The sequence below is a fragment of the Athene noctua genome, chromosome 1, assembly GCF_965140245.1.
Source record: "Athene noctua chromosome 1, bAthNoc1.hap1.1, whole genome shotgun sequence".
Lineage (NCBI taxonomy): Eukaryota > Metazoa > Chordata > Aves > Strigiformes > Strigidae > Athene > Athene noctua.
Window position 1 is genome coordinate 8743099 of NC_134037.1, and position 144179 is coordinate 8887277.

Below are 144179 nucleotides of genomic sequence, written 5' to 3' on the forward strand. Positions count from 1 at the left end.
ATTAAACAGCAGAAATTCTAACCACAATGCACAAAATCTTAGGAAATTAAGCTTCATTAGTTTTGCTAGTTACAGGGAAACTTGTAAAATACCGATTCTGCCTGTATTTCTGACTATGTGCTATTGGTATGTATATGAAACAACCAGAACTCACTAAAACAACATGGAAGATTTGTTTTAAAGTAGTTGTGATAAGAGCTCCCAGCTGGAACAACTGCTTATTTATCTATCAAAGGTTCTTTGACGTTACTTGAGATGCATGTGGACATGTTTCCTACAGAACTAGTTTGTAAAAAAACACTGTGATCCAAACTGTTAGTGATGAAATAAGGCCTTGAATATCTTCGATGAACAAGCAGTTCAGATCACAGAATGAGAAATGCCTCATCCATTCCATCACTCGTACTCATGAAAACTATATAGGTGAATCCAAGCCACTGCTGTGCACCATCATGAAATTGGGCAAGGCAACTAATATAGTAAAAAAACCCCATGTCATCTCTAGATCATTTCTAAGAAAACAATAGCTCTCTATAGAAGTTCTCAGTCTTATTTATGAAAGACATACATGATCTTAAAAAATATGCCTACAAACGTAATCATAAATGTACTGGATGTAAAAAATAACTGTATCAATAGAGACAGTGATCTGACAAATAATTTTTCTTGAAACTCATTTCACTAGCTTTTGTGCTATAATTATTTTTGTTATTATTGTGCTATAATTACCTGTTTTTCTATCTCTATGAACCACAGGGGCTACAGATGTTATTACTTCTATTCTGATTAAGTATCCTGCTCTGCTCAGATACCAACTGCCTTTTTCTGTGAAATTGTCTAATCAGCTAGCATAATTAAGTCAAATTCAGAGCAGTTTCCAAACTCTGCTTAGCTTGAATCTATCTGGTTCTGCTTTAGAACCAAAGACCCAGTGAATCCAAAAGCTTATGTACTTTTCCAGCTGTCAATAAGGATATCTAAGAAATAGTATTTCCTCTCTTTGCAAATTTTGTCTCACTTTTATCTTTCAACTATAACTGTATAACAATCCTACCTTCATTTCAACTAGATTTTGGGTGATTGTCAGCTCTGTGCTCCTTATAGGAATTAAAAAAATATATTGTTTCCTCTTCAAAGCCATATCATTGTGTACTGGGTCAAACCACCACACACTGCAAAAATAAAGAAGCTATACACTCTGTTAAGACATAAACAAAAAGATTCATGTGGATAAAGAAAATATGTATTTTACCTGGAATTTCACACATAGTGGAGGGCAACTCAGCAAGAAGGCCAACAGCCAACAGAAAAAACCAGTGTGATAGGAGACTTTTTCAGTATATTCCCAGTTGAGTGAGACAGTGTCATATAGGTTTCAGCATGACAGCTTCAAAATGTGGGGCAAATATAAAAAAGATGGATAAGGACCCGATTTTTTGGAGGTACATTATCACTTACAGTGACTTGTTTTCTGGACCATCTATGAGAAGCTCTGAAAATCAGATATTTGCAAACTTTAGACATGGAGATGTCTAAAGAAATTGAATAATTCTGAGATGTCTGCAGTGATGGACTCCAGGAGAAAGAATGAGTCAGCATCAGAGTAAGGATTGCCTGAACAGTTAACAGCACCCAGTGGAAATGTCATGAAGCACTAATTTCTTTCTCTTGTTAATTTGAAAGCCAGTCTGACAGGAGATCTTCCTCCATTTGGGGGGAATAATAAAAATATTGTTGTTGTCAAAAACTGAGATTCTGCACAAAAATGACAATGCTGCTACCACCACTATCCCATTCCTCAGCTATTTATTTTTTCCTTAAGAGTACATTTTTAGTATCTAAATTTATGTTGGACCTGCAATCTGAATCCACATATTTTGTAGTCGCTGTCAAAGACTGACATGGGAAGATTTGTTTGTAGTAAGGAAAATCATGATTTGCTTTACTGCTAAAGAAAATTTATAAAGGAGGTGTCTCCTTTTCTGAATCCAAAACATTAAATAATCATATTTTTCTTTTAGCTTAGCAAATCTTACCCATATATTTTAACTTAAAGATAATCACTGTATCTAAACAGAAAGATACATACAGGACTATGATTAAAAAATTTGTAGAATCAGCATGTGAGTTACAAGTACTGAAAGACTTTTCTTCTACAATAATGACTGTTCCCAGTAAAGAGGAATGAGAGATGGTATTTGTGACATTAATTGATAATAATGCAAAATCCTCATAAAAAAATAAAAAATCCATTTACAACAGAACATCTGCTTTAAATGACAACAACTTCAAAGGGTTTCCCTCTGGAACATGTAAATAGGAAGATCCCCAGTCTGTCTCCTTCTTCCTGTCTCAAAAATTCTGAGCTCATCAAGGAAAAACCATGGAAGTGAAACAAACCTTTCCCAGACTGTTCTAAGCCTATTTTCTCCATGTAATGCCTGTGTAGTTCTTAGTGAAGCTAAAGGGATTTATTTGCATTTGAATCTGAGCAAGTACTGAACACCTCATTTAATCTTAATTGTATGGACTGAATTGTGCAGCTAAAATGGAATTCACAGGTGTTAAGTAAACTGAAATACACCTGTAATTGATTGCAGTGAATCTGCATGTTATGTCCTTTATTCTAAAAGATTTGGTAGTATGTCTTGTCAGTAAGAAAGTTAGGAAAAAATCCAAACTTAAATGGTATAATCAAACAAAAGTAAGCTGTCACTAAGACTAAAATATGATGAATTATCAAACATTGTTCTTACAGCCATAGTCTGGAGGTACCTTGGGCACTCTTAATGTAAAACAAACGTCGACACACATATGCACAATATTTTTTTATAGAAGATGTACATTAACAGCTTTATGACATACAATGAATTTCCCCTTTCTGAAGGTAAATCCAAAATGAGTAAGAGACTAGCAGGTTAGTCTGGTCCCTGTGCACACTCCCAGGCCATCTCTCTTGTTGCCATTGTACATTTAGATTGCAGATCCGAGCAGCTTTAAGAAAAGTCCCACAGTCCCACTGGGACTGTGCAGACCCCAATCTGCAAGTCCCATTCAATGTTTCAAATATAGTAACACATTACTGTGATCATCTGCATTTTATATTGGGAACACATTCACCAAGGATATGACCTGGCTTTTTTTAGGAATGTAAGAGGATCATCAAAACTTCCTCCTCTGCTGATACTCTTTCTGCTTCTATAACTTCATCACTAAGGTCATGAGAAGTTGGAAGGGATCAGAGATCTGAGCTACCTAAATGGCATGGCGCTAAAAATATAGTTATTCAGAATGGCTAATTAAGGTGAATGACTACCAATCCTCATTAGCACTGAAGTGGTGTTAATTTGATTAGACTTCTGGCCTAGATAGGCTTGCAAAGCATTATGTTCCTAGTGCAATTTCTCTAACGAGAAAGCATTTCAGCTGAGACGTTACCCGTCAATGTCTTTCTTTGTATAATTATTAAGTAGACATTTGCCTTTCAATATTGATGTAATTTTTAGGGAGCAGGGGAAACGGCGAAGATGTGACATCTGTATTGCCTTGGGATATGTGAAGGAAGTGAGAAAATAAACTTGTAATTCTTGCTCCAGTTTCATTATTTAAATACGTTGTAATGTTTTCACAGTAGAAAGTCATACTTGAAATGTGCTCATTAAACCTGTCTTTCCTTTAATATACCATTATATACTTCTTGCTCTTTAACTCAAAACTCTCTTCAATCAATATTTCAATGCTTAAACATAGCTAACATGGCACCATAAGTTTTTGACTAGAAAAAATACCTTCTGCTGTGTTCCTTTTACCAGAAGGCCTGGGAGAAATAGTAGAACATGCTGTTTACTTATTAATTAGAGCTCACAATGATCTGTGCTGGAATAATGCTCAAGAAAAAAATTATCCATTTAGTTGGACTATGATTATTTTACCACAAGAAGTCTTGCTTTGTGATTGCTGAACAATAAGGTTTAGCCATCATGAGAAATCTAAAACACTTCTTTTTTTTTGAGCAACACTTGCAGAGATGGAAAATAAGGATTTTGTGGAAAATGCCCCCAAAATTGAGTAATTTCTAAAAAAACACCAAGGGGTTAATCCCGTGAACTTCACATATGATCCCATGGGCTTCTGGTTAAGAAAAACAGAAAACAGGCTATATTTCTATATTTCTGGGATTTCTGGGGGCAGATTCACAGGGGCAGGGACATCAGACCATGCCATGGTGCTCATGGCCTTCCTAACAAAGCTAGGGGGAAACTTTTCTAGTGTCCTCCTCTAGTCACAGCCATTCCTGCTTCTCACTTATCCCATGTAGCAGTAGCTATGGGTTCAACTTCTTCTCTCTTCCCCATTTTTTGGATCAACCCTAGCCCAGTCTGGCACCTTCTTTCCCCTTCCCTCTTTCCACTTTCATACTCCCACCAGGAACTAGAGAAAGCTGAAGAAAGTTCTTCCCAGGGGTTTCTGAGAAGGGGAGAAAAAGAGAAAATCTTAGTTATATTATATGCTAAAAAAGATTTACTCACAATAGGGTGAGAAGGAAAGTACTCTTAAATGCTGTACTAGACAAGAGGAAGATGGCATGGGAAACAGAGAAAGAACAAGGTAAATACCTCTGCCACAACCCTGTTGGTGACCTAGCTCAGTCCCTCTTTTCCACCATATCTCCTCCATACCAGATGGACCTCACTCATCCTCCTACCTCACTCCTACAAAATGCACTCTGACACAGGTTTCCTCCACTCCTTTCCCTTACAGCCATCATTCAATTCCGTGTTGCTTCATCTACAGAAGAAAAAAAAACCCCCGATATTAATTGACATCACTAGTGTGGCAAAATTAAATTTTTCCTACCAACATAAGATGCTTCATGCTGAATCTGTTAATTCTTGATGTATGCTTAGACTTCTGAAAATCTTCTGTAGAGATTCCCGGGGAGGGGGCCAGGGAGGAGAGGGGAACCAAGCTCCACAAACTGGAAAAGCAAGTGCCATCAAGGGCAAGTAGTACTTGTGATTTCAAATTACCTAGGTGCATTTTGAAAAAATCTCTGGAACAAAAATTTTACATTCATTTGTTTTTAATGTCTTCTATGTATGCTTATAAAGTCGCTTTGTGGGGCCACATACCTGTGATAAATAAAACTCTGTGGCAATGAGAATTCAGTGGTTTTGAATAGAAGATGCAGAAGTAGCCTGCAGAAGTAAAGGATCAGAATTGGACTCATGGGGAATAAACTTATTTTATGGGTCATTCAGAATTCTTTTCTGGTCTTCAGTATAGAATGGAAATTCTGCAGATGGAGAGTATATGCTTGGCTCTTGGAATGACAAAAACAGTGATCAAAGGAGTCATTGCTTGCACTAGTATTTTCTCATTAAAAAAAAAAAAAAAAAAAAAAACAAAACCCAACAACAAAAACAACACAAAAAAAACCAAAAAACCTCATCTTCTTAAAATGTTATTTTTCATCTAATTCAAAAATTTCCACTTTTTAACTAACTAAATACTATTGGAGACTTTATCCAGGTTTCAGACAATTTGATGACATAAGTTATTTTTCTTACTAGTAAAAATAGTTGTCCGGTAATTAAGAACCTTAACAAAATTAAGTCAGAACAATATGAGTGTTTAATACACTTTTGGACCAATATCTCAGTAAAGTCAGTGCCTGGTACATATGTCTCTGGGAAAGAATGGATATATACACAATTGGAATCTTAGTATTGCCACTTTCATAATGTAGGCTAGGTATGTTTTTAAATCAGTATAAGCTGTTTAACTCTTAACTGCAGATGACTCCATGGCAAACATCCTGTGAGTCAAGGTAAGTTGAAAGATAATGGTATTGGGAGGAGGAGGAGGGTTGTTGGAGTCATCATACATGACTATAACTGTGATTCATTCTGGCTGTCAATATTATCTTGTTAAAGGAATAACTTTATTCCCTCCTTTTCAAAAAAATGCCACAGAAGACAGCTCAAGAGAATGGATTAATGGTTGCATCCTTGTGTTCAGTAATATTAAATGCACTGAATTCTTCTTTCACCATTGAAGCTTTATATGCCATTAAAATTTCTAAATAGATTTATATAAAAACTTCACCAGGATTTATAAGGCCGGGTTTTAAAAAATGATGGCCAATAGTATCATAAAAGATGATAGTTCCTCCAAAATTAAAAAGTTGGCATCACAATAAATAAGGAAGTATATTATAAACTGGTAAAAACTTCACATGCGCCAATGCCCCCAACCACTTTACTACTCTCTTAAAGGACAGAAAAGCAAGGACTTTCTGTTCAGTAAAGGAACTTGAATGTTTAACTCCATCCACCAAGTTTCTGTAACCTCTGAATATTTACGTCCTTTTTAAAAAAAATGACATTTGGTGTAAATATTATAGGACTGATCTAATAACAACAGTATATAATCTAATGGAGTAATAGAAAACAGATGGCCTGGTTTAAATAGCGAGACACTATGTTCTTAGTGAAATACCACATTTTAAAACAAGTTTTCAAGTGTTTTCTCACATCTATTATAAGTATTTCCAAGAGATGGACCTTGTCTCCTTGCCTATGGACAAAATGAAGTATCATCTTCCACACAAGCTGGTAATTATCAATTTTGTTGAAACAAATTCATCTAAATTAAAATCGTAGCAAATGTTTTGAAGGATGAAATTCAGCTAAATTTATAGACATAAATTAGATACATATCAAGTGAGATGGGATGTTATTTAAGGAAAAGTGAACAAGAGAAATTGCTTTGACAAGCTCATAGAAGTGAAACCAGGTCTAATGACTGGGTTTTAGTATGGTGATACAATGTGTATTTCTTATAAAGAATAAAAGCAGTCCAACCTCTGCTTTAAATCATATCGATCCAACATATTATTTCTAAATGAATAAGCCAGAAAACAGAATTCAGCACTTCATAATACAAAAAATAGACACTAAGCAGTCAGTATGTATATCCATTCTAGCTATATTGTTGCCTAAGTACCTCAGAATGCAGGTAACTTTCCACTTAATGATACCTTTAAACTCATTTTCATCACCCATCATTCTAACCTGAATTGCTTTGTTACCTTCTATATCATGAGACACACTGAAGTTGAAAATAAGAGTATAAAAATTGTGCTAATTTGAAAATAAAATTTTTAGACTTGTTTGAAATTTGTGAGGGAAGCCAGGAGTGGATATATGCAGGATAACATGAAAAAACGCAACAAGGAGCAGTAAAAACCTTCTATTGTTCTATGCAGCATTTCTAGGCTCTTTTCTCATAAAGCCTGAAAAACACACCTTTGTTAGCACCTTATATTTAAATATTATGTAGATAGGACAGAAAGACTGCTTGTAGATGAATTTGACATAGTACAAGGGTGTTAGGGATAAGGATCTCATTTATTATTGGGTCTGATTTTCTACCAGATAATCTTTTGATGCACTTTAGAGAGGGAAAAGTACATTTTATGAAGAAAAGGGGTGCATTAGAAGATTTTACTTCTCCTCTACCAAAGCTTAAACCTCACCTTGACCTCCTCTTTCAAACTTTTCATGGTGCCTTTCTGTATGACATCCTGTTCAAGCCCATTCCTGTCTTTCCAATTACAGATTTTCATCTTCCTGTGAAAGGTCTGTTCACCTAGAGCCTGAATGCATTGCTCTTCTTTCTCGAGGTGAGAGGAAATATGACCCTGTGTTGCTGTTGTTACAGAAGAGGTATATTTTGCTTTTTGTGAATACCATGTCAAAAGAAACCTGCATCTCTCCCTGAAGCCAGCCAGAGTTAAGAAGTGTATTGGGTCTTTATTATGTCCACAGTGTTATACTGATCCTTGAGAACTACCAGGGTTGCAAAGCCCCTGTGTCAGAGGAGCAGGGTCGAAAAACTCTGTTAAGATTCTTTCTCAGTCTTTAAATATCTTTTCTTCCATTTCATTAAAGGCTGATTTACGCCGTCATTTGGAACAAGGTACAGAGTTGCCAAAGCTGTTGAAGATCTAAGCATTCAGTTAACACGTATCATTTCTATCTCCAGAGTCAGCTGCAGAGCTGGTTCAAATTTCTTTACATCCACAGGCAAGGCATGCCCTAATTATCTCAGTGATAAAGAGCAAGATGTTCGAATTTGATATACTAGTCCCTGTAAGACCAAGCAGCTTGTTGAAAGTAGGTCTGTTAAAACTGTGGTTATGCTTACTGCTGCTGCATGATCTTGATCAAGAGGGTTTCTTAGGGGCTACAGGGCTTTAGGCACAGGCTGTTGCTCTTGTCCAGCCAAAATATAACACAGGTTCTGCTAAAAAGTAATCCAATATTTAGAGTGGGGAAGAGAGAGTAGAGGACAAAGTAATGTCTTTGATTTCAGTTCCTCAGCTTAGAACCCTCAGAAAAAAGATCTCCCTGACTGGGAGAAGAACTTATCATGACATTGACAGAGATAAAGCCATCCCTAGACTAGAGATAGGCTGTGGTTCACTACCTGTCACAGTAGCTATGCAAAGACTGTATCAAACTGTGTATCATCCTGAAATATTTGTGTTCCAATCACCCTGTCTCACTGGGTTTGGCTGCCACAGGGCTTGTGATTCCTCCACCTTCCTCCACATCCACCCAGTTCATTCCCAACAGACTCCTCATACAGCTTTGCACCAGCTCAACCTTTAATAATGACTGCCTTCTGGTCAGCAGAGGGGTAGGGGCTGATCATGCTGTGTGGGGAACATATTCAGACCCCAGAAGAGAACAGACCCCTCCTGCAGTTTCACATCCTACCTCCTCAGTAGATGGGCCTTCTCCTGGTTTAACAGGCAACCTAATACATGGGAGTGAAAAATGTGATCTCAGAGGAAAGAAATAGATCAAGGGAGTATATGGATGTGGAATCAGGAGTTCACTCAGATTTTGCAAGTTATCAGATTCAAGACTTTATAAGGTAGTGAAGTATTGGCATAGGCATTAGCAATAAGTAACAGTGTTAGAAAATCATTGATTAACAGCTGCAGTATGCTCAGTTGTGAGGGGGCGTGCAACGAGAATGAGGACAGGAGGACAGGAAAGGACAGACTCAGACAAGAGCAGTTTTGCAGAAAGGGCAGGAATCAGCACAGATTGTAGATGTTCCTAGGCCTCCTGTCCACAGCTAACATTTCTGTGAATGAAGTAGACTTTTAGATGAAAAAGTTTTCAGGGAAGGATCCCCGGTGAAAGAAAAAAAAAATTTTAAAAAAAATGCTTTCAGCACAAAAAGAAGAGCCCAGCAACAACTAACCCAGCTTGTCATTTCCTTTATTACAGCTTGGAAGCCAGTTGGTCCCCTTGTGGGACTGAGGGTAGCGCGCTGACAAAAGTACACTCTTTTCTTGCCAAGTGGACACATTTGAAAAAGCTGCTGTTTCATCATGATGAGCCATTTAATTTGCCATGCCATCTAATAGATAAAATGGAAAAACAGAGGCTCTAAAACACACCACTGACGTTCCAAGCTTCCAAGCTCCTCTCCCTCAGATAACACATTTCCTACATTAACGAGATGGAGTCACTCATGTGTGGTGCAATAAAGACAAAATCAAGTGCTCTTTCACAGTGTTCTGTCGAATCCTCCAGGAGAATCTGTGGCTCCAGCTTTTATGCCCTGATTCAGAATTGTATCTGAGGAAGATATAAAAAAGCAGAATCCAATACAGGCAGGCTCATCTGGAGGCCTAAGAAGTTTTTAAGGTTTATAATACTGACAGGACATAATTAAGCAGAGGGTAACATAATTAAGCAGAGGGTGAAAAGACTAGGGGCCTACTGAAGTCTTTGAGGGGTTTTTTCATTGAGCTCAATGGAATGCAGATTTGACTTAAACTGCATGTACTAAATTTGTTCACAGCTTTACTGATGAGATTTTTTATCCTATTTTTCACCCCAGCATGAAGTTTTTGTTGCTAGTTAGATGAAAACATGTAATTAATCAGAAGTTCTACAATAGCATGCATGCCCTTTATTAAAAATATGAATCAGACCACATGGGCTTTTAGCCTCTTTTTATGAAATCACATCGCATCTTCTCTTCCTCATTATCTCTCAGAAATAAAAGCCAGGAGCTAAAATTCACAGTCCAGAATTCATCCCATGTGTGACTCGGGCAGATACTACTCTTGCTGCGCTATGCAAACAAAGCTTTTACAGTGAAGATGTCACTGCCCTTATACTTAGTTCAGCATGTCCAATCCACGAGTCTCATAGATGCTTCTCAGCTTTCATTTTTATAGCTTCTTGGAACAGATGCTCCTTTCTTATCTTTGTATTTTTTTCCATTTCCCATAATGACGTTTTCTCTGAGAAGTAAGACAGTGCAATAGGGTAGGCTGTGGGCTTGTTTCATAAAAAGGTACTATAGGAGACTTAAGGCTAGAGGTTTACAGGGTGATGTGCAGATCGGAGTGAGTCAACACAGTATCTTCTCATAGTCAAATTGCAGAAATAGAAAAACCGCTTTTAGGAAACAATCTGACTTGGTTTACATTAGAATGACATGGATAATGCTCTAAAAATGTCACGGAATCACAGAATCATCTAGGTTGGAAAGGACATTGAAGGTCATCTAATCCAACCATTAACATTGACAGTTCCCAACTACACCAGATCGCTCAGCGCTGTCTATCGTCTCAATACAGAGGGAGCTCAGGGTGACTGCCTCTGTCTTAAGTGTTGGTGTCTATATCTGGTGAGAAGAAACATGCACAATGCCCAGAAAACATTTCCATTTTGTGTTCTCCACCAGTTTCTACAGGGCAGAAGAGTGTGCACTTGCTCCACAGAAATGTTGTTGGAATTCTGCAGGAATATAAATTAAAGCTTTTTACCATCCATCTGCTTTTTCCAACTGTAAGCCTATTTCAAAGCTTCATGTTATGTAACATCCTAAAGACAAACTGTACCTCAAAAGGTCAAACATTTAATTAATTATATATGAAGATAAATCATTGTTGAGAGGAAGGAAACAATTAGGTGTTTTAGACAAGGGAAAACAGTTGCTTGTTCTTAGTGGATGTTTGATGAACAAGCGTAAGTCAATGAGGGAGAGGAGGCCTGTTCCAAATAACTGGAGCCTCAGAGGAGAAATTCCTGACATTAATGTAGATGTGTGTTGAGGTAGACAGGGAAGCTGAGAGAAGTAGAGGAAGGAGTGGACAGCAGAGAGGGTCTGTAAAGGGGCACCTACAGACTCCCTCCCAACTGCAGTTAAAAATGTGATCCAAGTTGTAATTTGGGAAGTGAACAACCAGCTCATTGCTTCTCACCACTGCCCTGGCTGAAGTCACCAACTCCAGTTTGTCCTCAGATATTCATCCTCAGACCTTTTCCTGATTATCATTTTCTCGTTCAGTCCCTGCACAGCACCAAACAAGAGAGGCATTTCTATCAACAGAACCAAAGTGTTTCAGTAAATCTGGTAGGGTTTTTGTCTCAGTCAGGCTAATGAGTATGGTCACAAGCTGATAAGCTGTTTGTTAGGAAGGTGAAGTAACCTTCCTGGTTAGGAACAGTTGGGAGTGGTCTGAGGCTAGTCACCTCTCTATCCAGTGCAGGTGCAGAAGGAAGGGGAACCTCTCTGCCTGACGGCAGTCTGGAGCAAACCAGGCAGGCTGGAAAGAAGGGCCATGACTACAAACACTAGGAAGACACGCAAAATAATTCAGTACCTACCTGAAAAAAATTGAATTATTTGTTGGGGCAGTTACTCCTGTAAAAAGCTGTAGCTCTTTCATCTTTGCAGTTATTTTTTCCTCCACTTGGCTCATAATATTCACAACTTGTTTCTTTTTCCATTAATGATCTTCCACTTAATGTTCTCTGATGTGCACTACAGTACCTATCAATTATTCATATTACAACAGCACCACTATTTCTTTTATCAATGAGAGTAAACTGTTTATTGAAGCTGCTGACCTAGGCTAGTCACTAATGGGACATTTGCTTCATTACCCTGTATTTTTCTCTGTGCTAAACCATCAGTCAGAAGAGTGCAGGTGGGAACCCTCCAAGCTTCTTATAGGATTCTGTGTAACAAGTGAGACAATAAAATATGTAAAGAAAAGTTTCAAAGTTTCCAAAGATGGAAAGTTAAAAAAATATTAAGGAAAAGGCCTATTTTTCTCATTTTATTGGTATAAATCATGACTTTTGCAAACAAATTTTTAGAAACTCATTCACTGGAGAAAGTGTGTAACTGAGAAGGGAATAAGCCTTGATGTATCCCCTTACAACTTAGAAACAAAGTATTTGTACCAGAAGTAATTAATTCTGCTGTGATTTATTTAAATTGCAAATGCAGGAAGGAGATAATTTCAGTTCTGCCCCATTCATCAGAAACTCCACCTATCAGCATCATATCCAGTCACAGAATATACAGAACAATGTCATCAGAGCAAACTTTAATTAGGTGATCATACCCAAAGGGCATGGCACTGTTTCTAATTGAAAGGTTTTTGTCCTTTTCAAATTAACATTTCAAAAGGCATCACACGAAGTAAAGCCTTGGGTCTTTCCATCAGTTTGAAAGCTCTTTAAATTTTGGACATGACAGAAGGAAGACACATGATACCTGTGTGAAATTATGAACTGTCAAGCTGCTTGTTTAAAACAAGTAGATTTCTGCTTTATGAGATACATTAAATTCAACAATACACATCACAGGTTTATCTATGTGGAAGAAAGAAAGGAAGAAAGGAGAGGAACGAGGAAGGAAGGAAGCAAGCAAGGAAGGAAGGAGGGAAGCAAGCAACAGAGCAACACCATTAAAGTTAAAAGCTTAGTTCTTCTGCCAACTGGTGCTCTCTTTGTTCAGACTACCATGACAGAGGTCTGAAATGCCCAGCATAGGTAGGATGAGACTCAGATGCTGCCAGGAAAATATTGGCAGAAGCTGCTTCCATGCTCAAAAGCATTTTGGCAAGGCAAACTTATTTAGTTACAATCACCATCTGAATAGAGATTGGACAGAGCAGCTGCTAAGTGATCTTCTCCTTTATTTCCCCTGGTGGAAAGGGTTAAAAAAAACCAGTGGTTCTAGCTGAGTAAATATTCATGTAAGATGTTATGACCTGCAGGAGGTAATTACCTTAAGTACATAACATTCAGTACCACATGCAGTATCTAACAGTGGGAAAAGCAGCACCCCCCTACCCAATTCCAGCTCCCACGCTTTCCTTTTGAGATTAGCCAGGAGGGACAGATGCTTACCATCGCTTAAGTGACCAAAGCTTCAGAAAGCAGATGGTCTTTTTGTTTTCACCCTGCCCCCGCACACTGCAGGGCACCAAACCTCCTGCAACTGCCAGAAACATCTCTTGGGATCATCAGAGTACAGCAGGGCTAAATAGGTACCGGGGGGGCTCTAAATAGGGAAAAAAAAACGTGGAGAAGAGCAGTGCAGGAAAGTGAAGCCCAGCCAGGTTCTTCTCTGGGAAACCGTATGCCCTTGGCTCCATGTAAGAAAAATCTCAGAGAGCAGAATTGCTGAATTTAACCTTGGAAGGGAATGCTACATCAGGATTTGTGGTCAGCCACAGAAAGAAGAGTGGTTGGGGCTTTTTTCTTTCTTTCTTTTTCATATAATTGATAGAGAAAAACAAGATCAAAAAAGCAACTTATCACTAGTCAAAACCAAGACTGCTGAGGGAGAAACAGTATCATGATCGAGCTTCACCTAAAAATAAGAAACACAATTATTTAGTATTTAAAATAATATCAGGGGGTTTGGTTGTTGTGTGCTTTGTTTGTCTGTTTGTTTGTTTTTGAACTTGATTGCTGCTCTGTGGAACTGCATTTTCAAATATTTCCCCATATCAGAAGATTGCACTTTCTCTCAAAATGAAAGTTCAGTTATTTATGCAGCAGGACATTAAAGAATGGGACCTTCAGGGAAAAAAAAAAAAAAAAAAAAAAAAAAAAAAAAAAAAAAAGGAAAACAGTAAATAGTAGAAAGCTTGTTCTAAAATGACAGAAGCTGATAGCACTTGCAAAATCAGTGCTTGCACATAGCAAGAGTGTTCCAAGTGCATGGATACAGGGCCAAAATAGATACTGGGCAACCTGCAGCACAGCAAAGAGGTGTTTAGACTCATTTCTGAACCACTGTAGAATTAATCCACTGACAGCATGGCCTGGCTCTGTACAGCCTGTGAGCACACTGCTTCCCACCTTTCTGGTCCTACACTGTGCCAAAATTCACCCGTCTCAATGCAGATATCTATGTCTGAGGCAGACACCGCAGGTCCTCTGTGCAATCGGGGGGATCTGGGCAATGCACTTGGTGATTTAGCTCCTCCTGAGGCAGGGCAGATGAACAGCATGCTAAAAACATCCACTTTCTAAAGAGGATCCATGGAGAGTTGCTCAGATATAGGCAGCCACGCCATAGCCATCCGACTTCAGATGAGAGAAATCCACCTTTTGCGGGAGGATGAACCCGTGGGGAGCAGAGGAGATAATCAGCATCCAAAGGGCTGTGAAAATCTTAGGAACTGCAACAGCAACAGCCTCTGCTGAGGAAGCAGGACATGAGTGATCTGCTCAAAGTCTGAGAGACCCAGAAACTTGAGAGAGCTGTATCATCCTCTGTAACCTTCAAGGTCGTTTAACATAGCACTTACTCAACTTGCATTGGACCTAGGAAAAAGAATAATTAATGTTTTCAGGAAAATTAATTTTCCCAGGAGCACTGAGCATTCAGGCACTAACATTAATCTTTCTAACTATTATTGTTGCATTATTGTTTGCTTCTTTGTTTACTGGCTATAGTTATTCCTGACCTTCTTGACTATAAAAAAAAGCAGGCAAAAATTTTATGTAGGCCACAAGGAGCTTAAATTAGAAAATACAGGAGAAAAATAATTCATTTTCCTAGCTCACAGGAATTAGTGATCTGATCTACTTAGCTACTCTTCAAGGTTCTTATGCATTAAAAAAAAAACCTAATAAGAATGTGTTACAAATAATGAGAAGGCAACTAGTGAAATTAGAACATTTTTCCAAGGCCTGCTTGAATGCTGTCTGAAGTCAGTGAAGCAAAATGGGAGTACAGGGGCTTGAGCTGTGTTTGATACTGAGAGCACTGAGCACACAGACAAGGCAATGTCAACTCTCTGCTTGTTGTAAAAGGTGGGATGTGAATTTATTGTTCGTGCTACAGTTTGTACAACTACAGGATGCTTACTACAGCAGTAACCTTCCATGTAAACATTAAATGCTTGCAGTGTTTTAGTTTTGCTGCAGAAATGAAGCAAACCATTGTGGATACATAAAGGCCTGGAAAAAAAATGGCCAAAGGGCAACTACTATTGATCTTTGTAAAAGAACACTTCAGGGGACAAAAGGGAGCTTCATAAGTATAAATCAGTTAAGATACTTAAAAATTTTATTGGGGACAAATCCCCTCCCCTGCCTTTTGATATTCTGATTCAGACACAATACTGACATTTCCATCAAATTGAAAGTTCTGGAAAATATGAGATGCTGAATCACTTCATTTGGATCTGGGGTTTTGGGGGGTTTTTTGGTGTTTTTTTTTTTCCAAAACATGTTGATCTTCTGAAATTCAAATATTTATTTTCAGTTTATTGAACTAAATCCAAGCACCTCTTCAGTAGTCTAGTAATCCCTTCAACTATTATTTGCTTTTTAGGAGCAATAGTCAGAGTACTATCGACTTTCTCTTTTTGGTAATGCTCCTTTCTTGGACTGTGTCTCTCAACAACAGTTATTATGGGATAACCAGTAAGCAGACCTTTGGCTGAGACTGGGAAAACCAGTTTTACTGTAGGTTTGCAATCTAACAGAAAACTCAGTGCATAAGAGGAGAACAAGGGTACCAAGAACTAAAGTACAACTCCAGAGGAAATTATGGCACATTATGTCAACACACATTAATTCTGAACGAGATAAAGATTAAATTTTGGTTTTGGTTGGTTTGGCTTTTTTTAAAACACATTATTCCGGACATTATTTATTAGTGAGAATAAGAGAAGTGAGAATGATAGAAGGAGGTTGTATTTTCTATTCAATTAACTCATGTAAAATGGAAAAACTTTCACAAGTTTAAACCTTTCTTCAGATTGAAAAAAAAGCAAGAAACTTCCAAGCTAGCTTGAGAAAAAGTCAGACCACGTGCAATCTATGTATCTATTTTATGTACCCAGATCACTTAAGGCAAGAAGAGAAAATTTGGCTTTGATTTTAAAAATTATATGCCCTTATAACTGTCCCAATCATCTCTGGGGTTACTGCTTAAGTAGGGAATCTGTCTTCCTCAGGAAAAAACGAGATAAAGTTCAATCAAATGAGAAGCTGTAAATTTTTCATCTGACCCAGCTGGGTTAATTGCAGAAGAAAAGTGTCCAACTGTTTTCCTGAGTTCCCTGGTTCATTATGCCCACAGGTTATCTCCAGTCTTCACTAGGTTATGTACTTCCCTGGCCTCAAGCTTTACAATCACCTTGTTCTGTGTTCATGACATAATCTAGCCAGTGACATCTTTGTCTGCACCAACCGTAACTGCAAGATGAAGAGCAAATTCCTCTAATAAATAATACACTGTTGAGATATTTAGGATACATTTTTTTAATCGATGAGGTCTTGTATGACTCTCCTCTGCTTATAGAAGATTCTATCATGTTCTTGTTCTTACTTCTAAGAATAACAAATAAACAATCCAGCAGAGGACCAAGAACCCTATTTACCTGGAATGACACACATGACTTCTGTATGCCATTTAATTTACTTAAAAGAATTAAGATTTCACTATGGATTCTTCCTAGACAATTGAAGAGTTCAGGTGACAGTAGATTTGTGGATACATAAAGTTTAAAAAATATCCAGAAAATTATCAGAGGAAAAAGAATTTGGGAAGCCAGGGAAGAGTAAAACAAAATGGTGGGAAGGCAGTACTTTGCTGGTTTTGCCCAGGAAATGGAAGGAAGGAAATGATGGACCTGGGAAGGCCACATGAGTGGATTTATTAATCGGGAGCAGAGCTGAATAGTCAGATATTCTGACTTCATTTGTCATTTGATCACAATCAAACCATTTGTAGGGGCTATTCATGTTACTCTGGAAATCTGGCAATGTTTTGACAAAAGCTTGTTTGGTTTTCTGCCAAGCCATTTCTCTGTGACTGTCACAGACCAAATATTCAGGGTACATTTACTGATATCAGGAACCAGACTGAAAAAACACAAATCTTTTGGGGTCCAAAGATCCGAGTTTGTCTCAGGGAATTAGGCTTTTCAGATTCTGGATGTTTTGTTCTGAATTACAAAATAATATATTTTAATGCATTAAAATCCTCTTTAAATTAAAATTTCTCCACTAAAGTCTGCACCGATAAATTTTATGGAAAACAAAGAGGGTCTGGGACAGTTAACTTTTTGGTTTCTCTGTATGAAATTCAAACATCCTAAGGGATAGTCTGGTATCCTCTCCTTGAAGGTTACAAGTAGGTCATAACAGTGCTTATTGTTCCCATTTTCAGATGTTGCAATTCTGATTTTCACTGTGGCCAGGGATCTTCAGAATCCTGCAGAGACCTAAAAACTGGCCAGTGCTTCAGCCAGGAATTAACCCATGGTTCTAGCATAAGTGAATGGTAAGGTGATGTGTGATCTGAGGATCACATTCAGATGCTTTAGACAAAGATTCCCATGTTTCCACATTCCCATGATGCTGGGGAGGCATCTTCTACATCTGCCTTACCATCCTTCCCAAAATCAAGGTATCATTGTCCCTCATAATATTTTCCATCATTTTCCCAGGGACCAAGGGATTTCCTGTCCCCAAATTTCCTCTTTATCAACATATCCCTGTACTCCTTCCTCTCCTCCTACCCATTTTGGGAAGACTGTTCTGTTAACACATAAAGTAGGAAAAGGATTCTTCTGCAGCCTTGAGGGCAACCAGCACAGAGTGGCTCATATCTACATAGCTAGATTTGCTTGGCACCCAAAACAAGGCTATATCCAAACTGGCCACTGGGAAAAGGTGTCGAGAATGGATATTATGAACATTGATCACTAAATCAAATACAATCAGGACAGAGATCTGACCCCTGGCACACAGCTGTCATTAAAATAGTCCCTATTGGTGCTGTCACTGGTCAGCTAGAATTGCTCCAGTGCTACCTGGACAGAAACATTCCCAATAGGAATCTTGGACATATTTTTTCTCATTTGGAGGTAGAGAATGTTTAACAGCAAGGCTGTGTCCAAAATGTGCCAGCTGGCTTTGGGGCCAGTGAACAGGCCTTGGTGTTGCTTATTATTAGTGCAGACCCCTCCAGCCTCTCTCCCTGCCATCTCCCGTATGTCTTTTCCTCAGGGTCCTCACATATTGTCCATCTTGCTGTTCCCTAGATCCTTGGGGGTCTGTCCTCTACCATCCAGAGTTCATTCTGATCTGAGTAATTTGCATTCCCCTGTGTGCCAGAGACTATGCCCACAAATTCTCATTCCCTTATACACTTTGCCTCCCTCTTCCTTCACTGCATCCTCTTTTTTTCCTATCTGTTTGAGATCCATCATTTAGGGTGCCAACACTTTAAACTGTAGGGAAACACTGAGACATTTTTTACACTGGAAAGTGTCAATATGTGCTGTTAACTGTTTCTGTGATATAGAGATAGTGACAAGAGCTGGTTACTGACAGGATTTCAGCACGTCTGTCTAACACCCACATCTTCCTCTTCACTTCCCACACCTTGCCAAAATCAGCATCTTCTGCTTATATTAGATGCCCTTGTATATTCATAGAACTAGAATCCCAGAACGGTTTGGGTTGGAAGGGACCTTAAAGATCATCTAGTTCCAACTCCACTGCCATGGGTTGTTCAGGTTGCACTGATCAGGTTGCTCAAAGCCCCGTCCAACCTGGCCTTGAGCACTTTCAGGGAGGGGTCATCCACAGCTTCTCTGGACAGCCTGTTCCAGTGTCTCATCACCCTCACAGTAAAGAATTTGTTCCTAATATCTAATTTAATCCTACCCTCTTTCAGTCTAAAACTGGTACCCCTTGTCATATGTATCACTGCACTCCCTATAAAGAGTCCCTCCCCAGGTTTCCTGTAGCCCCTTTAAGTATTGGAAGGCCACTCTGAGGTCTCCCCAGAGCCTTCTCTTCTCCAGGCTGAACAACCCCAACTCTCTCAGCCTGTCCTCATAAGGGAGGTGCTCCAGCCCCCTCGTCATCCTTGTGGCCTCCTTTTGACTCATTCTAACAGGTCCATGTCATTCTTATGTTGGGGGCCCAGAGCTGAACACAGCACTACAGGTGCAGTCTCATGAGATCAGAGTAGAGGAGGACAATCACCTCCCTTGACCTGCTGGCCACACTTCTCTTGATGCAGCCCAGGACACCATTGGCTTTCTGGGCTTCAAACACATGTTGACTCGTAGTTAGTTTTCCATCCACTAACACCCCCAAGGCCTTCTCTGCAGGGCTGCTCTCAATCCATTCATCCCCCAGCCTGTATTTGTGCTTGGGATTGCCCCGACCCATGTGCAGGACCTTGCACTTGGCCTTGTTGAACTTCATGAAGTTTGCACAGGCCAACCTCTCAAGCCTGTCAAGGCCCCTCTGGATGACATCTTTTCCCTGCAGTGTGGCAACACTGCAGACATCACACTCTGCACACAGCTTGGTGTGGTCAACTCAATCCCACTATCCATTTCACAGACAAAGATGTTAAGCAGCACCGGTCCCAACACGGACCCCTGAGGAACACCACTAATCAGTCACTGCTCTCCACTTGGACATCAAGCTGTTGACTACAACTCTTTGAGTGTGACCATCCAGCCAAATCCCTGCCCATGAAGTGGTCTATTCATCAATTCCATGTCTCTGCCATTTAGGGACAAGGATGCTGTGTGGGACAGTGTTAAATGCTTTGCACAAGTCCAGGTAGATGACTAACAACTCTAGATATATTCCATCTGGTCTTCATCTGCCAGATCAGAAGGACATTGCCATCCTATAAATTCTTTGCCATATCTTCCAAGCCCAGGCAGATAGCTCGGGCATCTCTTGGGCGTCTCAAACGTACTAGACACTATGTGCCTACAACTGAAATTGATCCCTGACTACAGCAGGAGTTAAGACAGCTGTTGGACCTGTAGACACTTACCTATAGACACCTGATCTTTTCTTTAGACTGAGCTGAATTACTCTATAGGTTCCTTCCAGTATATTAATAAGATGGAGAAGTTTTGATTTAATTGTCAGCACAGGTGCCTGCTGCCATCTGAGGTGTCTGAGGAAACCCTATCTGGCCATCAGCAGCTTCTCCAGCGGGGTTCAGATTTTCCCTAGGGCTTTTGTAATGTGCATCCCTGTGAAGATGCCTTGGGTAACTATCACAAGTGGCACAAAACATCTATGCTAGACAGCTAAATCCCATTCTTAATGCAGCTATAAATAACTGCATGTTGACACCTAAATTCAGATCTTTTATCTCAGAGTTACACCTTTGAGATCTATGGTAAAACTACAAATCAAGACTTTCAAATGCTTTACAGAGCAGATTTTAAAGCAATGTGTCTTACATTTTCATTGGCTTTCACAGTATTAACAGCCCAGCTCATTTAAAACTTGTGGACTCCAAAATAAACCTTTGTTTATATTACTAGAAAAGGAAAATTAATCTGCTACACTACGTAAATCAGTAGTTTCATTTTAAGCATTTTCCTAACTCTACTAAGTGTCAGACAACCAATTAAATGTCCTGGATGTCAAAAGACATACTTTAAATTCTATTAAGTAGTTTTCATTCATTTAAATATGCAGAAACATCTCCTTAAGGTTAAGTCAATGATAATTTGTGTTATTGATTCAGGAACCAAATATATCATCTCTTTAGGGCCAGATAGTCCATATCCCATTTCCCTGTAGTCATTAGTACTCATGAAAAAGAAAGAGAAAGAGAGAACGAGATAAAGAAAGAGATGAAGAGGGGAGGGGAGGGGAGGGGAGGGAGGGGAAGGGAAGGGAAGGGAAGGGAAGGGAAGGGAAGGGAAGGGAAGGGAAGGGAAGGGAAGGGAAGGGAAGGGAAGGGAAGGGAAGGGAAGGGAAGGGAAGGGAAGGGAAGGGAAGAGGAGCTTATCTTCAATAGTAGAGCAGTGCAACACTGAAAAACTTTGTCCAGAGAGTTTTTGCAGTCTCCATCCTTGGAAGTTTTCAATACTTACTTAGACAAAGCCAATGTATGATATGATCTGGTGTTGGCAATACTCCTTCCCTGATAAAAAATTGGACTATAAACTTCCAGGAGTAATTTCCAACCAGTATCTCAGATTCTATAATCTATAGAAACTTAAGCTTTCACACACAGCTTCAGACCCTTTTGAGGAATAGAGGACAGATTTTGTCCTTGGATTTGACCTCAACTTCCACTGATGTTAATGAGAATTATGAACATGTACCTGAAGATGAGATTTTGGCCCCAAAATGAAGATTCAAATGATATATTTGAGACATATGTCAGATTTTTAGAAAGATTTTACCAGTGATATTTTTGCTGAGAAAGGTCAACTGACAGGCATCTTGTTATTAACGATAATTTCTAATAGAAGAAATCCTTTACTCTGAACTGAAAACGACATAGTAGCACTTGGAACCTGTGGCTAGCCAATACAATACATCTTAATAGGGCTGCAGACCTTCCTGCGGGAAATGCTATCAAATCTTTAAAGCCAATTTATTGAAGGAACTGGCAGACAGCTTGAAAACATCCATGATCCTGTGTCCTGACATTGGCTTGTTAAGATTGTGCTATGACTTTTTGTCACTGTTCTTTCTTGTTTTGGTCTTTTACTTTATCTGACTTTGGGTTTCATGTCATGTCTTATGTATCACTTTTCTCTCCCACCATCATCTCCTCCCTTTTTGTATTTCAGGTATGACAGGATCTATTTATTTTTTTCCAGTGTGTGCCTTCCACATGCAATTAATGAACCACAATTATGGGGGGGGGGTTGTTGGTTTTATTTATTTTTTTTTTTTTTACATAAAACTTTTCCCTGCGAATGACCTCTCCCATTTTAGATAGGTTCTTAAGTAGGATCTTTGAATCAGGCATGGGTTTGGAGCCCATGATACACTATAGAGTCCATTTCTTCTTTGCTTCTTAGTCTCAGCACTCCAAATTCCTTGACTCAATGCTTTCATTATGTTTTCAGTTAAGCTGACATCAAAATCTTTCCATTCTCTTTACAAAAGCATGTCTATTTTCAGTGTGTGTATACAAAGTTGCCACATCATAGTTAAGTTCAGCTAATAGTGAGGACACCATGACTTTATAGTCAGGTTATTTCAGCTGTTTATTCACAAGACTAAAGAACATGGTGAGTTTTCAAACTTTGTCACCTGAGGAAACAAATATCTTAGAATGATACCAAAGCAGGTTCCTTTAAATTGTCAGGAGAAAAGGATAAATAAGATACTCAACAAACAAATGGGAAAAAAAAAAAAAAAAAAAAAAAAGACTGAGTAGGCCAAGCAATATTTTTTAAAAATAAATTACTGTATGTGAATACTGTTTTTATTGCCCTGACTTATTGTGGAATTTAATTTGAAAATATTGAAAATCTTTGCTCAAAAGAAGTAATAATTCAGAGACAGAGTCTGAGGTGGTGATACAGTGCTTTTCCCCTTGAATCATTACTCTCTGAGAAGAAAGTCCCCAAAAGTAGCTGAAAGCCAGACTCAGTTTCACTCTTTCTTTCTCCTTTTCCTACAGCTCAGCCTAGAGTACCTTGCTTAGGAAACTCCCTTCCAGTGTTAGGGGCATCAGTCTGTTCCCGTGAGAGAAGGGGATCTCCTTCTGTTATGAGACTTCTCACTTTCTGAAGAAGACCTCTAGATATTGCATGGAAAATGTTTCTTTGTCAGTCTGTAAAAGGTACTTAAATTTGTCTTTTGGCTGTTTCCACTTTGTTTAAGTTAAAATGCTCAGTCAAGAATGAAAACTTTTCTTTGTTTTTTTTTGTATTTTGTCAAGGATCATAAAGTAAAAATGAGAACCAAGAGCTACCATAACACTTCCACTCACCTGAAGGCAAATCCCTTCCTCCAGTAGATCAAGATTTGAATTCCAGGAGTATGATTTATTTTTCCCAGAATAAGAACAAATGTGAGATAATGTAGACCAAAAGATTCAAATGAAAGAAAAATTACATTTGATTTATCACTACTTAGTCTGAAAAATGCATCAGTACATCAATAGCTTAGGTTGTGTCAAAAAAAAAAAAAAAGTCTGAAAAATATTTCTGCTGTCATGTCTAAACAGCAGTTTTCATTTTTATTTAAAATGGAAAATACTGTTAAGGGGTTTCAAAACCTGAGACATTTTCAAAATTGAACAGTTTTACTTTTGCTTTGTCTCCCCTTTTTGACTAGCATGTAGAAGAAAATAATGGTCCCCAGGTTTGATGGGTAAAAGGAATGTTTTGAGAACTGAAAGAGGACGTTTCATTTCTTTTCAATGCAAATTTTCAAAAGGGTAACATTTTTACAGAACACAGGGAAAAATACAAAGGTAAGAAATAAAAAATGCTCAAGATCTATTGTTCTTTGGTGGGTGATTAAAAAATTAGAGGGGTTGGAGATTTTTACAAGTGCTATGTATTTATGAGTGCATACACATGCATTCTTAGTTAACAGCAAATACATGATTTGACATGCATCGATTAAAGAGTGAGCAATTAAACCCCCTTTCCCACAACTTGGAAAATATACGTCAAGCCCTCAAAGGAGCTAAAGAGTGATTACAAACAAGTGAAGGAAGGGCAGTCACAACATTTATGCTCCATTTTAGGTTGATCCATTTCAAAGCATAAATGAGGCATAAAAAAATCCGTCCACTAAGGACAAAGCTTCCTTGACCTCATTATTTGGCTCAGAAAGAACATTGAAGCTAAAATACTCTGGTTATTAGGAAACATTTGCATTCTTCAAGAACTCTGGATGGTAAAAAAACCTTTGAGGAACTGCTTAGATGACCCTCAGATCTTAAAACATTAGTACTAAGTAAACATGTGCCCCTGACATCCAGAGTAGTGGGAGACAATTATCATGACTTGCAGAATTTCAGCAAATCCTAATTATATATCATCTTCTTCCTTACATGCAACCATTGCCTTTCACTAGTCTGCAGGAAATATCTTAGAAGTGCAAAGAAGAATTTTGAAATTTATTTTAGCTGCATACTAGAGGGGTAGTTTCTACATCACAGTGCTACTACCACCATGAACTTAAACAGACAAGTTGTGATCTTCAGCTTCAGCTCTGTACCTGGCTAAGTGGAGGGGCTAAATCCCATAAGACACTGACTCTGTCTGGCTTTGTGTCATGTAAACAGTTGGAGCTCCTTGGAGCATCAGAAAACATTCAAAGAAAGATTGGAGAAGCTGATGACAATTCCATCTCAAGGAAGAATCCATATAAGTAAATCTGACATTGTCAACTCCCTGACAAAAATAGAAACAATCAAATTTTATATAATGCTGATGACATATCATGATAGTGGAGGACACACACATTTATATGTGTTTTGAGACCATGCTGCAACAAGAGGTTTATTTGTCTCAAAAGCTCTTACAATAGTCAACATACTAGATAAAATCCGTAGCAGCACAGAGCTAACCAAAAAGGGAAACAAAGGAAAACCTTGTAATTCTGAATTATGATAATATGCTTGCTCAATCAGATCCTATTGCCTTTGTTGGCTAAAGATGGATATTATGTGCTGAAAACAGAAGCAAAGTGTCTGAGCCACTGAAGGGAAAAAAGAATAGAAAGGCATAAATAGTCTTTAGGAGTAGATGCAGAAATCTCCTCTTCCTTAGAATAGACTCATTTAGGATATGTTACTGTATTACTAGCTTTCAGAGGCCCAACTACTTTTATACCAATTTTGCCTCTTTATGTTCCACTTCCTAACTAAAGGGAATATTTTTCATTTTATCGGACTTCTATTTGAAGAGATACTTAGTAGCAACTTTTTGCTGACATACTTTTCTGTATTACACTAGATGAATCCACCTTAGTATGTTTTTGTAATATTTCAGACCACAGCCTGGTTTCAGTGTTAATTTTTTTAATTTGGCAAAATCCTCCCGATTGTATCACAGGATTCAATCCTGTTCCTGGGCTCTGGGGGCTCTGGGGGATCCTCCTGGCTACCAGGACTGCACATGCTTGGGTGGATTGAGCAGCCTGGCATCTCCCTGCCAGTGCCCTATTCAGGCCTTGCAGCATCAGCAGCTTCCCATCGCTTCCCAACAGTAATTAGTTTTTTAAGTGATCTTGGGTGTTCTATTATTTCCTAAATACATAGATGTTCCATCTCATTTAAAAGTGAATGAAGAGAGTAGGAAGTGTTACAGTCAGTGCTCCTTAGTGAGGCTGAATGTCCATAATGACTTCCTATGGCCTTCTGATCCATGAATCAGCAAAAACAACTAGACTGGCTCGGACTCAGACGTGCGAGGTCCTTCCTGATCGCTTCAGCAGCACCTGTCCTGCCGAGAGGGAAAGGCAGAACTCAGCCTGTTTTTCTCCACATGCAGCCAAGGGGACAAAGGCAGGAGGAGTCCTCACACCCCCTGTGCCATGCCACGACAAAGCAACGATGCAGTTGCCATGTCTGGAGGACTCCAGCAGCAGAGGGTCCCACAGAGCAGGAACCTTCAAACCCCATCAGCCCTCAGATGCCCCGGCATGGAAGAAATCGCCAGACTCCTGTATGGGAGTTGAGGCAACAGCAGAGGCTGGCAGGGTGCATCTCTCTCCTGCTACCCTTGGAGGAGAGCAGCAGCCCATGGCGCTCGCTCACCAGGCTGAAGTACATTCCTGTATCTCTCAGTCTTTTGGTATTCTCATTATACCCCAAAAAATGCCCAAATTTAGACAAAACAGATGTATTTTCAGTCCTTGGCCCTAGTGGAAGAGATGGTTTGGTTGCACGCAGGACAGAGCCCCCCTCCAGCTCTAGCAGTATTAATTTTCCTCCCCTCAGCAAGGACAGGATGGCTGCTGGCACAGCCATTGTTCCTCACGAAATGTCTACCATGGTGACCTACCTTCACTGCAAAATGGCTGCCAGTAGCTCCTAGAAACTCTGAAGGTTCAGCTTGTTTGTTACTTTGCCCTTCCCCATGCCAGGATTTTATTCTCTCTGCTGTCATAGCTTGGCCTCTATCTGCTCTGTCTGCTGAAGAGAAGAGGTAGGCCTGGCTCTTTGCTTTGTGGTGCCATTAATAATTTTCCCACAAGGACAAGGTGGGAACAAAAAGCCACAAACTCCCAGATCCATTGTCAACTTCCCTCACTTAAAAGGTAATCTAGTGAATTATTGGAGATTAAAAGATTATAATTCTTAATGTTATTGATATGGACCAGAGGAGATGAGGAAATGTGAACAGCTAGGGAAAAAGCACAGGGGAGAAAAGAGAGACTGAAAGTGCAAAGCGGAAAATAGGCCAAGAATAAATTTGCATCTTAAATTCTGCTGAATTTAGTCCATTAATAAGTAGACAAATCTGTCAAATCTGCTCATCTGATTGGAAAGTTTTATAGCAAGCTACTCTTCCCCAACAGAAATTAATACAGGCTGTGCAAGGATAAAAGCAGTGAAAGTCCCATATGAAAAGAGTCAGCAGGTCTCGCCAGCAGCAGCTATCGATTCCCTGTCCTGAGAGGGAGCATGGCTGACAGTAGTGCAAGCAGTCCTGGTTTGACACTGGAATATATGCAGCTCTTTAGCCAAATCAGATGTGTGCAGACTAGTAGTCGACATCTTGGAAAAACTCCTGCCTGTGTCTGACCTGACCAGGTTGGAACAGCCATTGGAGTAATTGCAACTGAAATTAAATCTGTGAACTACAAGTTAATCTTGATGGTTTGAATTTTTTAGGGAACTCTTGGGTGCATTTTTCCCAAAGTGCCTCTTGCTGGAGGCATGCGATTAGACACTGTTTCATTCAAGATACGTGTTTCTAACCTTACAGGTGAGAAACAAAGGATGGACAATGTGGGTCCACCAAAGACATTAAAACCAAACAACACCTATACATAAGACTAACCCAACTATGATGTTGTTTCTTAAATGTTATGACTGCTGGGACCTGAACCATGACTTGCAAATTGTCAAGGTTGATATCCTTGTTCTTTTGCTTGTCCAGTCCTTCATTATTAAAGTTTTCTTCCCTGGATCTCTATCCTTAAACTGGACTATTGAGCCATCCCTCCACATAAACTTCTCTCAGCTGCAATTATCCAAATCTCCCCTCGAGAATGAAACGTCTGAGGTGACTCTGTAATAGACTGACAGTTCTCTTGACTCCTTTCCCAACATTAGAAAGTTTCTTTTTATACGTCTTTTTATATAAAGGCAATCACTGCAGTGGACTCACCAGCCATGGATGTGTAAGACTCTGACACCCAGAATGTGACTTAAACTGAGGCATCTACTACCATTTGAAATGTTATAGTCTATCCCATCTAGTAGAGACCTGAATGGACAGAAGGACACAGGTCCTTCTGCAGGCCTTTTATCTTTCCTGTTAGTCCCAAGCAGATTTCTGGGATACTCTAGCTTACCTCAAATGTTATGTGCCTATTTCTAGGCAACTGCATCAAATCTCTTCAACTCAACTGAGTTAAAGATTAAGACACCTAAATTTAAGTGACTAAACTAGGTTGCTTTATGGACATTAAGAGCATAAACTGCTATTAACAGAAGAGTTCTTGTCAATAATGTCTGTGGAGCCTGGAGAGCAATTCAGCTGGACAACTAGCAGAGACTCAGTCTGGGGATTTGCCCTCAGATGTTGGGCATCAGCAAGTATTCCTCAAAGAAATGTTCTCCTTCTTCCCTTTACAGTCAATGAAGAAAAATTAGCAAATGTAGAATTCATCTAACCTACTCTGAATAAATATTTTTGGATGAAAATATTTCCAACCTAGAAATGTATTTTGTTACCACTGTCTGTGTCAAAAGTCTACAAGTATACCTCAAAGGCATATAAGTACAGAATGGACATCTGGGGTTAGGTAAAATGGACACTTTTAGTCACGTTGATTTTGTTGATTTATATCTCATTTTCAAGCCTTCCTATATGAATCAAGGTTATCTTCTAAAGACACAAACCCACAAGATTTTCCAGTTAGGAGACCACTCTTTTGCCATAAACCAACTTCAAACCAGAAACTAAGCAAATGTTTTTACTGCAGTATTAATTTAAGACTAATAATCTCTACTGATTCTCAATGAAGGAGGATGCAGCACTGTGCCAACATACTCCTAAAACTTGCTGCTTAAGATGGCTTGCACCAAGGTACTTTGCCCACAGGGAGTGCCAGTTCACTTTAGACTGAAACAAAGATTATCTAGATGCAATGAATAATGAGTGTGTTCAAACACAGTCTTAGGTTTGATGCAAAGTACTGGATGAAGTTTATTCTGAGAACCTAAGGTCTTCTCTTGATCCTTCTGACTTGTTATTCTTTAGGGGTAATATCAACACAAATAAGGATGTTACAACATACAAAGTTATGTGCTTTATTTTTTACTGGAAACAAATCAAAATGTTAATGTAGTATTTTAAGACCTTTGAAGATTTGGGCCTCAGCCTTTGCAGATATAATACAGATTTTCTTCATTAGGAAGTAATTTATATTTATTCCATCCAAATCGGTAAGTCAAGGTCACATATTTGCAGCTTTATTCTATGGAGGACAATAAGCAAGCATTGTCATAACAGTACAGTTTCGTATAGCAACAGAAATATTGAAGGAGATTATTATTCATTATTCTGCTAAATAATGGAACATTCTGTAAGTGGAAAAAAATCATATATAATACAGTTCTATTTTTGCAAAACAAATAACAGTGGAACAAAACCCACAGAATATTACCATCTGGTGTTATACCCATTAACAGTATATGTATTTAGAGTGTTGCAAAATGCATAATTACAATACAAACAATTTCTAGAGAGGAGTCTTCCGTGGTGATATTTTAAAACACAAAAGTATTTTGTCTTCAAGAAAAAGATCTATATATGACATATGTCAGAAGAAATATATGTGCTTCAATGAGCTACTAATGCAAGTTCCAATCACCATAGTCTCAGAAGAAACAATCTCATTTAAAATTTGGCAGTCAATTTCAAATTGTACTCTCTCCTTTCTAGTCTCCCCTAATTTAATATATAGCAATAAAAACATTTGGAAATAATTAGATGCCAAATAACCATTAATAATTTACCTTGTGACAAAGATCCAGTCATTGAAATCAAATATTTCAGTGCTTTTAATGAAAACAGTAATGAGTCTTCATATTTAAGTTCTATAGTCTCCAAAGAAATTAAAAAACTCACTGTCTATGTGCTCTGATATGTAATGTAGGTAGCATTTAGCTGCAGATAGACATCATAAGGGCATCCTCTTTGTGTTAAAATGGTCATTATACAGTCATCGGTTTTAGTGAGTACTTGTATGCTTTATATCAACTGTCCAGGACCAATTAATTGGCAGTAGCTATATCCAGCAAAGACACAACTATATTGTAATTTATATGTACTGTACCATGTTTACAACATTTAATCAATGTTTTAATATCTATGCAATTAAATTATTAAATTATACATAAAATCAACATACATTACCAGATTATGTGGGAAATGTGAGAGACGAGAACCCAGGCCTGCGAGAAACTAAGAAAAACAGCCTGAGAAAGCAAAAGTTGAGGCTGATCAAAAGAAATGCCTCAAACACTCGCAAGACAAAACTGTGAGTCACAGGGTGTGTTCTGTGGAGGCCGAAGCTGATAAAGCTGCCTGAATAACACAAGATACAGCTGGAGGAGAGAGCCCTGTGAAGACAGGACGGCCCTGCTCTGGGACACATGGGCAAATTTCAGGGGCCGTGTGTCCGGTGAATGAACTTTGCTTCATTATCCACGAAATGCATATTAAAGTTAACACCCCTCAATATGCTAATGAGGGCTAACATGATTGTGCTAATGACATCATCCCATGAAACACCTTACCCCTCCCCGTACATGGGATACGTAGGTATGTGGGTCGACCTAAGGGACGGACCCAAGGAAAGCGGGTATGAATCAAGGGGGAGAAGAAAGGGGAGCCCACATGGAGAGTGCAGTGGAGCGAAGAAGATGGATGCCAGTGAAGAAGACGGCCGCCTCCTGGAACCCTCGCCAGCAGGATCAACGCAGGAACCCAGACTGGTGATCTGTATTTCCCCATTCCCTCTATCTCCCTCTTTTCCTTTTTCCATTAAGAAATGCAAGGCATATTATATTGCTCACCACAACTTGCTATGTACTTAGCCAATTATCATGTGTTCAATTAATACATTGTGGGTACTTAATAAATGCCTGGACTCGGAGACTTGTTGTCTGCTCCATTGGGGATTTTTGAATCTGAGTCACTTGTCCCCCTCGTCTGAGTGGGACGTGACAGGAAATCTGAACATCGTGTCTATTGCCTATATGTGTGACTCTAAACCCTCCAGGAAGACATGTAATTAGCATAGTGAGCTACCCACAGGTGGAACTTGAAGGTAATCTGTAAATCTCTGTGTATGTATATGAGTACATGCCATTCTTTTGTAGATCATTTTCCATCCTTTTGCAGACCCTTTATTCTGAGAAAATTGTAATTTCTTTGCAGAAAGCTCAGTTTTTCTTTTTAAGATAGAGTGCTAGCATCCTGTCCTAGAGGATGTGCTAATACCTGGCCAGCCTCTGTATGCCCTGCTGTAACCATTCAGACCACACACTATTTGTTCCCCATTGTGATGGGCCACATTTACTGTCAGTACCAGAATAGGAACGGAAGCCACTTTTTCTCATTTCCCATCTGTTTTAGGGGACTAAGAGAAATCCTTGTATATGTATTTTTCAAACACCATCAGTCGATAGTTACAGTAGAGATTATTACATGTTCATTCTTTCACGTGATACTTTTATCGACACTGATCATAATTCATTCCCTTGAATGAGGATTCAGAACCAATAATACAAAGTACTGAACATTAATGCATTTAGAACAAAAAATTCCACCATTTGTTGATACAAACAAGATATGCAGCGCTGCCCATACCAAGGAGAAGCCAGATACACTGTTGGAAGAACTGTGATTGTGAGAAATGGACCACCAAAAAAGGAATAAAATTCAATAGCACAAAATACAGGCTTGTCCCCTTAGGGACCAATAACAAGAATTTCTACCTTTAGGTAGAAATTTATCAGTCACAAGTAATGAAAAATAAAAGGATCTGGGTGACTTACACAGTCACTAGATGGCTGAAGTCACTAATGTGATATAGCTGTGAAAAAGGCTAATGCAAAGCTTGTCAGTTTTCAAGAGATGTATAGAGATGCTGCTATTGTCTACAGTCCTCCTGAGACCTCAGTTAGAGCATCGTTGTCATCCACAATTAAGAAAGACCAACTCTAGCCGAAAAAACAAAGAAGAGAGACCAATACAGTGATGTTATGAATTGAGAACATGTCTTTAAATTAAGCAAGTAAAAGGCTTTGGCTTCAGAAAATAAAACCTGGATGTTATATGGTTAGTTTGTCTAAATATATTGACATCTACACTCCAGAAAGATTCAAGTACTAAGCGGGCTAAAGGTAAAGAACAAGCAGTTATTTACAGACTTTGAGACCTGAAAATTACAAATCGAGTATATAGTCATCAGATTTTTTGAATAAGAATAATTAGAGGTAGGAAAATGGAGTTTGCCTTCTTAAAATGGAGTTTGATCAGTTTATGAAAGGAGCTATTCAACTGCTTTTTGGAGATATCAAGAAATTGGATTTGGTGACCCAGGAACTTCTTTCCAGTCTGTGCTCTCATGAGGAGCTAGCTGCTGCAAAACGCAGGCTACGTAAAACGAGTCTTACTGATAAATATTAGGTATTTTATCTCACTTTTGCTTGTTTAATATTTGTTGAAAGGTGTTTCAACCGAAATCCAATTAATCTACTAACTTCCTATTAAATTCAACAATTCATTAATTTGGAATTGAAGGAACTTAAACAGGTTCAGGAGCTTGAATTTCAAATGGAAACTGTATCAGAGACAATGCAGGGAAAGGGCAAGATTAAAATACGGGGAGGATGATCACGTGTAGACCAGAGCAGTGTTGTCCATAATAAAAGTCTTTATCAACTTTAGAGGGTTCTAAGACAGAAAAGACCACTATGTTGACTTCCAGTGTATGAAAAAAATGTTAAAATTTACTCTATTACCCACAATATTAACCCAAATAAGTATTGCACTTGACTATAACATGTGTTTGGCTATCACATAAATTCTAGGAGTGCATCCAGTCTTGACTTGAAGACATCAAGAAATGGTGAATTCATCAATTCTGCTGGTAGTTTGTTCCAGTGATTAATCATGCCTAGTGTAAAAAGTGTGTAGTGCATTTCTAATTGGAATTTGTCTGCAAGATTAAAGAGCCATTTTATATCTGGTATTTCCTCCTACCATAAGTTTATGCATTCTGCAATGAAGTCAATGTTTAAGCTCTGTCTATATGGCACTCTGGCACCATCCCAGGTTCTTATCAGAGTGAGACTAAAGCCTATGTCACTCCCTTCCCATCACCTGCATTCTGACTTATTTGTAAACAAAATCCTGGCTTCCAAACTGCATGGAAACCATGGGTCCCTGGGTCTGGACTCCCAGAAAATCTGAACTCCATGGACTTTTCTCCCAGCAGATAAATTAGATGAAATCACAGTCTTTTTTTATTCCTCAGAGAAACAACTTTAAACCTGGGGGAAAAAAAAAAAAAAAAAAAAAAAAAAAGTACTCTCCTGCATGTTGTCCAGGATTCAGTGTTATTTTAAAACTAATTTTGCATTAGTATTTTATATTATATTCCGGTAGTAGTCTCACCAATGCCATGACCCTGGTGAAAACCACCTTTCTGCTCTTACTTTATTAACACATTTAAAAGGTACTCTTACTTTTTTTTCCCCATAACTACAATGGGAGGTCAGATTGAATCACTTATCTCCTATGACCCTATATCCTTTTGAGTCTTTCATTTTTTTTTTTTTTTTTCCTAGGAACAGTTCCTTCTCTCTTTGTCTGATAGATATTCAATATCCTAATAAATCCTAGTTAATTCTGTGGACCAGAGGAAATATAGCATGGCACAGTATCTATAACTTTTAGCTTTTTCATGACCTTAAAAATGAGTTTCCAGGAGGAATTTGGATATTTTTTTTTACTTTATTTTGGTATAGTGCTGAAAAATAAACAGGGAGAGAAGGGGAAAAAATGTCTACTCACAAAACAAAACCGCATCACATTTTTAGCCAACTTTAATGTCTTTGACAAATCTCAGCAGAAACTAAATGGTCACAGGTACTAAATTATCCTCCACCCCAAAAGACAAATGGAGCAGCGTAGATTAGCATAGTGGTTCCCTTTCTTGCCTACATTTTCAGCAGCCAAAAACTGAAGGCTCAGTTGCTTAAGCATAAAAACCCAGTGCTTTTTAGATGTTCCAGTGTGCATTGCATTCTGTAATTCCTGTGATATTTGTCATATTTGTAATATCTATGAGATGCACAGGAATATCTCTAATAAACCAGAGAAAATCGGACAGCATTATGCTTGGGAACAGAGTCAATGCCTGAATGACTGTGCATAGTCAGGTCTTTCAAACGGACAGTTGAAATGCAGATATTGCTATACACATAATGTGAAGGCTACGGTTTGCTAACAGCAGGTGAACTTCACATACCTCAGACATTAGGATGGACAGGCACTTGGTAGGATGCTGTGTACAATTTAAAAGCTATAGCAATCTTTTTCTGCTACCAGTTTTTTAAAAGGAAATCCTAAACTAATCTTTCAGTAGGATTATTACTATTAAACCATTGATAGTAATAGTCTTATTTATATTTTGTCTTTAATTGATCATTCTAAAACAGAGAGACATTTTGTGCATTGTATCCCAGAAAGGATATAATAAAGCCAGCAAAATACAGAGAAGGCTGAAATGGATGATTCCTAGTGTGGACTGACTTTCCTACTAAGAGCAGCTAAGTTATGTAGGACTAAGTGAGCTTTGACTTTATAGCCAAAGAAAGGTTAATCCTGAATGACATAGAAATGAGTGAATGACAAGGATAGAGCAAACAAGAGATTATTGTTCTACCACCTCCTCCAGCATAGGAAGAATGAGGGATCACCTGCTAAAACTATTGAGTAGCAGGTTCAAATCACAAGCAAACGTGATTTTTCTCAGCAAACACAATTAGCTATGAAGAGTTTGACCAATGGATGTTGTGAATGCCACAAGTTTTACGTATTCTCAAATAAAAACTGGCCAAGACAATATTACACTGAAGTTATTAAATATGCAGACACTATTCTTAAGAAATTCTTAAGAAATTCTTAAGAAATATTGAAGCCTGGGAATATATTCAGGAAGTGTACCATTCATGGTTAGTCTGTTCCTACAGTCTTTCCTTTTCGTGTGTGTTCTTTCATATAATGTCCAATGTAAAAGAGCCTTTGTTACGGTTCAGAAGGCTAGTGCATCGTGAGACATTAACAGAGACTGAAAAATGAAAATGTGATGCAGTTTAACAGAGCACTTAAATGCACGCTTAGTCTGATTTCATCGAACCTTCAGTTTATGCTTAACTGCTTTGTGGAACAGGAAAGGAAACAACTATCTGCTTAACTCTTCTAAGGAACTGGAATACAACACAGCAAACTACAGACCTCTCTACTGAAATGCCCTGAATTGAGAAAGTACATCTCAAGTGCAATGAATTGCATATGTTGAGGATGATAAATTAGAGCTTCTATGTGACAGAATAAAGGAGAACATTTAAATGAGATTTTGTTTTAGTAACATCAGCTGTAAGGAATATTATATGCCTTGTATAGTTCAGATTATATCTGTGTTCAGTGTTACAAAACCTCAGTCCTGTTGGACTATGAATCTTTAAAGATATGCTAAGGATATATACATCATCTAACAATACCCCCCTGGGAGCTCCTGGCTCATTAACTTGCTCTGCATTGAGCAGTAATGTGGCACTAATCTTACCAGGGAAACGAACTGCCAATTCTTAAAGTTGCATTCTTGCCAGCAGGAGCACCTTTTTTGTCCATCATGAGTTGGCGTTTTGCCTCTAGACTTTGGGACAAGTAAGGAAATGGTTTCAGATACATGCAATGAAAATTAGAGCTGTATATCAGCTGTAGTAGCTTGTGAATTATGATCGGGGCATAAAAATGTCCAAGGCTGGAGAAGCCTCAGGAGATTCAGATTCTTGCTAAAAACTGTTCTTGCTTTGGCTTTCCATGTGCTTTATGTTTGGATTTTAGATACTTCTCAATGTCCTGATAAAATCCCTTGTACTTCACATCAGTTATCAGAGCAAAGGTGTTTAGTACTGTTTGGCTGCGTTCACAAAGTGAGCAGGCGTGACACAAGACCTCAGCTGTCATGCTGTCACTTGGAGATTATGTACATGCCATAGGGTAACTCAAACAATAAAATGTTTAGGCAACTGAACTGATACCTTTAGGGTTGTGTCAGTTTGAAATTAGCAAGCCCAAAATACAGATGTCTGCATGGGCTTGGTCAGTTAGTTAGTTATATGTGCCTGGCCACCTTAAAATATCCAAGTAATTTTTAAAAGTAGGTGTTAACAGGACTTCTGTAAAAGTCATGCTTGAAATGAAGCAGCCTGTGAAAGTGAGTAAGATACTTCAAGGCATCTCAGAGGGCATGAGATTGTGTTTATGTGGGTGAATTTTGCCCAAAGCATTTTCTCCAAGGAAAGCTGAATAGCCATCTAGGATCCATAGACTGCATTTACTAGAGATCTAATATCACTTTAGGCACTATGGTTACTACATCACATCTCCAGCTGCCTCTTCAGCAGGACACAGATCTTCTGTAGGTCTTGTGGCAGCCACTGATAACCCTTGGTGCTCTTGAGTACTGCTAAATGCCTTCACGTGAGCAACTGAACTGAACCTGAGATCTCCACTGACTACAATAAAAGATTATAACCTGCCTCAGGTATTGACACCCACATGTAAGCAACTACATTTAGGTGTTTTCTGTTACACCTTGATTGCCTGAACACATACAGCTGGTGTCACTAGACACCTGAAGTATTTCACTTGGACTGCAGCTGATGCAGCTCCCACTAGCACTGTGTCATGTCTGCCAGCCCTTTGGGACATCTCAGACAAAGCAAGTGTCATGCTTTGAGCCCAGAGGGCAACAGCACCACGCAGTCATTCACTCCCCCCTTCCTCTCAAGTCCTAGGAAGGAGAAAATGAAGCAAAAGGCTCAGGTATCCAGATAAGGACAGGGAGAAATGGCTCACCCATTATGGTCACAAGCAAAAGACAGACTCATTAGGGGAAGAAAAAAAAAAAAAAAAGAACATCACTTTAATTCAAAACACTAACAACACCACCACTTAACACACGGAATGGGACAGTGAGAAGTGTTACCACATCTTAAAAACACTTCCCCCCATCTCTCCTTTCTTCTTGGGCTCATTTTTTTTCCCAATATCTCTACGGCCTCCTCCTGAGGCAAAGGGACAGGGAATGGGGGACATTTTGGTCAGTCTAACACTCCTTCCTCCAAGGGATGGGAAAGCAGTCCTCTTCTTCTTGTGGTGTCCCTCACAGGAGACAGTTCTCCACAAACTTTCTGAATCCTCCCCATGGTATGTCTTCTTCCTGGGATGCCCCAGGGTGGGTCACCCTCACATGTTGCAATCCTCCCAGAGCCAAACTACAATAGCAGGGGCTTCTTCTTCCCACAGAGTCCCGGCTTTCTTTGGGCACAGTTGACTGCTCTGGTGTGGGGTTCTCCATGGGTTACAGCTGGATCTCTGCTCCACCATGGACCTCCATGGGTGGGAGGGGGGTAGCCTTAATGCTTTTGTTGATCCTTCCAAGATGCCCTGACAGTCTTTCTCAAGGGTGGCAGGGAGGGATCACAACTGGTTGTCAGTGTCCCAGATATCCTGCTAAGTATAGTGTGATATTAATCATAAGGTTTTCTTTGTCTTCTGGTTTTTATCCACTTGGAGTTACTTTTATACACGTTCTAACACAGTATGTGTATTCAGTCTTTTTTCACTGGCTCACAGTTAAAGTTTGTCTATCTTCAGCTGCTAGATATTAATTAAAGTTATACAGTAGTCCCACCCTCCCTCCATGTTTTTTAGACCATTAGCATGTATGGTATACACAGATAGAGTAAAGCAAGTTAGGCAGTAGCTACCTGACCAGTGGAAAATCCCTGTTACTGCTAAAACAGCCTAAAATCAGCTCAGGGAAATACAAGTTTGGAAAAATTTTGAGACCTGCGCTGTCAGGTCAATACAAAGCCTATGGCCCATGTTAGTCATGGCAAAAACCTGTTTACAGAGCTATGTAATCTCATAACAGTGTGAGTTGCACTAACTATATTTTAAGCAAGATACTTGCTTGCACCCAGACTAAACACACTGTTGAGATCCCAGAAGCTAGCTAATGGCAATTAAATTAAATAAATAAATGAACTGTAGCTATCAAAGCTGATGCTTTAAAGAAGAGATATTTCATCTTCTCTGGTGTCCTATTTACTATTTGATTGCACAAGGATTTCCAGTCATGGCTCCTTAGTGGGTTGTCACAGTGAGATGAATATCTCTGGATCCTCCTGAGGAGCTGCAGATCTTGATGATATCGATTTCCTCTTCACCTTTACATTTTCCTGGGTCCAGTTTTATATATCTGTTGTAATAGTCCATGTACTTATTCCTTCTAAACTGGTCTGCAGTTTTATGTTATACCTGAGTGTTGCTGTATAGAGTATTCTACCAAAGGATTGCAATATATGTCATATTTGCTTTTATATCAACATTGTTTAAAGATAAAAGTTAGATCACACAACTGTTGTGATGGTTTGTGCCCAACAAATGGACTAAGGTTCATATTATCAGGCCATATATCCCGGTGTTGTAATTTTAATTAAGTCATAAACCCAATAACCTGGTGTTTACAACAAACAACGAGGTTAAGTGGTTGCTCAGGCAATTGAAACATCTGTCTCATAGGTGTATTCCTAGACACCTAGACACAGATGCCCACATGTAGGCATCTGTCACCACTGGGGACATTCTACGGTACATGAAATATCTGCACAGGGGAGTACGGTGTGCCATGGTGTTTATAGGAAAACCCTACACTTTCAGAGCATCAGCTAGAAGAAGCAGCAACACTTCGTGGAATGTCAGGTAATAATACTGCATGCCCATACTTTGTCAGCTGAATCAAGCCACTGCATTTAGGAAAGCAACTCATTTGTCTATACATAGAGCCTCCTGAGATGTCCTAAAATATTCAGGACATCCATATGGAGATACTATGCCATTCTGCCAGGTGGGAGATTCCATAAAACCTCAAATGACATGAGATGCATCTATTTAAGCAACTGAGTCAGGCCCTAGGTCTCTGAAGTTCATTCCCACCCTGTCAGTTTTATCTACATTAGTACTCTGATAATGTTCACAAATGTATCAGCATACTTTAAGCTAATATTTAGACTCTAGTTAATTAAAAACATCTTTTTAATCAAGAAGTTTCCTCATTTCCTCTTTATGAATGTTAATATGATTTTGTAAATCATTCATTTTTATCAGTGTCATGCCAATGCCGAGGCTTTTAAAAAGGTTTCTTGCCAAAATAGTTTAGGCATATGGAGTAGTGTAGCTCTTGATAAGATTCACATAGAAAGCTATTCCATTATGAATTATTTTCTGCAAGGATTTTAAGCCTGCAGGCTGCACTTACAGATAAAACAGAATCTTGGAATTGAGTAACATCTAATCTGAAGTATCCTTTTATTCTGTCCTAATAGCATTGTTTTAAAAGATTTCTCATTTTTTATGAGATCTTTATGATCAATAAACGCTTGAGCTTTTTTTTTCCTTTAAATTACACAACAGAGAAAAAAAAAAAAAAAAAGGGTTTAATTCAAATGACATTTCCTGATGGAAAACCTCTACAAAAATTTGTTGATCTGGAAAAAACAGTTTGAACTAAAGAATGGCTTTGATAAAGTTCTCAATCATTCAACTTTTTACTAATTTCCATTGCCACGTTTTCTTCTTTAGAAACACAAATTTGAGTACATTTTGCCCCTGAAGGGAATACAATGACAGGTGGACTCCATCAAGGTTTTGTGGGCTACCTGTACAAAACCCAGATTTTACAATACACTGTACTTGTGATTATTGAACTTCTGACAGCTATAATTGTGGAACATCACTGGATGATCGAAATCTGAACAGGTTGTACAACACTTGCTAGACAATATATTATTCAAATCATGTTCTTTCTGAGCAGTCTTAAAAAAACTGTCAGTGGACTATGCTGAGTATCAAAGGAATTAAACACCACATGTTTTGTTCTGTTCTCTGCTGTGCTAAAGCATCCTACTTAGATGATTTGGCCTTACTGCTTTGCAAGTTAATTTATTTAGAGCTAGTTTGAATATATGTATAGAGCAATGCATTTTGTAGCAACACCTAACTTGGAGCAAGTAACTCCTAACATCCAGCTTTCCAGATAACAGTCAAACTAATTCAGCGCACAGTGCAAGCAGAACGTTTTGTTTTTCTGGGTCTTTATAGGTGAAATAATTTTTAAGATCTGATTTTCCAAAATACTATTAGAAGACATTTCAGAACCTGAGAAGCCTTTCATTTATCAAAATAATAAATAAATATGTCCTAATAATCTCAAAAGATGAAAAGTATTTTAGTAAACTGGAGTTGAAAAAGAAGATTTGGGGGAAGTTATTGGTGCAAGAAAGAGATGAAAACCAGTGAAAATCTTACAGCTGCCCTCATGTTTCTAAATTACTACTTTCATGCTAAAATAAAGTGTCTTCAAAGGACAAGACATCTGTTTCACTAGGCAAATACACCTGCTCAGCAAACCATGTCCTTAAGTCAAGAGGCTTGAAATCTATGTGAAAGTCATTAAATATTTGAGGAATCATGCAGAAATAGTTACTATGAAAGCAAAATATTTCTAAACCTTGTTCACAAAATGATTTCACTAAAACATACTTCAAAGAGAGGGAACGACGAAAATAATGATCACAGTTGCACTCCCTGACCTCCCATATAGCACTGGACACAAGATCTTAGGATCTTATTATTATTTCTGCATGAAATATTTCATTTAGTTAAGATTAATGCCTGCATTTTAGTCTTTCAAAGCTCAGTTTGTGGAAGATTTTCCATCATAAAGAGTGCACTGTGTTTTTCCCCCTAATGTGAGTAAATTCTCTTATTTCTACTTGTCTAGCCTCAGTTCTAGGCGTTGCATCCTCTTAAACATTCTTCCATCATAATGAAGCATCTACAAGCATGGGAAATATTATCTATTTGTAAGTATTTGAGACTGTGATCAAATCACTGCTTAACTCCTTTGAGATTAGTTAATAGAAAAGTTTGTGTTTCTCCCAGAGAGAGCATGCTCCCACATCTGTAGCATTCAGTAGCTAGATTTTTGTTTCTGTGATGTATATGATTCAAAGTTTGTTTAATGTTTTTGTTTAAATAAGAGTTGCTTCTATTTAAGTATTAACCTAAGATGTAGGCAAATGAATATGTAAGCTATGTTATGAACCTTCATTGTGACAGCTAATGTAGCTGTCTATACGTCTTTTTTTACTTCAAAATAGGAACTAAGTAGGAGTATGGACATATACTAAGCTACCTCACCTAGATTCTGGGTTGCTGTAGAGTAAAGGTTTCTGTTAGGCCTGCGACTGTTGAGTAGATGCTGAACTACAGGTTCACCACCTAGTAACCATCTGACAATATGTCACAGGCCAGTACTGTAAGTTTCTAATAAAAGCACTGGGCTTTAACTGAACCCTTCACAGTGGAAATGCTTACCATGTCCGGTAGCTATTCCATGACTAATACACAATCAGTGATAAAAGGAAAATAAATCAAAAATTACTGTGCAGCATCCTCATCCTGCAGCATGTTGCTCTCTGCAGCAAATCTGCATGATGGTACTTTTTCTCTTCTTGCAGACTGCTTGTAATGCAGCAGCAACAAGGAAATGTCAATTAGCACTTGCACTGAGAGCAGAAAATGCTATATAGATAGATGCTCACTGCCTTTGTGAAAGATTATGTATACATATCATTGTTAAAATGCAGTTTCTAACAGCATAAAAATGATTTTGCAGTAGCAAAATATAGAGGATTTTTAGTTTCTTCTGAAAAGAAGCAATGGCAGGAAATGATAGGGGAAATAAGGTAAACTATGAGAAGACAACAAAGTCTTTACACAAACCTTCCAAAATATGCGGAGGTTCTGATTAAGAGAAACAGTTTAAGCTTTACTTAATTCCTGCTTAGAGATAAAGGGGCCTTATCAAGAGCCATAAGTATACCCAAGAGGCTAAACACTCTGCTGAATAGATTGTCATTAGAACTCTAACTTACAGAGAAACTTGATATTTTATATAAGGTAGACTTGGAGGGAGTGTTTAGTCTGCTGTCTTTTAGATATTTTTTCCCTTTGAATTCCTGTTTCTTTTGCATAGCTGTCAGCAAAAGGCTAATGTTAGCTCTTCTCTCCACAGAGCTCTACTGTAGTACAGAGCACTTCATCATGTTTAAATAAGATACTGATACAAACATCACTGCCACTGTCCTGGAGATCTTTCACACTCACCCTCCTGCCTTGATTCATCCAAGCAGCTGAGTAATACCAAGCTGGTATCAGTGGACAACATGGGCTAATAATGTATAAAGATTGTCATTGGTTTAGAAGTTAGGTGCAGAGCAGCCTCAAGGATGTGAGAATTGTAAGAAATGCAGAAAAACTGACAAGGCAGGCGTTAAAAACATGTATTTGCAAAAGTACAATGTAAGAGAGGGAAGTCTGTACATTTGAAAAGTGCAGACACTAAATGCTCCAGGTTTAACTAAGGTACAACTATGAATGCAGGTGCAAAATTTGAGAAAGGACGGGTTAAAGCATCCATGCAGACATTAATTTTGGAGGTAAGTCTTCAGGGTCACTCTCCTGGAAGACAAGTGTTGCATGTTTTTCTGTATGGGACATTTATATCAAACCTAGCTGACATGTGCCATTTTGGGGGGACTGGAAAATATTCTGACAGATACAATGGCACTTTTAAAAAACCTTCTTACCTCCTGTCATTTCAGTTTCTCTTCTCCTTGTAACCGTTCACCTCCTGTCTTCTCTTTGCAGTCATATGCTAGAATTGCACCTAGCCTCCTTATTTTAAGAAATAAAGGTATGCCTTGTATGTAGCATAGTTCTCTCCAGCACATCTCCTTTAGCTGCTTTTCACTTTTTTCTTCTGCCCTGTCACCTCAGAAGTAAAACAGAAGCTTCAGGAAAGCCCCACATGAACCTATCTCTGTTTTTAAAAGACAGTGCAAGTTTTGCCAGGGAGTTTGAAGGGAATAAAGTTAAGCTGTATTAGCTCTTTTGAAATCCTTTCTATAGATGCACCAGCCTTTTAGAACCACAGAGAAGTCAACCTTCCAGCTGACTGTGGTAGGGGATGTTTCCTTACATGTAACAGGGAGGAGAGGTTTTCTGAACATTACTAAAAGGGCTCATTAACAGCCACAAATGGCAGCTGCCAGAGCTCGTGTACAGTAAGGGCTGCAAAGTCACACAAGCAAACCAAGTAGAGAAACAGGAAATCTCCTTCAGAACACTTAAGACAAATCTGCCAGGATGGACATGTAAGGCCAAGTCCTCAGTGTAAATCAGCACTGAGACTAAACCCATTGATGATCCACTCAAAGATTTCCTCTCCCTCTGTGATAGACTTTCTGTTTTTTCTCCTTAGAATTTTTCAGCTTGGACCTAACTCACTGTAAATTCTCATTACATTAATTCCTCTCTTTCTTTCTCAAAAGAGGAGAATTGGTCTTATAAAATCCAAGCAATCACTACTTTCTTCTTTAAGCATATTTTGAACGTTTGTTATTGCTACAAAGACCAGAAAACATAGCTCATTGCTCAGGTTACACAGATGACAACAGGACTTATTTATGTCTCCCCCAACCCTAATCTTCCTCTGACATGTCTGAAGAAAACAACAGAAGTAAAACTTACCTTCTAAACCACTAACTAAGCTGTGTCCTTTCCTCATCATATTGATTTATTCAAATGTTTAATTTCCACCTTACCTAAAGGCCTGGGGTCAATGGCCACTTCTGCATGTCTCAACAGTGTCTAGCAGAAAAAGATACTTCCTTTGCAGAAACATATGCAGTAGCCAACATCATCCAGGAATCCAATAAAATAGAAAATTGTTCAATCAGAGCTGTGCCAGAGAAACAATCCTGCTCTGCCCATGCGCTCTGATTCCACTTGACATCCACAGGCTCTACCAGGCATTTTCAGAAATGCTTTAAGAAAACAAACAACAAACAAACAAACAAAATAAAGGGGAAAAAAGTCCTCCCTGCTTATGTTATCCTCCCATAATAACCTTTGAGGGAGCCTTTCCTAACGCATTGATATTGAAATAGGAACCTGCAGATCAAAAGAAACTCAGTTCAAATATCTCAACAAAAATAATTATTTGAGATTCTGCTGGCATGTGCAAATTATAGAATAAGAGCTGGATATTTGGCACTCTTCTGCTGACTGTAATTTGCAGCATTTGACTAGTCTGCTGTTTGCTTCACCACAACCCATGGGATGCCTCTGGGTAAAACATTGCTTGTAACCTGGATTTCTATTTTATTAACCTTCTCCTTTATCTAATGACAGTCTGTCATGTTCTGGGATGCCAGAACAATGTTTGCCTGATAAGATGTCTCCTGGGGAAACAGGCAGTTATAAGGGATAAAAGCATACAAAAATGGCCAGCTTCAGCAAAAACTGTCACTCTGTGAACCTGCCTTAATTACTATGTGCTCTACCCTTGGTGCATTTGTTCTGCCACAAACGTCATTATTTTCAGTTTATTAAGGATGCCTGCAAAGACAGAAGAGTTCTTCTGGAAACCTGACCTCTTGTATGTTTTCCAGATTGATGATATGAAAAATAAAGTGTACTCGGGGGAGGAGGAAAAATAAACAAAGAAAAACTTTATTATAAGACTAGAGCTCGGAGTTACATGTTTTCATTTGGACATATTATATGGTGATATTCTAGTACCAGAACCCTGATATGAGCAATATGACTTCATTGTGCATTTAAGATGCATGGAGAGACCGATAGCTTTAATAGCAATTCTCCCTTCACTGTGATTTTTTTCCTTGGAATTCCTCATTTCATTTCCTTCCATGAACGCTTATACAGCTCTTTGTAGCACCAAAAATAATTATTCAATTTCTTTTTCTGTCTTCTCAGCCACCACTGCTCTTCTTGTTCCTGACAAACAGAATTTCCTGACAAATAAATAAGCTTTCTGACGACAACAGTTTGAAAAACAGGTGTGAAATGCAGTGAAAATGTCATCTACTTCAATTTAGATATGCTCCATTTCAGGGACTAGGCCAAATCTTGATCCCCAGCTCACCCATAAGTCTGTCTCATCCTTTTTTGGAGTCTGAGGGCTTGAGAGTTTAACACAGACTATTCACTGTCCTAGAAGAATACCCTTAGGGAATCAAAAGACAGTTTATTTAGTGAATATATGACCATCATCATTGTAATAGGCAGACCTTCTTATTGTTTAAAATATGAAATGTCTTATGTACTTCCTTCCTCTTTGTCATCCTGTGGATTCTCAGGAGTTCACAGCAATAAGACCTTTTCTAAACTGTGTTATGTCATAATTCACACGAGCCTCCTTATCTTTTCTAGTTTTTTGATATGTCTTTTGACTAGGAATCTCAGACGAAAATTAAATTTATCCTCTTCGTAGTACGTACAATCAGCTTCTGGCTCCAAGTTCCAAGATATTGAATGTTTTTTCAAACATTGCAACAAACAGCCCTCTGTAGTAGCAGATCATGTATTATTGTCCCAGTGATGAAAAGCGTGGCACTTTTAATGAAAATCCACAGCCATTGGGTATGGCAGATAACTGCATATAGTGAGTGGTGAGTAGGACTGGTGAGTGCTGGGCAAAAGATATCCTTTAGCAGAATCAGTCCATAATGCGCCTCTTGTCATCCATCATGCCGTGGTAAGCGGTCTGCATGTGTGATGTGTGAAACCTCATACAAAAGCTAAGCATCCTCTTTCCAATTAGAAGTTTTCACAATAGTTCATGAGAAATACTGAAGAGTCTGAGCACTAGTAGAATCTGCCGGAATGCACATATCAAGAGCCACACACCAGTTAACTGAACAGTACAGTCTTTTTCCCCTCTAAATTCTACAACAATTTTGTTATCTCTGGGATTCGCTTATTTGTTGTTTGCATGAATTTGTGGTGGTGCTGATTTTTTTTTTTTTTTTTTTTATACCAAAGCAAAATATTAACTCAGAAACACATTGTGAAATAAGAATATAAATGATTCAATTTCATATCAGCTTCTTTCTCCTTTTTCCACCCACCACATTATTCTGGCTATGTTCTGTATGATCAGAATGTCCTTATTGCAAGGTCTTTTTTTATGTATGTCCTTGATGCTCAGTAGGCTACGTATCTATGTACAGCTATGACATCTTTAACTAAGCATAGCCAGATAACAGCACGATGCCATATCAGTCAGAAATCTTCCAGGTAGATGGAACAAGTGGTGTTACCTCTAACCCAAGAGTACTGCTCCCTTGGAAGCACATTGATTAGATTTTATAGCTCATTACTTAAAATTAAGAGAAATATAATGTTCAAGTAATCTTAATTTCTCTATATAATTAATTGTTCTTTCCCTAGAAGCATAGGTCCTTCTTGCCACATGTGTTTTTCATTACTATTAAACTATTTTTTGAGGCAGCTTGCATGGGAAACTCATCTAATTGTAAACAGCTGAATAATAATGTGACTTTGATAGAAGTAAGGCTTAGTGACAGAGTGATAGCATTTTTTAACTGGTACTAAACTCTATCATCCTTTTTTAATTCAGAGGATAAATTAAATGTCAATCTGAATGCCCGCATCTGTTACAACAGCCTATATTCAATAAAGGTAACTAAGAAAAACAGTCAGAAAATAACATTATGCTTCTCCAGGCTTGTTTTTGGAATTGCTGTCTCTGTATTTATTTAGAAATACTTGGTATGTTTAAGATACAAGACTTAGTCTCATACCATATGGTGAGGCATTTCTGCATACCTATGACCTCATGATAAAGGAGACACATTTTCTTGAGAGATGGAAATTGGCTGTGGTCTGGGGAAAAAAACAATTTCCATCTCCTGAGAAAATTACCAGGTGAATCAGGTATATCTGATGTCAGGATCAGGAGACCTGTCACTAGCATGTCTCAGTATCTACCTACCACTGAGCAGTGTCCAACAGTAAACTATTTACTTAAGCTATTCTCATTTCAATTTTCAAATCCTACTAAGTGTGAAATAACATTAGCTTTGCAACGAAGGAGGTGTCAGACAGATAATGTTCATACTTAGTTGTACGCAAGAATGCAAATACAGCTCTGATAGACAGGTTCCACTGCACTGTCCCAGGAAGTTTAGGCGCCAGTTATCCGTAAAAAAAAAAATTTACCTTTCAGAACTCCTAGCTGCCAGTGCAAATAGACTGAAAAACACAACGACAGTCTCTAGACCTTGCACAGAACTTTTCCCTGTAGTATCCTCTTAGCTGGATTAAACAGGAAAATTCTGTGTGGGCGGGAAATTAAGTGTTGTTACTGGACAGTTCTGCCATATTTTTGTGTTTGAAATTTGAATGCAAATATCTTAATGTTACTCCTAAACAGAAACCATGTCTAACCATGTCTCTATAATCAGAACGCAAATATCAGGACCCTTTCCAATTTCCTTTCTCTTTTTTTTTTTTTTTTTTAAAAAAAAAAAAAAAAAAAAGGAAACTATACTGCATTTCCAGATAAGAAATCATAAAAACAGAAGTCAGGAAAAACCATCCATGAACTATGAAGGACTAGTGATGAAGCCACATACTTTAACCAAATTTAGAGAAAGTTTGTTAATTCAGATAAAGAATGACTAGAAAGCATTTTACTCCTCATTACACAAAAAGCTCAGGCAGTCTAGATTGGATAGGATTGCAGAAAGCCAAGGGAATGTACCTTCATTAAAAAAGACAGCCTTAGTATAAACCTGTATATTTGTTAATAAGGCCTCAAGACAGCTGAAAATAAGCAGACACCTAACACTGCTGAATAGGGTCAGACCCAAGCACATTCTTATAATTTTGTTCTGTGGGGACGTCCTCACAGCCTTCATTATGAACTTGTGTCAGAGATGAAGCTAAACACACAGTGTTAAGAGAAAAGCTTTGTAAGTGTTTGCGAAGCCAAAGTGGGAACAAAAACATTAACGTGGACTGGGTTTTATTTCTGGCTGCTCTGCCCCCAGATTTGGTCATCTGTTTGGAGAGTTATTAGGTACTGTGTCTCCTACACTGTCCCAACCTCAGCCCAATGATTTCTTACTTATTTCTGTTTTAAGATTTAAGAGCAAAAAGTGACAACCAAAGTCTCTTTCCTCACAGCTGCATAAGCAAGATCATGATAACTTACAAAATATGGGGGGAAAAAAAAAAAAAAGGTATTTTTGCTATGACTGTAAGAATATAAAATACATTTTGTTCTTTAATGTTCATTTCCATAACTAAGATCTCTAGAATCAGAACTAACTGACAGGGCCTTTTTTTCACAAATGTAAGGACAGAGGCTCCAATCTGTCCATAGGGACATTCAGCAACATTCTCTGAAGGAGATAAGAGTTGCCAGAAAGGTGGGTTCAAAAATAATTATTAAAATTCTTAATCATCAGGTATTTATCAGATTATCATACCACTATGACTTGTAGATCAAAAAGAGAGGGAAGTCCCTGAGGGAGCATTTGTGGTGTTCATCCAGCCCCTTCCCTCTACCCTATCAGTAGTAAAGTCCTGGTAAGCTCCCATTCCTGCCTTCAGATTTAGCCTTCCACATATTGTGGTCATTTGTGCCATTGATGCATCATTCAAGAGAGCGTCCATCAAATGTGTCCATACTGGAACCCCATGAACAGTCCTCACGGCCGCATTAGGATGATGGTCCCCTCCCTATGTGGAAAACTGTGAAGAGTTATTTTCCTTAGCTCTTTTTTGTCAAGTAGCTCTGCAGTCCCTGGATTCCAGCAAAACCAAGGAAAACTTACTTTTCCAGTGCCCAAAAACTGATGAAAAACATTTGCGTAAAAAGCGCGTTATAGGTCTTGGAGCACCAAGAAAAGACTGGAAGAAACTTGGTTCACAGTGTAAAATGACATATCTCTCCATGACTAAATATATATTTTTTTAAATTCCGATAGATCTGGGTCCAAAGCATAGTGGCGTTATTGTTTCAAACAGAAAGCTCAAGAAAACTGCACAAATAACTTGTGCTCATCTATGTAAATGTAGAAGAAGGGTTTAAATTCACACAAGCAGATTTCCTTGTGTGCCTAGTATATAGCAGATGGGTATCGTCTTATTAAATCTTGTGTTTGTATCTGTATACACATAAAATAAATGCAATTTAATAAAAAAAAATTCTCTTCCATAATTAAAAGCACTCAAGGGGAAGTGATGTTTCTATGATAAACTACAGACTGACACAACAAGCCTTGCTGTGCCCATGTTGTTGCTCTATTGCTGTGAGCTACTTGATTTGTACATGTAAAAAAAATGATTTATCTGAAGTGGCCTGGTCTTTCTACTTCAAAGGTGTTATTCATCTAAATCCCTGTATATGGATTTTGAAGCATTCCAGGCCCTGAGTGGCTTTAAAAAAGTGATATTACTTGCACACAGATGAACTGAAAGGCAATGCCACTTTTCTTGTAGGTGGTAAATTTGACAGTGACTGTGCCTGAAGACTCAAAGGGCAGTTCAGCAACTGGATGATTATGAAAAATAGTAGAACGGGCTTCCATAGCACTCTCAGTTGTGATTTGAGTTCATCCAAGTGACCAGAAGGAGTTAGATGACAGTTTAATTTCAAGAGAACAGACTTTCACAGCACAAAACCATTACCAAAACTTATAGCAATGAGATCCATCTGAAAAGGGTGAAGGACTTAATGGATTTGGAACCTGTACTACCTCTAGGTCAAGCCAAAAGTGCCTTGAGGAGAAGCTTGAGCTGACATGGGGGTTAGGAGACTTTGATCTCCAGGGCTGTATCAATCTTCAATCAGCACTGAATTAACAATTCAGAAGCAAAGGGAAGGCTTTGGGGCTCTTATCACAGCCAGTCCTCTGTGACCTTCACAAATAAATCTAGGCTGGAAAAAAAACCCGTTGTGTAACAAATGCTACACAAGGAAAAGTGGTGCAATAGCTAAACTTTAGAGGACAGCACAGATCTCTAGATCCTGATGAAAGGGAACCCAGTCAAAATTAGTCAGGGGACACCCAATGGAAGAGACGGGAAGCCAATGACTTCAGCAGCTCTTGACAGTAAACATCATTACTTGGTAACAAACAAACAAAAAATAATCAAATGTCCCTGCTATGCTTCTTTGGAGTACCTTTGGTTACCTGTTCTCAACCAGCACCATACTTTCCCTACATTTGCTGAGGTCTATAGTAAGGGAGAAGTCAGTTCAGCAACAGGGTTACTGGCAACCGGTACAATCATTGAAGCAGAGAAGGGGTGAGTAGGAATGATTTGCAACCTGACTCTGGATGCTGCCCCCTCCAAAAGGAGGAGGTTTTTCATTATTTTGGCAGGATGTTGTCGCTGCCGTTCAGAGGGAGAGCAGGTCTCTGGTGCAAGCACTCAGCACTCTGCCTGGTTTTCATTCCTATTGTAGAAATTTAGTTCATGAATAGGCTGAAAATCATTCCTACATTTGTCTGTGACATAGACAGATAATCACCATGGACAAAACCCCTTCAGTCTGAATGTTTCCATTCAAGCTCTTCTACATAAATAACCCAAGCTTGAAAGATGCTTACAAATTTCTTTTTTTTTTTTTTCTTTTTTTTTGCCCACTATCTATGGCAAGGGCTATACTGGCATAAGACTGTCTATCCTACATATTCTAAGACTATATTAGAAGTTGTTGATTACCATAATTCTGTCCTTTCTTGAAGCAAAGGCTAAATCAAGTTCTGCTGCAGCCATCCCAGGCAGATGCAAATGCCTTACAGTGTTTTTCCTTTAAGGTCAACTTCCCATGCTGCAGTTCCCAGTGTCAAATGCTTTGATCTGTCCCAGCTGGCGTGCAGCCACCTGGGAAACATGAATACGGCGCTGCTCACTCAGCTATGTCGAGGCTGGTCAGTAATGTTCTATGTAGTTCCGAAAGAGATTTTCCCTGCAGGTTTACAAAAGTGCTGGGAAGTAATCAGAAATATGCATCATCCCCTCAGATGCACTTCATCACATAGATATCCTGAGGGAGGGAAGGAGCAGGATGAATCCCCAATGACAATTTAGCTGTTCATGCTCATCCTTTGATTTCTGCAGCTCTGGGAAGTGTTGGTCTTCCTCTGAGGAGTAATGATCCGTCGTAGTTTGAGACCAGAGGGAAACTAAGTACTATGCAGCCATTCACTCACCCCTTCTCCCTCAGGAATGGAAAGGAGAAAATAAAGAAGAAAACTCAAGAATCGAGATCAGGACAGAGAGAGATGAGTCACCCGTTATGGTTACAGGCAAAAGACAGATTCATTAAGGGAAGAAAAAGAACATCAATTTAATTCAAACATTAATAATACCACCACTCCACAGACTAAATAGGACAGTGAGAAGCATTACCACATCTTAAAAACACCTCCCCCCATGTCTCCCTTCTTCCCAGGCTCAGCTTTGCTCCTGATTTCTCTACCTCCTGCCCACCAGCAGCACAGGGGTCAGAGAATGGGGTTACGGTCCACAAAGTCCGCAGGTCTTTCCTCCTCAGAGAGAAACTCTTCACATATTCCACAGATCCAGCGTGGTGTCCCTCTCATGGGAGACAGTCCTTTGCAAAATCTATCTGAAATTAGTCCTCCCCATGGGATGCATTCTTCCCAAGATGCTCCAGCATGGGTCCCTCCTGCACGTCTCAATCCTTCCAGGACTGAACTACAACACTGGAGGATTCTTCTTCCCACAGAGTCCCAGCTTTTGTCAGGTGCAGCCACCAGCTCCAGTGTGGGGTCCTCCACAGGCTGCAGGTCAGCATCTGCTCCACCGTGGACATCCTTGGGCTGTGGGGACAGGGCCTGTCCTCTCACCACAGGCTGCGGGGGTCTCTGCTCCAGCACAGCTCCTGCCTCTTCATCCTCCTTCCTTCCACTGACCTCAGTGTTCATGTAGATGTCCTTCTCACAACTCCTCCTCACAACCCCAACTCCTCCTCCCAGGTTCCCCTTCTTAAATATGTTATCACAGAGGCGCAGCCACCATTGCTAAGTGGCTCGGCCTCGGCCAGAGATGGGTCCCACTTGGAGGCGGGGGAGCTTTGAGAAGCTTCTCACAGGGGCCACTGCTGTAGCCCCTTCCCCTGCTACCAAAAACCCCCACCACTCACTTAAACCCAGCACAGTTCCCACTGGATTCAGGCACACCTGCAAGTGTCCTATGCAGCGTAGCTGTGACATAGTGTTGAGTCCTAGGGACACAGGGCTGTGCTGTGCTTCATGACCCTGCTTTTCCAAACTGGGCTGATGAAAGAAAAGCTCTACTTTCTCTTCCCTGAAGGATGGTTAGCTCCAAAGTAGATGCTGCTGGCTTCTCTGAAAATGGGAAGGGATCCACTTTGTTTGAGCAGTGGTCTGTTGTGCTTTTCCTGCTCCACAAAGGTAGTTTCTTTCTGGGATGATGCTGATGTCAGTTCATATCAGACTGTTTCAGATTCTCAGCAGACAGCCTGGACATCACTACAGCACTGCATCTGATTCATGACAGTGAACTCTCCTGCACAAACACAGACTTAAAAAAAAAAAAAAAAAAAAAGGATTATAAAGGATAAGAATAATAGACACCTTCAGAGCTGCTGCCTTATGTCAGGGCTGGAGAGACCTTAATCAGCCCCTGAGCCTGCAGTGATAAATTCTACCACTCTTTAGCTTCGCGTGATGTATGTCTCTGTTCTCGGTCATCATACACAAAATGTTTGAAAACCTAAGGTACCAATGTAAATCAGTCCTCCACTGAACATGACCATCTACCTGGCAAAAATTATTACTTGAAATAAAACTGATTCTTCTTGCCTGCAAACTGTTATAAAAAGTGCTATTAGATATATGTTTTAGTGATGTTAATAAATGATGCTTAAGGCACTTTGGAGAAAATAACAACCCGTGATGTTATACAAATAATGCATGTTTTTAATCTCTTCTACAACAGTACATGAGAAAGAAAAGACAAGTTTTTCATTTTCTTAGGGCTTCAGCTAGCTTTGTAATATTGTTAGATAAAATGTTGAACACTGAAGAGTCTAATTATTGTTATCCTCAAACAGTTACACATCATGAGTTGGGTTCCCCAATGAATTATGAGATTATAGCAATAACAATCAAAGTGAAAGTGTTGTTTTCATTCACTTTCAGGTTTTGAGCAGTTATAGGTCAGACTTTTTGTGTTTCTATGTAATCATGGAAACCAAAACATTTTTGTCATCACTGGGTTCCAGGAACGGGAGCTGTAACAAAACCAGAAAACATTTTGAAACTCGTGCTGGCAATATCATGCTCTATTCCTGTGTAGACTGACTCAAGAGTTAGAACTATTTGAGTGAATAAAAGTACCGGTATATTAACCTAGTTGCAGAAGAAGGTCTAGTTTGTTTGCACAACTGTAGATTTAGATGAAGACATTTGAAACAAATCAAGTAAATCCATGAAATCAATGAATAAGAATACATGCAAGATGGTAATTAATTCAAGCAGAAATAACAAATTAAGATAAGAAAGTGAACAATCATTTCATTCAATTTTATATTGTGAATACGACAATACCAATCTAGTATGGTCAATGCCATACTTGTTGGCCTGTGAGGATCAGAACAACACAGCGCCTTTCTGAATTGCTCTGAGTCAGTATCATCTACTGCACTGTGACACTCATTGCAGTTGTCTCTAGGAGAACAAGGAAAGGGTTTGTGTTGTACTTCCTATGTGAGTCTCCAGAAGATTGACCATAATAGCTAGTTACCCACTTGCAGTCAGCCACCAAGACTCGGTTGTGTTGCATGAGTGAGTCCTTTTCCTGCCAAGGAAGTCTGTTGTAGGCACCTGCATGCGGAAGAACTTCAGGTTCCCAAGTAGGATATCACCTACACAGACCTGTTTAATGTGAAGGGTTAAAACTGGACCTTTATCTTACCACTACAGACATTTTCACCATTGGGCATTGAATGAATGTAGACCAGCCATCAAGGCATAATATTATCACCTCCATGTACATACAAATTATTTAGGGATCTTTGTGTTTGTCAGGATCTTTTAATTAGGTGACAGTGCAGAAAAAACAATTAATCTTATCAAGCTTTTTTAAAAGGTAGATGTTAACTGCAGGATTCCTTTCTATGTGCAGGTTGGAGGTGGAGCAGATCAATCCACTGCCAGTCACCTCAGATAAATTGAAGTGGGTTGCCAGACCAGAGCAGAGTAGAAACTGGTCTTCCAGAACCACAAGAATTTCAATGCTGTAAGAAAGTTTCCAGTCACGAATCAAGCCAATTTTGAACACGACTTTGAACTTGAGATCTTGAGACTGTTGGAATAGATCCAGACAGAACATTTCACCCAGTTTTGCTCAGGTTTTAAGTGGGGATAATGCAAAGAAGAAAAATCTGTTCTGTTCCCAGGGAGGAACTTCACCATTTAGAAAACATTGAAGATGTATAAAATAAACTTCTGGATTTGTAGCTTGATTTTGTTTTGCTTTGGTTTTGTGTTTGGTTTGGTTTCGTTTTTTCCAGTGGGAAATTTGTCAAAACAGTAACTAGAACAGGTTTGATCCTTGATGAAATGACATTTTATTAAAAAAGAAAACATTTGCTTCAAAATTCCCTATCCATCTTTAGTATACCTCTACTTTAACATCAAAGAAGAAAGTGGGAGATTCCCATATTTTCATAGAAACAGTTCTTTCACCAGTCTGAATCATATCTAAACTTGAAACACGGCTGTCACTAGATAATGCACACTGTGACCCAAGGATCAATGTCACAGCCTTCTACTGATGCAATAGAAATGCTGCAGATTTATTTGGAAATATTCACTGTCCTCCTGCTCTCAGAGGGCATTCTGTTCCTTATATTTTGCAAAACCAATGTGCTGCTATGCTCTGACCACGCAACATGTTCATCTTATCCCACTCAGCTGCATTATGTCGGGACATTATTAAATATTTACCTTCTGCAGCATAATGCAGCACTTAAACGCTAAACTTGCCATTTCTGTCAGACAAACATAAGCTACAGCAGAGCTTATAAAGTTATAAATTCCAGATGGTGATGAATAAGTAATGTTGCACCCTGGGCCTAATTGCTCTAAGTTTCTAGATACCTGCAAACCATCAATTATACATTACAAGTGCTGCTCCTTAATTGTTTGCTGGCATTTCAAAAGAAAATGTAGCACAACAATGGCTCTGTACTTGCAGGGAATTTCTTTTTGAAAACTCTTTCTTTACCATTATTAGGTTTTTAAACCGTTCTTTGGCTCTTTGACTGAAGTTTACAAAGCTGGAATTGAAAAAGTTCCCTGAAGAGAAAAAATGAACATCCTCACTACCTGTTTTATGATAAAAATGGGAATTTACTTGCTTCAAGACAGTCATTGTGCCTAATATGTAATCCAATAAGAGGCTGGGAACTGTGCTTCCCTTATTAGTGATTTTAAGAGGCTCTTACAATTAACTTGGCATTTTTCCCTAATTCAGCCTCCCTGGTAGCAGAAAAAAAAATGACTGAGTATTTCATAGTTCAGTGTACCCTTCCAGCTCTGGAGAAAGTATGTTGCCAGCCTGGTTGCAAGCTCAGCAAGAGTTAGCTGTCCTTGTCTTTCACAAATCAGCAGAGCTGTCTCGCCTGGTGAACTCTGTTGCATTTCTGCACCTCTTGTCCCAGAGTTCTCCCATTACAAATGCACCTTTCCAGAGCTTGTGGTTGGTGCTTGAAGAAGACATCCAGTGAGGAGCGTGCACAGTCTGCCAGTCAGACTGACCTCCGACATCCTACCTATCCTACCGTGCCTTGCTGCATGTAGGATTGTCTTCCCTTTGTATTGGTCTAGGACATCAACACGCTCTTGAAAGGTCATACTGGTGGATCACACCCAGTCACCCAAGACTATGCCCATATCTAGTTCAAGGCTACATCTGTTTCAGTAAGCTGGACTGTGCCAAGGACATTGACCCCAATTTCAGCCTGTCTGCTAATAAATTCTAAGGATGGTCCTGGCCTGGCTTTGCCTCGCCTCAATGAGCACTGCCCCAAACAAACCCTGGACATGGCTGATAGTTAGTGTGAGCAAGGAACTGCTTCCCAACAAGAAGTTTGTATGTGGCCATCTTGCCTTGGAGATTGAGAAATTTAGTATCTCAGAGAAGAGCGGTTGCATGCCAGCTGGCTTCAGGGCCAGAGAACAACCCTGGCACTGATCAGTCTGCAAACAGAGGTGAGGCTTATGGAATCACAGATGCACTGCAGTCTGTACTGAGGCACAGGGAGCCGTGCACTGCCCTGCCTTAGAATGCAAATTTCCCTGCACCAATCTACTTAGGGAACAGGCAAATTTGGATTTGAACAGGTCCCATACAACCTCCCCAGCAGACACAGCCTTTTTGTGGAATCTGAGTCAGTGATTCAGTGTTAACATATTATGTGGTCGAAGTTTAATTTTAACTGCAGCAAATATTGGAAAAATGACAAAACAAAACTGTAGTCCAATGAACATATAAACTGTCTGCTGAGAAAATAAATTCCACAGAATTATTGAAGCAGAATATAGAATCAGAACAAAATATTTCCCATCCTGCTACCTCAGTCTTGCATGATTACATGAGAGGAAAAATATACACAAATTAAAAGATCGCTCTGCCAGTATAAAATGCTGTAGTGATTAAGTTAATGCAGCTGAAAGATATCTGCAGCCTCGACCTGGTGACTGATTGTATGGGTCAATTCAAAGACTGATTTCTTCTCAGGAAATTAATTGACAAATTGGACCAAGAAAAATACACCTATAGCACTGCCCATGTCTTGGTCCTCACATCAACATACTTGTCACTGTCACAGCTCTTGGATTCCACATACTAACTAGAGAGCAAGTATTTATTTCATTGATGTTTTCTGTTATTTGCTGTGCTAGTGAATGTCTGCAGTGTAAAGTTTTGGGTTTCTGGCTGAATGCAGGTGAATCATTCCCATCAGAATATTAGACTTCCTGAATGTCCACTTATTTTAAAGCTGAATTCTAATATTACAACTGGCATCCTTCTTTCAGACAGTTTGGTAGTGCTCCAAAACTGCACAGGACCAGAATAGAATCATTTCCAGGTATTTGTGCAATTAGCTGCAGCTCCTTTAGTGTCTTCCCAGTTAATTTTGGCAGGAGGAACTGTATATTCTTTAGTAAGAAACCTTAATTATTACTTAAGTGTTCTCCTACAAATATATAGCATCAGTCTTGCATATGTAGGCAGATGCCAAATATTTTTCTTTGTTGCTGAGTTTTCTACTGGGATTTTGCCTCTTACTGTCAGTGAACTCCTCTCCTCTCCTCTCCTCTCCTCTCCTCTCCTCTCCTCTCCTCTCCTCTCCTCTCCTCTCCTCTCCTCTCCTCTCCTCTCCTCTCCTCTCCTCTCCTCTCCTCTCCTCTCCCTCTCCTCTCCCTCTCCTCTCCTCTCCTCTCCCTCTCCTCTCCCTCTCCTCTCCTCTCCTCTCCTCTCCTCTCCTCTCCTCTCCTCTCCTCTCCTCTCCTCTCCTCTCCTCTCCTCTCCTCTCCTCTCCTCTCCTCTCCTCTCCTCTCCTCTCCTCTCCTCTCCTCTCCTCTCCTCTCCTCTCCTCTCCTTCCTCCACTCACACAACAGAAAGCATGCCATACTCTGCTGACTACTATATACCCATGTGAGCTACAAACGTGTCCAAAATCCTGCATATAGGGCAGATTAAATCAGGCACTGGGATTCATTTAATGTAAATTTAGACAACAAATGTATACACAGCTACCTCTACACTTTTCACCTGACCAAAATTTTCCCAAATTTTAAGACAATCTTAAAACATGATTCCTCCAACCTATTCTGTCTACTTCAGGATGTCTGCTTCCTGAAAATATATAGACATCTAAATGGTAGTCATCTAATTAGTTGAATCTAGATCCATGTGTCTCTTAATTGTCTTTCTAGTTAACTAGAATAATTTTAATGTTAGTCTCTATTTGGCCCCACAGACATCTGTCAGCTAGCACAGCTGTTTTGCCCTCTGTGTTGTACACAGCAGACTCAAGACTTCACCTATTCCTTATTTTATATATTAACTCCCATCTACCTGCTTGGATTGCTTCTGCATAGGCCGTTCTTTCTTTTGGTTTGGTCTTTTTAATTCCTTTCACAAGTGTATGGATGGAACAATGACTTGATCCTCTAGTTCTAACGTACTGTCCCATTGCTAATGGTCGACATAGGCTGTTCTGGTGACATTTTATCTCTTGGCAATGCAGAAGACATATTTGGCTTCCTCCACCTCTGTTGGAACATAGATCCCAGCCAGTGACTTTGTCCTCTGTCCAACCATTGTGAATCCAGCTGCATATATTTTTTTATTTCAGTCTATCTTGTCACTTCACAGTCTGGTCATTCAAGTGCTGCAAAGACCAGATGCCCTGTTTATCAAACAAAAATATTCAAAAGAAAAAAAATGCAGTGAAAAAAAATTAACATTTGATTTGGAAAAGATGACCCATGAGTATAGTTGAAAAGGGGATATAGAACAATAAAATTGTTGGGGCTGAAGGAGAATTTTTTCTGCTGTTTTAAGTCACTGGAGATAGAAATCAATAGATCCCAACTGTGCTCAGATGGACTACTTTCTATAATCATAGATTTTAGAGTTGTAAGAGTTAGGTTTATCTAATCCATGTACCTGTCATATAACTGCATTGTTCTTTACTATATATTCTCCACTGCCATTCCTCGTTTAGCTTATAAAACCTGTAGAGCTTAAAACAGCAGGTTAGAGACAAGTGAATAGTTAACTTCAACTTATTCTGTGCCTGTACTAAAAATGTATTTGTTCTGTAAGGCTGTGACCTCCATGTATTCTTGTATTCTTGTCAGCTCCTCTGTGACTGTCCTGGTTTCAGCTGGGATAATTTTCTTTCTAGTAGCTGGTACAGTGTTGTGGTTTGGATTTAGGATGAGATTAATGTTGATAACACACTAATGTTATAGTTGTTGCTGAGCAGTGCTTACACAGAGTCAAGACCTTTTTTGCTGCTCACACTACCCCACCAACGAGTAGGCTGGAGGTGCGCAAGAATTTGGGAGGGGATACAGCTGGGACAGCTGACCCCAGCTGACCAAAGGGATATCCCATACTGTATGATGTCACGCTCAGCATATAAAGGGAGGGGGGAAGCTGTCCCGGGGGCTGCTGCTTGGGAACAGGCTGGGTAGGGGTCAGTTGGTAGTGAGCAGCTGTTCTTTATTTGCATCATTTGTTTTTCTTGGGGTTTAGTTCTCTCTCTTGTTGTTATTTTCTTTTCATTACTATTAATTACTATTACTATTACTGCTTTTGCTATTTATTTCAATTATTAAACTGTTCTTATTTCAACCAAGGAGTTTTCTTACTTTTACCTTTCTGATTCTCTGCCCCATCCCACTGCAGGGGAATAAGTGAGTGGCTCTGCGGTGCTTAGTTATCAGCTGGGGTTAAACCACAACAGTGTCATTGCATTTACTTTGCATTTACTTTACAGCAGTGAATATATAAAAAGTTTAAGCTGATTCTGTTTGAGACTTAACTAGTTTGTCCCAGATTTTTCCATCTATTTTAAAGAATACATATTTCTGCCTGATTATGTATTGCTAATTTACTGTCAGTGTAAAACAGCAGAGCAAAAGGAGAATCCTATGGAAGAAGAAGTAGGGCTCAGAAAAACTCTGCTTGCCATCCAGCCAGTATTGTGAAAAATTATTCATATTCTGCACATAACACACAGTTGTTAGGGGCTCTGGATCCAGGAGGTGTGAGAATTTAGGAACAGCCTGAAATGATAAAAGGGAGCTGCAGTAAGATTTAGGAAACTGATCTATGCAATAATGAGCAGAACAGTTTCTGAGACCTTGGAGAGTTGCAAATTAAATAATATACCAATTGTCAGGTAAAATACCTTGAGCTTGATACTGATCTCACCCACTCAGATGTCACAATTCTGCTTTTTCACTGACTCAGAGGAAGATGACCCTGATTTATACCATCACAGCTCAGAGCAAAGTTTGTCCCTTGCACTGGAACAGAAGCAGGTTATTAATTAATTCTGTTACAAGTTTAACCTTGTAGCCTCCAAAGATACCATGTTTCATATGGTTTCCAGGGTTATGAGACTCAGTGGGATTAAGAAAAAAAAATTAAAAATTCCTCAGGAAAAAAAAGTTTAAAAATCATTAATTCTGACTTCTAACTATCCCCTGGGTTTTCCACTTACCTGGCGTTCTTTCAATGCCAAGGATGCTTTCACTTCTGACCGTCCCTGGCACACTCCCATTTTGTTCAAGAATAATATTTTTCTTGTATCACATATTCACATTTTCCAGGTGCTTGATTTTCAGCTCAGGCATTCTGGGAGTTGCTGTTTCCAAGTTTGTTGTCAAACCCTCTTTTCTTTTCCCACCAGGGAAATCTATGATACCTCTTCTCAAGAAAAAGAAAGGAAAATCTCCGTAGGCTGTAACATAGAACGACAGGATCACATCAATTGCTATGACTACTGCTCTCATCTTAAGGCATGCAGATTGCAAGTTCGCAATTCAATCACATGTCAAGGGAGATGCTATGGCATAATAGATGTGGACAATAAGGAGATCCATGGAGACCCATGGAGACCCACTAAAGTCCCTTAGCCTTACTCATGATGAACACCTCCATCCCATTTGATCAAGGACATACTTCACAAATTCATTTCTTATGGTGCGATAACAATCAGAGGACAACCGGGTCTGCAACACTTTGCTCATTTTTTCTCATACCCAACACTACCATCACCCATCAATCCCTGGGACTCTAAAATTGCAAACAGAGTATATTTTTTCCCCCCTCTTTGATAAATCAGATCAGAACACTTCTAAGGATGCATGCACATTGATCTGTATTAGCTAAAAAAACTGTCTTTGGAAATGGAAAGAATCTGCTTTGGGATTGCTTCTTGGCTGGCAGCTGTGCTGTTCTTTTGGTCACCTTCTATTGCTGGTGCACAGTGTTCTGAAAAGTAATAATATATTTATGGATTTTTTTTCAGAGCACTGTTCAACAAAATGTTCTGTTCACATAAACAGGTCAAATGTACAGAATCCAAATTCTTGGTCTGGGACCAAACCAAAGAATGCTCATACAGGAAGGTAAGCCCTGATGAGCTCTGAACTATCTATTTCCACCAAGAAAAGAGAATTTAGAATCATAAATGCCAGTTCAATGCAATTATTAGATCAGTGCTTTATAGGGCAGGCAAGATGTTAGGAACTGCCTTGAAAGGAAAAGAATAGCAAGTATTATTACACAACTCTATAAATCAATGGTGCATCAATAGATTGCATGTAATATGCTGCCCTGATTCCCCCATCTCCAGAAGAATAAAGGAGGTAGAGAACGGTGACAGAGTAACAGATTCTATAGAAACTGAGAAAGAATACATGAGGTTCTTCCTCCTGGAACATAAAGGAATGAGAGGAATATAACAAAGTGTGTGGCATCCCAGAGATAAGCATCTGCTAAGGTCTTCTAACCTGCTGAAATTTGTAAAATGAAGAATGTTTTCCCTTGATCTTTTTCAATAGTAATGACTACTAGAACAATACATACTTCTGCCATCTAGGAATTAAGAATCTGTTCTTCAATGTTGCTAAGAACTTTGCACCAGTGATGGAGAAAAATGTCCAGTTCTGCACCAAAGATACATTTTGGTCCACCTGCTATAGCTGCCCATAGCAATGCAATTACTGCAGCATCTGTATAGATCAACAAATGACTCACTGCTGTGTACGTTGTTATCTAGTCAATAGAGAGAGATAGTTGAGGCGTCAGAGTTAAGCAGCTACAGAGTACAGCCAGATACATCTTTGGATGACAGGTATTTTCTTTCATATATTTTTAATTTCTCCCATTTCACTTTTCAGCAGAACTTCAGAAGGAGAGGCCTTTCAACTGTGTGTCTCACTCCACTGACCTGACAGGGATCATAGACACCTATGTTTGAAGGTTGCTTTATTGAGCACTTCATATCTATGTGCAAGTGAGGAATCCAAGTGAGATGGACTGGATTTTAGGATTTCCTATTTTCTCTATGGAAATGACAATAGTTTTCCCCACTGATAGCTGCTGCCTTTGTTTAGATTTTGATTATAAGCATTCATGGACCGTAAGGAATACGTGGAGTCTTTATATCCTATTTAAATAATGCAGATAATTACAACATGTTCCAAGAAATTTTTGCCTGGAGTTATTTTGGCTTTCTGAATGGAACAACAGCAACAAGACAAATGACCAGGAATGGGGTTACTTCTAGTTAAAACAGCTAACGCAGCTCCTTAAAGGTAAGCTGAGAGTACATGAACAAATTCCATCAAATAACCTCAGAATTTCCAGTTCAGATCCTCCTTAACTCAAATCTTTACACCCCTGGTGTGTGTTTTCTTACTCTGATGCAACTGCTCTTTCTTCACTATTAAAATTTAAAAGGCTAACATCTATGTTTGAAATTTCAATCTACTGACACACAGCAAAGTATGAACTGAGAAGAAAAGCAGAAGAACCTACCATTTAAAATGTCACTGGAGCCAGATTTTTAAAGATACGTTTTTTTCTCTCTGAATTTCCAGGTTCTTAAACACCTTTAACTACTTGGCCCTGAGACTTTAAATGCAAATAATAGGCAGATTAATTCAGTAGCTCACTTGGAAGTTTTGAAGAGAGAACCTGCTGCTGGAACATTGAACCTCAGGTACAGATGTTCAAGAAATACAGCAAAGGACAGGTTTTGAACGCAGGAGAACATAATGTACAAGTTAAAGAGGTTCTTCTGAGCTTGTAGCAGACTCGCTCTTAGCTTTCACTCCCTTCCAATTTGGCACCCGGCCCTTCTTAAAATTTCCCTCTACTAACAGTGGAACAAATTTAACCCACTCCAGAAGCACATTTCATTCAGAGCTTGTATTTTCCTTTCCACTTTTTATGATAGCTGCCCAGTTGTCAGGCAAAATAGTAGTGACCCACTCAGCAGAATGAGAAAGATACCAGCCTAAATGCATTGCCCTCCCCCTTTCAGAAAACATTCAGAGCTTTCTTCCATTCACAAGATATTATTTTCAGCTGAAGAACATATCCACAGGGGAGCAACCGGTCCAGCTCATTTTCATGCTGATATATTTGCTTCTCTGGAAACTGCAGAGCAACAGCATCACTGCTGCAGCGCACAGCTTAGAAGCCACTAAAAAGCACTCCTGAAAAGAATAAAAGGTTTTCTGTCCCCACATTCTCTAGTCAGAGAAGCTGGACAAACTGCAGAGCTGTGAGATGACACAGTACCCTGTAGTCTGAGGCAGATTAATGTGGGTCTGCAGAGAAACTGTATTACTTCTTCTAACTGACTGAGTGCAAAATGTACTAAAATCCAAATTCCTTGATTTCTTCCAGGAAATTTGGACCTGGTTTACAGCTAAATAAACAGCACATATTTTCAGCAATATGAGTCTGGGATCAGAAAGCATTACATGCACTTTTAGAATCAGGGAAGGAAAACACAGCACCATGGTTCCCAATTTCATATAACTTTGTGTTCATGGATTCAACTGATGTCTTCAAGATCAGTACTTATAAAGGCATCTGCTGCACACTATATTACTTAATAATAACCCACAAATGGTGACAAACCTGTTGTCACTGCCTTGAATTACTACGCAGAAGTCCACAGTTACATGTCTCTTATTATAAGAATCCTCAAATTGCAAAAGGTTAGAAACCATTGTCATGGGTGATATATTTTTTCTGTGATAAATGGACTGAAATAAGTACAAACCGAGTATCCATTGTCTAACTATTTCACGTCTCTTTTCAGAAGGCAATTTATATTGCAGTTGACAGAAAGTCAGATTTCAAGAGACAAGAACATCAACTAGATCCTTTGTGCTATGACGCTGAAGAAGTTTACTGCTCATAGAAGATCTCCAATGTAATGATGATAACACAAGTATGTCAGGGAAACATTAATGACAAGTGTCACTGAAGACCGAGAAGAAGGGGGCAAACAAAACCATGTTGAAATGGGTGCAGAAAACCAATCAGTTGGTAATTTTAAAATCACATTTATAATTTAAAGAATTATTTTTTTTTCCCCAGGTTGTTGCAGAAATGTAAAAATAGAGCAAGTTAAAAATATACATAATTAACTTCCTAATTTTCTTTCTTTCTCTTTCTTTCTTTCTTTTCTTTCTTTCTTTCTTTCTTTCTTTCTTTCTTTCTTTCTTTCTTTCTTTCTTTCTTTCTTTCTTTCTTTCTTTCTTTCTTTCTTTCTTTCTTTCTTTCTCTCTTTCTCTCTTTCTCTCTTTCTCTCTCTCTTTCTCTCTTTCCCTCTCTCTTTCTTTCTCTATCTTTCTTTCTCTCTCTTTCTCTTTCTCTCTTTCTTTCTCTCTCTCTCTCTTTATCTCTCTCTTTCTCTTTCTCTCTTTCTCTCTCTTTCTCTCTGTCCTTCTCTCTCTCTTGTTCTCTTTTTTTCTCTTTTCTCTCTTTTCTTTCTCTCTTTTCTCTTTCCCTCCACTCGCCCCTTCCCTTCCCTTCCCTTCCCTTCCCTTCCCTTCCCTTCCCTTCCCTTCCCTTCCCTTCCCTTCCCTTCCCTTCCCTTCCCTTCCCTTCCCTTCCCTTCCCTTCCCTTCCCTCCACAAATCCCACCCACTCTTGGCAGGATACCTGCAATCACAGTCATTCTTAAAATAGGAGGAATTCGTTAGTAGCTGTAACTGGAGACACAAACAGCTTTCCCCTCAGCTTGAATTCAGGTTTTGCTTTTTTGTTTGCCAGAGAACACACCCTATGTGCAACTCCAAAAGGTAAAGAGACATCTGCAGGTAAAGATTTCATATTCACTTTCTACACAACAAAGAAATGCCAGGGCAAACTGTCCAGAAAGGGCAGTTTTCACTGTAAGAAAAAATGACTTTAACATGCTTTCAGACAACTAATAGAGTTAAGTGATATTCCAGTAATCCAAATTTTTGAGCCGTTCCTCTTTCTTTATCATGGAAATAACGATAACATGAACAGCATTTAATGAAACATGAAATATAATTGTTGAAATATGACTACTGGATTATTTGCAATCATTGTTTCAGCTATATTTAACTACCTTTAAGGATTTGAAACCATTGAAGGAATGTTTTCAGCCACATATACTCCATTTACTGGTATCATATGTGACATACAGATATCTCAATGGATTTAGTATTTTTCAGTGGAGACACTGAAGTTAAAATTCCTACATCATTCTTATAAACAACAACACACACACAAACAAACAAACAAACAAAAAACCAACAACCAAACAACCTTCTACCTGCAAGGGCTTTTTTGCATTTATCATGCAGGATGTACAAGCCAATATTTCAATGAGCCCTTTAATTTGGGATGTTTGAATTGTATCAGGTTTTATCCATGGCACAGAAAAAGCCAGTGCTACCGGATAAAAGTAGCCTGTTGTCCTTAATATGTAGGAATGTTTGCACCTGGGTTTTATCCACATCCACTCATGAAGTAAATGGTGTGTATCCAGGTTGTCCACACTGTCATCCTAAGGCATCTACTCTCAAGAATGATGAGTGAACCAGGGTGTTCAAAGAGCTGGATCCGGCTCCCTGCACAGTCACTGGAGACGAAAGTGCAATATCTCAGCTAATTCAGAACACAAGATGATCTGAACAAGACCCATCTTTCTCTCTTTTTTCCATATTTCTGTCTTTCTCTGTGTCTGTAACTAAGCTCCAGCAGCCCTGGAGAAACCGGGATCAGATGTCAGTGGGAGCACTTTGCCAAATCCCACCATGGGCGAGGCTTTGACACCATGCAGACCTCAGCTCCTGTGAAGCCACACTATCTGACTTCTGCCAGTGCCCTCATTTGACATGGTCCACTCCTTGAAAATGTGAACCATTTCAACTCAAGATGGTTTGACAGGCAGGAAATAAGTTATCGCAGCTTCATCCTTTTCCAAGGAAGAAGGATGAAGAGTAGTGTCGCTCTTTTCACTAGAATCTGTTCTATTTACAGACACTTTGCTATTTTATTTCAATCCCATATAAACAATTATTAGAAATGCAAATTTACTTCTTCCAAATGTAATTACGTTCTGCAAACCATGCTGTTGACCATGACTAATGATGACTGGCAAGGCTCGCAGGGGCAGAAGCTTTTGGAGGGAGCTAGATCTGCTTGTGGCATTTCACTTGGAAAAAAAATATGCCTTCAATGTACCTTACAGCCTGAAAACCACTGATTTGTTATTATTACTGAGAGTAAAGAGACAACACACTGAGAAAAAGCCTCTTACATGGGAGTCTTTCATTTATAAGAATGTTATGAGTATGTTGTAATTGTAACAGAGTGTTGTGCAAGCTTTTTAACCAAGGACTTTGAGGTCACTCTTACCCAATAATTACAATTAATTCAGTTTGCCTCTGTTTTACTTTCTCACTTTGCAAACTGGTATTGCATCAATGAAAAAGCTTGTGCTGTCACAATCCCACAACAGACTGATTTGCAAAGCAAGATGTGTTTCTAAATTTATCTGATTCTTAGAGAAATCACAGGCAGGAAAATGAGAGAAAGTAGGCAAACTACATTCCTATCATTACAGTTTCGTAACAGTCTTCTTTATTCTTTCTCCTGTGGGTATCTGAGCACAGGTCAAAGCTCAGCTGATTAAATGTAAGCATCTGCTTCAAATAGACTGAATTACATTTTAGATTCCTTTCGTTGTTTGAGAGAGCAAAATTTCTAGAAAAAAAACTTTTAAAATTTCTATTTGGCTATACAACTCAAAAAATAAGAAATAGATGATACTGCCATCCTTTATGTATAAAGAAATCTGCTGAAATTAGTATTAAATTCAGGACATTCAAGTCAAGTTTCATTATCTTAGCTGCAAAAAGTACACATAAGACAACGGTGTTATTAAAAAATGTTTAATTTGTTTACTATTATACAGCAATTTACTTGCTAGAGAACAACTTTAAAAATTCTTAAATACTCTTTACAACTGGGATTCAGTATATTCTAGCATGTGATCACTGATTATATCAGGACCTGTCTTCAAAATCATCCTTCTGAGCAGTCATTGTTGTTTGACAAGTTAATTATTAATTCAAATGCATACAAACATGAATATGCTGGCATCTTTATAGTAGTTAAAAGCTAGTGAAAATTGGAGTTTACTCCCGAACATTTTAAAGATTTATGAAATTTAGGCTTTTTCCAAGAAAACAGATAAATAAATCAGCCAATGGTAACAGTCCAAAGAAAGTGAGAAAACTGAAATACAGCCAAAACATGATCTAAGATCACTGGGCTCCAGAAAGCACTTATAGACCTGCGAATGACAGTTCTATCAAAACAGATCCATTTCTCAGAAACATTTTCCAGTAAATTTGATAATTTCTGAAAAAAAAACCATTATTTTCTCTGAAAGGTTTCAGGCTAGCAGTTGCATTCCTTCATTCATTCAACACTACCCAAAATACAAATGTCCTGGAACTCAGTGTTCCTGCGAGCAAGTTAAGAATGATCTCCATTTTACAGATAGAGAGGTGGCAAATGTAGTGACTTTTCTGAGGTTCAAGAGAAAGTCACATAAGAACCAGCTACTACAAAGTATTTATTCTGAAAACCATGTTTCTTCCGACATCACTTAATTCTCTAATCACTTTGTCCATCCTTTTTCTTCTTCAGTCTCACTGTTGGGTCTCGTTACTGTCAAATATTTTAATCTTTCTTGGACTATATTTTCTTTTTAAATATTCGTACAAGTACTTATGCAAGGGAGTGCTAAAAGTTGACTGTTCTTTGGACAGGAGGATAATAAATAGCATTAAGAAACCTGATTATAAATCAGTTTTATTGGCTCTCAAACTTGCCAACTCACAAGTTCACTTCTTTCTGGGGAAGTGCTTTAATGACTTAAGCAATATGCAAAAGACAGACAATATTGATGATACTAATGGAGGTTGTTAATCACTCTAGCTTTCCGAATTTATTCAGGGGATCTGTGAAGCACTAAGGTTTCCCATCTATCAGCCTTGCATTGTAACAGGTTTAGGACTGAAATGGCCACTGTCTCCTCAAAACAGACATTCCTAAATTCATAAATAAATGTTTTTGAAAACTTTATCCACAAAAATTTGAAATTAAGTAGGAAAACATTTTAAAACTTAGCTACAGAGAAAGATGGTTGTGAAAAGGAGGTAGACACAATTTCTCTCTGAGGGTGAAATGAATTTCAAGGCCCTAAGTGAGATGTAGTAGAACTGTATCCCACCCTTCGCCACAACACATACACACATATGAAGAAATTGAGGCTCCCTAGACCTTTTTTAATTAATTATATCCATGCTTGTTAGTGCTTCCCATTGCAAAAATCTGTTTAAAGTGGGGTTTCTTGAATATTTACGTATATAAATATATGTTTCTGACTTTTTGCTCTATAATTTCTTAATATATAGTTGAAAATGTTGCCAAAAATATGGAAGAAAACTATGTATCACTGAAAAACAGTGCTATATAAAGATTTAGTACAGGCAGCTAATGGATTTTATGAAGGTCATAGAATAAAGTAGAATAAAACTAGAAAGAGAATAAAACTTTCCAAACTGTAATTTGAGCATAAAACGTGAATGAGCTTCTATTCATAGAGCTCTTGCACCTAAATTGATCCCAAGTACTGTTTGATATTATCACTATCGGAATTTCTTTTATTCAGAATTCATTGAATGTAAATGAGTGTTTTGCACTAGCATCTGTAGAGATCAAATGTAATCCTTATGACAATCAGCACAAAAATATAGAAATAGTTCTGTTATTTATATCAATTGCTAGAATTTTATCATCAGAACTGTAGCACATGATGGCACATATCAGAGATCATGTGAAAAATTTAAGTTTTTTGAAGAGTACACAGTTCATTATGATTCTTTCAGTTCATAGTTTTATGAGCTTTAGAAGGGACTCCATATAAAATTAGACAACATTCATTGAAATAAAATGCATTCAGAACTCAATAAAAGAAGTGATTCTCAGTGAATATTCAGCTTTGTAGTGCTTCCCACTGCTCAGAGATACACAGCCAAGGTCCTTATTGCTAAAGAACACCTTAATGACTCTTTCTGTTAGCTAAAAGACTAAAACATAAAAATAACTGTAAATATTTATCTGTCATTACAGGAGTAAAGCTCTATAAAGAACAAGATAACCACTGTGCAATATTTACATATTTATTTTAAATGCAGTAAAGACTTTTCACTAAACCTAAAGCAGTGACAGTAGTCTTTCATAATGTTTAAGTGAGAAAAATTTGTGTTTATATTTGTTGAGCCTCCCAAATTATGAATGATTAATAAACTCCTGAACCTCCCAAATTATGAATGTTTAAATAGAAATAAAATACTCAGATACAATACTTTCTATATATTTAATATCGTAGATTCCTCCTTTTGAGCTAGTCCCTCAGTCATCTTTCTTTGTAGTCAATGGACAGAAAGAATCAGGATTGACTTCAACCCACTGTAGAGGTTAAAAATAGTCCAGGTGAGTTATAGACACACACACGCAAAAATATTTCTAACATCTGCTCATTCTATTCAAGTTCAGTGACTATTAAAGTCAACAAACGTGGAGTCTGTTGGAGGTCAGTAATTAAGCTCCTGGAGCTCCATCCCTTTATGTAAAACTACAGTGATTCACAACAGGAGATGGTCTGACTCGGGTATTTCTAAAAGTCAGTGAATTCAGAAAATTTTGAGGTCAGCTTGGTTTGGGAGAGCAAAGATTTTTATTTGCTACAGCAGTTTACCCTACAACCGCCACTCATCACCACCACACTTAGAGCATAAAGTGATTAAAAGCTCAACAGCAGACTATACACTGCCTCTTTATAACAGATTGGTGGTGTCAGCAAGGTGTCAGGCACCAAGGTAATACTGAACAATGCCGCACTTATGGCTCCCATAAGGCACTTATAATTAATGTACAGTAACAGTATTCTCCATAAGAGATCCCATTCAATGCATTAAGGCATTTTTAATGAGCAAGATGCATGAACTTTCCAATTTGCTGCCAGATAAAACCTTACTTTACTTTGATGCCCATGACTTGAACCTTTTCTCTTCCAGGTTCTTACGCAAAGTTGACACCATGTAACAAATTCGCATATGTCACGACAGCTACTTTAAAAAGTCACATTGCTCAGCAACACAAACTTAATGAAGGACAGGTGATTAAAAATGTAGGACCTAATTTATAAGAAAAACAAAAAAACTAAACTCTTGATGAAAACTCAGAAGAGTTTTAGACTCAATTACTATCCCAGTAGTTTACCAATTAAATTTCTAAGTATTTCAGTGTTCTGGTCATGCACTATGGATTGCTAATTGGCTCTAAACATGGTAAGCTCTACCTTGAACTTGCCAGATTCAAAGTAGTAAGTTAATACAGCAGCTCATCTGCTTCTACATCTACTAAGTGCAGGAGAACCATGCATTCCCAATGCTTGTCAGCGTTCTCTAATTTTGTCATGGGTTTATCCCAAAGACTTCAGGACTCAATCCTACTACCTCTATATAATCCATCAGGGTTTAATTGAGAGGCTTTTTTTGGCAGAGGTATGTCCCAAAGTAAAAAACATGCAGGAGTTTTACAGGTGTGTGCATTTCCCATCAGTACGTAACATGGTGGATAGAACCTTACTCCAACACATGGAGGATGGGTAATGATGCATCTGTTTTGAATAGCTAACACAGCACACTGTAATCATGTGCAAGACCACAGATGTCTTCAGGGATGACTTGCCTAAGTATCCAGAATCTGCTATGACTGTTGTCGGAGTCATGTCAAATATTTCAAAGCAAAGCATTGCTTCAAGAAAAAATTCTAGAAAGATCAAAAATCCCCTTTGTCCTTAAATTCACAGCAGTTTCTTAAAGTTGGGTTGTTTGGTTGTTTGTTTTTTTGGTTGTGTTTTTTTGTTTGTTTGTTTTTTGGTTGTGTTTTTTTTTTTTTAAAAAAGAAAAAAAAAAAGAAGAGACTGTTGAAGTAGAAGCAGTGGTCCCCTTCTGTCAGTGCTTACTTTAGCTCTAGCTTTCAATTCTCCTGGACTGTTTTAATTCCTCTTATGAATGAAGTAGGTGTTTGTACTCATAGGAGGACAATATAGGAGAATCACAAAATTTCCCACTGCTATACGTGTGCAACCACATGGCCTGTTGGCACCAGAAATAAACCTTCCTTGATTTTCTATCATATGGTATCTAGCCTCAAGCACTTGTTTTAATCTCTGCTACTTTCCCAAGTGCATCCAGACAAACTTCTTCCCCTTCCTGTTACAATTCTCCTGTTTTCTGACTAAACTTCTGCTACTGGAAGGTTTGTGGTCTGTGTTGCACAACGCTCTGAAGAAGTGTCATCAGCTTCTGCAGCATCAGCTCCCGGGTCTGGTACAGTGCTGGTCTCAGGCACTAACTCTAATTATACAATTAAGTATAGGTAATAAGGAGCAAGTAATTCTTTTGGCATATTTATTTCATGAGGAATCACACTTGTCTGGGTCAAAATGACCTGGCAGATACTTCTACATGCTGTCTGCTTCCATATAAGACAAACATTGTTTCTCAGTGCAATATTAACCTTTCTCCTCGTGCTTCATTGATTATCCCAGATTGCTCTTTGATAGGGCATTCTCCAAAAGCCAAGAGCTATAAAAGCCTTGCCACTAGGAAGGCTCAAAGACACCATAATTTTTACAGTCTCAGGGGAGAGACCCTATCAATACATTCTTATCATTAACATCATTAGAAACATTATGTAGAATCACAGAATATCTCAAGCTGGAAGGGACCCATAAAGATCATCAAGTCCAACTCCCTGCTTCTCACAGGACTACCTAAAACTAAACCATATGACTGAGAGCATCCTCCAGATGAACTCTGACATCATTACCATCCTCACATTTCAAGAGAACCATGAATATTCGTCCTGTTTCAGGAAGACAAGCAACATCAAAACACAATTGAAACTGATAACTTTTTTACCCTATCATTCACCTTGTCTCAAATCCTCCTTGAGGTGTAACCCCCAATGCTTCTGACTTAATTTGCTTCGTGTTCCACTTGAGACTCCATGACCAACAGTTTTCCAAAAAACATCGTCACTGCTAAGCTTTTGTTGGTAGGCAGAACTTGAATTTGGTTTTCTGGAACCACAGTGTCTGCTGACCTATCATGCATTGCAATGAGGGCTGCTGCAGGGAGCAGGAATTAACCAGGAACTAGAGTGGGATCACACGCTTTGGGGAAAAAGAAACAGAATGGGGCAACCAAAGAGTCATTGGGTCAGGATGTATTTTTGGATATGTCGGCTATGATGGCAAAGCTATAGCTGCTAGCATGGTCCCTGGGCTTTTGCAAAGGCAGTGATTTGCTTCCTCTCCTGCTCTGCAACACAAGGTTGCCACACTGCCACTCTTCATGAGGCTGCTTTGTAACCAGGGTCACAGAAATATGGGTTGCGTGTAAGTTAAATATAACCATTTAAAATGAGAAGGAAAACAGTATCAAGTTCTCTAAGCAGTGTAACTGAGGAGGTGGGAATATGTGTGATATGTGCAGAAGCGACTGGGTGGGAACAGAAGGAGAAGGCACATATGCCAGTTTTACTATCAAAAGTAGCATTCTGTGAATTCACCGTCTTCTGAAGCATCCAATTCAACCAGCTGGTACTATAGCACACCAGGTTTGGGGTTTGTTCTTTTTCTCACCACCCTTCTATGTGTCTTCTACAGTTTCTACATCTTTCCTCAAGTCTGTGTTTGTACATTGCCTGTTTTTCTGTGTTTCTATCAGCTGTCTCATCTTGTGTCTTATTTTTTTCTCTCCCTTATTTAGTTTCTCTTCTGCCTTCCTGGCTTCCATCCAGCTTTGCAGGAGTATTTGTCCTCACAGCATCTTGCAAGGTTCCTTGTGCAGCTAGGTATTTTTTTTCTAATTTATTAAAAATCCTAGGTTTTCCTTTTAGACCTATCAGACTTCAGTTCCAAGTGCAAAATTTTCAAGTGTATATCTGAAGCACTCCTACCAACATCTGTTCACCTATTAAAAATGCTGGATTTTGCCATTCAGGAAAAAAAGCCTTTCTCTGTAGAGATGCTGAATAGAAAAACACAATTTGGCTAATAAGAAATAGAGAAGAGCAGAAAACTTCTCTAGGGTAAACATCTCAGATAAAAACAAAGATTCAAAATATAAATAAGTATTTCCAGCCTTAGATCACCAACAATAAGGCTTGATGAGCCTTGGAAGAGTAAATGAGACATAACCGTTAATTAACTTTTAACTTAATAAAGTATCTATTTTGATAACAGAGCTATAAAAACTCTTGTTTCTATGACAAGAATTTGCATCACTCAGTAATAAATGGAAGTTAGTTCACAGCATCCTCTGAGGTAGACAGATGTTGGGCACAATTCTGTTTCCTAAATACATACAGCTAAAGTGACTCCTCATTTTGGGTGCTGTGGGGCAGTTCACCTGACCTCCAGCTGCTGCTTCAGAGAGTGATGGTTTCTCCTAAGTCCTATGTCTTACCTGCCAGTCCTGTGCAGATATCTGGGATACTCAACAATGTCTTGAGTTGTGTCCCATGCTTAAGCTTAGGCAACTCAGGCAAACCTGTATTGTCAAGCATTTTTTTACCTTGTGCAGAAGACACAGAGGAGATCAAAATTAAGTCTTCCACAGGTGATGTCAAGCTGTCCTTACATAGACATCCAGTGTGACACAAGATGCCCCTGGACACTGCATTTGCTCTTTCTTTCGTCCCATGTCTGATCTGCCAGCCCCATCCACGTGGATGTCTTGGGTACTTTAGGCTGTCTCAGATGAAACCTCTCTTTATGCAACTGGATCACATTCACTAATGTGCAATTACTGTAACTAAGATGACTAAATTGAAATATTTAAAAGCATGCAGCTGTCTCAACTCCTGTTACAGTCAATGGTCATCTAATCAATACGGTAAATGACATGTCGAGAGTGATTCAGATCCCTCAAAAGGAGGCACCTAGTGACTGATCTACTGAACTACCCTCTAGGTTCTGCTGACTAGATTGATTACCTCTCTGATGACTTTGACACTTGGTTTCCACATAAACATTTACATGCAGACCCTTGTATCGTGTTGTCTGATCTTCAGACTGAATCCTTCCCACAGAAGCCATCAAGCACCCTAAATTTGTTAAAGTCTAGAAAAGAAAGCCTTTCAAATCCTAAACCTCTTCCAGAAATCTGAGGTGGCACATCAGGGCTCAATGCAGTCATACACTCAAAGGTGTCTAATGTCCTTTGAGATATGCTAGGATGTTCAAAGACATCCAGATGGAGCTGGCAGATGTGACATTGAACCTACAGGAGATCTCTGTGTTTCAAGATGTCAGCCTCAGGCCAGGCAGGGTAACTCCAAGACATCTCAGATAGTACTAGACACTTATGCTCAGCGCAGCCGCACTGTGGCTACTTCAGGAAGTCTCCATTAATATCAGACAATTATTACAAACACCATAGCTCAGTTTTGACCACATGACAAGCCTTCCTCTCCTCAGTCAGCACATGTAACTGTACTGCTCTGACCTTGGAAGGGTCTCTTGGAGGAAGGTGAACAGTTTCCCAGTATAATAATTTACAACTAAGAATGTTTTTTTGGTTTTTATTTCTGCAATGCATCATGAGGATCAGATGATCTCAAACTATATTTCAAACACCCTGATTTCACCTGAGGCTGGATGTGCGTCCACACTACTTATTTTCATGGACTAACAATATTTCCTTTGTTTCCTTGCCTACTTTGATGATGCGAGACTTCCTATTTCTTTAGTGTTCTACATGTCATCCCATTCATACCTTATTTTCCTTTCTAAAACCTCGCACAATGTCCCCATTGAACACTTTTCCAGACTGTCCTCCATAATTTCCATTCAAACCAGAGGTCATCCTCCTGCCTAATCTAGTTGTTTTTTTCTTTCTGATATTTCTATTCACAAGCTTTCCTATCAGCCAGTCGAAATGCACAGATGACATTAGGTGCTTAGGTATAAGACAATCTTCCCTCTGCAAATATGTTTTTAATGGAGCATAAAATATACTTGATACAATGCATATGCTCCTTGGATCCTAGATAAGTCCTGTGGCCACCACATCAGCATCATCATTGTGGCTAACCAGCAGTTAAAAGAAACCCAGTGAAATTCTGAGCATGATGTAGTTAGTGCTCTACATCACTCTCACTTTCTGGAAAATAAGGAATTATGTCAAAATCCAACCATGAGATGATATTGCAGAATTAGATGTCTTGAAGTTATAATTGTTGACAATGGTTGAGCTTTCCCATACTAAGGTCTAACTATTCTTAAACTTGTGAAACAAAGTGATACCTGTACAAATTCAGTATAGCTATACAGTAGGACTGACTGATTATTTCTCACTATAATGAAACTGCAATAATCAAAAAATCCATCTGTATTCCTAGAAAATATTTAGCTTCTTTTAGAAAACAGTTTTTCTCTTCTGGTTTTCAGTTTACGGGCATCATTTCTCCACCTGCAGTTGACCTGGCCACCCCTTGACCTGAACTTCTTCACTTCTAACTATCCTTATTTCAAGACTCTATGAGTCAATAGTCTTCAAAGATGGGCTTTGATTTTAAGTTTCCATTCTGGTTTTTGTGTTTTTCTTTTTCAATGGAATATTTCCATCTTAAATATCTTGGCTGGATGAAGTCTTTAGCACTACAGATATGAGCTTGTGTTTAATACTGATGGCCCTCCTCAAGCCAATTGCAAATGACTAGAGAACTTTGATCTCCTTAGGGAAAGAATTTTCAGTAATTACTTAATTCAGCCCTATTAATTTTCAAAGTAGGTAAAAGGAAGACTTCTCTTGGACTCCAGGACTGGAAAAGCAAACCCAGACACTGAGCCCCAATCGGTTAAGAACACCAGATTGTTCAGCTGGAATATCTTCTTTTGACTTTCTTTTGTACTGCAGAGAATGTACTCCTGGACTGGCTCAAGCTTAATAATTGGGGCTTTCTTTGTTAGAAACAACATTTATTTCAGTGAGATTGTGAGATATTATTCAGTTTTCATGTGGTGGCAGAGTCCAACCAACAAGTGCAACATGTCTAACCTCCTGCCTTTCTCACATCAGATATTATTTATGGCGGTGGCTTATTTGGCCTCACTGATCTTACACATGTGAATGTACATTTGCAATTGCAACAGTCGGAGAAGTAGGCCTTAGATGATGAAAGCTTGGAATAACAAATAAAACTTTGCTTGGTAAAGCCACGGTCATCTGAGACAGGCGACCCTGGGAAGGATGGAGCACTGATCTGGCTGCAGTGGGAGTGAAGGATATTGAGTGCCCAGTCTGACTCTGGGAATAGTTACACTTGCCCTGCAGAGCTGGAACATTCACTAATCTCCACCACCCTTTTCCACTCATGTGTTGGCAGAAGATCCCGCTTTGCTGTTGGCATTGGGGAAGTGAGAGTTTCTAAACTGTTTCAGCACGAAATATCTTACTCACCTGCAACTGCTGCTGATGCAGTTGACTTCTACCCATGTATCGAAGGAGTGGTAGATCCCATAGCTCAGATCTAGGGTCAACAGTGAGATGGCAGCAAATTGAGATTTTTTAGCAGCTGTAGCACGACAGCAGAGGTAATGAGAGGTGTTATTCAAGGGCTGGGGCATGGAGTTGAGAGCTGCATAACAGTAAAATTAAGCAGAAACAATACATCAAACTAATTATTAAATTGTAATTAAATATGGACACTATGAAGTCCTTTGATTTATGTTTGTCAGAATGTAAAGTCTGACAAATTATCTCTTCTGCCTTTGCCACATGTGGAACTGTGGCTATGTTAATTTATGACCATTTATGGTAATTTATGGTAATAAAAACTACTTGAAGGCCCCAGTCCACAGCTTGGATACTATGGAGGCAGGTGCCCAGAAATACCTGAGAAACAGGGGCTGAGAAGGATTGCATAGAGAAATACAAGCCAATCTTATATTTGACTTTTCATTGGTGTTGGTGGGAGGACTTTTGCTCTCCTGCCTAAGCACAGTGCATAATCAAAGAGTGGGAAGCACTGGGATGCAGGAAAGCCCCCAGGTATCCAAAGTATTAGATTAAATAATGTCAGTGCAATTTGCATTTTAAACATCTTTATGGGGACTCTGTGGCCTGTGAATTGCTATATTGGATAACAAAATAGACTAAATTAAATGTCTTACATTTTGTGCAGCAGTCCAATTTTTCAACTCCCCTCTTTCATTTCACAAAAAATCCCAAGAAAAACTATCACCCCATCTAATTTTTAGTGTATTTAAATGAGTGTTTCTTCAAACATGAACTCCTTTGTCATAGCCAAGGAAAAAAATGATCTTACAAAAACATGTATTTCAGCCCTGTTTCTATTCATTTTTTGAATGATTGCAAATGTCACTTTTAGCATCTTTTAATTGGAGTGTAATGGTGCATTACTAGATTTCATAACCTTGCAGTCTGGCTTTTATCACCTCTTATCATTTCTCTAAAACATCGAATTCAGCAGGACTTATGGCTGTTTCTATTAAGACCAAATTAGACCCATGGATGGATGAGAATAATGTTAGATACACATTAAAAATTAGCAAGGCTTAATGTGCTCATGGTATAGTTTTCTCCATTATACTATTGTCTGTCTCTGTGTAATTGTAAGTAGTACCTGTCTTGCAAAACCATAGTGTCCAACAGTGGAAGAAACACTGATTCTCCACTTGGCTCTACTAACACCCAATGTGAAATTTGTGCTGGTGTTTAACAATCCAAAAAGTTTGGATTCCACCTGGTCTGACTATTTTTATTATTATTATTATTTCAAAAGCTTAATTTCATCCAGGGAAATTTACTGTAAAGTGCAGGACTACCTGTGTTGTAATCAGCATATTCACATCATGGGACTGTATATAGCAGCAGCATTTTCATGAACCTCAGTATACCTGCAGATTGGTTAAATTTCTTTTTTCCGGAGCCAGTAAGTGCTCTGCAACTTTAATACTTCCAGAAATCATCTGAATTTAGTTCAGCCCTCACAGTTTAATATTGCAGGTAGTTTTTGCATAAAACTGCCAACAATTTGGAGAGGAGGTAATCAGTATATTCCACACAGGGAGTGTCTCTAAACTTAATAAGTAGCAAGTCAATTAAAAAAGAAGTAAAGTTATTCAGAATCAGCTTGCAACGCCCACAAATGTTAACATGGAGAGGCAAATGGAAACAGAAAACATCCTCTGTAAGTTTTCTAGACAAATATTTTCCTTTATGGATGGCTTAAAACTTGGGAAAGCTCATAAACAGAATTCAGTAGGGAAAAAAGTAAATCAACTTCCACAAGATAGTTGAGTTGCTGGCCTTTTATGTTGCTGTTCTGGTTAGAAGAAAAAAAAAAATAATTTCTGCTTAAGACACATGTAGACAGTTTGTTTAGATCCTTTGTATTGTATGTATTATTTGGTTTTACGCTACATAAGATTTTAAAATACAATTTTAAAACATTTGAAGTTGATGGGAAAGGTATTTTTACCCCATTTTACCCCTAAAATACCAAAACAGATAGTTTTAAGAGTAGGGTAGATGCTTCCCTTTATACTGCATGGATACAACACTCACTTTCACAGAAACTTAATTTCTTAGTCAAAAAATGATTATGTAAATGTTTCCCAAGCCACTCAAACCTCAATATGTGTGAGGATTCAGAGCAGTAGATGTATGACTATAAAAACAGCTTCACTCATTCCTGATCTCTGCATGTTTGTTTCTATCTGCCCTTTTCACTCTCTCCCACAACACCCAGAATGAGGTATTTCAGCTCTACATTGCCCTGGATTTTTTCCTGGTTAGAGATAGACAACAGATTCACTCACTGTTTGTGGTCATTCCTCACTACATCTGCTGATAGCAGAGACTGGAGACTATCCAGAGTTTGAGAACGGGCTTCAGCTCAGTTAGCAACTGTGTCAAGTTGCTATGACCTAACAAAAACCATACAAGTCCACCTGAAAATACTCCCACTTGTACTGCCATCTTCATGCCCCTCTTAATACATGACTGGAAGATACCAGTATGAATTTAAGGAGCTTTCTTACCTTGATGGACACACTGTGATTTGACTGTCAAAGTCCTGTGTATATTTCAATACCATTTTTTCAGTGTTGGTTGCATGGTCTTATGGATCAGAGAGAGTCTGAAGAAGGCCGTGAGAGTAACAGTGTTTCCCAATGAAAAGGCATTGGTGTAGATCAAACCCACTGCCTATCATTGCACTTTGAGTTTCCTATGGGCTTATTTTAGTCTGTCAGAAATGTCTGGGAGCAAGAGGTTTTGAGGTTATAGTGGAAACTTGACATGGCTCTTCACTAAGCTGTATTTCTTAATAAAATGTTCACATTCAACCCAGCCAGTCTTAATTTTACCTAATCCACTTTGCCTCTTTCTAATTATACTGTCTGGATCTTCATAAAGCAAATGAACATCTGTGCCATTTCAATGCCTCCCAGCCGTCCCCACCTTTGTTTGACCCTGGCATAGGCTGGCACCATACAAAGCAGTATGTATGACAGTGGAGAAGGGAGGCAGGAGGTGCACCACCTGAGCATGTACTGACTCCAGCAGGATGCACAGATAAAATCCAGGCTGCCCATGCATAGAAGGATCAGTAGGAATTTTTAACAAAGACATAAAAAAAGGAATTCACTGGCTGCATATTGACCTACAGTAGACACACGCTGAGGAGACCAAGAAAAAATGAGTACTGAAAATTAGCCATGATTAAACCATCCCATCTCATGCTTTATTGACTGCAAGTAGATACGCTAGATATTATGCTAGCAGTAACCCTGTGGCACGGAAAAACAGAAATAGTAATTGCAAAGGGTACTTGTGCTTGAAGCCAGCCAGCTCATTTTCCACAGTGGTGGGCACTGGTTGAAAAAGATAGACAGCAGTGTCATAAAGTAGATATGTTGATTCACAGATTGCCTCACGCGCTGACAAGATTGGCACTCTGCTTCTTCTTCTTCAACAGACTCTTTCTGTAACCTTTAATATGTTGTCTGAGTCTCATTCAAAGGCCTTTGAAGACACTTTGAAAAGATGACCGAGAGCTGAGACTGGAACTCATAGCTATACCCAGAAAATTTATTTTCATTTTACCATGTGCATCAGGGGAAATGGACATGCTTATCACTAACCTCAAGATGTGAACTAAAAAAAAAAAAAAAAAACACAAAAAAGGAAAAAAAAAAAAAAAAAGAGCCCGAGAAGTGGAAAAAGAGAACAAAAGCATCACTCCATCCTTGTGTCTGACTGCTCACCAACTGATGGTCGACAGCTGATCTCAGAATAAAAAATTAAGCCAGTCTTGCCCCATTTCAGCCACTGCTTTGCAAAAGCCCAGTTAATCTTATAAACAGTCTGAAGGAAACCTTTCGGTAACCTGCATCAAACAGCCCAAATCAATTATATTAGTGGAGTTCTGTCATGTAGAAATACTCTGTAAGCCTGATCGGTAGGTTGAACTGCAGCCACAGCAGCTTTGGAAGCGAGAAGAAATTGCCTGTCTTTGCCTGCTTCATGATGTAAAAGAGAGCCTAAATACATGAACTGCTATTAATGACCCGTACTATTTTCAAGATTTGAAAGGAGGTTAGGGGTTTTCTTAGGACTGGAACATGACTGTGTTGTAAAGGAAGGTATGTTCATGATTGAAAGATGTGTTCTAAGTTTGTCTGAAACAGAAAATATTTCTATTTTCAGGGAAAAAAATGGTTGTTTTCAGTGCAGCAAGAGCTTGCTTTCATTCTAATAGGAACTCCCTTTGTCAGAATAATTTCTACATTTGTTCAGATATTTTATGTATTTAACAATGTTTAAAATCATTAAGACAAGCGACTGGTCGAGTAGGGTCCTAAACAAGTTTTTTGCTCTATAGGCTTGCAGGCAGATGGGGAAATCTCCACTCAAGCCCAAGGACAGAGAGAGGGTTAAAGCATTTTTGACTTAAAGACCTGAACTCTGCTTTTGAATATTCTTGTTCGGTTCAGCAAGTTGCATGTGCTATTAATTTTAATGATGCTATTAGACCGGCAGAGGCCATCATCCATTACTGTGCATCTTTAACAGAGTAAGGGACCTATGCACACTAGCTATGTCACCCTGAACAAAAGCATATCTGCACTGAAGCTGCGGATCTCAACTAGCAGAGGAAATAGGAAGACAGGTGAAAGTACATATGTTTTAAGGACATGGCTGAAAAATGAAGATTTCTTAGCAAAAAAACAACACAGAACATAAACAAGAATATTACTAAGCTTGTAGCCAGTATCTGGTCATTTTGCCTTGAGATATATATATATATAAGTGATAAAATAGACTTCCTTAGGCTAATTCTCTTACCCAAGTTGAAAGCAACAAGAAAATAAGATATTTCGGCTCTTCTCACTGGTTTTTGAGCCTTTGCTGATTCTAAGGATGTCTACACCGATTATAGGATACAGATAACCCAAGCTGGCTTTAAGTAAACCACTGTAACAGAGCAGCCCCAAATAACAGAGCAGCCCCACCTTTCAGTCGGACTTCATGCAGTCTCCAAGCCAGTTTCCAGTTAGCTCAGATATCTTTATACAGCACATGTTTTATAGGAGAAAACAGTCCAAGCATCCAAAATTGTTAATCACAGTGAGAACATTTCCAAAATTTTGTAGTTAAAGTGCTTTTCTTTCTTAACTTAAAATTTATGCATGACAGCTACCACCCAGAATTGCCATATTTAGCAGAATAATGTTGAAAATGGAGGGAATGAGAGTGTGTTATGGGACTATGACAGTTACAGACAAAGGCTAGAAAACTAGAATTTCTGAGAAGAACACAAAAATAGGAGATGATTTCTCCCAAATGCATTTGCTAGGGAAAAGTATAATCAATCATTATTCTCAGCTGGGCTTTCTAATTTTCTCAGTTTTAATTAGGAACATACCAGAAGGGTGATCAGTAAAGGATCATACCTGATAATGTTTGAACAGAGGAGACAGCTTGTCCTAAACATTTCTGAGTGACAGTGATCCAGGAAACTAACAACTGTGTCTGCTTGACATGTACAGAGACATAATCATAGTAAGAAGAGGAAAACAAATAAAATAACAGCTTCTGTTGGCCATAATTCTTCATCCAGTGCAGGTCTATTCGTGGCATTTGATTATGTGTGTAAATCAATGCTACCGCTTCACTAAAATTACAATACAGTATTTATTGCAACAGTGCACTGGTTTTAACACTGCTATGTTCCACCTTGCCAAGGTCATCAAAAGTTATTTCTGAAAAAGCAAAGGAAGAACCCAGCTCCCAAAGAACAATTATGCCCCATGGAAAAGGACCTTGAAGCGTTAAAGTTCAATGCAGAAAATATGAGAAACTTTCACAGTGCTAGACCTAATTATAAGTTAAACTAATGTGTTTCAGGGGGAAGAAGAATATGAAATCAAAGACTTTTGTGAGACAATGGTGACAAGAGGCTTGGAAGCTCTCATATTTTTTTCCCTGAGAGATCATCTTTCTGGTAGTCCTCATGGCTTCAGGACAGTTTGTGGTAGTTTAGTTTTGGGAGGAGGGAGCACAGATTGCAGAAGGAAGAGTTTGTAGAAAACAAAACAAAATCAGTCTGTAAGCACATGCTATAAGCAAATAGTTTTCTCCACAGGAGGCCAATTTAGCTCCAGAAATGTGGAGTCTATGTGTTATTTATCTCCCAGAACACAAGATCCAGAACTTTGTGGGAGATACACGACTTGGGCTTGTATGAAGGTACTCTAAGGTGATAGCAGCCACAAATGGTGTGAGAAGCTATTGCAGGGGGAAAACTGCTTAGGTAGTTTAAGCTAAATCAGAATCAAAGCAGTTTATTCATTTTTTTATCAACACATAACTGACTGACAAATGATGAATTGTACATTCAGGGTCAGGATCAGTAGTATGACAGATGATCACAATACTAGACACTTACAAATGTTATCACCTACAAATTTCTAAATATACTATCCCTCGCTGGATGGGTACCAGATCCCTGCAGCATCCCAGGAGAGGATGCTCTGTCTAGTCTGGACAGGCTGATGATGCCACAGGGCAACTTCTGGCAGCCCCAAACCAGGTTCACTCCGCTGCTCTTCTCACTTCAAGATCTCTCTCCCCCAATACAAATTTTCATGCTGCTTCTTTACTTCTTTTAGGATGATTCTTCCTTCATGCCAGAAATCTTTGTAATTCATCAGTTACTGTTTAATATAGATGATGGTCACCTTCCTACTTAACGTGATGAGTTTGGGGTACTTGCCCTGCAGACAGTTTTGTGTGTTTTTTCCACACTCTTTGTGTGTTTTCACACACTTAGACAAACACGGGCTGTTGTCCAGGCCATTTGCCAAGCGAGCCATGCAAGCTCTACTGCAAAGGGTGTGAGCTACATCACCTTAAAAAGCATCTCTGGCTTTGAATTGTAATATTAAAATTTTGATGGCTGTATTTGAAAGAGGTCACTTGCTCTCATAGTTTCCTACTTGAGTTTCTACTGGTCTTCTGCCTTGAAGCTTATTCCTTGCATATAGTAAGTCTTTCTTTTTTCATTTGTCTGTGTTCATACTGATAAAATCGTCTTTAAATGTAGCTGTTTCTTCTATTCATTGCCTATAATCTGAAACCATAAATCTCTAACAGCTCTAACAAGAGCATCTGGCAGCTATTTTATACATTTGGTTCACAGGAAGAAGTTACAGAGGAGACATGATTGTTAAACTTTCTCCTTGAAAACATAGAGTTGTTCTCTATTTTATATAGAAATGAACATATAAGTGATCCTTAGAACCTCAAGAAAATATTACAGGGCAAACCATATATTCCTTGCCCATGCTATCACATTAGTGAGAGCTGTGGATTAATTGGCCCAGTCCTCATATTTTATCACATTTTCTTTGCTTCTTCTCTGCTGTATCACTCCATTAAACAGTTCTCTTCACCATATGCAGCGAGACATAGCTGCCTACCCTCATAATTTTGGTATGCATGTACATAGTGGATCTGAGAATCCATTATTACAGAAATAATATTAACATTGTCTATTAACATTCTCTGTACACAAAGACAAATGAAAAGACAATGTCATTAGGATCCCAAAGAGACTCGGTATTGACTGAAGGATGGCAGCTACGTTAGAAGCAGGGGCTGTAGAAAGTTTTAACTTGCTTTTCTCAGACTTCTTCATTGTGATCAGATTTCTTCTGTGGTACTGAGGTGTATCTTTTGGCAAGCCAAGCAAGGAGCTGTAGTACCATGGGAACTATTTATAAGTGTTGGATCCTCAAGTATGTTACCGATGTGCTAACACAATTTCATTGATCCCAGTGGAATGTATTATGGTTCATATAGCTGAAGCATTGTGTAGTTGGCAGTAAAATGAACAGAGACCTGTTATATCCTCCACTTGTTTAGATAAGTTTATTAGTTCCTGGGCTCAACCGACTCTACCTGCTGCTCACTTATTATTTCTGCAAGAATTAAGAAATTGAAAAGGTGACAGGAAGCCCTGGACTCACTTGGAGCTCAGGCAACTTATGATCTTATGCTTCAGTGCTGTTAAGATGCCACATGCTGTTGTGCTTCCTGTATTATGTTAAAAATCATCTTGCAGATGTCTTTTTACTTCTCTGAGGCATATTACAAGGCTTAGCAGAGGTGGGGAGTCTTGCTCTTCAATTCTTCTCATTCTACTTCTGGATAAAGGCTGTATTGGCTACTGAGCTTGCAAAAGATAAGCAAATCCTTGGGCCTGAGGGAAAATTGCCTATCATTTTAATTAAGAGGGCTGAGAAACAGTGACCTTGCTGTACTTTCTATATACAAGTGAAGGAGTAGGATTAGCTATACATCCTTTTGGGACATTATATTGATTTGAGGGAATCTTGCTTTCAACTGAGCATCATCCAACTTCAGCAGGTTTCAATTTTGTACAGACAGTAGCTTAGGACACATCGCTTACCCTTTACCCAAAGTAAGCAGAGTCTTCTTCTTCTTAACTAGGTGGATGAGCATGTCTGTGAGATGGACATCTTCAGCTGTGGCCCTGGTATTCAGAAGGGAGCTAGTCAAAACATACTATAAAGGGTTTGAGACGTGCTTGTAACAACACTGGGCCAGCCACTAAGGCAAACTAGATCAAGAATATTCACCAGCTGAGGATCCAGACTCATCATGAAAAGTGAAGAAGTAACACAGATACATCTTCTTTAACAGGAAACTGCTTCTTTGGATCCAATAATATGTGGTGACTGGAAATGAAGAAGCAGCAATGTGATGAGTAGTAGGTCTGTTACATTCTACCTCCTCATCCCAGGCAATTATTGCCTTCAACAGCAGGAGGAAAAGCAAAGAGCATCTCCTCTCATTTATCTGATGGTGCTGAAAAGCAGTCTGGAAAGTACCAGAGCACTTTTCTCCTGTACTCATGCCACATAAATGAGGAAATCGTTACAACTGTCTTTTTTTTTCTCCCAAGGACATTAAATACCGTGCTCAGGGTGAAAGCACTTGTACCTGATCAAGGCAAGCAAAGCCATCAGTCAGTGAAGCAAAACATGCATGGCACAGGCAAGTCCTGTCCATGACTGTACCTTCAAATCCACTATTTTGTGCAACTTCTCTTTATGTAGATAAAAAGATCAACAACACCATGATCCCCAGAAACATGAGTAAAACTCAGAGCTTTTTGCACACCACATACATAGACTGCATAAAGGAATGCAAAATTGATTTGTGATTGGCCCTGCAGAGAGTGTGCTCTCTCTCTCTCTTCAAATATGGCCAAAACAACCTGGTTTTGAAGAGCTAATGGTAAGTGTGCTAAGTCCCAGATGAGATCCCACAGCCCATTATTTAGACTGACAGGGTTTTTCAAAGTGAGTGGCATCTCTGCAGTCAAGCATGAACAGGGATGCAGTTCTGATCGCACCCTCATCCCATGAGTCCCAGACCTGGATTGGAAACCATGTAGCTCAGACCAAGGCTGGTGACAAGGGTCATGTACATAGCCAGCTTCCTAGGTCAAGCAGCCTATGTCACATGGGCTTGGAATATATTGTGTGTGATTGTGGAGTGAGAATTAACTGCCCTTTGAAAACATCCATCATTTTGTCATGATGGCTGATACCAGTAATTTCTTCTTCATTGTCTAAGCCCTATCTGACTCCTGCTTCTAGCTGAATCTCATCACCCTGAGTAAGTGCTCTAGTAAAAAGCAGTAGTTGTAAAATATCTTGAGTAAAGATTTTGACATCTGATTGTGAAGCACTTTCTGTGATTGAGAAAAGTACAGGCTGGAAGAATGGGTTTAAATGGGCTGAATATTAGTTGGATTACCAGACTTAAAGGGCAGTAATGAACAGTTCAGCATCCAGCTGGCAACAAGTAACAAGTGGAGTACGATAGGGGTTGATTCTGTGATGATATTCCACATCTTTATCAATGGCCTAGATGATCAGATAGAATGCATCTTCAGCAAATTTGCAGGTGAGGATGGGGTGGATAGAAATATGGTTAACGACAATAAAACTTCAAGTCACAAGGAATTTGATAAACTTAAGTCTGGGGCCAAAAGAAATCTCATGATGTTCAGAAATGAAACAGCACAAAATTCTGCACATGGAACTTTCAAACTCCACAGCTGGCTGCAATAGAAGGAGCATATCCAGCATATTAAAAGTTGTAACCTTCTCCTCCTTGCTTATAGGGAAGTCACATCTGCAATGTTGTGATCTGTTCTGGGTCACCTAGTTCAAGAAGTCTATTGAAAACCACTTGAGAGTGTTAACAAAATTGTCAGGGATTTAGAGCATAAAACCTTCAAGTAGAGGATGGGACAGCTGAGTTTGTTTAATTTGGAAAAAGGAATCTAAAGAATCTAATTACAGACTACTCAAAGGAAGATTCTAAAGGTGATGGAGTCAAATTCAGCTTAGTAATAATGGCAGGTGGTAAAACATTCCGCAATACCAATAAAGTGCAGCTTGGGACGTTGAGGTTGGATATTAGGAAAAGGATTTTCACTAGAAGGGTGGTGCAGTCCTGAAATAGCCAAGAGAAGCTGTTGAATCACCAGTCCCAGAGGTTCTCAAGCTTCAGCTAAACAATGCTATGGTTTACATGCTTTGCTGTCAGCGACAGCTCTACTTAAGGTTGGACCTTGGATTAAGTCCCTTCAGAGGTCTCTTCCAGCCAGCATTTCTATGATTTGTTCTCCACAAGTGCATTGACCACATAGATATGACAAATGCTAACTGAGAACAGTTCATTTTTCCAGCTCTCTTGAGGGGCTATATTAGACAATGTTGGCAGAGTTTTATTTTAGTCAACATGCCATAAAGTCTTGTCCTCCCCACAATAGAAACACAGGAAAAAATAGTAGATTGGAAGGGATATCTGGAGGAACAGTCTAACCTTCTTCTCAAAGAGCTATCTTCAGAGTAAGATCAGGTTGCTCAAGGTTATTAATCTTTTCGAAAATCTCCGATCTTTTCAAGCTGTTCCAGTGCTTAACCACTCTCGTTGTGAAGAACTTTTTTGCTAATGTGTAATTGAAATATCTCTTGTTGTAACTTGTTCCCACTGTCCCTTTTCACTGTGTGTGTCTGGGAAGAGCCTATTTCTCCTGTCAGCCACACATTAGGACATGGAAGACTGGAGCTAAATCCCCCCTTAACCTTCTGTTTCCTGGTTGAATAAACCCAACTCCTTCAGTCTCAATCTGTGTGCTGCAGATCCAGTTCAACACCACCACTACAACAGCATCTTGCTGATTTTTTGTTCAACTTAGTGCCTCTTCAGGACCTGAAGGTCGTTCTTGCAAAGCTTCTTTCTAGCCAGTCATTCTGAATAGTAACTCTGTCCTCCAGGTTATCAGTAACTCCCCTAGTTTGTTGTAATTTGTTGTAATCCACAAACTTGTTAAATCCAGCCAGTTTATCTGTAACTTTTCTGTTCAACCATTCAGCCCATATCCCATCAGTCTGCTTACAAGGACACTGTGGAGACTGTGTGAAAGGACTTTCTAAAGTCAAGGCAAAAATCATACTTGTCTTCCCTCATCCTCAGAGCCCATCTTCTCCTTACAAAAAGTAATCAGGTTGGTATAGCAAGATTTAACCTTGGTAAATCCAATTTAGCTGTTTCCAGTCACCTTCATGTCCTTCATGCACATGGAAATGGCTTCCTTGGAGACTTCCTCTAGCAATTTCCCAGGCAAGAGGCAAGACTGACCAATCAGTTCCCCCTTTAATTTTTGAAGATGGGAGAAACAAATACATTTTTTTCCCAGTCCACAGGGAAGCCCCAGTTGCCACAGCCTTTCAAAGATGAAAGAAAGTGGCCTCAAAATGAAGCTGACCAACTCCCGCAGCACCATGCAAAACATATACCAGAGAATTAAATTTATAATTACATTTTCTAAGGGAGCTCAGAAATATCTTTCCCCTTAGCTAGAGCTTGTATAGAATTAAGTCAGCAAATTCAGAAGAGGGAAGCTCTCTCACCTCCCCTTCTCTATCACAATTCTTAATATATTATTTTCTAACTACTACTAAGAAATAAACAAGGATATAAAGACTAAAAATAAAACTCAAAAATTTTCATTTAAAAAGAAACAAAAATTATAATTTCAGAAATACATTAGAAAATGCAAAATAAGGAAAGCTTTGGCAAAGGTAAGAAAATGTTCTGGAAAGTTTTCAGAAGCAAAATTGAAAATGAGCAGCAAAATAAACCGGCCCATGAAAAATCAAAGCTCTTCTGTTGGTCTCCAGCAGGCAGAATGTCTCTCTTCGTTAGAGGAGAAAGAGAACAGATGAGCTGCCCTTGCTGTTCCTTTAGCATAGCTGCCAATGGTGTAACACAGGTGCTGCCAGCTCTCTGTGCTGTGCGGAACTCAGATTAAAACCAGCTATGATTATTTTCCCTGGTCTTTTTTTCCATCTTCTAACCAGTCCTATTTTATTTTTTTGCCTTTTTCTGTGACATAAATTGATTTTTTTCCTATAGATTTCTTTTTTCATTGTGCTTCTCTTCACTATATTTATTTTTTATGGCTCTCTTGGCATGCTCTTTGGTTATTCTGTGGTACCCAGCACAGCTCCCTGACATAGCTTTTCACCTCCTGACTCTTGTCTCATATTTCACAGTCTCCAGACATACAGACTCCTATATTCATGTGGCACAAATGCAGATAAGCCTTATGCCGTGCCTGGAGCTCCAGAGCATTAATGTAATACAAAAAACAATAATACACCACAATGGTTAGGAAAATGTATTTGTATTACCAGGAAAATTACTGAAATGATTTCCCAAGGCAACTTGCAAATTCATCACTGTTGGATGACTTTACAGTTAAACTAACCTATCTCCTGGTCTGGATAGATAGTGAAATATCTCAGATTATTTCTGCATACTGACTCTTTTCTTATTGTTTACAGAGCAGAAAACTTAGTCAGGTCCTTGTTATCCTGTGTCTTGATTCCTGCCCACCTTCTGAACAACTCCACTTTTTTTTCCCCTCTTACTCACTCTGAACCATGCTGTGAGACCAGTGTTTGTCAGACCCACTGGAATCAGGTTTATCTCTACCCCTTCCTATCTCCAGAGCTAAATCCCCTCCAAGTTCAAGCCTGAAGTCCATTTCTCACTCCCCGGTATGCATTCGCAGCCGTTACTTGCAGCCATTACTTGCTCCCTCAGTCAGAGGAGAAGAGTTGCTGCCCTGTTCCCTAAGCACTGCAGGATTTATGTGAGGGATCTTTCTTAATGCTTGGTGTCCCATTTTAATGCCAGCCTCAGAAATGGAGACCCACAGTTTGAGAAATGTTCCTGTCACTGTGTCAATATTCTCCTTTTTGAGATTCTCTTTCAGTTCCTTGCTCTCTAACACATCAAACATCAGGCATGGACTGTTTATCCCAGACCTTCCAGGGCTCTTGCATTCGATGTAGCAGAAGCACATCAGGGCTGCTCCTGACATCAGCAGCATGTTAAATTTTCAGAAACCTTCAGCTTGGCCCGTCGTGCTGAGTGTCCCTGTAAACACCTGGGAGTCAGCTTCATTGCTTGCTTTCATACTTTCTGAGATCTCTTCTGTCTTGACACCTGCAAAAAATAAGGCAACTGTTAAGTTCTGCCAGCACAACAGCCTCATTTTGATGACAAAAATGTTGTTGTTTTGGGAGGAAATTTATTGTTTCTTCTCTCATAATGGATTCTAGATACTTGTGGGACAAGGAGCCATGCTGTACTGTCTTTTAGGCAGCAACTGGCACATAACAGGATTGGGGTATCTAAGCCAAAATGGTGCTAACGTCCTCTGCATGGCATGTTACCTGGCCCAGACAGAAAATTCAGTCAACACTTGAGCTTGTGGGGAAAAATTTCTCCTGGAGCCTCAGGACAGTTCCACACCACTTGTCTGAGCAGCCAGGTGCCCACCTTCCACAAAGCTGCATGTCCAACACAGCTCTGCTGCTCTCCTTGCCTGCTCCAGGGGCATGGAAAGCACTAGGCTGCAGCAAGCATCAGCTGTTCCTTCACCAGAGCATCAGGACCAGTGCCTGTTCCTCACAGTTCCATGGTGACAATTAAAAAGCCTGTCTACATCCCTTCCTCCAACCTCCCCCCATAGTAGGAGCAGCCCTCAGGACATTCAGGGAGAAATAAAACTTGGGTTTGCCTAACACTGTAGAGAAGTACTGAGGCTGCCTTCTCCCTGTGCCCAAATCCCTGAGGAGCTGGATCATTAAATGTGCTCTGAGCTTGTCCACCACTCAAAGACGGGCAGGAGGAAACTCCCATCCATAATTCTCACAGGTACCAGTTCCATATAATGGGGATACAGGAATCTGTTACATTAACAATATTAATACCAGGTACTAACACAGAGGAAGAACTGGAATTGGCAAACCTTCCTAGCAAAGGGTTTTCCTGTGACAGTCAACATCTTAAATACCAGCTTTCCAAAGAAAGAAATGACATAGCCAAATCCTGGTGACAGTTTGACTCCAAACATTTGTTTAATAAACAGAAATTCTCTTCTGCAAGATAGATCAAATTATTCTCCACCCTCCTCTGACTCTTTAGGGATTTACATGGGATTGTTTCCATTTTCTGGTGATGTTGATGTCAGGTAATGCTGATTTTTTGTACCTCCGCAGATATATGTTGGTTAAATTCTGCCATCCCCTTGATATGCAGTTTCTTGGCATCACCACACAGCAGCATGCTATAATGAGAGGGAAGTGCTAGAGTTACCCACTGGCACCTGCTCTCATTCCCTCTCCAACTTCTCTTGAATGAACTTCTGTTATGTTGGATATTAAATTGCCCTGAATCCTACACTTGGCCAATTCTATTATCCTCTGTCTTGTATTTTTCAAAAATAAACCACAGTTGACCACTCTATAAAGGCCTTATATTATTTGCATAGCACATAGATTATATACTGCACACAGTGAATTTAGTGCACAAATATCCAAGCATGTCACCAGAAACCAGTAACTGAGAACTAGAATATATATAACAAAACAGCCAAGAGTGCCAATGTCATTAATGGAAACCCCAGCGCCAGAACAGGGACCACAGCCAGGTGTGACAGTGCAGCTCAGGAAATGTCCCCTGACCCATGAGACGGTAGTGGAGTCATAAACACCAGCCCTTTGATATTTCTTCACTTGCACTAACAGTGTCCTTCCCCCATGGATGAGTTGTAGGTCAAGTTCAAGAATGGTTATGCTGGGACATGCAGCAGACAGAGGGAATTAAGGCTTTTAAGTTTTGAAGCTGTTAAATTCCCTGGCTATTTCTACCCAGGAGCGGGTTCTGCCTACCCGCAGGCGCTCTCACCTGTGTCCTCCTGGAATTGAGCATCATGCCCCCTTCTAAACCACATAAAAGGCACTAGGACAATGTGAAGGACTCAGAGGATCCCAAGATCAATAGACCAATACTTAGCAGCAGGAAGGAGCGGAGTGAAGAACTGGCTGCTCTAACCTGCAGTACAAACAATGCATTCCTCCTCCAGCAGCTGCCAAAAGCAGCAGCAGTGGCTATCATAGACAGCAAGGGAAGGGTCTCATCCCCACTTCATATTTCACTAAACCTCTACAGCACCCAAAACCCACCCTGAGCTTGCTGGGATCCCACTGATGCCCCTCAGCTCTGTTATCTTGTCCTTTCCCCAAACTTGTAGTAAGCCCTTCATCTCTTCCTGAACCAAGTCTGCTGTCACAGCAAAAGTGAGTTTCGTCATCCTTTGGATATCATCCTAAGGTGCATGATCTCATTCCTGCCTGCAGTGCTGAAAAGCTTTGAAATGGCTCCTCCCCAAATTGGAGCTAAGAGAGCATTTTCCTCTGCTGAGGAACAGAGAGAGGATCTACTGAAAGCCTCCTGCAAAATTGTGTGAGCTCTGGGGAGGTGGCTTCTCACAGACGATCCCTTGGCCACAGTCTCCTGCAGGAGCTGGGCTCTGCACAGCAAGCAGCCTCTTTGCCTGTGTGTGCATCCCCAAATTCAGGCAGTACAGCTCCCAGATTGGGCTTCCCCAAAGTCAGACCCCCCATATTAAAGCATTTTATAGGCTAACACAAGTCATACCACAGCAGAGAGTCAAATACTTCAGCTTCTTCTTCAGCCAATGCTCTATCCACCAGATTGCACTGTATTTTATATAACAACTGTTTAACTAGATAAAATCCACCCCAAATGTTAAGTTCAGTTGAACAGAAGATTTTCTTCATAACAGTTGAAATATTGTTTCAATCTTTAGAAAAATACATCTGAAGTACTTTTAAAAAATATTTTAAACTCATTATGAAAATGCCAGCACTAGCTTTTCAAAATTTTGTCCATTATTTTCTCTGTTTTTTATGAAATTTCACCAGATTTTCTGAAAAATCAAGAAAATAATTCTTTTTTATAAGTCTTGCTTACCTTAGAGTTCTTCCATCTGCTCTAGCAACTGGTCAAGATAAAATTTGTCCTGCTGATTTCAGTGGGAACTCTGTTATTAATCTCACTGGAGACATCTTTTGAGGCCAAGCATTTATAATGCATACACATTCAGCTAATATTTAAAGTGACTTAGTGGTTTCGAAAAATACTGAACTAAAGCAAACACGTTCCTACTATGACTGGTCCTGCAAGAACTGCTTCCAAGTGACACCATGCATGAGAGCTCCCAGATTATCACCTGACATAAATAATCAGTTTGGAAAATTGCTGCTAATGTAATTGAGTCATTCAGTTGCAACTATTGTTGGAGTTATCTCCTCCCCCTGGCCCAGGAGGCAGAGACAGATGAGCAGTCAAATCCTTGTGCTTGAAACACTCCTAGCATGGAAAACTGCAGTGTTGTTGTTTTGTTTTCCAGAAATTAAAGCTGATCCTCCGGGGAAAAGTGTCATTTAAAGATGCAGAGAAATTTATCTATGAATCCAGAGGAGACTGTCAAAGTGAGTATGTCTGAATCAGCCAGTATTGGGACTGATGCTTTATTGGCTTGCAGCTTTCCTTGCCTAGTTATAGTTTCTAAAAGTTAAGTACAAAAGAGTCTCGCAATAGAAACTCGTTGGGATTTTTATTTGGTGGCACCCCGCTCAGGCATTTGTTTACCATCTCTGTGCGTAAGGATCAAAGCAAATGAAAATCACAAACACACCGAATCCAATAGTCTACTTTGAAAATTAAAAGTAGAATCAATCATCCAAGTCAGTCAACTGATCATCACATTGTACACATCAAAGCATGACAGGGGTAGAGACTAGCTAAAACTCTTTTACAGTTCTGCCTTGAAAAGGAGTTTGGTGGTCTATCAGGACAACAAGCTTGTCTCCCCAGGCTCTGCAACACAAGTGTAACCTCAGCCTTTCAAAGTTGAAATCCTATGCATGTAGTTAAATATAAATAGTGTTGAAATGGAAGCTTAAAAATGGAAGGTCGTGTTCCCTCCATCTGAACATTAAAGCCCTTCAAGATCAGTCTGCCCCAGATAGAAGTGGCTGCATTCAGCTGTATGGTAAGTGTATTACAAAATGTTCTTTGAAATGATCAGGTGGTAAAAGGAGGTTGACTTGTGCTTTACTGAAGAGCCAAAGCAAAGAGGAAGGGTTCAATGCACTGCCTGTTCTAAGTGCTCAGCTTACAGCACAAGCGTATTTTTATAGCTATTTGACCTCAGGAATGTCTAACTGTGAGCTCTCCTTATCCCAGTGGAGATGGGCTTCAAGGAAAGGACAAAGCCCACAAAGTATGGGGTATAAGGCATGCAGCCATTTAAACACATACATTGGACTTGCCAGTATGCCATGAACCATGATCTGCTTCATAGGATTTATCACAGCCACCCTTCTTTTAACTAATATTCAGTCACAAATGTTAAAAATTGAGACACAGAAGTTTTTGCTAGTTTTCTGCCGTTGCAAATTGACACTGACTACAATGATTTTATTCTTCCCTGAAGGACAACCAGCAGTAAGCTGTTCCAAGCCTGACTCCAGACCTGTCCTTGGAGAAGTGCTGTCTCTGCTCCCCTCCAGGCCTCACTTTGTGTCATCGCTTTTCCTTCTGCCCATGTTAACCCTGTGAATGTTAACTGTGTCCAACAGTGTTAACCGGCCAAATTCTGTGAACCAAAACACCCCCAAATGTTTGTGCAAATGACAGCTTCTTGTCTGATGATGACACAACAACCAAGCTCCACCTGGTCCTCCAGTGTGAAACACCACCAGCCACAGAGACCGATGGTGCTGTCTGTCATCAGCTGTGCAGCTCAGTCTATCTGTGAGTTTGAGCATCTTTGTGAGAAGGGGAGACTGAACGCAGTTCAATCCACTCTCCATGACTCCATAAAATATCCCTCGGGTGATCTGAATAAAGAAACTAGCTGCTGCTCTTCCTGCTTGTGGAGAAGGGAGATGGGACCCGGTATGTCCACCTGAAATTGCAACCAAACACTTTTCCTGGGGTTGAATAATAACACATTATTGTTCAATTTTTTTTTTTTTGGGGGGGGGGAGGGGGATTTTTCTGTTTTCAATGAAAACCAAAAATGTGTAATTTCTCTTCAGCTTGCTCTTTGTGTCATCTTTTTAAGGGTGAGGTCTACTTTAGACCATAGGTTGGTTTGGGTGTGCTGTATATATGTAAGAACACTTAGAAACTCTTCGAGACTGTTTTGACCTTCAACTGTAAACCAAATTTTGTCTCTCTCCTACCTTTAAAAACACAATAACAGCACTTTCCAGCATAAATCTGTGCTTTAAGAAGCATGCCAGTTCTTTTCAGATAACAAACAAGTGAAATCAGTGAAAAGCTCCATTGCACTTTGTGCAAAGTATAATATCACCACTGTTTGGCATAGAGCAAGGCCACAGCCTGAAGGAGTATGTGAATATTCCCAAGGCTATTAGAAAATGGCAACATGAAGTCTATTCCTGACACAATTCAGCCCAGAGCAATGATGAAAAATCTGTGATTCAAACTGTGTATGTGCATGGATCAGATACCTCAGCAAGGATATAACAAGAAAACAGTAGTGCTGATATCCTTTGCAAGCCTATTTTTGCAACTTCTGCTCATATTTAACAGAAATCTATGTAACTCCTATCTTACAGCCTTATCAGATAGGCAACAAAAGCTATAAAAGATTTTACTGACTGATCTCCCAAGGGCACAGATAAGCATCAGTTCTACTCAGGCAAACACATATTGCAGAATCAGAGTTCTACTTTTTGTACCTCATTGACTGTTTAGCTTTACTCTCTCCAGTTACAGCTCTTGACCAAAATTGTAGTGTACATTTGTCATTAAAATTCCAGCACCATATTCATCTGATAAGAATTCAAACAATAAAGAAGGTGCCATGAAATTAATCTAGCACTCTGGCAAAAATCAGAGCAATGGGAATTGATGAAGTACAAGCTTAATCCATTCCTCTCCAAGTCTCACTGTCATTTCAAGGTCCACCTGGGATTGTTATATGGGCTGGCTTTTAGGTTGGATGAAGTTTATGAGAAGAGATTAAGTATCTATCGATTGTATCTAGGCAAAGACAACTACGGTACACTTATCCAATTCTTTTCCATGACACATAGATTTTATGACAATGTGTTAACTGATATAATCAATTTTCTTAAATAAAGATAAGAATAGGTCCTTAGCTAAAAGTATGTATTCCCTGGATTTTGCTGTGAGAGGCCTGATTTTTGAAAACGCCTTGTATAAAATTCGCAAGAGAGAAGGGACCATTAAAAGCAAACCCATGCAGAAAGGAATCAATATAACAGAAGAAAATCCAGTTCAAATTTTTTGTGAGCTGCTAAATCGCCTGTCTTCATTCCTTTTACTATCCTGCTTCTCATCAGATACTGTGAGCATGGACTCAATGGCTACAGGAGACAGGAGGCAAGTCCAGGATACTCTAGGTGACTTCTGCTCCGTTCTTCAGCACCATCCGGTCTGAAGATGCTTGTGTCATCAGAGACATGTAAGAATGTACAGATGCCTACAATTTACTGTGACTAAATAGTGGTGACTGAAAATGACACTGGTAATGATATCCTGGCAATCAGAGCTGAGAATGAGTCACATGCTGTTTTTTAAATGGAACAAAGACGACCAATTGTATTTCAATGCTGCAGGTGTCGAAAATTGCACTGGGGTAAATCAGTGAAGAAGACTTATTTTTTGTGGTTTGTTGATACCTCTGGAAACTTATTATTTTTGTTTTAGGAACTGGAAATTTGGCAAACTTTGTGCAATATCATGAAATCTGCATTTTTTGAAAAAAAAAATTAAAAGGTGAATCTGACATATTTGTACAGCTTCACATCTGGGATTTACATGATATATTAAGATTCCCTGTGACTCAGGTTACAAATACTCCTGTTGTTGTGACCATTTGAGTTGAATAGTAAGGCTATGACTCAAATATGATGTTTTCTATAAATTAGCACTTCAGATCAAGGGAAGCTGCCTTCATTGTATGTGTGTTTCTGCAGGCAGAAGTTATTAACTTCTGTTTTCCATAAAGTCAAAGTCCTCAAAATGCAGAGTGCAGCATACAGAAAACAGTTTTGTACAGGTAACACTCTGGAGAGTCCATGTCAGAAAATCCATTCTCTGACCTAATCCAGAAAGGACAAGACAAAAACAGCCTCAGCTCCAAATAGTAATAGCTTGTGCTGTTTAGTTCTCAGATCCCTGATTCAGCGACTATTATATCAGCAAAAATAGCAGCTCTCATACACGTATCCTAAGTGCATGTTAGGAATTGCAGTTCAAACTGTTTCAGGAATATGTTTGTAATGTACAAATGTCTCTCTGACCTATCCCATTATCTCTGGGATTGTAGGGGTATTACTGACACTTCAAAAATATTTCATAAAAATATTCTACAAAAAACATTAAAAATGCTTTTTAAGTCTTGTAGGGCTCTGAAGGGCAAATTCTGTCCCCATCCACAGCTGAAAAAGTGCTATGGTTTCTTTGATGATCCAAATATCTTGAATAGAATTTTAGCAAGAATAAAATATGTCATCATCAACTGTAATTCATGCTTAAAAGCGACTCTCACTCAGATATCTCAGTATTTTACAAGCAAGCCTCATTGATGATCTCTGCGTGGCATTGTATCCATTTTATGGAGTGCACTGATGCAGGGCAAAGCTGAATGGTTGGTACCAGCTGTGCAAGAACTCATTTGCTGTCTTGAGAGGTAAACTCTTGTAGACCTCACATGAGGTACCACTGAGGTGTCTGTGAGACCTCATAGCAAAAGCATGCTGCACACCCAGCACTTGGGCAGTGCATAATTGCATCAGCAGGATCCTGTTGCAGTAACAGCTGAAGACATCCTCTGGGAAGAAGAGCCGGAGAATGGGCTGAAAATCTCTGTAACAACTGTCATGCTGCTAAATTCTGCCCTTGGGAAAGTGCAAGTACCTGCTGAAGGCAGGAGGGCATTTTTAAGGGACTGGCACTTCCTATTGCTGTAAAAATCAAATACAGGTTGGCTCACTGAATTCTGAAGGAGAATATCTCTAGAAAACTTCCTATACATGTTTAATCATTTCATCCTGCATAGCATTTAACTAGCAGTCTAATTAACTTCTTTGTATTTTTTGTTAATGCATCCAGCTGGCTCCCCCCCTCTCATTTTTAAATCTCACTGATATTTTGGGGCTTTCTAGATGTTCCTAAGCTTGTCAGGGTACAGTCAAATTCTCACCTTGATTTTAAAGAGGATTATGCATGTGCACACAACCTTTTAAATCCCCATTATTTCAGAATCTGCTTTAAACTCTTCTAATGTTTTTATTACAGATTTTATATTCTAAAGGAATAAGTGACAAGGAGCAAAGGCAAGATATTTCTTAACTTTCTTTTTGCAGTGAATATAGTTAAGACATTTAAGAAAATATTTTTCCTCTGCTTTAGCCAGTGTATATTAACAAAAAGCATAAGAAAGGGAGAAGATAAATACTCAGGGGCAGAAGCGCATGGAAAATGTAGGTCAATGAAAACAGCAGCATCTTTCTGAACACAATGAAACACAGAAATTCCTTTACATCCATCTTCTCAAACCAAAACCTGAGTTGAAATTCTGAAATCTGAAGTTAGTTTCCCATCCTGCTCATCCTGCTCTTCTGACTTGCAGTTCAAGTCAGGGAGAGAAGCAGATGAATATCAGAAGACATCCAAGCCTGGATCATTCTCAAGAGCCACCAAGGTCTTGTCACCACCAGTAAAGAGCAGTTCATGGTTTAAAGAGTATGTGATTCTTGAAAGCAGTAACTCTGAGTAAATCCTTCTCAGGATTGAGCCCACACTCCTTCAGTGTTAATTGGAACAAGTATTTTTCATTACTCTATGAAGAATTACTTATTTATCAGAGTCCCAGATCCCATATTCCTGCAGATTATACAAGTATCTTCAGCAGCTTCACTCAGAAGATAGTCCAAGGTGCTGGTTTTTCTTCCTCTCCATATAAATAACTTCTGCCTAATCACTGCTTCCTAACAGAGAAAAGCAAAACCTCTTTCCTTCAGTCACCTCCTTGTTGCTCTGGGAGTTGAAGCTATTTTCGTACCATGCTTATCCTCCTCTGAGATGTGCATGAATATGATAACTAGGATGTCACAGACATCACTATGGCTCAGTTGGGGGCCATTCCACACCACTGGCTTTTTTGCTGTTGGTGAAGGTAGCGGGTTTGCTTAATCCACCTTGTGTTCTCAGTACATTGGCTTCTGCTACTCTTTTGATGGAATTCACCCAGTCTAAGACAAAGCTTGGTGAAGTTTTTCAAAGTAACTAGCAACTCTCAGAAAAACATGGAAAGGCAGAAATTCTGCAATTAAACTATTTTTAATGAACTCCAAAGGTTTTTGAAGGGATTTCATTAATTGGCATTTGAATGGATTGAATGATTGACATTTAAAATGAGGCAGTGAATAGATAATCTAGAATGTCCTCTCCCCTTTTCATCTCTTAGTAATGAGGAGAAACTTCAAAAAAATCTGTTATTTACTTACATATCTGCACAGAACAAATATTTGAGAACTTCATGCATCGGCTACCAGTTTCCCTTCCACAGTCTGAGGGCTTTGTCCATACTAAATTAAAATTATTTTGAGAAATTTCATATTGACAAGAGATGCTGCATCATTTAGTCCTTAATGATAGACAGCAAACTTCCTAAAATGGCAAGTGCCATTCACCAGCAAGAGGCCAGTAAGTATGACATCCTTGTCATTAATCAGACAATCCCTGAAGGAGGTGATCTTTGTTATGTTAACAAGTCTACTTGCTATGTTCTATTGTCCTTCTGCTCATTTTAACTCCAACAATAGCCCATTCTCAGTCACTGATGAGTGTGCAGTTCAGCAGAGACTTTCCAAACAAATTGGGGTTTAATTAATTGGGGTTAAATGCTAAAGTAACTTGCAACTGTAATTGTCTAAGCCTAGATCTGGAAGTGAAATAATCACAAAATCTGTGTTGCTGCCATTCAGAGCCTATATTGATTCCAATATTTGATTTAAAAAAAAAAAAAAAAAAAAAGACAAAAAAAAAAAGACATGGGACTGCTAATTAATCCAGGATATTGGATTATCAATGCACAAAATGATGTCTGTGTTGGTCCTATTTGACCATCTACTGTCTTTTGATGCTCTAGGAAAAGATAATTTGGGACTCAAAATGATGAAGCAGTTTCCTGATGAAGTAATTTATGGGAAGAGATTGACAGGTCTCTGCTTTACTCCAAAACATTTTACAGAATCACAGAATTGTCTAGGTTGGAAAAGACCTTAAAGATCATCTAGTCCAACCATCAACCCAACATTAACAGTTTCCAGCTACATCAGATCCCTCAGCACTGAGTCAACCCGACTCTTCAACCCCTCCAGGGATGGGGACTCCACCACCTCCCTGGGCAGCCCATTCCAACGCCCAACAACCCCTTCTGGAAAGAAATGCTTCCTAATAGCCAGTCTAAACCTTCCATGGAGCAACTTGAAGCCATTCCCTCTTGTCCTATTGCTTATTACTGGGTTAAAGAGACCCATCCCCCCTCTCTGCACCCTCCTGTCAGGGAGCTGTAGAGGCCATGAGGTCTCCCCTCAGCCTCCTCTTCTCCAGACTAAACCCCCCCAGTTCCCTCAGCCGCTCCCCAGCAGACCTGTGCTCCAGACCCTGCCCCAGCTCCGTTGCCCTTCTCTGGCCACGCTCGAGTCATTCAATGGCCTTTTTGGGCTGAGGGGCCCAAAACTGAACACAGGAATCGAGGGGCAGCCTCACCAGTGCCGAGTACAGGGGTGAGATCCCTTCCCTGTCCCTGCTGGCCACGCCAGTGCTGACACAAGCCAGGATGCCATTGGCCTTCTTGGCCACCTGGGCACACTGCTGGCTCCTGGCCAGTCGGCTGTCAATCAACCCCCCCAGGTCCCTCTCTGACTGGCAGCTCTCCAGCCACTCCTCCCCAAGCCTGTAGCGCTGCTGGGGGTTGTTGTGGCCCAAGGGCAGCCCCCGGCATTAGGCCTCATTGAAACTCCCCCAGTTGGGCTCAGCCCCTCACTCCAGCCTGTCCAGGTCTCTCTGCAGAGCTTTCCGACCCTCGAGCAGATCAACATTCTCACACAACTGGGTGTCATCTGCAGACTGACTGAGGGTGCACTCCATCCCCTCGTCTAGATCATCAATAAAGATGTTAAACAGGAGTAGCCCCAACACCGAGCCCTGGGGGACACCACTCGGGACCGGCCACCAACTGGATTTAACTCCGTTCACCACAACTCTTTGGGCCCGGCCATCCAGACAGTTTTTTACCCAGCAAAGCGTGAGCCCATCCAAGCCACGAGCAGCCAGTTTTGCCAGGTGAATGCTGTGGGAAATGGTGTCAAAGGCCTTACTGAAGTCAAGGTAACAACATCCACAGCCTTTCCCTCATCCAATAAGCAGGTCGCCCTGTCGTAGAAGGAGATCAAGTTTGTCAGGCAGGACCTGCCTTTCATAAACCCATGCTGACTGGGCCTGATCATCTGGTTGTCCCGCATGTGTTGTGTGATGGTACTCAGGATGAGCTGCTCCATCAGCTTCCCAGGAACTGAAGTCAAGTTGACAGGCCTCTAATTTCCAAGATCATCCTTCTGACCCTTCTTATAGATGGGCATCACATTGGTCAATTTCTAATCAGTTGGGACCTCCTCGGGCAGCCAGGACTGCTGGTAAATGATGGAAAGCAGCTTGGTGATCCCCTCAGCCAGCTCCTCCAGCACCCTTGGGTGTATCCCATCTGGTCCCATAGACTAGTGTGTGTCTATGTGATGCAGTAGGTCACTGACTGTCTCCTCCTGGAATGAGGGGGGTTTGTTCTCCCAGTCTCTGTCTTTTGGCTGAGGAGGCTGGATTCCCTCAATACAGCTAGTCTTGTAACTAAACACTGAGGCAAAAAAAAAAAAGGCATTAAGCACCTCAGTCTTTTCCTTATCACTTGTTAGCATGTTTCCTCCTGTGTCTAGCAGGGGATGGAGGCTCTCTCTGGTCTTTCTTTTGCTGCTGACATACTTATAGAAACATTTCTTGTTGTCCTTGATTGCTGAAGCCAGATTAATTTCCAGCTGGTCTTTAGACCTCCTGTTTTCTTCCCTGCACAGCCTCACAGCATCTTTGTAACCACTGTGTGTGACTAGCCCTTTCTTCCAAAGGCTGTAAACTCTCCTTTTCTCCCTGAGTTGCAGCCAAAGCTCCCTGTTTAGCCAGGGTGGACTTCTCTGTCACCAGCTTCTCTTACAGCACCTGAGGGACGCCTGCTCCTGAGCCATTAACACTTCCTTCTTGAAGAGTACCCAGACTTCCTGGGCCCCTATACCCTTCAGGACAGTCTCCCAAGGGATCCTGTCAAGCAGGTGCCCAAACAAGACAAAGTCAGCCCTTTGGAAGTCCAGGATGTCAGTTCTGCTTCCCCTTCTCCTAGCCTCTCTAAGAATAGAGAACTCTATTATTTCATAATCGCTGTGCCCTAGTCAGCCTCCAACCACCACATCATCCACCAGTCCTCTGTTCACTAAGAGGAGATCCAGCAGAGCACCTTCTCTGGTTGGTTCACTCACCAGCTGCATCAGGAAGTTACCTGCCACACATTCCAGGAACGTCCAGAACTGGTCCCGCTCTGCTGTGTTATATTTCCAGCAGATGTCTAGGAAGTTAAAGTCTCCCACAAGAACAGGGGCAAGCAATCGTGAGATTTCTCCTAAATGCCTATAGAATATTTCATCCACACCTCTGTCCTGGGTGGGTGGCCTATAGTAGACTCTCACTACAACATCTGCCCTGTTGGCCTTCCCCCTGATTCTAGTGCAAAGACACTCCACCCTGTTTTCACTACACCAGTGCTCAAAGCAATCATAACAGTCCCTAACATACAGCGCCACCCCACCACCTCTCCTTCCTTGTCTATCCCTCTTAAAGATCTTGTAACCATCAATTGGCAAGCTCCAGTCATGGGAGACATCCCGCCCATGTTTCTGTAATAGCCATTACATCATAATTTTCCTGTTTCATCACGGCTTTAAGCTCCTCCTGTTTGTTACCCATGCTGTGTGTATTGGTATACACTTCAGATGGGCTGGTGTTTTGCCCCCTTCCCCCTTCAGATCTAGTTTAAAGCTCTGTCAATGAGCCCAGCTATCTCCTTCCCCAAGATCATTTCCCCCTCTGGGACAGGCGCTTCCCATCTAATGCCAAAAGGTCTGGCGTCCGGTATACCAACCCATGATTGAAAAATCCAAAGCCCTGACAGTAACACCAGTCTTGGAGCCACAAGTTCATCTGTTGAGTTCTCCAGTATTCTTCTCCATTCATCCCCCCAGCTGAAGGGATGGAAGAGAACACAATTTGTGCCCCTGACCCTTTAATCATTTTCCCCAAGGACCTGAAATCTCTCTTCATTGCTTTAGACCTTCTCCTGGTAATGTCACTACCTACCTGAAAAACCAGGAGAGGGTAGTATTCCTTGGGTCTCACTAGAGCAGGGAGTTTTGTAAGACCTAGCCACTGGGGTGATCAAATCAAGTCTCCAGTAGAACATCAGATACCTGAGGAGGGACTGTCACCTATACCCTATTTATAACACGGTATTTTCTTTCTCTGTTGATCACAAACGGGGCTATATTGCATCAATAAATTACTCAGTGCCTGGAGGCTGGAGAAAATTACTCAACTTGCTTTTCAAAGTTTTAGGAACCTGAACCAGAGCTCTGAAATACATAGGGACATGATATATAGGCTTCAGTAGCTTTTGATCTCCCTTTTGTGCCAATGTTTAAATATAAGTAACAGAATGACCAATCCTATAACAACCTTCCTGGCAATACCATTATGTAGAAATAAGATCTGAGCACTGCTGTATTTTTTGCTTTCAGACAGAAGGTAAGCAAATTTTGCTCAATAGTTAACGACACTGTTGATCTAAAAGCAAGCCTGCTATCTCATTGCAATTCAGGTGCCCTTCATCTTTTTGACACAGTCTTTGTTTTGTTGGATATTACTGTGTCCCACGAGCTATTTGCAAACCCCACAATGAGAAGCAGTACTGAGAGGAAAGAATGGAGTCAGCATCACTGGCTCTGCTTAGTAACAAGCAATAAATATTTTGAATGTAAATCATATTCTTAAAATTGCAAGCTACATTAAAAAAGAGGGGGAACAGGAGGAAGAAACTAGACCAGACAGATCAAGATCAAATTTCCTAACATTTGAAGTCTTTGCTCATTCCAGTGGGTTTTATATAGAGACTAATTAAGTTGTCTGAAAATGAGACACCAAACACTATAAAGCAGCAAAATCTGGTGGTAGTGTACTTCTCTCCTTGTTAATTCTTGGAGCTTAAAGAATCTGGTTTCTGTTTCAGTGCTTTCACAGTTTTTTATTTACCATATTTCACTGATAATTATTTCATGCAGCAACTTTTATACAAGTGGTTGCTGGATGATTATGCTCCAGATGTCTATTAAAGTTGATGAATGTATTTTGGTATTAACATTCTGTAGCATGTAAAACAGTTGCAAAAGGACAGATGGCCCCTTGTAATTACTATTTCTGTTAATTATTTATATTTCTGTGTTGTCTAGAACTCCAAAAAGATAAGAAGATTGCTATGTGAGGTGCTGTTTATTTCCAGTGAAAGAGATGATCCCTGACGGAGGCAAGAGCAATTTGATAGGTAAGAGGGAGAGAAAAGAAGATTTATTTTCTGTTATTGCACAGATAAGATGCTGAGGAATAAAAATGAGAAGACTTTGGCTACATTTCTACTAGCAAAGTAAACACTATCAGGGATTCTCTTCTGGATCCAAGATAAAAGGCATATGCTTTTTGTGTCCTAACTCTTAAACACTCTTAACCTCCTAAATAAGATGTCTGAATTAAAGTGTCTGGACCATGCTGACTTTCAGATTGTGCCCAGAAGTTGTCTAGGAGAGTATTAGCTAATTCAGGAAAAAACACTTTCAACAAGTAGTCTAAGGATTAAAAGCAGAAAAGATTAAATTGTAGTGACCCATTGTTGTCTAATTTATGCCTATAACTGTAGCACCCTTTTAGCACAGGATATAATTGACACCACATAAACACCTGTCCTTTGACAATGCTCCTGTCCTTTTACATGTTCTTAGTTTAGGGGAAATAACATAAAAATTCTTATCCCATCGTTTAAGGAAGTTAAACCAGGTCCTTACTGATTTGTATTGGCAGAAGAGCTAATGCAACCAGACCCTCATTTTCTTAGCAACAGCACTGAAATCAGTACACACACGTGCTTCTGAGTATGAGAAGATCCCAAATGCATGGTTGGTAAGGCAAGTTGGATATGCAAACTTCATTAAAGAAATATGTTTTACAACTTACTTTTGGGAAAATAAATAAGCTCTACTGAAATACTGGAGATGGACCAAGTTATATTTGGCCTCTCTTCTACAATAGCTACATTCAAAATGTTTTAAGAAGTAATTTTTAGGGTCTCAACAAAAAGACCTCCTTTTAGCTTTTTCTTGGAACTTGGATTAGTAATGGAGAGAATATCTCAAAGGACAGAGATTCCTCATCCTCTGCAGGTACCTGTGCTAAGGTTGTGACCACCTTCATGGTAAAAATGAATGTAAAAAATCTTGTATTAAGTTTGAATTCCCCATATTGCAACTAGTATCCACAGCCACTCATCCTGTCACTGCACTTCTCTGAAAAGTCCCTTGGTCTTCTCTGTGTCCTCCAATCAGGGAGATGTAGCCAACAATAGGATTGCTCCTGAAGCTTTCTCTTTTTTTCCAGGGTGAAAAACCCCTCAGTTTCCTCAGCTTCTTCTTGTACATCTTATTCTCCTATTCCCCATCTGTCTTGTGGGCTCATCTACACTGATTCCATCCAGTGAGTCCATCTCCACTGGACTCACTCCAGTATGTCCATGTCTCTCTTTCACTGTCCACTTTTCACAAACCAGGACATGGTTCTCCAGATGGCTATCACAAGTGCTGACTAGAAGAGAAGGATCACTTTGCCTGGACATGCTGGCTGAATTCTTGCTCATGAAGCCCAGGGGGATGTTGGCCTTCTTTATCACAAGGGCACATTGCTGGTCCGTGGTCAACTTCTCCATCAGGACCCCTAATTGCTCTTCTCCAAAGCTGCTTTCCAGATGGTCAGCCCCCACCCAGCTGGTACTGGTGTTTGGGGTTACTATGTTCCAGGGGGAGTACTTTGCTTTTGCCTTTGTTGAACTTCATGAGGTTCCTGTCAGCCCATATCTCCAGCCTGAGAATGTTTCCATGAATAGCAAATATCTTCTGTAAACTTGCCGAGAGAGAAATCTAGTATGTCACCCAATGCATTAATAAAGGTTTTAAGCAGTAACTATTGACCCCAGCATTGATCCCTAAGGGATGTCACCAGTAACCAGCCACCAGATGGACTCAGCACTTCAGATTACTTGTTTAACATTTTTCCTTTTCTAGGTCATTGCTGTTCTAAATCAAGAAAAAATAAAAAGGAAGGATACATTTTGTGATAGTAGCGTGGGATATGTGAATAAAATGATCAAAAATGTGTCCATAATAATTAGTGACAAGCTCTGGACTGGAGAAGAAAACTGATAATTATGTTTATGTCAGATTCTGTTTCTAGTACCTCTGCTGCTAGGTCAACCTTGGGTTAATTACATATTAGGTAATTTTCCACTTATGATGATAAAACTTTTGAATAAATCAATTACTTAATATTATTGATAATACCTGTATATTATAGCTGTTGCAATACCTATTACTAGTCTATAACTAATTCTATAACCTCGGTGCGCTTGGACTAAACTGAGTGAACTGAAGTAAACTAAATAATCTACTAGGATGGTCCATTTCTATGCCTGAATTGCTCTGAAGTTTGCTTTCAGTTAGAAAATAAATTCATTGTATGTGCATTCAGGATCAGGATCTCAGAGCAGTTCTGTAAGTACAGAGCAGTATTGTTTCAGAACTTAACATTGTTTTTTTTTTTTTCCTTTCCCATTATCACTATTTCAGTGGTATAAGGAGACCATAAGAGAAAGGCACCCCACTGAGTTACTGTATAACCTTAAGAAAATGATCTGTCCTTGTCTGGACAGAAGAGGGCTGATAACAAAAGCCCTTCCCAGGAAATATTCAGGCACATTCCTAAATATATCATCAGGATGAATATTGGCAATCCATAAAGTTGATTACATCTATGCATTATTTATAGTATCTAGGCTCTAAGGGGTGAGTACACAATTCTCTCCACCATCTTAAAAGCTCTGCCTATGATACAAATTACAACCTAATTATAAACTCAGTATAAAACTCTGGTGCAAAAGTCTGTTTTGTTCCAACGAGAGCAGCCATGAGCAGTAGCAGTGGTGCTGCTGGTAGCAGGTCTCTTGTTAAGACACCAGCACTTGATCATGCTTGATGCTATGCCATTCCCACTGTCTCTGCCCTCCTATCACTTCTCAGAGACAGCAGCTGAAAACTGCAAGCAGAAACTAGATATTTCACTAATGTGAGCCAAAGATTTTATTTTAGCAAACTGTACGTTGTCCTGTGGCTTCTTTCCCCTCTTTTTGTTTTTCGTTTTCACTGAATTAAGACATAATGTGATGTCTCTTGGAACAGAACATCCAATTACAGCAATTTTTAAAGAAAGAATGAAGCAATATCAGCCATATCACACTGCTGCATGTGTGAACTCTTTTTAAGTGAACTCCATTACAGATCCCAAGGGCACTGTACTCTCTGTCTTGCCTCTTAACTCTTTTCCTCTCTTCTCCTTCCTCAGTCCTCTGTCACTTCTGTTTCATGACACATTTCTTAGATTTTTTCTAGAAGAATTGTCTGTCCAGATAGAGAAATGCAGTCACTGTTCCCTCTACTAATTTTAATTCATATTTAATGCTTACATAATTCCTTCCTTGAACTGTTTAGCCTGTCTATTTTCCTTTGGATGAAAGACCTTCCTCAAACTCATTCCCATACTTAATGACCCTGTTTCATTTTCTTTTGGTTTTATAATGAATTTCTTTGCTGGAAAATGAAGAAAACAGACCTCTAAAAGTTGGTGTCTTTGTCTCAGTCTCTCAGGCTGGCTTTCTTACACAGATTAACATTTAAAATGTATGTGTGATATGTACACACAAACAGATAAACATCTATTTCTAGAACATGAGTGAAAATGTTGCCTGAACACAGCAGAATTAGAAATCCACCATACCAGAACCAAATCAATCCAAGAATTTTTTTTTTTAAATATCTGCTTTGCTTTTTAATTGTGGCTGATGTGGCACCTTTACCCAATTTATACTTCACTGGCCAGTGAGTGAAGCACTTGTATGATTTGTCCCATTATCCATACCACGGGCTGTGGTTGTTATGAGCTGTGGTCACAGATGGTCATGCACTAGCTGTGCAGCCATGCAGTGAAGAACTGAAAACTAGAGCAAGTCCTGCCTCTGAACTGTCATGGTTACTTCATAGACACTTCTGAGTTTTAAATCCAAGAACAGCATTATGCAAAATGCATAAATAGCTGTACCTTAGTCCTTTCTTAGGTCTGACCTACTGAATCAGAAGTAATCAATTCTTTCAGACCTCAGTGGTGGGGTTTTTTAACATCAACATTCTTGATAGATTGACTGTTTCTAGGATTAGCCTTTCTGGTTATCTAACTGAAGTCCCTGGGAGTTCCCTAACGTTATTGAGAGTTTTGGGGTCCCCCAGTAGAAAAGATTTGTGAACTGAAGTAGGATGACAACTCACCATTACGCACAAGGCAACCTCTTGCTTAGACACACTAGAGGTGTGCTAGTAACAGGAGGAGTAAAAACACAGTGGGAAATGTCATGCAGGAGGCTGGAAGAATATCAAGACAGTATTAGACTGTGGTCCATCTGCTTCACAGTATAACATTAAAGGTTATCTTCCGTATATTCTTAATTGCTGAATTAGATTGAAGATTATAAAAGCATATGCTTGTCCCCTTATGGAAATCAAGCCCCTTTCAGGTATTCTGGTCTCAGCAATCAAACACTGAAGAGTCTGTCATCACCTACATGTGGATTTCAGCAAGATCACGTCTATCTCTGTGAAGGAAAGGATTGTTTGTAGTTGATAAGTACACAAAGTTCACCCACCTCTACGGGGGCAGTAAACATTGTACCCACCTTTCACAGCCTGCACTGGACCACCAAATAAATGAGTTTACCCACTTCGTTCTTTACCACCACACCAGTGAATGACATTTTCCTGTTAAGCAGTGGGAGGGTTTTACGGCTGCTGGAAGTATCTAGCTAGCATGTTACACAACACTGATATAAATGTATTACTTCAGAAATTAGTGCCAGTAGAATTCTGTGCAATGTTTAGACAAGGCAATGGAAGGGAAGGGCAGTTAAATAAGATGCTTAAGCCACTAAATGTTTACATTATAAATATTTATATTTGGAAACTAGACACACTGCTATTCCCTGAATGTCACCAGCTATTAATTGCATAATCTGCGATTGTAAACACACTTCTGTTTTTTCTGAAGCATTTTGGGCTTTAAAAGCTGAGAACAGTTGAAAAGCAGTCAAAATTTATTACCAAATAGCTTATTCACCAGACAGATTTCCTTAATAGCTTTTTCCTTGGACGAATCTGATATTGCATCATTTCATATCTTGAAGCAACCATCTCAGAGACGAATTGGAAACACTGAAGATGAAGGAGGCTCCAGTAAGTCTTCAGAAACTCTTATATGGGTGATCTTACCATAAAAATTTGCAAAATATCCACATATGAACATAAGAATGCCTATTCCAAGCAAGATTAAATGTCCATTTTTAGCAGAATCCTGCCACCAGCAGTGACTGCAAGCAAATGCATAGTGTATGAGTATAAGAAAAAGCAAAGTAAATGCTAATTTCCCCACATTGACAGCTACCAGTGAGGGCTCTCCAGCAGCACTTCTGTTCAAAATAAGCTATGATGGCATTTATACAGGCATCTTTTACCTAAATAAATTTGCAGTAGTAACCCAGTGCTCAGATTGTTTTTCCACTCCATTTTTTAGTCTTTCCCTCCCTCAGTCTTTCTCTCTGTTATGGTACCATTGGCCCCTGGCTACATCAGGTCAAATTATGTCTCTCAAGACGCAAGAATTCCATCATAGAGGGCTCCTGGCTTGGACCATGTAATAATGAATGCAGAACAAGCTACTGGATCATATGAAGTGCACTCTTGCATGCAACAGAGCATTCGTGGATGTCATACTAGGCATTTTACAGCATGTGGTGGATGGCGCTTCAAACGTTCTAAAATCAGTGCTCTGTCATGACATTCTCCTGGATGCAAGGTAAAGCTGGTGGTGGGCAGTGACAGCACACAACAAGGTCATAAAATCATACAGTTATAGAAGCATTTAGGCTGGAAAAGACCTTTAAGATCATTGAGTCCAACCATTAACCTAAGACTGACAAGTCCACCACTAAACCACATCCCTAACACCATGTCTACACATCTTTTAAACACCTCCAGGGATGATGACTCAACCACTTCCCTGGGCAGCCTGTTCCAATGCTTGACAACCCTTTCAGTGAATAATTTTTTCCTAATATCCAATCTAAACCTCCACTGGCACAACTTGAGGCCATTTCATCTTGTTCTATCACTTGTTACTTGGAAGAAGAGACCGACAACCACTTCACTACAACCTCCTTTCAGATAGTTGTAGAGAGTGATAAGGTCTTCCCCTGAGCCTCCTTTTCTCCAGACTAAACCCCAGTTCCCTCAGATGATCCCCATAAGACCTGTACTCTAGACCCTTCACCAGCTTCATTGCTCTTCTTTGCATGCAATGACCACAGGCAGCTGCAGCAGGGAGTCACCAGGAGGGAAGTAGCCACTCTGTACTGTAGGTATGAGGGGCATAAGGAAAGTAAGGGGTGAGTGCAAAGTAACGGGGAGAAGAGCTTGAAGCAAGGGCCAAATTCTCAAGCTCATGCTCAGCACAAGTTTGACAGGTCTGTGGAGGGAGAGGGGAGAAAGCCAAGTGTCAGACGGATGCATCCTCTCTCTGGTTAATGGGATCTCCACACTCCTTCATTTGTATCCTTAGACAGTTCACTTTCCTAATTTCCAGGACTTCCAGAGGGCAATTGTACCTCTTAATGACCTCTCAGCTGGAAAAGAAGCACGTAGTATGCAAGTTAATCGGTCACATCTCAGCTGTGTAATTCTATATAGAGCAGTCATGTCCAGGAAATCTATGTAAGTTGACAGCACCTGGAAACGGGACTCTTCCCTCTCCTAATCTCTAATTAGTGCTTTCTCAACTGCATCTCCTCCCCTCCCTAAAACAACACCCCTTTTAATTAATATTTTGCTTGGAACTGATTTCTTTGTAGAGATGACAAAGTATGTTTGCATGTTTCTGTGTCTACTTATTAGAGAAATGCGATGTCAGTGGAGTAGCAATACACACTGTTGAGATCTGGGTAAGTAAAGGAGATGTATTTTGAAACAACCCCAGACTTTCACATTTACAGAAACACTTCTGATCATTCAGAAGTTCGAACCTCCTCATCCTTCACCTTTATTGATGAAATAAAAAATAACGTCCTTTTCTTATCAAAAGGGTCTTTTGAAAACAAAACCAAAAAGTTTGATTTCCAGAGTCTCTAAAATGTTATCATTTGATGTTTTGAAGCTTTTTCTCCCACTTAATTTTTGAAACAAATTTTTATCAAACTCGATGGTGCTTTGTGGAAAATACTGGAAGCATTGACTAAAGTTTCTGGAAAATATCAATGAGTAAGTATAATAACATTAAGTGTCTTGGAAGAGATAACTGACTACAAAATTGTGTGTGCAGCATTCCCATAAAAAGCAAATCTGTTGTTGCCTGCTGTTAAGATCTCGTGGGTAGCTTTGCAGATATCAATGGTTCCTGCAGTTTTCTTTCCTCTGCAGCGTGCTGCGCAGCAATTTACTTAGCACTAAATTTGCCTATAATGATCTCACTAGTATATAATTACTATTCATGTGCAATCTCTATGCTTTGTCATCACTCCTAAGTATTGAATAACATCTCTCAGGATAAGGAATAAAGTAGAAGGAATAAAATTGTGCTGTCATTTGGAGTTACGCCATAGTTCACATGAATGTTACTTGGTGCTGCCAGAAAATCCGGAAGTTAAACTTTATTCCTACTCCCTCTCTCTACACTGAATCGATTTCTCACAAGTCTTGTCCTCAAGCTTTTCATCTCCAGTTTTTGAAATCATTAGAATGATTTTGCCATTGCTTCCAGGACAAGGTGAATAAAACTTCAAGATCTTACTCTGAAATCTTGGTTGGGGCTGTGAAGGCTGTCTGTGCTTAGCCCGTATGTTGTTTTTCATGTTAAAAGAACATCACTTCAGCTGGCTGAAATCTCATAATTCCATATAGAAGGGTACCCAGTATTATTAGAAACTGCTGCTCCTACTACAGGTATGAGACCTGTTTCTGTGCTGAAATCCAAGCTGAAAATATACATGATACTAACTGAATGTGACCAAAAGAACCCAAATGAACTGGAATACCTCTATGAGAAAAAAATTAACCCAGACAAAGAGCTGCAGTATTAAATCCACATTACCTGTATTTTCCCAGTCAAAATGAAACAGAACAATCATAAGTTATATTGAGAGCATTATCAGAGAGAAAACAGTGTGGTATATAATAAGGGACTGACTTGTTCCCACTTGCTAGAACTGATTCTCATACAAAAGGGTTGCAGGAGGGAAAAAAAATATCAGACACCAAAAGGGTTCTCATTTTCTAGTGTGAGGAGGAAAGAAACAATTTGGGATAAAACCTGACATATCTCAGAAATTTCAGTTGTTGTACAGCAAGAGAGTCTATCTTTTAGTCTCCCAAAGAGTTTGTTTGTTTGTTTTTAGCTAAAACTGGCAAATGTTTTTCAGTCTGACATCAGATTTGCTCTCTGATTAAATTGAATTTTGTAGTTTCTTATCAAACTGGGAAAATATCATACAGATGCAGCATATATTAGAAATAGCAAAATATCGTCTGTGAGCAGAAAAGAAGGAAGAGCATAGACACTGAAAAGAAATAGCTGAGCCTTTTGTAATTAATGTGACAATACTCTTTTGAAATTCAAAATAAGCATGAGTGTCAGAGATTAAGGAAATGCTGCACATGATAAGGGAATGCTTTGTAGAACTGGCAACTTTACAAAGTTTATGGTATTTTTTTTCATCTAAAGTTTTACATCAACATTCAAGTAAATACCTTGAACTCCCATCAAAAATGGACATTAAGAAAAAATCCTGGACATTAGGAAAAAAAAATTACAGAAAGAGAGGTCAGACAGTGGAATGGGCTGCCCAGGGAGGTGGTGGAGTCACCATCCCTGGATGTGTTTAAGGGTCGTTTAGATGAGATGCTGGGGGATATGGTGTAGGGGAGAAATTTGTAAAGTCAGCCTGATGGTTGAACTCGATGATCTCAAGGGTCTTTTCCAACCTGAATGATTCTGTGATTCTGTGAAATGCATGAACTAACTTGTTACCCAGTACTCCTAACTTTAACATCTGTCTGTTGTTTGAAAACTTGATTCTCGACATTAATTGGAATGTCATTCCACACATCTAATGTATTCTGATAATTTTTCAAATTAAAATATAAACTGCATCTTCACTGTAGACTGAATCTTCAGACTGTAGATGTCCAGGAGAGGCATCAGGAGTGGTTAAATCAGAGATTTGTGAGACTCATTAATCTGAATTTTTCATTATTGAACATCTAGAGAAGAGAATTCAGCTTTATGTCTACAGCCATATGGTCTTCAGCTTGAGGTAACCCCAGCCCCTAAAAAATTAAAAACAGAAAAAAATTGTCAATTCCATATTCAGGAAATTGTGCCCATCCACAGAAAAATGCAAAGGATGGGTAAGTACTGAAATAGTCAGTGAAGAAAAATAAAAACAGCCTTGCAAGTTATTAAAAATATTTTCTTAGAGTTTGACTTTCATGTAATACAAGTGAAAAATCTGAATTAGTCATTTCAAAATAAACATTATTTTAAACATTTTGTCATTCTGAAAATGCCAGCCTAGGGCACGATGACTTGATGTTGCCATTTACTGATTGAAATCCAGAAGAAATCAGTTTAATTATTTTTATTTTTCTTAATGCCATTTAGTTCCCCTGAGGTTTCTTTAAGTTCTTCTGTACTGCAGACTATTCAAAGAAGGAGAAATTCAGAATTGGAAAGTTTCTGGAAAGAGACTTTGTCAACTGACCCACATCATTGTCAACGTGTACAGCACAATGTTATTCAAGAGAGCAATGGGCTGAGTCAAAACTGTAGCATTTGCACGGTAGCATTTGTTTATGACTCATTTGAACTCTGTCTAAAAAGTCCATCTAATACATCTGCTGCAGAATATAGGAAAAATTTACATTCCTAAATAAAACCAGCTAAGAAAGATGCATACATGTATAACAATGGGGACTGCAATCCTCAGCTCGATACTAGCTTGTTTCCTTCCTTTTTGTGGAAGAGGAATGCTGTTTACAGTGTTGTTTGCCCTAGTAAAAATCCCAAGACACACAAGAGCTTTACTTTATTGGTCTTTTCTGGTTCAGCCGTCTCTTTTGGTTTCTTTTTGTCCTTATCAGTGATAATGGTAAAGACCATTGCAAAGTACAACAGAACAAAAAAATATTATACAGCTCATGGCACAGTGTAAGTCTCATGTTGGTTGGTGCTCCTAACTACAACTAGAATTAATGCTCTGTTTACACAAAAAAAGAATCAGGCATACATTAAAGAAAACCACTGCAAATACAATCAGTTAAACTGGGTTTAACCCAGCTGGAAAATATTTCATATAAGGAATGGAAACAGGGTCACAATTAATATAAGCCACAGCATAATTAATAAGATTATATATTCAGATGGTTTGTGTTAGTTGAATCTCGTCTAGTTCTAAATACTGCGTGATTGTCAGAGTGTCAGGTGAAACTGGATGTAGAATAATGTCATTGTGAAACATGCAGCTTAACTCACTTGCAGGCCAGTTTATGGTTTGCCTGCTATGCCCTTGACCTCATCCTTCATTTTTATAAAAAGTCGTGAAACCAACATATTTTAACTGAAGAGTCCAAAGGGATTATGTACTGGGACATGTGCCTTTTTTTGAAAGTTTTTTTTCACTGTGCACTGTACATTTTCTTTGCGTATCCAAAAATATAAAGCAACTCATTCAAGATCATCCATTACAAATACAGTTTTGCAGCTTTATCTGACTCAGATGAAAACTCATTTTTCCAGAACAGTGCATTACTGAATGCTTTCAATAGCCTTGCCTGTATTTTTTTTTATTGAAAAATATCACTTGTTATTAACGCTACATATGTAGTAATTAAAATATTTAATTTACTTTTACATTATTCCACTTTCAGAGTATTATTTATAATTAAATGTAATTGAGTTGAGTAATTTTACTGTGATATAATACAGTAAGACCTAACAAGCTATTAATATTAAAAAGTATATAGGAGTTGCCATGAAAGAAACAGAAGACTGCTTGCTTTACAAATTATTTTGAGCCCAAATTGGGTTAAAAAATAAAAATTCTGAAACTTTTTGAGGAATGAGTGTTTAAAAATAACATAACAATGTTAATACTTTTTCTTGAATAAAAACAGTTCTTCTGCCAAGCCTGAACATATAGTATTCGCTTGGCTGGGCTGGGCAGTTGTTCAAAGAACTTCTTATTCTGGATATATTTACCTGGATGTAACTGTAGTTTTTACTGAGATTTGGGAGGAATAATGCTGTGTGGAACTGGTATACCTCATGTATATCCAGATTTCTTTCAGAAGTATTTCAGTTTGCTTTACAGTGTTGCTGCATATTTTTATTAAGAAATAGCTCCATGTCATCATAATTTTAAACTTATACAGGCTTTTGAAGGAACGCTCATATCAATACACCACACCTGACTTTGGATTTGATGCTCTGCAAGCTGGATTGCTGGATCTGAATTACATTTCTGCTGTCATTCACTCTGGTTTAATGTTGTCAGATCACGCAACATCCCCCCGTTGACATTCACGCTGCATAAACAGCCCGCAATTATCAAAATGAAAGGCTGTTATTGCCGCAAGAAGAATGCAGCCTTACCCCGAAGTGTGCAAAATTATGGGTTGCAATCACCAGCCTCGGATAAGCGTTCCTGAACAGCCCCTTTTGACGGAAGTTCGGGTCTGAATTTCAGAGCCGTATTCAGTGTGGCAATACACATAATTGATGCCTTTTCATCCTCCTTTGTTCAAATCTCCAGTCAGCTTAATTAAGAACTTGTGAGGGGGTAATGAAGTAAACATTTCAACGAATATCTATATTAGTTTGATGGCAGATGCCTGCAATTAAAAAAACCACTGTAGCTACATTACAGCATGCATATATATATATATATATATATATATATATATATATTCCACATTGCTTTCAGATCTGTTCAGAACTTTCCGAATGACTGTGTTTTTCTCCTGGAGGGGATGATACTCTGCATTGGAGAGGCCACACCTTGAGTATTGTGTTCAGTTTTGGGCACCTAAATATGAGAGAGATATCGAGGTGCTGGAGCAAGTTCAGAGGAGGGCAATGAAGCTGGTGAAGGGCCTGGAGAATAAATCCTATGAGGAGTGATTGAAGGAGCTGGGACTGTTCAGTTTGAAGAAGAGAAGGCCGAGGGGAGACCTCATCACTCTCTACAGCTCCCTGAAAGGACATTGTAGAGAGGTTGGTGCTGGTCTCTTCTCACAGTTAATTAGCAATAGAACAAGAGGGAATGGCTTTAAACTGCAACAGGGGAGGCTCAGAATGGACATTAGGAAAAAAAAATTCACAGACAGTGGAATGGGCTGCCCAGGGAGGTGGTGGAGTCACTATCCCTGGATGTGTTTAAGGGTCGTTTAGGTGAGATGTTGGGGTATATGGTGTAGGGGAGAACTTTGTAGAATAGGGCTGATGATTGTATTCAATGATCTCAAGGGTCTTTTCCAGCCTGAATGATTCTGTGTGATTCTGTGATACCAGCCTGAGCCCTGAACTAGGATGCACACAAAGACTGAGGGAGATCAAACAGAACATGGACATAGATAACTTGGGGTCACTTTTGCTTTTCTTTTTGTGGAAAGAACTTTGACTGTGGTGATATATGTTATAAAAAATGTGTAAAGACATCTGAGTATTCACTTTAGTTGCTGAAATTTAGGCAGGGTCAGATTTAAGAAGGATAGGGTGAAAAGGATGATAGAAAAAAGAGAAGTGACCAAAGGGAAGAAGTGATGTCATAGCTGACTTAGCTCCTTTGCCAAAACAGTCACTGGCATGTCTTGAGAGCTTTGAGAGCTTAGTAATATATACACATCAGACCATGCCTTCGAGTTCAGGACCAGAGGATGGGTCAAGATAACTCCTGTGTCATGGAACACCCTAATTTTTGTTAAAAGGCCCTTGCCTGATATATTTAAAGGTTTCTGAACTGAACAGGGCATCTCAAACTGCCTCCACTCATAGTCAGGTAGGCACTTCCAGTGTTGCAATTGCTCTGACTTATGTTGACCATTCGCTTTAGGGGATATAGACAATTCCCATGTAGTATACATGTGACACCTGGGATAGAAGTATTTTTCCATTAAAGTAATTATTTGTGAGCAGCAGGCAGTAAGCTCATTCACTCTGGCCATTAAAAATTAGACCACCATCCAGAGTGGGTGAATTTCCCTGGTTGACAGGGACACTGACACTGACAGACCTGTGAAGAACATGTGAGCTCTTGGAAGCTGAAACAATGCAGTCCAGAAGCAGAGGAGCTGGTAGTAGATAAGAAGCTGTCAGAGTAATTTGACAGACAAACCATGTGGAGCAGAAAGGCAAATTAATCGAAGAGGGTTGGCTTGTAGGTATTACTGCAGAGAAGAAAGAAGCAGCCCACTTAAAGGTGGGACAAGAAAATACAAGAAGGTGGCTATGACATAAAATTTGTTACACAGAAGTGACCCTTAACTTATGAGGTGTTTTTATTGGTTTACTCAAAAAGAACATCCGAGGAAAAAAAAAAAAAAAAAAAAAAGAAAGAAAGGGAAAAAACCACAACCGTCTGTTTGTGTCCCTCCAGTTCTCTTTTTTGGGGGGTTCAGTAATAGAAAACATTTTTGGGAAAATGACCATCACTGATAACCTGCAGATCTACCACAGCAGATCCAAACCAAAAACATATCATGGTACTTACATTTTGGTCTTAGAGAAACACATTTTTGCTGGATCTTAATTTTATCCTGGATGATGGAAATGGAAATGGGGAGGGAGAGGCAATAACAAAGGGAATAAATACAATGTCTTTCTTCTTCCATTTCCTTCTTACCCACTATGCAGTACTCTTACTGTGTTGGCCTTGTATCATTGACTGTGATTTCCAGTACAGCAGTAAGTCCTTCATTACTGCTATCTGTCAAAGCTCTTAATGAGGGAATTACCATTCACAACTGTTAGAGCAAATACAGAAAACGCAATCTAGCAAATCCTCTTACCACTTGGTTACTCAGAATGATCTAACCTCTGTATGCTAATTCCAAGCATCCTTTCACCTCCAGAGTCTGTTTTCTTGAAAGAGACAACAGTTAGCTGCAGCCTGACCTGGAGAGGACACAGATATCAATAAGCAGACTGCAGCCAGTTGGGAGCTCACTTGCGCTGTGCTGCTTTCCTGCAATATTCTCAGATGTTTGGATGAAAGCTCTTTGGAAAACATTTCATGTTATTGGACATGGAATGAGTTACAGAACTAAATGGAATGAATTACAGAAAAGAGAGATTCAGGAGACCTATTAGGGCTCTAAGACACTGCACATTGCTCTCAGGAGTATATTTAATAGTGCTTTGTCCCATGCAGCTCTCATTTTGAGAAGGCAATGCATGGGATCCAGAGGAAAATGTTTCTGAAAGAGAACAATAACTATCTACAGTAACATAGGAACTCAGCAGCTAACAAAAGATTACTTTTTTTTGTTGTGTTACCACATTACCCAAAACATGGCAACCCCATTGCCACTGGCCTAAGTAGGCATTTCTTTATATTGTTAGGAAAGCTAGAAAAAATAACTGGAAAAGTGAGTGTGTCAAAATAAGAGCCTAGATAAAGTGAAAATAAATGTGTGCTGGAAGGAATAGAGCAAACTAATGGAATAGTGTTTTGATGTAATTAAAATTCAACTCTACTTCCTACCAAAGAGTGCAGCAAGTGGGCAAAATTAACTCCAGGAGACTAAACTACTGCTGCAGCCTGCACATGATATGTGCAACAAGGTCAATATGTGAAAACTTTTGCAGTTGAAATAGATACAGGTAAAGTAATTGGTTCTTACTGTGCTATGGAATGTGGCATTTACACCAGAAGTACATCAGTGTTTCTAGATATTCATTTCACAAGAGGTATTATGGGTTGGCATGTTCTGTACCTTAAAGTTTACACAATGAAAAAATACGGTACCAGAGACAGCACTTTTTTTTTTTTTCCTTTTCACTATTGCCATTTAAAATTGCTTTTCCATCAATGTGCCAAATTTTATGTCTGTGGTTTAAAAAATCACATATCAACAAGTCACAGTCTTCTTCCTTGTCAGCATAACGTCTCTGCATTTCAGCTTTCAGAAAGACTAAATAACAACGCATCAAGACATCAATTCAAACCAAAAACTGTTGCTGAGTTTTGAGGCATCTGTTTCAAACTTGACTTTTAATGATATGACTTTTCAGAGTATTTGCTTTATGGTACTCTTTTGTGTCATAATACAAATTGTGGCTAACAATATATTTCACAAAATACCCTCCAGGAATTGCCATTGCACCATCTCTTATAATTGCTTATGTTTTTGAGTATTCTTCAGATTTGCTTCTGGTGACTAGTGAAAGCCCTGATGTATACTAGTTAATTCCATATGTTATCTGGACTATTTCAAGTATTAGAAGTGTTTGTATTTGAGAAAGATGGGGATAAAATCTAGTGATAGAGTGAACCAGCACGAATCTCTTGCCCAGTCATCACATTCAGGGAGTAAATAACCTCTTTCAAAAGATCCCAGTCTTATTTAGTCTTTCCAATGGTGATAACTTCATGTCCCCATAAGCTACCCCTGCATTTACCCATCCTTATTACATAAGGCAAAAAAAGTGGATTTTCTGAATGTCAATTTTCTTTACCTTCAGTTTGCTGTCCACAGTTCCTGTTAAGCTATTGTTCATACAGTTGATAATCTCACTGCTGCCACACTTCTCTACGTATAAATAGCTGGACATAGAGATTAATTCACATCTCAGCTTTCTTTTCCATTAAAGTAATGTAGAAAAGCTCCATGGACTTTACTCTGTAAAGCTGGTTTCCAACACTTGGATCTCCCCTGAATTCTCTCTAATATTATTTCCACATCTTAATATGGAGCCCTGCTTTCCTGGAGATGGCTGAGCACCTGCCTGCTGGTGGGAAGTAGTGAATGAATTCCTTGTTTTGCTTTGCTTGCATGCACAGCTTTTGCTCTACCTATTAAACTGCCTTTATCTCAACCCATGAGTTTTCTTGTGTTTACTCTTCTGATTCTCTCCCCTGCTGAGGGGGGAGTGAGCCTAGTTGCTGGCTGGGGTTAAACCACAACACTACCTGACAAATCTGGTCCTTGACCCTTCTTTGAACTATATGATCTAGGTGTTTTTAATAAAGAAATGCACTAGTTTTACAGCTCCTATCATTGTTTCAAAGATAAGTGCATATATTAAAATTATAATGGCAAATGTAAATTTATTATAGTAACATAAATCCGTTACTCTCTTAATTATTCTAGCCATATTGTGTGCATGGAATAATATTCCATATAACAGCTAATATTCATTTGGACTTTTGGGCCACTCAGCATAGAAATTCCTCATGCTTAAAGAATGTGCTACCTTATGCTGTGGTATTCATGCAATAACTCACAGGTCTAACCTTCAATTTCAAGTGACAGTAGCAAGTCTTTTTGTTTTCCATTGATCCTCCAAGCTATGTCTATCCTACTAAGTAAAATGATGAAGGACATTTCTCTGAGGCCAAATGACATGGTTTGACTGTTGCTCATGTATCTAAACTCTCTTTCCCCTGAAACAAAGTGTCTAAATTCGAATTACCAGTGGGAATAAATTCTAAGAAATGTGATCCCCAAAGAGTGCCAGACCACTGCCCAGGGCTGTGTTAATTAGGACACACCAAAAGCATGCCAGGAGCTGTGCTAACCATTAAACAGTACTGGCATTTGGAAGTTAGCACTTGAGCCTGTATCCTGATACTGGTTTGTTCCCTGGCTGATCTTGAAGTTTATACACTGCTGGGGCTCTAACATGACTGGTAACAAAGCAAAGCAATAAAGAAACTACCTGTGGGCAAACAATGTCTCAAGGATCAGAACAGTCTTTATCCCTACAGTTGTCTTATGGAAATCATCAGTACTATTGTCAAGATGTTCCACTCTTTGGACAAGGCAGATTGACCATCCTGAAGGATCCCAGAATGCATCTTTCTCTCTCAAGGGCTCATAAGGGTGGGGACGCCCACCCAGCATCCACAGAATCACCTGCCAACAGCTGGCAATAATCTTCTGGGTGATGATTTAGTTGGTATTTTTATTGCTCTCAAGGCAGGAGGAGCTATACTTCCAGTAGTTTTATATATGTATCTTGAGGTCAGATGTAGCCTTGGAGTGTACAGCTTAATTCTAATGTTGAACTGTATAGGACACAGAATGATACAACATATGCCCTTGTAGATTATCTTTGGCCAGCAGCTAGGCACCCAAAAAGCACTGACTCCCTCATGTAGCAGGGTGAGGAAAAGAATTGGAAAAGCAAAATGAAATAACTTGTGGGTCAAGATAAAGACAGCTTAGAAAGTGAAAGGGAAAAAAACAAAAAACAAAAAACAACCAAACAAAAAAAAAACCAAACCAAAACAAACAAACAAACAAAAAACCAACACCACAAAACCCACTACAGAAAAAAAACCCAAACAAGTGATGCCAAGGCAATCACTCACCATCTCCCACAAGCAGACTGATGCCCAGTCAGTCTCTGAGCAATGGCTCCTTGGAGAGTCAACTGCCCCCTGCCACCAGTTTTTATTGTTGAGCATGACATCACATGACATGGAATATTCCTTTGGCGAAACGAGGCCAGCTTGTTGCTTCCTTAGCCCCTTCCTAATTTCTTCCCCACTCCCAGATTACTCACTGTATTGTGAGAAAAGGAGAAAGCCTTGATTCTGTGCAAGCACTGTTCAGCCATATCCAAGACATGTGTGTGTTACTAACACTGTTTTAGACACAGATCTGAAATACAGCATTATACGGGCTGCTATGAAGAAAGTTGACTCCATCTCAGCCAGACCCAGTAGAGGAATACTCTACACAAAGGTTTGTTGGTCCATGCCAAGAAGTGTTAAGTCTCTTTCCCAAAGACTGTACATCTTGGGAGAGCTGTATTATTTTTAAAGAGAAATGCATTTCCACTACAGTAGAAAGTAAAAGAGATACAGAAGGTTTTGAGAAAGACAAAGTCAAAAAGCCCTCAAAATAAAGTACATTAGATTTAGAGTATCTGAAGTCCAGGTAGAGGCTGATTTTGATAGATTTTAAAGTGAAATATGTAGGTGAGGGAGGAAGGCACAGTAGATGTTGACCTTTATGTCCAGTGCTGTTGTTTAGAACTGAAAAACAGAAAATATTATGAAAGAGGACTTGGTACATAATTCAAAAATCAGATCACATACTTTTACATGCTGCTTCAGCTTCAGTCTGTCTATATTTCCCAGATGAAGCGTTTGAAGGAAAGGGACCCATTACTTTGGGGTGCCCAGTTCAGACATCTCAGTTACTAAATAGCAGCTGTTTGCTTACACTGGGGAAACATGAATTAGATCTCTTTTTCCCTTCTACAGCCAATGAAGAACTAAATGCCACTAGAAGGATATCCTGAAAACCTATGAAGCTATCCAAAAAGGAGTCTGCAGGCTAGGGCTGTACTCCTGCCCCTCTCTGGACACAGTTCTCTGCTGAGGACACAGGATGTGCAAAGCACATCCCACCTGCAGTGAGATAAACATCAGAACAGGGCTTGTCCTCTGACACTGCTGGAGCCCAACTTATGTACAATTGCCCAGCGGTCAGATTCTGCCACAATCCCATTTTATGTGTTAATGTAGACAGAATTGATCCTGCTCTTGCTGTGATAGCTCAGTCCCTGACCACAAAAATCCAAAAGTTTCCACATAAGTATTTCACAGACTGTAATGAGGATAGTGTGATAATCAGGACAGTTTAGGTCCCATAGATAGACAGATTCTCATTATTTAACTTACTAAAACAGATTAAAGTTGATATTGCTGGCTACAGACACCAACACAGAGCTACTGCCTTTCTTTTTTAAAAAAAAAAATAATTCTCCAGTCCCTAGACAGCTGTAGAGTAGATATTTATGTTTCTCACTGAGTTCTAAAGAAAAAGCATATGAAGATCTTGAAGAAGTTCTTCTTGGAAGTTGCCTCAACTCCTTAAGCCTTAGGGATCACATTTTGCAGACCTAGCATAGGTACTTTGCATTCTCCTCAGTTACTACTCTTCCTGTTCTCACCTTGTGACCACACTGACATTTACTATTTCTTCTACAATGCTTCTAAAACCGAGCCATTTATTCTCCCTATAACAGGAAATATTTCATCAAAATAATCAGTTACTTAACCTGAGGAATTACTTGATCAGAACAACTTGAACTTTGCTCTCCCTCAGACTGTTGCCTCCATCTTCAGTTATTTCATGGATTTTGCTGTGACACAAAAACATGTAGAGATGGCAAATAGAACCATGTCATTACCCTTCATGGTTTTGTGGATCAATAGGATTTTTGCTTGCTAATTTTAGACATCCAGCTTTAAGCCACCAAGGAATGGCAGACACTCCAGGTAATGTCAGAAGTTCACATTTTAAAAGATGACTTTTTACAAAAAAATAGACTATATCTGAAAAGTCTCAGAATGTTTAACAGCAGGGGCATATAAAGTCAGTTATGCTCTTTAAAGAGACTGGGACACCTGAATGAGAAAGTTTAGTTTGACTAGATTCTTAATGTACTTTAGGTTTTGCTGAATTTGTACAACTTTCATTTGGTGGCAATTTATACAGACACAGATTTGGAGAAGGGTTTTGTTGAGCTTTGGTTCCAGTGCAATTTATGCCACTTTCTCTCTGGAAACAGAAATGATAATGAAGTGAATTTTGTGTTCTCTATTCAAAGGCCATCCATTTAGTTCCTTGATTAGCTTGTTTTAGTAATATAAATTGCCTACTGCTGGAAAAAAAATAGCCAAAACTTTTCAATCAGCTTTACCATGAGAACCAAGCCTGAGAAAATGTCACTCAAAAAACCCCCAACAAAACAGAAACAGAAAAATGAATGTGCCTCTACAGCTCAGTCTGATAATAACCTCCTCTGTAAAATTATATGAACTCTATGTTCTGGAACAATAGTATAAATAAGTTAATTGTAGATCTAAAAATTGTTTGCCAGCTGCTGTCTATTCTGTTACCAACACCTGTTTTGGCTCATGCCCTCATTAATTAAAATGTGATGAGCAAGCAGACAAGTTCAAAACATAGTGCTGACAACGTCTGTACAGCTGACATGAAATCATTTGTAGTCCTTATCCAAAGCCAGGAAGTAATTCATCTGTAATACAATACAGAGGGGTTTGGTGTTTTGTTTTGGTTTTTTTTTTTTTGCTTTTGGATTATTTTTTTTTCTTCCTTCAAAACTGCTACAGCTATGAATCTGTTCATTAAGACTACATTTTGATTGTGGTAAATTGAGGGTAGAAATCATGGGCTTTTTAGAGCAGAAAAGCATCAATTTAAGAGTTATGAAATATTACTAGTTAACCATTCCAAATGTTATATGGCCATTTAAAAATTAAATGTAGATTGGAAATACTTAAGCTGTTATCAATTTTCATCACTGTTTATTCCTTTGCTTCAGAACTAACAACAGCCCTAGCATATCATAACTGGATAATACCCTTTTCAAGAATTTGTGCTTCTCAGCAGCATTTTTATGTTTGGCAGCAGAAGTCACTAGACCCCCACAATATTCAATCATCTCATCTGTTTTTGAGAGCTGCTTAAGCTAGTTGGAAACACCTCAGAACTGTGAGTGACACCCTGCTCAGGTGGAAACTTCTCACAGTATGTAGCAACTATACTCACGGGTCCCTGTGTGTTTGTCTCAAGCTAGACCACCAGGTAGCAGGACTCTGCCTGGATTCCCCAAAGAAGCCCCCGATGTTAAACATCAATAGAAATATAAGTAATCTGGCAACTTGTGCCAGCATCCTGTAATACTTCCACAGAATTGCCTACTTTTTAGCGCACTCACACATAAAATGGAAGGCCTTGTCCTGATGGAAAATTGTATACTAAACTCTGGAGGAGAGACTGAAGAAATAGCTTGTGCTATGATTAATACATTTTGCCATGCAATTTGATGCTGAGACAGGAGAAAAGCATCATGAGACCAGAAAATGACTAAACTGGAGGTAGTCTGATCCTATCCTATTAGTTAAGGAACTCTTACCTTCAGAGTCCCAGCAGTCCAACCTTGCCTGGTTAGAACATCACTGGATAAAACCATTCCTGGAAGTTGAGTTCTGAACCCCAGATGTGCCCATTCCCCAGTCAGTGTCCTACCAGGAGAGTTGGGACCTCCCAGTTGATGTTCTTCTGGCCCTACTCCTGGCAACACAAGAGATTTAACTGCAAGGAAAGAAGGAGAAGAAGGGAAGAAGGGGAGAGTATTTATGCAGGATACCCTGAGGAATTGGAGAATACATGTGACAACCACCCCAACCTTCAACATTACCCTTCACTATAAAGTAATGCATCATAAAACTGAAAGAAGCACTCAAACATCATGTAAGAACTTACTTCAGTACTCCCTGATGATTATAAATACTTAGTTACCATACACCATCATAACCTAATGCTAAGGGAGGAATCATTACCTAAACAAACCTTAATTTAACAAGTTCCTGTCCTAGAAGAATATTTCTCTGAATGATCCTTTCCAGCCCTCCAGCAATGATAAACTAACCAACAGAAGTCAGCTACCCATAGACCATGCGTATTGAACACGTTGAGACTACATGGGTAAAAAATGTAAACTTGCCAATCCATCCATATAATTCTTGCAGTACAATACATCCTATCAGTGAACCAAAAGGTCCTGCATTTGCACCTATAAGATGCACCAAATGCTCTTATGGAAGATGCGTAAGTGAAACAAAAAGAATATCTTGCACCAGAATGAGCTCTCTCAGAGAACTGACAAAGAACAAAAAAACCTGGGAAAAGACTGTTTCTCACAAGGTAGTCATGAAGTCTCTGGCCTTTCAGTCCTGATTGTTCTGGGAGATCTGCAAAATACTTTAAAATATGACCCTAGGAACTCTACACTAATCCAAAACATTTGTTTTAAGATAATGCACAGTCATACTTCCCTGGTAGGTTCTCTATATTCTGCACTTTAAAAGAACAATTCCTGTTTCCTTTAAAGACAATTACCCCAACATCTCTCCTCTTACAAATGTTCTTATGCTTCCTAGGTACTAACTACCTTTGCTTTCAAATGGGGTAAGCAGTTAATTGATCTAATTACACTCTGAGCAATTGTTCTCAATTTGTATTTGGTTTTGAAGATTTTTGCTTCTACTTTAAAAACCAAACACTTACTTTAACAAGTTCATATTCTAGCCTTTATTAAGCTATGAAAATAAATAAGTTGTAGTCCAAAGTGTGATTTCAGAGGGTGTGATATGATGACAGCATTTTCCTAATTCTAAACATCTTCTGGAAGAAGATGCCAGCTGTGTTAATACCTAGTTTCTCCTTCTCATGATGTTACAAGAAAATGTTTCATAGTAAACACATAAAATAATGACAATTGATGAAGTCCCAGCAGAGATATGTTCTCTAGAAATGTTTTGCCTTGTTTTGGTTTTTAATGTAAAGCTGCTGAGTATTAACTTGGCTATGTGTCATGAAACAAAATTAAATTATTCTATACTATACCTACTGTTTAAGAAGTTTTGTTTCTGAAATGAAGTTGGTTTAGATCTTTTGCTTTGGTTTGGTTTTTTGTTTTTTGTTGTTTTTTTTTTTTTTCTAGGTTATCATCAGTGATTTTTTTCCCAGATTGCAAAAATTAGAGAAAAGGAAACCAGCAAACTGACCTTTTCCAGCACACAACCTAGACCTTTTTATTACTTCATTTTTTCCTGCCCCATACTCTAGACTCATCCAGCCTTATGCAAAATACTGCTGAGGAAGAGTCAGACAGTTCCCAACAGAGAGCCAACTGATGTTATTCAGAAATCTCTTCAAAATGCACTTCCGCAGCGAATCTCCGTGTTGACTGGCACCTAACTGTTCACCACAGCAGGAGATATGCAAAGGGAAACACCTCCTGCAATGGATTCACTTCACAAAGAGACAGTTATTCTTTCATCTTGTTTAATGATGGCTTTAGACCGTCTTCCTCCTTTAAATTTGCAACCTTCAAGATATTTACAGTTCTTATTCTCTTTCTCTGTTTTTACTCACATAGTCTGTACACAAAACCAAGTGAAATTCCCATTTCCCCCGTGGTCTTTAAGCCTTTTGGTAGCAGCCAGTACAAAGACCATATTTTAATTTTATTTATTCTTTGAATTTCTTACAATTTACAGACCTTTCTGCCAGTTTGTTCTTCAGAGTTATAGCAATTGTTCTGTATTTTCAGACTTAATATTGTTCCAAAGAGGAGGCATGAAATTTCTTCAATGGCAGCTGAAAATACAGTGTCATTATTAGTTTTCATATATACTTCTAAAATTGCATTCTAGGACCATAATGCAGAGGAGAGGTTTCTTACATCAAATAGATGAGTAAAGAAGCATGAAGAAAATTGAAACTGCCATCTGCATGTATACAGTGCTGACAACATCACCAGTTTTTGTTTAACAAATAGAATCCTCATGTAAAATTAGACAGGGAAGACAGTGAAATTACGTATATGCCTAAATTCATTTGATTACTGTAAAAGCCCATTAGAAAATAATTACATCGTTACACTTACTGCTGTTGGTGTGTAACCATATTGGAACAGGTGATATTGGAACTGCAAAGTTTTTTAGGAGTTATTTTAATTCAGGAGCAATTATGACACAGCCCACCATTAACTGCAAGTTTGGAGGATATGTAAGGGAAACAGACTTGAGCCTCAAAGCATCTCACATTATTTGCAGAAAGCAAAAATTAATCAGGTGAGATCAGAGGTACTTGAGCAATTAAAGCATAATTTCATATATTTAATTTGGAGAATTCCACCTAATTTAGAGAGAAATTACGTTTCCAAAAATGCCTTTGTTGAGTTGGTATAAAAGAAGTGGCGCTGAGTCTGCCCTGCATAATGGATCCTACCCTTGCTGATCTAAAGGCATAGCAGCACCACCCTGAGCAGCTCTCAGTTCAGAGAATGCAGAGTTTAATCTGAACATAGGAAAAACATCCACATGTCATGCAAGAGTCTGCAAGACCCTAACTTATGTAATTCCTGACCAAGACTATTTCATCCAATGCAAATTCAGTGTTTTCTGATCCATCCTCCCACACATACCATGAACAAGTCTGACCTTCCCTGGCCAGAACAGTTAAAGGGATGGCTAAAAGCATCATTTCAGGGAGCCTGGAGTAGGTAACTGCCTGAAGTATGTTCAGCTGAAGTCCACCCAGATCGTTTCCCCAGATGCCAAGACAATTGGTCCTGCACGGGAGTGCACATTCTTAAAGAAAGGCACCAAGACTATAGGTAAGGTACCAGTGCCGTTCTGTTACCAGCTTCTCTGGTTGTTTTTAGGGTGGTTCACTCCAGAACACTACAACCAAAAATATCAGTGCTTTTGGACAGACTGGCTACAATTCAATGTCTTTCCATTTGCATCTCTACAAATTCAGGCTAACCGTATGGAAGTCATTTAGCATACATTAGCATAAAATGAGGCAAGTGAGAGACAGGGGGGATGAGGCTCATTAACTTTGTATCTACATTTATGTGGAAGAATTGTAAGGGTGTGTACTGAGTATGGTTGGGATGGATCTAACTTTCTTCATAGCAGCCTGTTTTGGATCTGTGACTAAAACAGTGTTGGTAACACACCCATGTCTTAGCTATGGCCAAACCATGCTTGCACAGTGTCATGACCTCTTCTTATTCCCACTCCATCCCCCCAGCAAGTAGACTGGGGGTGGGCAAGGGTTTGAGTTGGGACACAGATGGGGCAGCTGATCAGAACTGGCAAAAGGGATGTTCCATGCCACGTGACATCATGCTTAGCAATAAAAACTGAGGTTTATGTCTTTCCAAGGCAGTTGTTACTCAGAAACTCTCTGGGCATCAGTCTGCTTGTTGGAGGTGGTGAGTGATTTCCTTTGCATCTTTTTTTTTTTCTCCTGTTTCCTTCACTTTCACACTGTCTTCACATCAACCCACAAGTTTTTTTGCTTTTGTTCTTTCAAATCCTTTCCACCCATCCTGCTGGGAGGGAGAGTGAGTGGCTCTGTGAGTGTTTAGCTGATGGCCAGGGTAACCCCACCACAGTATCAAACTATGAAATGCTCTACCTTTTTTAAAAATAGTCCACTGTAGAATCTGGACATTGATTTAGGAGTATGTCTGTATCCATCAGTTGTGACTGTAATGTTTCCAAACATGTTACTGATATCATATTTAGCATTAACTTTTGCTTGAGCCAAAGCTAAACAATTAGCTTTTCCTATATATTTTTGAATAAATATAAGAAAACAAAGATCAGAAGGGGAGGGGGGTGGTGTTTGCGTATCTGTGATACCAAAATAACTCTGAATTTCATTTTGTGTTTTTCTACCACTGCAGGAAAAAAAAAAAAAAAAAAAAACCACAACAAAAACAGAAAAACCCAAAACAAAACAAAAAAACTGTGATATCACTGGGTGATGTAGGGACTATATTCTAGCCCCATGAGAGCATGACTTTCAAAAGAGTCACCTAATGGCTGAGCACAGGTTGAACTATCTAGATTTGACAAAAGTGATCAAGGCAAAGCCAAGGTCAGGAGGAGACATTTGCAGTCACTCATTGCACTGAACATAGACAACTAACCAGTCTGCCTAAACTAGGACCTGGTCACCCATGCAGCATGGTACACCTCCAGGGGGAAGACATATATTTGGCGGAAGAAGGTTGTCACTATAGAGGCAAGACAGGGCACTTCATTTCCTAATTAAGTTACCCCAGTAAGTGCCTTAATCTAGGAGGATATAGTTAAACTAATCAGTTTGTCTTTGAAGTCCCACAGTTTTGCTCATGGGTGGATTTGAGACCTTTTGGTCACTAGAAAGGGAGGCCATAGACTACACCCCAAAGACTGTTTGGATATAGCTGCCTTGTTCTGGAGACTAGAAAAGCCAGATTTGCATCTAGTTTAGCTGACTACTATTGACGTAGCTAGAGATGACGGGAGATGGGAGCAAGGTGATCTGCCAGCTCCACTATTTCTCACAGACTGTTTCTGTTTGAACTAGGACCTGGTATATTTTTCTCAACATACATCAATATATAGACTGCAATAAAAGCTTTGTCTCTTCTCAGTGTTTTAAGCACTTTTTCATATTTCAGTTAAAATAAAAGGCTGGAATTTTGTTTTGAGGTGAGTTTTCCATCTCCTTTTAAATTTTTTTTTCCTCTGGTGAGTCTTCAGCATTTATCAGCTGAGTAGCAATCCTGCCTGGGAGTATAGCATTTGTGCAGGGGGAACCTGAGCAACGTCACGTATTCATCTGGATCTCAACATTTCTTGCTGACCTGCTCTGATTTTTCTCTGTTGTATGCATTCAAACTGTTTAAAAGAGGCATGGCAAGACTTCACCTGCTGCTTTCTATAAATTACTTGGAAAGCTCTATACATTCCTCACCAAGACAGGCAACACAGATTTTAGAACAACCTCTTCAAATTGACTTGCTGCAGTTTTGTACGTGTGGGAGTATGTGCAGATGCAAAAGCAAAGTAATTAGGTGGAAACATTCCCTAAGATCCAACCATATTAAATAGTATTGAGCTAGCAGAGATTTTCCCCAAGAAAAAACTTCAGATTTTGCTGACTAGTGCTTTTACTGTGTTAGATCTCAGCAAAAGTTTGTGAGGTTTTGTTGTTGTTTTCAATAAGGGTAATACAAACAGAGCATCTGGAATTATGAGCAGAACTTAATCTAGAATATTCCGCTGGCTGTTTGAAACATTAAGCTTCTGCATGGCTCAGATCACCTTTCTAAAAACAGCTGTTAATACTGTCCTTGGTGATCCCAGGGTGTTTCTGCCATTCTAGTGCTCCTGCTACTTCAATTCCAATGAGGTTTTTTGTCCTGACAGTTGAAACTGATTACCTTAACAACCTGACATGAGTTTTGTCAATCATACAACCTGTGACTGTGAGGTTTTAAAAGATAGAGAGAAAAATGTAGGGGAAGGAGGGGGAAGAAATTGTGCAGGAGCTCCCGTTTCTATGACATGGGTGCTCAGGGAAGTATAACCATAAATCTCCTTTGAAAATGTGCAGGTTTTATGTGTGAGGTGGCTTTTTCCCTTCTTGTTACACTCTAGCTTGGCTGCCCTGTCCAGCTATAACACAGTATGTGTGAAGGAGAGTGAGAAAGAAAGGGTTAAAATACACATTTACTCCAGATATCTGTATGAGTTTAGGAATTTAGGACTAGATGTCTGACTCTCATTCTTCCTAATCAAAGATATCCATGTCATAATATAGACAAATAATACAGACAAATGTCCATTATCTCTGCTCCACTAGATCTTTGAAAGTCTCTTCCAGGACCTTTTTCCTTTGACAGTCCATTCCTTTGCTAAGTTCCACCCTCAACTTCTTTATTATTTATGTACCATTTTGTTCTTCTGAGAGTACTATTACTTTCCTTAAACAGTTCCTCCTTCTTGGTACTCATCTAATGTTATTACACTTGAAATTTTCTAGGGGCTTGGTTGTGAGTAACTTCTGCCTTATCAGCAGGCCACAGGTTAGATTTAATTCCATAAGAAAATACTGTAAATGTTCCTATCTTTTCCCCTCCTTCTTTTTCCTGCCTTGCATGTTTGGTTTGTAAACACAGTTTACAAGGAAGGATATGTTTATACCTAAATACATACATTTGTTATCTTTAACAAGGCTCTTGTTTTGACTAGGGCCTCTGGGAACTGAACTGCAAGTTAATAAAGATGACAAGGAACATAGACAATGAGGAATAGCCATTCTACTCATTCGTCACCCTAGAGGAAACTAGTTTGCATTCTTCAGAGTGCTTGCTAGCTTCACAAGTGGTAGTTCTTGATTAATTTTTACTGTATACTACAGAGAAGCAGTGCAATTCCCTTCATTACTGACCTGTTTAATATCATACACTGATAAGAGACAGAGGTAAGATCAAGACGACCCCTGACACGTTGCTGTGTTCACAGCCCACCTACTGAAAATCCATTAACATTGTCAATCTTTCTGAAACATAAATCATTTTCCTAGGCAACATTTTTCTATGTAGAACAATTACAACAAATAAATTCCAAGATCAAGGCAAAGAAATCTATCCCGTTTCCTTGGTGGAAACACTACAATAAACAAAGTTTACTTTTAAGACCTGAACTAGAACAAGAGTGGATTAAAAACAAAAATGTGCTCAGTGGAGACATGAAAAACATCATCAGATGTGGTTGATGCAGCTATGTAAAACAGGAATGGCTGCCCTCCAGCCGTCACTCTTAGAAATAACTGTACTTACTCTGTGTGTTATCATGGAATTATCATGCTGTGGAAATAGGTTCTAATAGTTCCTATCAAAAGTCACTCAGGCTCCTGTTTTTAAATCTCAAAATAAAAGCATAACAAATACTTCAGGTCTGTGGTGTTTCTTCACCTTTTGACAGCTCTTCTACAAAATGGAATGATTGAACATCAATCTCTTTTGTAGCCTCTTCTGAAACTCTACATTTGGAAAATGAGTGCAGATTCTCAGACAAAGCTAGGATTGCTCTGTGCCTTCTTGTGGCAGTGCAAGGGTGATCTGTCAGAAGAACGTCTAGTGATATACATCCTTGCGTGGTCTTAGCTGTAACCGTGGGCTATCTGAATGCATTGTACGGATGTGCAGATGGGCATAGATGCACAGCACATACCAGCAATGCTGCATCTGGCAAATGACCCCCCAAGCTGTAACATCTTGTATACACCAAAGAGTTCCTTGTGTTATTTACACCGAAGATTATACTATCCCCAAGCTGTGGACAATAAAATGCCACATCTGAGGAATTAAGATAGGTTCTACTTAGCACAGGAAGAAATGTATATCTACACAGAGAACAATCTATTGAAGAGGTGATATGGCAGAAAAAAATATTCCCAGGTTAGTTAGCACTATAAGGAAATAGTAAACAGAGTATTAACAACTTTGTTATTCATCACAGTTCACCAATGAATTCTGTGGTCTCATTTCCTTCTGCAAGTCATAAGTCCTTATATCCAGGGACATCTTTTTTTTCACATCATCCAAAACTCAGACCACAAGAACTTTTCAGAGACTCAAAGTTCTAAGATTCTGAATTTCTGAAACTCATAAACAACTGGTTTTTTCTGCTTTGCTAGACTACAAAATGTTCACACCAAACCCATGTATCATTGTTGCTGTACCTAGTTGTGGCAACAGTTCCTGTTTAAAAGAGATTAGTACCTAAACAGATAAGAAATATGTAGCAGTTTCAAAATGATCTGCCTGTGGAATAGTTTGAAATTTGTCAAATATGCATGATAATATATAGGTTTTTTTCAAGTACCTGTTAGGCATCTGACTTTTCTCAGATTATTAATAATCGATTGAATTAATACTTAACTAAATGGAATTTAGACTTCTAAATGCAGAAAAATATCTGCAGTTTAGCTGCCTGGGCATTGGTTTTCTTTCTGGCTGTCTTTGTACACTGAATTGCTGGGAACAGGATAATAATGAATGACCCTTTTCAAAACATCAGAGTGGATAAACAACCCTTTCAGGAGACTACACTGATTTGCTTTAGATCAGTTAGAGTATATACAGCAAGAGTGAGAAAAAGATGAAAAAAAAATAGACTAAAATGGAACAATTAACCTCTCTTCAGGAAAGGGGGAAGAAAAACTTCGTAAGTCAACTTCAGATAGCTGTAATTAAGGGATCATAACTGTCTTTCAATCAGCTGATGAATACCAAAAAAATTAAGACTAATTCATTTAGTCTAGCACCTTATGTCCCTCTGGTCAGAGATGAAGGTTTATAGCCTGTGATATTCAGGAGATCAAAAATGACCATAATGAACTCCTCTCATTTTCAACTTGGTGAATACCATCAGAAAAAACATATTATCTTCCTCTCCTTGTGATGGTGCCCTTAATAGTGCCATAGAAGACCAGGAGGAAATCCATGCCTATGAGAATATTCAAAAGAAGGTGTCTATGAGCAACCAACATGATGAAAACAACTTCCTGAATCATTTCTCACCCTATTTCACCCTCCGAACTTGCAATGTTAGCAATCTGCCTCTTTTTTGCTGCCTAATGGTTAGAGATACCCATCCTTCTTTACATCCTTTTCTGAAACTTATTTAGCTATTTGATCAATAAACTGCATATTAAAAGTTACTTTCCTCTTAGGTACTTTAAATGTACCAATTTTTGATGCAATAGCGTTATTGCATCATTATAGCTATAATTAATTAACTATTAATTAGTACCTAGAAGACACATTAGGGAACTAGTAAAAATACATGCAGCCTCAGCAGAACAGAAATCGCTTTCTGTGAAGAAGGCAGCTAAATACAAAAGCAGGGGCTGGATGACTCCCAAAATCCAGGAACATCCTTGCAGAAGGAAGACAATAGTAGTAGATGAGCTGCTTCCATAACAGCAGGTAGATCTTTTCTCATACTGTAAAGCTCTTTACTCTTCCCCTTGCTGGATGTTTGTAGATACTTGTATCTGTGTCTTCAGCAGAGACTACAATAGTGCAGTGAAGAGAACAGAGAGGAAGGGACTGACTGACACATGGCAAAACTCACATCATAGTTTAATTTCAAGCAGTTGATCCTCAGATGCTGTCTTCTATATTCTACATGCAGCTTCATTGCAGCGTTCCAAAGTTTAATTTTATCTCCCTGCATTAAAACACATTTTCTGAATTACACAACTTAAGGAGGTGATCTAGGTACTGTATATGACTTTTTACCATAGTAGTTACAGCTGCCTGACAATGTCTAAGTCATCCTCAATTTTTATCTACCAGAATTTTGTAGGTATTTGGAGATCATTGTAATAGTGACAGTAATAATGTTAAAATGTTGGTCCTCGTGAGAAACATTCCTATTATTTGACTGGCTCTCCATTGATGATTACCATTCATGATAGTTTGCTATTTTTATAACTTCTGTTTGACATGATTTGCACTGATATTACTGAGAGCTGGCAATTTATTTCAGAAAGTCAGGCAGCGTTGAGTAAAACACCTAAAGAAATCTAGGTCTAGAAACTTGAGAAAAAAACTGAAACCCAGGCCTGATATTGTTTTGTCAGGACAAGACTTGGGCCATGAGGTGTTTTCTTAATAACAAAAACTGCATTTTCTTAATAACTGTAAACTGCATGTCACGGCCTGGACTGGAAGTCCAGAGAATTGCAACGGTTCTGTGATCCCTTCAGGTTAAATTAAGGTGAAACAACCCCAAACAACTGTTTAAAATGTTTTACTTGCAGTAGAGAACAATTTAAACTTGGAAGAGGATAATAAGCAATGTGGTCTCTTATAAATCTATAAGAAAAAAAAAAGAAAGGAAAGAAAATAACAAGAAAGGAGAAAAGAGAGTCAAAGGAATCTGGATCACCACCTGTGGATTGATTCGCAGAAACACTCTACAACTCAGAGAGAGTTATACAGCAGGCATGCTTACTCTGGCACCGGGGTGCAAGGGGATTTCTCTGCAAAGCTTGCACATCAACAGCATATTTTACCAGAAACTTGTAGAGTGTGGATATAGATATTAATTGGATTACATAACACAAATATACACATGCATAAGTAAGGCTGGGTTAGTTAGAAAGGCTGGTGTCAGCAGCTTATGTTACCTTTGCGCCTGTGCGTTGCCTCTTGGTGGGCATCTTTGGGGGTCTTTTGGAGGAAGGCTCACAAACTTTCTCACCTCGTACTTATCCTTGGAACATGCCCAGATTCTCTTAGCTAATTTCTTGAACAACAGGAGTTGTTCCAGCTGGTTTACCATCTCCATCTTATCTAAAAGCACCAGTATATTAGTTTCTACAGCCCATATATGGCTATCTATCCACTACAAAGACTAAACTTGTTAGAACCCATCTGCTTTCCAAGGACATGTCTCTTATTTTTGCCAAATGTAGTAATTCTTGGTAAGTTTCCACAGCAAACTGCTTTGTTTTGATGAACACAGTAGCCCTTGGTAAGTTTCCACTGAACAGTCAGGGCAAGAAGGATTATTAAGTAATATTCAGAAATCATTATAAGTTGCTATAAGTAAATAAGTTGCAAAGCAGGTGATCATTTCCTTGTATCAGGATCCAGCGTTGTCTCAGGTCCAGTAATACTGGGTGATGGGATGCCCACAGAGCAAAGTTTCTGTTAACTTTTTAAATTCATCTTATTAGCTGATTAGCATACTAGATGAGGAGGGGTAGGTAGGAGGGGTAGGGGGTTCATTTCCATGAGAGACACGGAAAAAGGTCCAACATGGGTTCCAGTTGAGTCAGTGGTCATTGCCCAGCTTTGGTTTTTCCTCTGTTCCCAGAGACCTTATCAGTCACCCCAGGAATGATCATCCCTTATTGGTTCTTGTTATCACTTCGGTGGTGAAGGTGCCATTAGTCATTAGCAAGGCAAGCATGGTGTCCAACTTGCACAACAGAGCCACAAAGTGTCCACTTAGCAGTACTTGTGCTTGAGGGGAATCAGCCTGATTTCACCCAGTCCATGTCTCCCCCTCTGAGGCTTATCTAAGGAGTCTGTCAATGCAACTGCAAGGCAGTGCAGGGTGCATCCTTCCTTGGGTGACATTCCTTAGACTAATTCAAAGGCCACAGCTTATCCTTGACATTTTCTGTGTCGATGAATGTTTGAGGCATTTCTTCCTTCAGTTCCTTACACTGCAGTGGTTCATCCATAACAGGTATTTTTTCTGTAGCAGAGATGGCAAGATCACCTGAAGGCAGTCACCTTCTTCACCCATTCAGGCCCTTGGGAACTAAAGTTAGATGACAAAGATACCTCACTTTTAAGTACCTTTCTGTAATACCAAAGGTTTTATTTTCTGACATCAGAGAATGAAAAAAGTGAACCATATGGAGAGGAAAATAAGGTTGATTTTTCCTTACAGTTTCAGGGATAACATGCAGCATAGCAGTATAGACTACTTTTAGCTCCTATATCTATATTACCCTTACCGAGCATTTACCGTCACAGACCAAAGAAAAAATATTCTGTGGCATAATGTTTGCAAACGTCATCCTGATTCAACATTTTTGGAAACTACTTTTGAAAATAAAGTATGATCTTTGTTCTTGAAAACTTATGAGTTGTTCATCACAGGACTAAAGTTGCTTTCCCAGGTAATGAATCTCCATGGAGAGAACCTCTTGAACAGTAAACTAGTAAAGGCTGCTAGCCAAAAGCCAAAGTGAAATACAGTGACTGAACCAAATACCACAGAAGGAGCAGGAGGAAAAAATAATTTTTATGATCCCCACCTTCTGAATGAAGCCCTGAATTAGAATTTCACAGTACTGACCTAATTAAAGGAATCAACACTGAAACTCATGTGTATATGTGGATGAAAGTAATTAGCTGATGCTATGGTTTGCAAATGTCAGTGAGTTGGAAGCGGTGGTGTTGTTCACAAGTCATACTAAAACAAATGGCCTGTGAACATCAGCAGGTGCCAGAAGAGCAGAATGAGTGGAACCTCCCCCCAACCCTACCTTGAGGATCACAGCTAGAGTTGGACCTCAGCCTCATCCAGCTTCATTTCCTCTTATTTAAAGGCATTCGGGTCCAAGGTTCTTTGTTTTCCGTCTGCAAACACTCCACCGCAGAGAGTTATGAGGACATTTATTATTAGTACTGAAAAACTTCATAACTTTAGCCAATCTAATCCTGAAAATACACATGAATTTTGGAGCCACACAGATATTTCTCAGTAGAATATTTTTTCCTTCCAAATATAGTATTTCAGCAGCAGAAGAAAAAACAAACAAAAAAAGAGCCTTTTTGTTGAAACAAAATAAAGATATAATAATATATTTCAGGAGTATCTGCTGAACTTCCATTTTCAAATTACTTATTTTTAAGTTTTGCAGATACCATAATCCATAAAAAATAGTCGTTAAAGCCTAAAATTGGAAAGAAATATTTCAGTGTTATTAAAGGAATACAGTTGTAAAGGCCTGAAATTTAATTCTGAAGTGAAGAATTTGGGAGGTTTAGTTGTGTTGATTTTTTTCCTCCCATTTCAGAATAGACTTTTTCTTCCCCAGCTGACAAAATTTCCTGGAAAGTAGATCATCCAATTCCCCCATGGCCTTATTAGTTTAGTTAATCATCAGCCTTAAAAATAGATAGAATATACAGAGTTAAGGTAGTGTAAGGCAGCATGCCTGCAATTGCAGTGTGTGCCAAGGGATAAATCATAGCTTGACACCTAGGTGGAATATGGGATTTCACTTCAGTATCTCAGTCCTGCCTTTGCCACGCTGGTTATCCCAAAAGGCAACTTCTCTAGCAGAGTCCTTCCATAAATCACCATTTTAGATATGCTGCCATTGTGAACACTCCCAGAAGATCACAGACAGAAAGATGTTATGTGCCCGTGAAGGATCATAATAAACAAAAGAGGGTCACAATTCTCCACTTTAGAATGCTTGGGCCAGTCATTTGCAGAAATGACTGTAAAGTGCTATAGTTCCAATTTGTCTTGCATTCTGCAGAGATATCTGCACAGATATATATGGATACCCAAAGGACTATTAGATAATCATATCCAGCTCAGGTACCTCCAGTATGAGGCTGTGGTCCTGCTTCCATACAGTTATAATGCTAATGCACCAAGAGCATTCTTTACTGTAGTTTGAATAAAATTGTGCTGATGATGCATCCAGGAAGGCACAAAAGGTGAGAATAAATAGAATAGAATAGAATAGAATAGAATAGAATAGAATAGAATAGAATAGAATAGAATAGAATAGAATATTTGCTACATGCACCTGGCCACACTTGGCTGAAGTGAGAATTTCCAGCCCTCCCAGGTGGGCTGTCTTTCAAAGCCATCTCTTTCTTTGTGGAGCTCCTTTCTTCCAGCATAATAAGTCAACACCCTTGGGAATGTCATCTATGTTCTACAAACAAGTAACTGCTCACAGCACACTCAGAAGTCACTGTAACTCTGTTTGTAAATGCAGGATTCTTTTCTGCAATACCAAACTGGTTGCACACACACCGTCTGCCTGGCACTTCACCTTTCTCTGCTCACCAGACCTGTATTATGCCCAATTCACAAACCAGGATAAGGGCTCTCTCTTTCATGAGTGTTCTTGTGGTTTAAACCCAGCGGGCAACAAAGCACCATGTGGAAGCTTGCTCACTCCTCTCCCCTGGTGGGATGGGAAGGAAAACAATATAACAAAAGGCTCACAGGTCGAGATGAGTAAGGGCTCACTCATCAATTATAGTCATGGAAAAAAGACAGATTCAACTTGGGAAAACAAACAAACAAAAGAAAAAAAAAAAAACCCAAACCCCAAATCAAACATCAATTTAATTTGAACAACACTAATTTACAAATCAAACCAGAATAGGACAGTGAGAAATACAACCACATCTTAAAAACACATTCCCTCCACCCCTCCCTTCTTCCAGGGCTCAGCTTTGCTCCCCATTTCTCTACCTCCTCCCCCCAGCAGCACAAGGGGGCAGGGGCTGGGGGTTGCGGTCTGTTCATCACATGTTGTCTCTGCCGCTTCTTCATCCTCAAGGGGAGGACGACTCACATTCTTCCCCCACCCTAGTGTGGGGTCCCTCCCACAGAAGACAGTCCTCCATAAATTTCTCTGACATGAGCCCTTGCCATGAGCTGCAGCTCTTCACAATCTGCTCCAGTGTGGGTCCCTTCGTGGGGCACAGTTCTCCCAGCAACAGAGTTCTCCAGTGCGGGCTCCCCTCAGAGTCCCAGCCTTCTTCGGGTGCAGCCACCTGCTCCATCATGGGGTCCTTCATGGGCTGCAGGTCGGCACCTACTCCACCACGGACATCCATGGGCTGTGGGGGCACAACTTGTCTCCCACCATTGGCTGCAGGGGCATTTCTGCTTCAACACATCTCCTGCCCTTCGTCCTCCTCTTTCTTCACCAACCTCAGTGTTCACGTATGTGTTTTCCTCACTCCTACCCCTCTCGGCACTGCAGGTTCCACTTCTTAACTATGTTATCACAGAGGCACTACCACCATTGATAACTGGCTCAGCCTCGGCGAGAGGCAGGTCTGACTTGGAGCCAGGGGAGCTTTGAGAAGCTTCTCACAGGAGCCATCCCAGTAGCCCCTCGCCCACTAGCAAAAACCTGGCACACAAACCCTTAATGCTCATAGTTTTCCAGTTTACATCAAAAATGTCTGCTCTGAAAGACAAGACACCATTGTCAGTTATGTATTATTTGTTGTTTAAGAATACTGTGTTTTTCATCAAATTTACAGCTGGGATATTATGGATGCTTAAGAAATTTTGAACTAAAATAAAATTTTTAAAAATAAAGAAATTGGAAACTGCAGTTATGTTTTTTTAAAATCCTTCTGAATAGACATACCTCATTTCTAAGCAAAATGTGTAAGGGTCAGATCTGATCACTGAGGCAGCTGATGCAAATTAGCAGTTCAGTTGATTCATGTTATCTGAAAACCAGCCCCTCATTCATTGACTGTAGTTCCATGAAACACAAATATAAAAGGTACAAGACTCAGAAGAGATTAACTCTGAAACCTACTTTAACCCTGATCCTGTCTGATTCTGGGTTTACTGAATGTCTGAGGTGAAAGCAATGAGAGCTTTCAGCACTTTTCAGAATCAAACCCAAATTCAGGGTTGCCTCTGGTTCTCCCCAGCTCACCCGAACAAGGGAAGTTTCCTTCTGTAACTACAATGATCATCATTCCTTCTGATGAAGCTCATTATCTTTTTCCCTCTTTTCCCACAAAGTCCTTTTCTCTAGCCTCCATTATGCAAGATTCATATATTAGATCTTGTACTAAAGTTCAGCTGCCCAAAAAAGTTCCCAAATAGTTGTCATCCCTAATGTTCATGATGAGCTAAGTTGTCTCGCCCAAGACGCCATTTTCCTAAACACCACAAAAACACCACACAAAGTCCCTGCATATGCAAATTTTGTAATCTAGGCAGCAAGAGGAAGGTGAAGGTGTCATCTCACTAACATGTTGCCATCCCATCCTCTGAACTCCAGTGCCTCCTGTATCACATCAACTTTCCTCTTGCTTCCAGCGTTTTGAAGAGAACAGATGTGGCTGGGTGGCAGGAGGCCAAGTCAGGAGCATTTTTCCTACTCAAGAACTGTAATAGTCTTTGGCTCTTCAGGGCTGTTTTTAGCAGTGAGGACAGCAGGTGTTTTTGAATGGTTCAGCACACCTTCTGCCATTTTTACAGGCTATGTTCAACCGTAACATCACCAAGCCTGCAAATGAACTTCTGAAGATGGTCCCGTACTTGCCCTCACACTAGCCGTGTGAAGGAACATAAAGGTAAAAATTCATATGTAAGGAAAAGATAATGGAAACAGAGGGAACCCCTATCCTCATTATGTTGTGGGGTTTTTTTTATATTGCAGAAAATTACAAAAAAAGGATCAGATACTTCATATTCTAATCTAATTTAAAAAAAAAAAAAAAACAAAAAAAACCAAAAAACAGAACAGTGCTTGCTGTTGAAAAGTGAGCTGGGAGGGACCATTTCAGAGCTGCCGAGAAGGTTTTCTTTCTCACCAATCCACAGCACAGAGGATGTGATCATGCCACAGAAAGCTGTATGACCACAATTTACATAGGCATATGTTAGTTTTAAAGCATCCTAATTAAGGACAGGTAATGGGATAGCTGCTGTAACAGCTGCACATAAACAGCAAGGGCACCCAGCAAGCTGAAGCAGTAGATGTCGAACTTTGTGCTATCACAGAGGTACCTGAACTATTTAGTGTAAGGTTAACTCTTGTGTCTATGCTACATGAAGACAAAATAATTCCCTTAATGCCAGGTTTGAAAAACTGAATCTCATCTACTTTAATTACTAAACTTGTTTTCTTAGTCCCTTGAGAAGGACAACACCCTAGCTAAGGTGGGTTGCCCAAAAGAAGTGGAATCATGCCATGGGGGTGCCACTGGGTGCTGAGAGTCCTAAGGGACCAGAGATTAATCCTACCCCACAGTGACTATATAGTCATATCCATAGGGTCTGACTCACACATCTTATTCCTACTAAGTTACCTGTACATTGTCTCATTAATTCACTATTCATCCTTCTTTCTACGAGAAGACAGATTGTCACAAGATAGATAAGGGTTGCGTTGCACATATTTATGAGTAACCCTGCGTACATCTCTGTGGTAAGAATTCATTTACAGGATGGGCATTCAGAACACTGGTATGCACTTAGGAAAAATACCCACAAATAATCTACATTGGGAATATTTTCCTTCATTCGACTGAAATACAAACCCTAGTAACCTTTCAATAAGAAGTTCTAGAGTTTAATATTGCAGTATGCAAAAAGTTTCTTTCATCACTTTTAAATAGGTGACAATTCAGTTCCAATTATTTCTGCAGTTCATTTCCTTTGAGGAAAAAAGTAAATCACTGCATTCATTTTATCTTTTCTAAATACTATTTACTCAATTTTATTAATCTTTATTATTCAACAGAGATACCTTAAAGGAACTTAGATTAAGCTCCATTATGCAAAGAATTGTATATTCATATAGCAAGGGACAATGCTTGCCTCAAAGAAGTTACAACATAAATAGATAACAGACTTCTTAAACTTCTCATTTTATGAACAGGAACTTATACAGCAAAACCACACTGAATACCCAAGGACACAGAAGATGACCAGAGCAGAGCTGACTTCAAGTCCTAAGACACTTAGGATATATTTACTGGGTTTAAGAGACTGAGGTCTTGATCCCCACCCTGCCATAGCATGTCTACTAATAAGCTAAGCCCATCCACCTGGTTTTATTTGGTTAATCACCATTTATTTGTTTAGGCTACTGCCAGTTGAGAAAGGAGTAAATTCTTTAAGTGCCTCAAATAGTCACAGCTGGTGATGTGAATGCTCCTCACCAGTCACAGTGGAAGTCAAGGAGTGCATTTCTCCAACAGTGACCCATTCTTACCGCTCTGCCTTGCCCTGCAACCACCCAGGGCTTCTCAGCCCGTCAGTCGCTGTACTGCAGGCAGAGGCGGCAATGGAAAGCTGGGAGGTGTCTGCCAGCTCCGAGGGATGATGTGAACAGCAGGAGCTCCTCACAGGGCAAAATCAAACAGGAAGGCACACACCACCTTCTGTGGCTCCTCAATGTTATCTGTTTAACTTTCCTGAAATGGCTGGCTGAGAGGTTTTTTTCTAAAAATCTGCCATCTCCCAGTTTCTAAAGGCAGTGGATAATTAATGGCTAAGCCTCTGAACTGTAGTTCAGGTCCCCACTTCCATGAAGCAGCAAGCTTCATGCCATATAGTCCACTCCCTGCCTACTCCCTCTGTCATTCCTTTTAGGACTAGAAAGTCTCCCATACAGATACAAGACACTGACAGTATCTCAAGATACTGTTAAGCAACACTTGCAGAAATACCCTCCATATGAGAAATGTAACCGTAGGATTATCCCTTCTCATTACATCTGTCCTTCACGAGATGTTTATAAACTGCTTCACATCCATCTGCACTAACCAAATTTTTGGG